This window comes from Cyrtonyx montezumae, unplaced genomic scaffold, assembly GCF_038088225.1.
Source record: "Cyrtonyx montezumae isolate F1298 unplaced genomic scaffold, pur_monq_1.0 scaffold_3, whole genome shotgun sequence".
Lineage (NCBI taxonomy): Eukaryota > Metazoa > Chordata > Aves > Galliformes > Odontophoridae > Cyrtonyx > Cyrtonyx montezumae.
The window spans coordinates 154,325,336-154,469,514 of NW_027072034.1; the positions used below are offsets into that span (position 1 = coordinate 154,325,336).

A 144,179-nucleotide genomic window follows, 5' to 3' on the forward strand; every position below is an offset into this window, starting at 1 on the left:
CTACCTATTCCTCTACCTCTTAACTCAAGACCATGCAATATATTGTACTGGGTTTACATTATGTTCACGTCTTAAATTTTTCAGCCTTGAGTGCCTATTTTGTACCAGGAAATACAGGGCTTGTAAAAGGCCGTTTAGGGCTGAAGAGCTAGAAGGAGTCACAATTTAAGGACTTTTAAGTTATCAGCACCTCTGTAAGAGAAATATAATCCTCATGGCTGAAGATAGGTGCTTATCAGCTCCTAAAGCCACTTATTTGGCCTTGGAGATTGGATACTGAGCTATGTGGACCTTAGGTTAGATCAGGTTCAGTGATTCTCATGTTCCTTTTTTTCCATTTGAATACTACAGACTCTGCAAGTAAACTTTTCCCAGTCAGTCAGGTTTGTACCCCCATTGGATCTGTCTCCACCTCTCTAGTCTTAAGATTTCAGTAACTCAACCAAGAGAGAGTGAAGTAGAACAGATGTGGTCTAAAGAGGATGTACAAAGCATGATGTATATAGCATTGGGTAAAATCACTGGAATGGATAAAAGGCACTGACATGGATATGGCACTGAGGATCATGGGTTAGTGGCCATGGTGGGGACGGGTTGATGGTTGGACTAGAGGATCTTAGTGGTCTTTTCCAATCTTTATAATTCCATGATCCTAAAGGAGATGGATTCCAGATCTGCTCCTACTGAGTGGGGTTTGTCCCTTGGTTCCACAGCTTTGCCACGTCTTTGTTCTGAACAAACTTCCAAAGGTGATGCTGCTGCCACCATGGCAAAGCCTCAACCCCATGGGAATTTAGGGTGCTACTTAAGTTGAAAGACAATGAAGAGCTGTTTGCAATGTCCAAAGATTTGGTAGCTGCTCTTGCCCAAGTCAGGAGAAAAGAAGGTCATGATCTTCCAAACAAATTATTGCTTTTCCAGTTTAGTGGCACTGTGTTTACTACTCAATGCTGGTGTTACTTGTGAAAGAGCATCTGCAAACAAAGCTCCATTCACTGCCTTCAGGAGGGAACAAGGCTGGGTTTCCTGCAGGGAGGGAATGGGACAGGTGGTGAAAACTTCAAGGAGAGACGAGCTGTTTTTTGCCAGCTGTGGTACAGTTGGGATACATCCCAAACACCCCACACCTACTGCACCTATTGCTTCTCATGCAGCGAGAATAAGACCCAGAGTCTCCATGGGTTTGTTCAGGGTGGAAAATGGCTTCTCGGTGCCAAAAAGATCAGTGGAGCATTTTCTGCACCCACCCTCCATAAAGTGTGGTGTCACAGAGTGGGAGCACTGCTCCTCCCAGGGCCAAGGGGAGATGGCAAAAATCCTGAGAGGTTACAGAGGGATCTGAGAGGACAGGAGCTCCGCATGCAGGTCTGCTGCCCTCACTGTTAGCACACTCAGCTTCAACAGCTCTGTCCAATTCAACCTTCTGTCCAATTTTAGTGAGGGGAGTAGGAGAGAGCAGTAGTGATGGTGAGGGGTGCCTGCATGTCAGCAAACAGCACTGCTGGAAGAGTAAGTAAACAAGTGGGTAAACTTTGGTGCTAAGGCAGTAAAAAATGGGGGTTTTTGTGTGTTTTTTCTTTTTCTTTTTTCTTTTTTTTTTCCATCTGTCTGATGGAGAGAGGACTCTCCCTGCTCATGCCTGGAACTGCATAAAGCCTGCCAGTCACAGGCCTGTCTGGAGTGGGGTAAATGATATGCTGGTGACACACTGGAACAGACTGCCCAGAGAGGTTGTGGATGCCCCATGTGGATACCCATGTCATCCTGGGTAGTGCTGGGGTGCCAAAGCTCAGGGCATAAATAAGAATAGAATCATAGAATAGAGTTGAAAGGGACCCCTGAAAGCCACCTAATCCATGTCCCTCCTGTACTGAGGACTCTACACCTGGATGCAGTGCTCCAGGTGAGGTCTCACCAATACAGAGTAGAGAGACAGAATCCCTTCCCTTGACCTGCTGGCCCTGCTTTTTTTTGACACAGCCCAGACCAGTACCCTCAACTCAGGTGCAAGACCTTGCATTGGATTTGTTAAACCTCACGAAGTTCACCTGGGCTCACTGCTCAAGTCTGTCTGTGTCCCTCTGAATGGCATCCTGTTCCTGTGGTGTATTGACTGCACCCCACAGCTTCGTGTCATCAGCAAACTTGCCAAGGGAGTACTCAACCCCACTGTCAATGTCATCAATAAAGATATTAACGAGCACTGCCCCCTGGGACACCACTCATCACTGATCTCCATCCAGACATTGAGCCATCTGGACTCGATCCTGCAGCCAGTTCTTTGTCCATTGAAAAGTCCACCCAACAAATCCCTACCTATCCAATTTGGAAAGAAGGATGTTGTGGGGTACTATGTCAAAGTCCAGATAGATGACATCAGTGGGTCTTCCCTTGTCCATTGATGCAGTTATATCATTGTAGAATGGCACTAGGTTGGTCAAGCAGAGTTTGCCTTTGGTGAAGACATGCTGGTTCTCCTGTATCACCTCCCTGTCTTCCACGTGCCTTAGAATAGCTTCCAGAAGGACCTGCTCCATGATCTTTTCCAGCACGGAGCTGAGACTGACAGATCAGAAGTTCCTGGAGTCATCTTTTTCACCTCTTATAAAAATGAGTGTGATTTGCCTTTTTTCCAGTCACCAGGGACTTCACCTGATTGCCACGACTTATCAGATATCACTGAGAATAATGCTCAGTGCTGCTGTGCTCCAGCACAGGAAACCAATCTTTGTGCCCTGAGCCTTAGGCTGAGGAGAGGCAAGTCATCTTCCCCATCAAACTCAGCATGGGGAGATGGGGGTTGGCCCAGCTGCCTGCAGGGAGAGCAGGAGCACGAAAACAGGACATTTTTTTCTGGTTCAAATGTGGGGTTGTCAAACACATTATGACTGCACGTTGATTTCTTTAGGAATACTCCTGCACATGGCAGTAATGTCCTAGGTCAGTGGAAGAGAAGGGTAGATGTGGCACCGAGGGACATGGTCTAGAGAACATGGTGGTGACAGTCTGATGGTTGATGTGATTATCAACCTTAATGATTCTATGATTCTGTAAGGGAAGAGCCGTGGTTGGTATAGCGTGGTCTGGGGATTACAAGAGCCTTGAGACCTGGGATCAGGGTTTGGTGTACTCTGGACTCCATATGAACCAAGTGAACCTGATGGGACCACATGAAAGGTTCCGTGCTTTTGTGTCCAAGAGATATCCAGGCTTGGTGTTTGCAAAGCAGTAGGACACATATAGAGAACAGATGGGTGGTGAAGTTCAGCCTGCCTGAACCTGAGCTCTGAGCAACCTGATCTAGCTGTGCATTTCCATGTTCATGCAGGGGAGTTTGACTACATGACCTTTAGACATCCCTTCCAACTCAGATGATATTATGATTCAAGGAAGCTGGAGGTGTACAATCAGTCAGGCCCAGTGATAATCTATCTGGTGCACTCTTGCATTTCCACTTGGCTTCCTCTCCCACAAAAACCAGCCCCCCACACTCACACTGAATCTGTCTGATCTCTCAGCTGTAATCCTCAGCCCATCCACATCCCTGCTGAATGCAGTCTAGACGCTCTAATTGTATGTAATCCCAGAGCTGTACTGAACACTCCACACTGAGCCCTGCAGTTCTGTGCACGCTGGGGATTCATTAACACTCATCTTTGCTGCACATTCAGAGCATGTTTTTCTAAGGATTAAAAGGTGAAGGTGAGGATAAATGTGAAAGCACACTACATCAGTGTTTGATAAGCAACACTGCCTTGCACTGGTTTTTACATAGAAAGTGTATGTTGAAGAGAGGCATGATGCTATCTAGAGTACATTGCTGTGCTTTTGTTGTGCTACAGCTCTTGAATTTGCAGACACAATGCAAAGACCTTAAAAGTCTCTCAGTATGTTCTGCTTGGCTCCTTTCTGGACACAACTCAATGTTCTCTATTTATTTGCTGCTATAGGAAGCAGAAGTCTTTTAAAATTACACATTCTTTCCTCTTTTGTTTCCTACTTCTTCCTGATGAGGGGAGCCAGCCTTCAGGAGGCCCTCATCTGTCTTGCTGGGACACCCAGCCTGAAGAGATGACCTCTGCAGTAATACCTCATCCTTCCCCAAATTAGGGTGGTGAGGCACTGTCAGATGGGGCCAGGGAAGCTGTGGATGCCCCATCCCTGGAGATGTTCAAGGCCAGGTTGGATGGGGCCCTGGGTGGCCTGGTCTGCTGGGGGTAACCAGCTCACGTCAGGAGGTTGGAGCTGGATGGACTTTATGGTCCCTTCCAACCCAAACCGTTCTGTGATTCTGTGATGAGTATTCTATTCAACAAGGCTCTACATGAGATCCTTGCATGGGGCAGGCTGTCACATTTGGGCCAGTGGAAAACTCACTGGTTGTTCTGCTCAACACAAGCTATTTTTAATTGGTCTCAAGAGCTCAGCAGCGTGCAAGTTTCAAGTTTTGGAAAGTGTGAAAACGAGCTGAAGGAAATCAGGCAGACAACTTATCTGGCTTTGGAATAAGAGACAGGGGCCAGATGGGCAGAGGTTACTGGGCAAAGAGGTTTTGAATGACAGGTGTTTATCCTTCATTGCTCATAAGCTTTCTTGGTGAGGAGGGAATGAGTGGGGAAGAGAAACATGTTTTTATATCCTTTGAAGCCTATGAAAGAGAGAAACATTCTTGTTTCAACAAATGAATGTGCAAGACTTGACAGCCACATGCAGTGAGGAAGCACTGTCAAAGAAGATGGATCAAAGGGGGAATATCTTGGCTGCTGTGACTGGAGAGAACCTCAGGGGATGACACTGCCTGGTAGCACTGGACGAGGTGGTTCTCCTAAGCAAGTGAAGGTTGACCAGGAACTTCTTGCAGCTCCATGGAGTAGAGGGGAGAGGGCTGGGAGAAGTCAGGGATGTGACAAAGAAGATGCTTCAGACATTCCACCCAGGTCAGTAGCAGGAATGACTCAAAACATCTCCTGCAGAGAGGACATCCTGGAGTAGATTCATGAAGCAAACAAAGGAATGCGATTAGGGAAATCTTCGTAGCAGTTGTCTGTATCAGAGCATGAAGGCACAGCCAGGGCATGCCCTGGGAGGAGCAGTCCTCATGCTGGCAGTTCGGTAATTGAAATTTTCCTGCTAAGCTCAAGTTTCATTATTTCCTTCCCTTCACTGACTGCTTTTTTTTTCCCTTTCTTCCCCCCTTTTTTTTCCCCTAACTATAACCAAAGCAAACCCCCTTCCCATTCAGGCTCCTGCCCTGACGCAGCACGTTGGGACGGTTCAATAGCAACCTGTGTTTTCAAAGTTCCAGGAGATGAAGTGTGAAGGACTTCCAGGCACGCTCTCAGGCTGGTTCCCCCAAGGGTGAGCAGCTGCTGCGTGGAGCAATGCTCTTCCTGCTCTACAGCCACAAGCACAGGAAACAGATGTGGAAATCCCCCAAACCCATTACTCAAAAGCAGCCAAAAGCAGGTTCAGGCTCGTTTTCGATGTGATGGCAACGACTGATTTGTTGTGAGAACGGAAAAGGGCTGCTGATCCTGATAGTGGTGTTATCACGCTGCCACGCAAGCAAGCAACAGAGGAGGAAAGCAGATTTTGTTTTGTTCTCTTTCTGTTTTTCTGGCTCGCCATCTGCCAGGTGAAAACTTCACAGGTCACCAAGGTGGGTCTGTGGGGTGCACGCAAGGGAAGCACTACTCTCCTGTGTCACAGGCAGCAGGAGCTGGATATGTTGGTGGAACTCAGCTCCTGGCACCTCAGAGGGACGGGCAGAAGGTTGTAGGTTGGGTTGGCTGGCTGAAGTGAGCTTTGCATTGTCCTCTTTCCCCAGCAGGGAAAAAAAACACTGTCCCTAAAGGCTGGGTGCATAAATCCTGAAATCACTGAGGTTTCCCTGATAGTGAAGTTTGACAAGCTTCTTCCAAACGTGTTTGTAAAGAAAGGGTTTCCTGATGCTCCGTGAAGAGTACTTCATGTTCTTACAACTGATGCACATGCTGTTATCTTCATCCTAACATATAACATCTAGCTGGGAAGAGTCATGATGGAAATTCCTGGAATTGTTATCTCTTCTATTTTGTCTTGGTTTGTGTTGGATCAGGAATAGAAGTCCAATAAGGGCTTGGGAGAGGGATTTAGATTCACCAAAATATTTTATAGAGCATAAAATCACGAGAGTATATACTGATAATTTATTTGACATATCAGAAGGAAGATGAAGATTACAGCTGCTCCCAAAGGGCGAGCCAGGATCTGAGCTCTGCTACAGAGAAACCAAGTGAGAGCCAAGCCTGAAGATCCCACTGTCTAGTAAAAGGAAGGAGCAACATCCGCACTCTCCCAGTGGTACGTTCAGTTAGAGATATCCATCAGGTGTAACATTCCTTCAAGCAATGCCCATGAGATATAAGAGCATTTCGTATCCAAGGGAGTGTCGAAGGGGCCAGGACCCAAACCCTGCTGCTCTGCACAACCAGAGCGATCCTTCTGATGTCACCAGGACCCATCCAGGCAATTGGAGGAAAGCTTTAACGTGCAGAAAAGCGTCGTGTGTCATTTGGTTAAACGTGTGTGTGATCCTGAAGCACCAGTGGAGCTCCTGCTCCTGGTGATTTCCCAAAGTGTTAGTTAGTGTAACAGTGCCCAAACACCTGCAGACTCAGAGTGCTCTCAGTGCTGCTGCCACTGCAGCCACCTTCTCTTTTGCATTCACCTTGGACAAAAGAACTTGTATAAACTGAAGGGTAGGCAGCAAAGCCAGCGGGGCTGTGAGTGCTGCCTGGCTCAGCCTATCAGTCCAATAAATAACTGCAAAACGAAGTGAGTTCTGCCTCAGCTATCAGAACTGCTGGCAATGTTATCTGCAGTGTCGCAGGAAGCTGGATGGGCCCCTTAATCTTCCTCACTCAGAGAGGAGTAGGGCTGGGGAAACGCAGCTTTCGTTAAGGAAGAAAAAATGATGTAGATAATATGTAGTATTTTTGTCAGCTCCTTAATTGTAGTTGCCAAGGAAATGTATCCTCCTGGGCCAGGGCAGTGTAATGACAAAATGCAAACAGCTTGATTCATGTTTATAGAGGGATGGAGCCAAATCTATCCGTGGTGCAGCTCGGCCAAAATGCAGAGCTGGACTTGGCTCGTTACCCAGCAAGCAGTGCTGTATTAGCATGTTCTCCGAGGCTGTTTTACAAACAACACCTCATTTATTAAAAGGTAAAGTTTAGGAAATGTAATTTCCATGATTTATTGCCACTTGCCCGCCAGTTGTTCGAACAAGGACTCCACCAGTCTGTTCTCATTTTTATATGCTGAAACAAACGCTCCAGCTTTGGGATTTAGAATCCACCTCATAAAGTTTTAAATCAATGGCACTAATCCTTTCCTCCTTTATTATCACTTATTTCTGCATATTTTTACGAGGCATTTCTAACGTAATCAACAAGTTATTAAGCTCCCATTTGCCGTATTGCGTTGTCTGTCTAAAGATAAGTAAATAACTCTACTACAAATTTGCAGTATAAATTATCACTGCAGAACACAGTTGTGTTTTTCAAGCAAGAGGCTGTAATTAAAATATTCATAAAGCTCTGCTGTGTATTAAGTGTTTGCTCAGTCCCTGCTCATTCACGCCCTCATCCTATAGAACAGGGATCAATGAGAGCTGTGCCATGCATGTAGGATCCCATGCACCCATCGTGAAATGAGGTCCAGGTCTCTGGGTCTGTGCAAGATCCTCTTTGTCCTCAGTACAGCCCCAAGCAATGGTTCAGCCCTTGCTTTGTAATTCCTGTCTGCACTCTGTTCCTCTTCTTTTCTTACACCATGTAGGGTAAAAATAGGAGCACCTGGCTTGCAGAGACGGAGAGTTTGGGGGTGTTCAGCTCTTTGGCTTTCACATGAAAGGTCTATGAACCTCTCCTTGTGTGCTGGGGATACATGCAGCCCTTTGTCCCATAGCAGAGCTTTTTCCATAGCTTCTTTTTCCAGCAAAGCAAAGCTTATGTCACTGTGCCCTGCTCTTCCAACAGAAAAAGCAGGCTTCTGCAAAACCAAAATGTGTGCCCTTCAAAAAAGGGCAATGAAGCTGTGAGGATTTGGGAGCACAGTTCTTATGGGGAGCGGCCGAGGGAACTGGGATTGTTCATCCAGAGAAGAGGAGGCTCAGAGGACACCTTATTGCTCTCTACAGCTGCCTGAAGGGAGGTTGTGGTGAGGTGGGGCTTGGCTCTGATTCTAGGTAATGGTAGGAGAGGGAATGGCCTTAAGTTGCACCAGAGGAGGTTCAGGTTGGATATTAGGAATATTTCTTCTCTGAAAGAGTGTTGATGCATTGGCACAGGCTGCACAGGGAGGGGGTGGAGTCACCATCCCTGGAGGTGTTCAAGAAGCCTGGAGATGTGGCACTGAGGGACGTGGTCAGTGAGTACGATGGAGCTGGGTTGATGGTCAGACTGATGACCTTAGCAATCTTTTCCAACCTTTATGATTCTTTGATGTAAATCTCACAAAAAGAAAAAAGAAAAAAAAAAAAGAAAATATTTCAAGGTTTGCAACACAAACTGAAAATGATCTGCTTGTCCAAGGAAATGTTTCGATTCTCCAGGTTTACAGCAAACCTCCAAAGACATCTGTAGAAGAATATTCGGTGGACACTGAACAGAGTGGATTCTTGCCCATCATACTGAGTATGGAAAGGAAACTGCCAGGGTAGGAAAATCTTTCCTTAAAATGCAAAAGATGTAGCAAGTTACTGGCCTGTCCTTCGTAGACATGTTTGGCAGCTTACTGCCCATGTAACTCTCAGTGTGTTTGTGTAAGCTGTTGTTCACTGTCATCCGCTACCCAAGAACACCAGAATTCCAAGCCCTGTGCAGTTTTAAATACTTTGGATGCTCTGGAGAGATCTTCCATCAGTGGATTTATTTTCAGTTTTAAGAAGCTGTTATTTGGTAGACACACAATCTCACATTCTTAAGGGAGAAAGAAAAAAAAGAAAGGAGATGAAATTAGACTGGCCACAGGCAAATTTAACAACGCTTTTCTATTTCCTGTCAGACACACAGACTGTTTGTGTAGGAATTTGTGCCTCTCAGTCCACATTTAATTCCATTAGCTGCCTGCTTTCTATTTATAATGTACAGAACAATACTATTTGCCAGTAATAGTTTAAACAATGCCAGCAATATACTGCAATGCGAGCAGTAAAGAAAGGGGAGGAGGCATTCCTAAATAAATTAGCCAACTCAATTTCTGTCTTGTTTGGATACTTGGGGAACCACAGGAATGAATCAGAAGTATTCGAGGTTGGCAGAGGAGCCTGTCAGCTCTGTGTTAACAAGGAGCTGGGGAATAAAAATTCAGTACATCATATGGCGGTGGGGGTGTCCCTCACTTTCTGGTGTCTCTGTGGTCTCTGACTTTTCTCAGTTCTTCCTATACACAAGAACCAAACTATTGCAAACTGGGCTCAAACCAATATAAACTCCGGAGCATTATTTCTTTCCTTCTCCCTCCATCTGCTGACACCTCCACCTATTACTGAACCTCTGTGCACGTGCACTCTCCGCATCTTTTCAGAGCCGCTCGTTTCTCCTCTCTGAGAGTTTTCTTCTCCTTTTGCAGTATGGCCCTTTAGCTTCTCACAGAGTCACAGAATTGCAGGGGTTGGAAGGGACCTCTGGGGATCATCAAGCCCAACCAACAAACTAAGCAGGTTCCTCTCATTGTTTGAGCATCCAAACCTTTGCTGAGTGTTTCAGTGCGTTACTCATAAAAGCAAAGTTCCTGTACATGGAGCTCACACCTGAATGTCTCGTGTTTTCAGCTGATCTCATCTCAAGCACATCCTTCAAGCACATTGATCCATTCCCCAACAAGAGTCCAGCTTCAGGTTTGATGATTGGCAGCCAGAGATAATAAAAAAACAAGACAGCTGAATCTCTGAGTCTGGTCTCAAGTTCTTCCAGGTAACAGTGAGAGGGAATGGCCTTAAGTTGCACCACAGGAGGTACAGGTGGATGTTAGGAAAAAATTTCTTCTCAGAAAGAGTGGTGAGGCATTGGCACAGGGAGGTGGTGGAGTCACTGTTCCTGGAGGCGCTCAAGAAGAGAGTCCATGTGGCACTGAGGGACGTGGTCAGTGGGCATGGTGGGGATGGGTGGATGGTTGGACTGGGTGATCTTAGTGGTCTATTCCAACCTTCATGATTCGATGATTCTATGCCGTTCTATCGATTCAGCTACACTGAAACCTACTCCCAGAAGAGGAGAACCACCTCGCCAGCATTCAGGGAGAATAGCAACTGGCAAACAGCATGTACAAAACAAATGAAACGAGGCTGTTCTTCACACTAAGTTCAGGTGAGCAGTGCGGCGTTGAGCTGCCAGCAGTTTACATGAGTTCACTGACACGTTCGTACAAATCACTGAAATCACTGTGATAAAACACAAGGACACCATCTGCAGCTCAGCAAGGGCCATAACTCTGAGGACTGGGGAAGCGTTGCAGGTTTGCCCTGCTCCTACATTCTTCTGCACACCTTCACTGTTGTCCCTTGCTGGAGACATGCACTATGAAATAACCAGAGTGGGACCAGTCTCATCTTTATTGACAGTCAAATGACAATTAAACATGAACTGCATTAAAGCATGCTCCGTAGCCTCAGAAATCTGAGGTGAAACCAGCAGCATCTCACACAAGACAGCCATCTGCCTTTGTTTTTGCCACTCCTTTATGTTTAATGCTCAGTAATGTTAATCTGGAGCAGAGACGCTCACAGGCCAAAGCAATTAGCTCTCAGTCAGGAAGTTCTCCCAATGTCAAGAGCATAATTCTCCCAGCCCACGCAGAGCTTTGCATTCCTGCAGCACATGGGGCCCATTAACACTCCCTGCAGCCCTTAGGAACGCAGTGCTGGAGCAGCTCTGCCCCAGTGCCTTTCAGCTGCTACTCCTGCCCTGCGTCCCTGCTCCCATCGGGGCTACATCTGACTCTGTTACTACACCAGGTGCTACTGTGATGGCAGGCTCCTTAGTAAAGCCCCGATGGGTGTTTTGTGCTGACCCTGAGCCAGTGCCACGTGCTGCAGGAGGGGCTGGCAGCTCTCCTGCTTCGCTGACTTTGAGGACGACCGCGGTGTAGAATTGCTGAGTGGCGCCAGCAAGCCCCACAATTTGGCCTCATTATGCTCTAATGAAGCAGGAGCTCCAATGTCTGTTCTTTTTCAGCAAAGCTGGAGGAGAAATGGTGTATTTCACTGAGAGATGAAACCTGGAGGATTCAGCAGTCTCTCGGTTTAGATTTGCTCTGATTAGATTAGTTCTCTAGATGAAAGCAGCTCTTAACATATCACCGGGTGGCTGAGGTCAGCAGGGACCTCTGGGCACATCTGGCCCAACCCCTGCTGAAGCAGGGACACACAGGGCAGGGTGCCCAAGGCCAGGCAGCTCTTGGAGGTCTCCAAGAAGACTCCATAACCTCCCTGGGTAATCTGTGCCGCGTTGTGAACTTTTCCATGAAAAAACTCAGCTCAGGTACATCGGTTTCATTATCTTTGTTTCCCAGCCAAATCCAATCTCACTGGAAAACTCCAAATCTTAAGTGTTATCCCTGTAATTTGCAGCCATGTACATGTAATTGCAGGTGTGTTTTGTCTCGTGGAACTGGGCACAAAAAAGAAGCAATGCCTGCAGTTTTGCTAAGCCCTCTGAGAGGTACAAATTACCCTCCTGTATAACTGATGACAGAAAATCACTCCCACAATCATTTGCAGGTGCCAAAAAGAAAAAAAAAAGGGGAAAAAAAGAAAGAAACAAAAATGTCAGTTTGTCAGTTTGAAACACCACTGAAATTCAGGATCTCAGTTGCTTGACAAAATGATTCATCTTTTTGCATCCAGTCCATTTTCCATGAGGTGTAAATGCACGTTTCGACTGGACACTTTGATGTGAGCTGTGGAACATTAGCTCCACTGGAAACGAAGCACATAGCAATCCTGCCCGGGCTCTTTGATAGCTTTTCCTGCAAGGCTAACACTTCTCTGAGCGCACCATGTCACTGCTGTGCAGCAGGGTCAGCCCCTACATGTCTGCCAGGTTCAAAGTGTGAAAGGGCATGGGGGAGTGAAAGGAGATGTGGATGGGGAAGAGGACCAGCGTCATTAGCACAGGGAGAATTTAAAGGCCTGACAGGAAAGCAAGAAAACAGGAAAGCAAGCTGAGAAGATAAAACACAATGTAAGGGCCACATGCTGATTAACGGGCTCCTTGGCCTTGGCATCTGCTACTGACCATAAGTGAGTCATGGGAATGTCCTATAGCTGAGCCTCTGTGCACACAGCTTTTAAATGTCTTGATGGGTTTCTTTCACTCTGCTAAAGTTCCCATCCCTTTTCATTTCTGACTGTGGGAAGCCATGTTCTAGTCCAAGGACGCAAACAAGGATGTGGAGTCTGATCTGAACTGTTCAGACCTAAATCAAGGTGTGTAAATTTATGATGGTGGCATTTACACATTACCCCACACTTGATCAATTTTATACAATTAGAACTCATTTCTGTTCTCAGGTTAGTTATCCCACATGAAGGGCGCCCCATGGATGTAAGAAACACTCAAATAGTCAGATTAAAGTTTCCCTCCACCACCTTCTCTTGTCCAAGACCACTGTTTCATTTGGGAGCCCAGTGCTGGAAGGGCCTTCCTGCCTTCCCTGGTGCTGCTGAACAGCCCTTGGCAGTCATGGATCATCAGCACTATGGGTGCCCCCATGAATGGGCATCACTGCGGGGCTATGCTAACTATGGCACTGTGGGATCATTGGATAACAGCCTTTGGACTTTACTTACTACCACTGGAAACTTGTAAATCTTGGCTGTATCCCTTCTCAGGTGCCTTTTCTCCGAAGTGAAGAGTCCCAGCCTTTCTCATCTCCTCCTGTAAGGCTGCAGATCCATCCATCTGTGCCACCTCAGCTCCTCTGGTCCTCTTCTGATTTTGATACATGAGCACTGTCACCCTGGAAATGGACTTGTGCTGCTCTTAGGTCCTGCAGAGTCATTCAACTCACAGGACAAAGTTACAGCGTGTGATACACAGCTGTGACACGGTCCTAGTTAATGCAATTTGGAGACAAAGAATTATCTCTAGTTCACAATGTAGGGTAAACCAATCATTCAAAAAATGAATGCACGTTTTCTTATTTGTCTATTTGTTTTAATTTTGCAATCTGTTTGCAAACAGTTTGTGAACTTAATTTGTACAAATCCACAGAACAAATCATATACTTGAAGTTATTTGCTCAGCTTTAAGTTGGCCGTGACTGCTCTGCTCTTGTTTTAGATAAGTTCTCATTTTAATTTCTCAAGTGTGTTTTGTTTCTAATTGCAACCTCATGAGAGTTCCCTGGACAGACCTTGCTTGCCTGTTCCTAGCAAACAGATCATCCTGCAGTTGGGTTTAAGGGGAGCTGATGAGAAAAGCATTTCATTGTTTCAGTCTCGCTACTGCCTTCTCTCTTTGCTGACTTCCACTGTGAGGTCTCTAGCTAGCAGATTACTTCCTGCATCAAAAGAGAGAACCTGTGAGGCTCCATGTCTGCCAGGAAAGCCATTTGCTGTTAGACCAGAAGCTTCCAGCTCCAGCCCTTTCCTCTGTCCCCCCTTGCCATCAGTTCAGCACATTGCCACGATCCCCGAACCCAAGAAATTTTTCCTGTATCCTCTAGAGCCATACAAGGGAATTTCTATATCCAACAACTTCTTTAGATGCTGGTTATTAAAGAGTTTTGGACTACTGCATCATATCTGAAACATACCCACCTCCCTACCCACGTGTGCAGTGCATTCATGATGGGTGAGATGGAAGAAACCGAAGTGACAGTACAGATATTCATGCTCTGGAGGTTTGAATGATCTGTGTGTCAGAAGCACTGAAATTTAGTCTGCCTCTGTAGATGTAATAGCTCAGGATTGTTTTAATTGGGTTATATATTTAGTTTAAATGAGCATGAGATGGCTCTAATAAGATTAACAAACGAGATAGGCTGAAACCAGAACCATTTATCTAACTCTTCCCAGTTAGGGAGTTTTGATTACATCCCAGTCATTCCCACTTTGGGTTTTACGAAACAAAACTCATCTGGCAGAGATTATCATATGCAAATGAGGCTCCTGACATGGTGCTAGGACTGGTAAAATCATGTTTATATGCAAGACATGGCAGGTCCTGGGAGAGCTGGTGACACACGGTAAGATTAAACTTGCTCTCTCTGAACCCATGATCTGAAATGTCTCTGAAATGGAATGTGCCATAAGCCAAACTTTTGCCATCATTTTTCCGTTCACTTTATTACTAAACAAATATGTATCTCTAATGTGGATACTGTGAAACCAGGACAATGAAATCAGGGGACAAAACCACGACTACACCCCTCTCCAAAACCCATCCTGCAACACACATACAAAGCCCCACTGATTTTCCATTCTTTCTCTTCGGGGAGGGGATGTATGGAAAATCCTGCTCATCACAGGAGATGAATGAAAGATCCCTCCACTGCCCATTACACCCAGGGAACAGACAATGGGGTGCATGCAGTGGGGCACTCGGTGTTAAAGGCAGGGATGTGCTATTTGTGTAGGGCTTAGGCTGGCACCATTAAGCTGCTCACAAGGAAGCACTGACAATTATCCACACGACTGGGTCTGTGGTTCCTAGGATCACGAGAAGTCTGACATCAGCTTTTGAAGAACTGGTATCTCTAAAAAGAATTTTTCTGTTGTTCTCCTTCCTCACTGAGAAGTTGATTTTTAGACTCATTGGACATATTTGTCAGAAATTTTAGGAAGGTGTGTATTTTTTGATTAATGCGTAAACTCAGTGTGTAAAATGCTTGATTTTAAACTGAAACAAGATGGTTGTCAAATATTCATTTAAGGATTTTGCAAGGAAGAACAAAACAGAAATTATGTCTGAACAGCTCCTTTCGTCAGAACAGGATCAGCTGGGTTAAAGACATACATTTCCAACTCAGTATAGCAGAGCACAAGGGTTTATACAAACTTCAGGCAAAAAACAGCCCGTAACTATGAGTAAAGATGGAAGACCAAGTGTTTTCTGAAGGGCTGTAATGAGGATCAAATACAGAGGGAAAACTACTTCTAAAGGCAACATGTTTACTGCTTCCCTTCTAGGACTGTATTTTTGTAGAGGTTCATTTCTGATGTTTTCTATCGCAGGACACCAAAGAAGTGAAACATTTCCCTTCTGCACTTCCAGGAAAAACTAGCAGGAAGCTTTTTGTTTCCTTTTTTTCCCCTTTTGTGCTGATGGGGATTTATTTAATGCAGCTGGGAGGCCGGGGCCTCCTGGGATCTACTTGTGTGTAACATCACTACTGCCTTGCATTACAAAAGAATGCAAATGAACACATACTGACTACATGGGTCACATCTATTTGGGGAAATATTTATATTATTTATAAACATGTAAATAACAGCCCTCTTTTCCGAAGCCTATTGTATGTACAGGGCACCTCAGCCTCAAGAGCAAAACAGAAAATAGCCAGTCAAAACCAGCATACAACAGTATAAACTTGAGGGAATTAAAGGAGATCAACTAGATTTAATCCTTTGATATAAAGGGCCACAATTTAGCGAGATGGGCACTATAGCCATGCAAATGAGAGCAGAGCTTTTCATCGAACTCTTTGTTTCCTTAATTGTTTGTAGCAGAGCAGCCCCACTCACCATTCATTACCAATCGTCCTTTCATCTTTCCTTAAGACTGTGGGTTTTTTGAAACAACGTCAACTCTTGGATGCATTGCACTATAAAGCAAGGGCAGCATTACAAAGCTGGAAAATACAAAACCAGTGCATCGATGGGCACTGGTTACTTAGGGCAAGTTTAACCTCACTTTGACTTAGATGCTATTTTGGAAGGCACTACAGGTATTTTGATTCTTTTTGTTCATTTATTTATTTACTTTGTCAGCTGGGAATTGTGGATCCAAATAAAATGACTCTCTCATTGATTTTGAAGGAGCTTGGGTTAGGCCCCTATCCCCACGTGTGCTCCTCTGTCTGTCATCTGACATCCCAAACAGCCTTACTCTCCTCAACACTAATTTGAGACCTAATGAATAGCACACATAGATGTTGTCAGTGATGAGACAGCATATTTGTTTCCCACCATATGCTGAAATTCACCCTGTATTTCGAGCTAGAATAATAAACTTTCCTTAGACAGAAATAAATGCTGTGCAACGAACATAACCTGGGTTTCTAATGCACATTTAGGATAATTTAATAATGTTACATGGGCCAAATTGCTGTATGACCTTGGTCAGGCTTCCCTATTTCCACTGATCTTGTTGCTTGATACAAATTTGCCCCCTGAATGAATGAAATTCTTCTGCTTCTTTCTGTTTATCCATATGAAAATACGAAGCTGTAATCAAAAATGACTCTACTAATGATGTAGTACACCTGTTAGATTTGTGTTAACACGCCATGCTACTTAACGCTGCCACCAGTGGAAGAGCGCTCACAGAATGAGGCTCAAGATGGGCTGGAGCTCAGGCAGGACCTGCAAAGCTGTCCATTCATGTTATTATGTGTGTGGATGGCCACAGACAGTGATGGCAGCTGTCTCAACAGCTGGAATTTGCAGCAGGTACTTGAGCGGCAAACAGAACAACTTGTCTCCATCAGCACTGAGGTGCTGGACTCATCCTCCAGTCCAAGACATAATTCATCTGCCTAGAACAGCAAGATAAGCTTCTTCCTTTTCCATTTACTATCTGACATTCATCGAGTTCAGAAATGAAATGCCATTCCTGTATCCTGGCACAGAGATAAAGCATCTCCCAAGGCTTTTCATGGCGGACTGGAGGCTCTAAAGCAAGTGGCTTATGTAACACATTTCCTATCACCTGAACTGTCACAAAGGTGGCTCTTGCAGACAGAAATACTTACAAATAGTTCTAATGACAAGTGTTTGGAGATCTGATTTTGAACTTAGTTTTCTGTGGTGAAATAACAGTCAACACTAACAGGAGTGGTAATACGTTACTCAGTTTGAAACCATATAGAAATCAGAAGAAGACTGGCCTGGAAATGCTTAGTTTCACTCTTAGGTATTCATGTTTACCCTGCTTAGGAATAACTTATCTCATTTCATGTTCACTGGGGAAGCCACTTCTTGAATTGAGCTCTTCAGTAATTGAAGAGACACGCAGGATTAGATCAGGTTTTATAATGAGGGGAGAACAGCCCTGAGGCAGATGCTCTCAAGCAGAGCTATAGTTAACTGGCAACCTTATCTAAGATGTAGTCAGTCAATAAGAAAGCCTCAGAGGACTTTAGGGTAGCCACAGCCTCAATCAACCTGCAGATTTCTTTATAAGGAATGCCAGCTGGTTGCTAAACCACAGGGGATGGGAAAAAAAATAAAAATGAAAAGTTAGGTGTGGAACAACGATTTATTTTAAGTGGGAAAGCAGAACAATGGTGACAACCTATCCCTGTTAATTGCTTATGTTCCTGTCATATATTTTTATTATTTGTATTAGGATTGGTGACTAGAGACTCAGCTGAGAACATAAGCTGATTAAGCTGAGCTGGATCTATTGTGTTCACACTGTCTTCACGATCCACTGTAGAAGGCTCTGATGCAATGTTTCCCATGGTTTCTTTCCTGATCACATACAACCCACTGCTGCTTGACTTTGAGGCCATGGGTAGCACTGCAGGTTATGGCCAAGGCTCTGTTTTCCCTTGGGATGCTAACACATTTACTCTGTCCTTCAGTTTCCTCCCACAGTTTTTCCCACATGTGTAGAAGAACGAGACAAGAATTCCCCTGATTAATGACTCACTGAGAAAGAATCAGAGAGAATTTGAATTCACCTTAGCACAGCTTCCCTTGGAAGAATGACCCCAGAATTAGAAGAATCACAGAGTCGTGGAATCATATATCAGCTTCCTTCCAACCAGCTTAAGTTGGAAGGGACCTTAAAGACCACTGAGCTCCAACCCCTGTGCCATGGGTAGGGTTGCTGACCACTAGATCAGTCTGCTCTGGCAGCACACAGTGCCAGAGATAATGCAGGCAGAACTTCAACAAGTGCCTAAGAGTTGCCCAAGCCAGACAGTTCTCATATGCAGGTCACAGATCTGAACCAGTTCTGTGATGGACATGGACTCCAGTTTGGACAGTGAGCAGCTGGAGCTCTCACTCTGTCATCCTGTGGCTTTTTTTCTATGACTTCATGGAATTGCAGTGGAGCTTCTGAGCTCTCACATTTAGGGTTTCTGGGTGCTTGGCAGCTCAGCTATGGTATGACAAGCAGAACTAATCTGTCTACGCAGGGAACTGCATGCACTCAGAACTCTCTGGACACCGGGTGAGCATACACTGACTTTGCAGAGTTTCCACACAAGCTCTGAGATGTTGAGCTTGCATGGGTCTTGCTGCTCTGCTCAGCACGACCCATGCTCATGGATTCCTGCCCAGGAAATCCCGCAGAAATAGTGGGAATTCGACACCTAGAAAGGAAACTTTGTGCTTTTAAATGTCAGATATCAGCAAAAAAAAAAAAAAAAAAAAAAAGGTTTTATTTCCTTTCTTCTTCCTGTTTTATTTTGAATTCAGATGTGGGGGATGCTGAGGTTTCAGTGAATTTCAAATACAGTTTCTCTGAAAACAAAAATCTTCTGTTCACTCATTTCTAAAACAGACATGGTTATATATTCTGAGTAAGCATGCTGGGAAAGACATGCTCATTGATTTCCAAGAGCTGTGAGGCTTAACCAGCACTTTCAGATCCTGTGATGGAAGATGCTGTAGAGTCTCAAGTGATGTGCAGGTTTCTCTAAGCACGTATGGGGTTCATGGAAAGTCAACCATTATTATGTAAAAGACAGAAAAAAGCTACTTACATGTACTTGATGGGTTGATGATTGGACTAGATGATCTTAGTGGACTCTTCCAACCTTACTGATTCTACGACTCTGTGTTTCTCTTTTATGGTTCTGAGGATGGAGGACATCTGTCTGTCTTTCCTATCATGGAGGAAAAAAGACAATTATTTGCTTTTGTGGGAAACGATACAAGAGTGTCTCTGTAAGGCCACCTGAGTACAGTCTGCTAGCAGCCTGCCAACTTCAGTAAATGAAACAGCTTGGAAAAAAATAAAAAGAAAAATGCAGCATGTGTATAAATCCAAATGTGTCATAGCTGGAGATAGGGACAGAGCTTCTCAGGGACTCTGTGTCATGTTTTCCTGTCTTTGCAGCTATTGCAGCTGTATTTTTATAGACCTTTTTGTTTTCATGGGAAGACAGCTGGGCACAACTTTGTAGGCCCCAAGCAGGCTGAATTCCTTGTGATCTCCATGGGAGCAGAAGCAGCTCCTAGGCCTTCATCAGACCTTGCTGCTTCGTCTCATCTAAGAGGATGGCAGAAATGAGGGCTCAGTCTGAACAGTGCAGTGTTAAAGCAATGGCTTTAATTTGGACAACAATTTCTGTGTTTTCTCTAGACAAGTCAAACAGAGAGGAATTCTGGTATTACTAACCACTGCACCTCGAGGCTTTAAGTCTAGAGCAGATGCCAGGGGCATGCTGTGAATCTGTTACACTTTCTACTTTACAGCTCTGAGCCCACCTATTACCACGTCTGAGGATCATATTTCCCCAGAAAAATGCTGTGAGTACTAAATACTGTATATTTGTAACATATGAGGTGAACATTATGTTCACAGAAGGACTGCATGCCTTCAGGATCAAACTGACACACAGGGACAGAGATCTAGATGCCTGTTTTGCTATGCCAGAGACAGTAATACAATTTATGGTATTAGAGTGATCAGAAATGACGACAAGGACATGAGAATGCAAACAGAATCAGTGGACACACGAGAATTGCAAGCTGAGGGGAGAAGGTGCCCAGGAAACCATGATCCACATTCAGCAATGATTTTCTGACCTAATCTAGTGACAGCTTCAGATGCTAAAGGTCAGTCTTCTATTTCATTTAGAGATGAAGCTTTTTAGGGTCTCCTATTTGCAGATTTCAAGCTGTGTCAGCAAATGAGTCAGTGATTTTTGTTGTTCTGCTAGATCATAACATGAGGCAAAATGACTTAGCACAGGCTGCCCAGCCAGCCAGGAGCAGAGGCTGTAGGAGAAGGTAGAAACCAAGAGTCCTAGCTCAGGAAGAGCAGAACGGATCTTCAGAGGCTGCTAATGCATAGGCAGGGAGCAATCAGACCCCAAAGGACTGATCAAATGAAATTCTGTAGTTGGAAGGTAAATAAATCCCCCATTTTTTTCCCCCTGCAGCCTGGGGAACGAGCATATTTTGGATCCGACTGCGCAACATTCATCACAATATGGAATATTTGAGCCAGAAGTCAGCTACAGGGGGCCAGCTCTTAACATATGGGATTTATCTGTCTCCTTCTTCCATAAAGATGCAGCATGCTGGAGAATTAAACTCCTGAGTGCCAGTGTGGAGAGCATTCTGCCATTTTCCACTGCTCCTTGCGATTTGATCCAGAATAATTTCCTTTCACTGTGTACTCAGAAAGGAGGAAGCAAAGGTGGCATCCTGATCTGCATTATTAATACACAGGAAAACTTGGAGGAAATCCCTTTTATGTAAAGAAAACTGCAAACCAAAAATCGTATTGTTGGGCTCCCATACGTATTTCTACATCTGTGTGCATAGCAGATCTTTCTTCAGATATTCTCCAAAATTATGGCATAGAAAAGTCCTTATAGCAGCTTGCATTCCCATAGATTTACTTTGATTAAATGAAAAGAAAATAATCTAGGAAGAAAAGAAACAACATTTTAAGCGAGTATGTTTCAACAAAGAACATCACTTTGTCATACAGTCAGTGCTTCTCCACGTTATTTGGTATACGAGCAGTGCTCATCTCATATTTATAAATGAACATAGGTAATGGGGAAGTGTGCCACTTTAGGGAAAGGAATTACACACAACTAAAGAATTTATGAGGAAGGCAACTAGCTGAAGCTTGTCAAGCTGCTGCCTTTTCTAAGTAGCAGAGGCACTTCCATAAGGCATTTATCCAGTTCTAGAATAGACACCTGAGGTAGGAGGCACAAATCTCTCTCTCCCATCTCTCACCTACCCTACATGACCTGCTTAGACCAGACGACTGTTTTCAGACAGCTAAAATTAAGCAAGGGGAATCCCACAGCAGATGGCTCTAATCCACTTTGCTTCTGCCATACACAAAAAAAGCTACTATTACTATTTCAGATTACATTACAGTAACACTCAGAGGCCAGGTATGGTGCAAACATGGAGGAAGATGCAATCCCTGCTCTACAAAGAGAAGAACTCCAGTAGTGAAAGGATGATTTTGCTTTTAATTCTAAAGGTTGGCTGAAAAGAAACATAAACAGTAACGGGCAATTAAAATACAAAATATAGGGATTTAATTCACAAGATACCAAAATGCCAAACTAGTTACATTCTTTGAAACTTATACAATAGAATGACTACATATTTTTTGGTATGATATTAATAAAAAAGGGATTTATCTTGCTGAGTGTTTCCAGAGCCTCGTTCTGTCTGAGAGTTGTTCTAAAGTGCAGCAAGTTTATTCATGGTTTGGATTCCAGCACAGCACTTTTCATTTAAAATAAAACAGTGATGCCTTAGTGCTTTTCATCTAGAGACCCCTGAGGTTTTCTCAGTCTTTTTCTGGAGTTTTAGTACAGTCAGTGCTGGTGGAAGAAGGCTTGTCATGAGTAAAATGCAGCTGTGGCCAAATTTCTTCATCATAGGGACCATGCACTGTGATTTTCTTGTGGTCGAGAGCCAGGAGGCACACACTGTGTGCCTTAAAGAAAGAAGGGGAACTCTAGGATCCCAAATGTCTTATGGCTGGGATACTAACTCCTCATGAGTCCCTCTTCCTCAATTATGGGCTGGAGCTGAGCTACAGTGACTCGCCTTCTCCAGACCCAGGCATACCAAGCAGCTATTCCACTAAAACCAGACAACCAGACAGCACAGACTTGCCCCTTAAATTACTTGTGAGATGTCTGACTCAAGGGTTATCATTTGACAGTCTCGTATAAGGCACTGAGTAAGACACTAAGATAACCTGTTGATCTCTGCCATAGCTGGTCCTCAGATGTGCTCTTGGTGAGTACTTTCAACTTACTGCCTCTCCCTCCCAATTTTTCCTCTCGTGTTCACACAGCAATGATTTTCAGCCTGGATATAACCATGGTAGCTGTGTGCCATCGCAATGACTGAATGGAGCACAAGCTGACAGTGTGTGTAACATAACCACACACTTCAAACTGAGTGTAACACTGGAACAAACTAGCTATCACCATGCAAAACTGCCCGTGCTCCTTTGACAAGCCATGGCAAGGTACCCAGAAATTGTTGATAGCTTCAGCAAAGTGTTATATTCTGTTTAAAGGTGTGGATATGCAGTATATGTTGGGGAAATTGTACATATTGTAGAAAAATAGCTGTCTGAGCTTAGAAAGGGCTGGGAAACATTGATGTAAAGTGCCAGATTTCAGAGCAGGGACAACTGACTGTGCAGTGTCTAAAGCCATGGAGATAAAACTTGATGAAGACTACAAAGTGTCCTTAGAATATGAATGGTTAATGCTTTGATACAGAAATGATATGGAAAGGTCAGTAAGGTCAAGAATGCAAAAGGGGAATTCAGCATTCCAGCTGCCTTTACTGTTCATTTTCTTTCTTCACTGTTTGCATGTCTCTGGTAACACACCTTCCCTGCATGTTTCAAACAGAAGGTTGCTCACACAGAACAGGGAACTCAGTGTTCTATACCAATACTCCCTCATTAGCCTAGGCACATCATTTTACTGCATTTAATTAAAAAAAAAACAAACAATTTTTATAAGGTTCTTCTCTCTATAGTAACCACGGGCTGTACATACAGGAGAAACATACCTCACACATATCTTCACTTCTGTGATGAAATGCATACCTGGGGTATGAGTAAGCTCACAATCAGGGCTGGTAACTATGAACACAGACAAGACAAATGGGTGTCCAGCTTGTGGTGCTGATATTGACTTTCTGGGGACTACACTGCATTTCATAACATTGCATTTGTCCCCAGCATAGATCTGATTGCATAAGTTGGCACTTGACAACAGACTTACATGGTGCCAGAACTGAGAGTGGCAACACATACACTCTGGCTTTCATTCATTTGCCAAGTTTCACACAGGTACTGTGTGGTTCCCTTTCTCCCCCAGTGATTGAACAGCTGCACACAAAGACCTGAGCAGCCCTTCAATACACGCCAGCACTCAGGATTTCATCCTTTCCCCATAGAAAACATATTTCTCCCTACCCACCGATTTCCCATGGACATGTGGGGGCATTGCATTATACAGGACATACTCAGTGGAAATAGCACCACCTGCTGAGTGCCCAGTATCCTTCTGACAGAGACTTCTTGGGACTGGGGTTTTTGGGGAGCCCATGACGTTGGATGCTTGGAATTACTCAGCTCCTCAAGCTGCGGTCTGACAGGCCCAGAAGCTTTCCATCCCTGGGATGATTCAAGATGCTTCTGTCACTGTGCCATGACATAAGTCATCTGCTCTGAAGAAACCCAAAATAATCCTGGTGATAAATATACAGAAGAAGCCAATTTAATCCAAGTATGTACAGCAATATATAAACATACGTTTCAACCCCAAAGGTCACTTTGTCGGTTCATACTCGAAACATCCACACACTACACTATGTTCCAGACTCCGTGCTGTCTCAATCATTTCTTTCTAGCTACAAAACAGACTCCGAGGCACAGATCACCACAGGGATGAACTGCAGAGCAACGCGAGCCTGCCTTCTGCACCTGGGCAGCGGGAATACCCCTAGGGGACAAAGCGGACTTTCAGACGATTTGAGCGAGCAGAAATACAGACGAGGGAGCTAAAAACACTCTGTGAGGAGGTCCCTCTTCCAACAGCAGGAGGGAGAGGAGTCACTCGCAGGTGAAAGAGCTCACTCGGCGGCCTACCGCCCTGAGCACGCGCTTGGGAACTCAGCCGCGATGAAACCACGAGCGCTGCCGCCCGTCCCGCTCCCCTCAGCGCGGATGGAGTCGGCCCAGCCTCGGGGCAGCACGTCCCCCTTTCCTTCGTCTCTCTTTTATCCTCTCTCTTTCCCCCTCACCGCTCTTTCCCCCCATCTGCCGACAACAAAGGCAGCGCGGGGCTCGGGCTCGGGGCCGCCCCGGCTGTGACTCAGCGGCGGACCCGCCCCCGCCCCGCCCCGCCGCTCCCCCAGGCGAGGCCGGGACAGAGCCGCGCGTGTGCCGGCGCTCCCCGGGTGCGTGTCTCCTTCGCTCCGTCCTCTCGTTTCGGGGTCTCCTCGTTCCCCGCGGTCCGGCGAGGTACGTTCGGCGTCTGTCGGCACACAAAGGCGCGCTGGGTGAGCTGGGGGAGGTGCTCCCGCGGAGCTCCGTCTGCCGCCCCTACGCGCGGGGCTGAGCGGCACTGAGGATGCCCGGCGCGCTTCGTCCGAGCAGACAGCGGAGCGTGGATGGTGTTTCTTGCCCGTAACGGGACGTGTCCGCCTGGTTTGGGGTCAATGGGTTTCCTCCGTGAAATAACTTTTCACCTCTGTTGTGATACCAGATGTTTGGGATCTTCCTACGCGTTGGGAGGGCTGTGAGGGTGAAGGGGACAGTCTCGATAGTGTGGTGGGCAAGTGGTTTCGTGCTGAAAGAGGAATGGGTTAGATTGGATGTAGGGAAAATGCTTTTTACAATGCGGCTCTGGAACAGGTTGCCCAGAGAGGCGGTTGATGTCCTGTCCCTGGAGATATCAGCAAGTTTGTTGATTGTACAAAGCTGGGAGGAATGACTGACACACCTGAAGGCTGTGCTGCCATTCAGCATCACCTGGACAGGCTGGAGAGTTGGACAGAGAGGAACCAGATGAGGTTTAACAAGAGCAAGTGGAGAGTCTTGCACCTAGGAAGGAATAACCACGTACACTGGTATAGGTTCAGGGATGGCCTGGTGATGGAGAGGGACCTGGTAGTCCTAGTGCACCGCAGGCTGACCGTGAGCCAGCAGTGTGCCCTGGTGGCCAAGAAGGACAATGGGATCCTGGGGTGCATTAAGAAGAGCGTGGCCAGCAGGTTGAGGGAGGTGATCCTCCCCCTCTACTCTGCCCTGGTGAGGTCTCACCTGCAGTACTGTGTCCAGTTCTGGGCTCCCCGGTACAAAACACACTGGGATCTCCTGGAGACTCCAGTGGGATCTCCAGATGATAACGGGCCTGGAGCACCTTTCTTATGAAGAAAGGCTGAGAGACTGTTGAGCCTTGAAAAAAGAAGACCCAAAGGGGATCTGATCCACGTCTATAAATATCTAAGGAGCGGGAGGCAAAGTTTCGAGGCCGGACTCTTCTCTGCAGTGTGTGCTGATAGGACGAGGGGAAATGGCCACAAACTGAAGCATAGGAAGTTCTGCACAAGTGTGCATGGGAGCTTCTTCACAGTGCAGTGACGGAGCACTGGCACAGGCTGCACAGAGAGGTGGTGGAGTCTCCTTTCCTGGAGACGTTCAGGACCTGCCTGGACTGCTACCTGTGCAACCTGGGCTAGGGAGCTGCTTTGGCAGGAGGGTTGGACTCCATGGTCCCTAGAGGTCCCTCCCAACCCCTGCAATTCTGTGATTCTGTGGTATTGAGTTCAGGCTGGATGGGGCTCTGAGCACCTGATCTAGCTGTAGGTGTACAGCTCCTCCCTCGTTGCAGGAGAGTTGGACTTGATGCCTTTTAAGGGTTCCTTCCAACTCAAACAATTCTATGATTCTGTAAGGAGAGAGGAAAGTGTGAATTTTTGCTTTTCATTGAGAATTTGCAGAGTCCAACAAAAATGCATCAAAATGAGGAAGAAATCATTTGAACGAGCACAGCGTGGTTGTTGTGTATAGTTTGTGGAGGGTGTGTTATTTGAATAACTCTGGCAGCAGTCTGTTCTGCGCTGTGGGACAGATATTTGTGTGCTAAATCCTGCAGCACTGATCGGGATGTTTAACTTTCTTTGACTTGGGAATGAGGTAGGAGCATGAAAGAACATTGTTAAAATGGAAATAACTTGTGGATCTTGTGGGCAACTGGAGAAGCAGATAGTCTTTCATCTCCTCCTGATACGAACTGACAGTCTCTTCCTTTATTGATGGCTGTTTTCACAGCAGTATATGAACAGACAGTGTATCCAATGAATGTGGTAGCTGCTTGCTTATTGTCAGTGATGTTTGCTCACTAACAATAAGCAATTGTTGGCTAGGCTTTATTAAGAGCAGCACAAATAACCTATATTTCCTAAAACAAAGCTTTCATTGTCTTAAAGCAACTGTGGTGCAATTTCGTGGTTAGTGAAGCTCCACTGATGTCACTGGTGTTTTGCCAGGGATGATTTTGGCAGGTGAAGTGTCACTTATATTTTTCAGGGTCCAAAACACCCATGAGTAATGTTGCTATTTTATCTCCAGCATTTAAGTATCATTAAGCATCAGTAATTACAGTGTTAGGCTGGTTCTCCCTCAAAGTTAGGGCTGAGGGTGCGGACCCTCTTATAATCAGATCTTCTCAATACTCTCCCACTTGCTTTCCCCTTTCTGCTACAGATCTTATATCCCTTGCTTTACAGTCTTCCTTCTTTTTCAGTCTTGGCACCTTTTGTCTCTCTTCAAAATTCAGACGTTTCTCTGAACTGTGAGCGCTGAAGGGTTTTGTAGCTGTACTGAGCTGTCCTACAGTGATGCTGCTCAGCTAGGTAAGTGATGAACTTCATGGCAGCTGCAGTTTGGACATCTTTCCTTATTCACACACGCACATGCCTCTTTACAAGTTGGTCTGTGTGGTAGTTAAGGTCAGTGCATTTGCTGAAGTGGCAGATTGTTTGACAGAGTCACATAGTGTGACAGCCAGGCTTGAGATAGACTGAGTGAGCGGATCAGAGCGTGTGGGGGAGAATTCACTGAATTCTTACATAGTGCTATGCATGTTACTCAAAAACAGTTCTCTTTCCGTACACCGCATCTAAACATCAGTAACATAATGTTAGTAAGGAAAGAAAAATAATCGAAAAATTCGAGCAGAAGAAAACTGGTACAGAGAGAAGCAAAGCTTCTTGTTTATTAGTTGTGGGACTGAATGGAACTGTTTAACAAATGATTGGCCTTGATGAACATTTGGGTCTGACAAAGCTTCGAAACGTGCTTTAATTGAACCGAGCTGTGTTATCTTTGTATGCATTTAACCACACTAAATACAGTTGTCTTACTCTGAGTTGTCTGGCATTGTGGTAGTTTTAAAGACAGCAAGCTTCAGTGCTCAGCTTTACAAAATCTTTGATTCATTTTTGTATCTGACAGTTTTGAATAGTACAACTTCGGTTCTGTCTGTTTTCAGTTCATAAGTACAAAAAAAGAGCATGTCAGACACAATTTTTAGCTGATACTATTCTGACATTTTTGGAAAAAAATAAGCATTAAAGAGCAAGTTTCACATACTGTCTAACTTCAGGGGGAAGCCCACGGCCTAGACAGGTATGTTCTTTGCTGGGTAAGGAACAGGCTGGAGGGCAGGGCTCAGGGAGTGGTGGTGGATGGAGTTAAATCCAGCTGGTGGCCTGTCATAAATGGTGTTCCCCAGGGGTTGGTGCTGGGGTCTGTCCTGGTTAGTGTCCTCATTGGTGACCTGGATGAGGGCATTGAGTGCACCCTCGGTAAGTTTGCAGATGACACCAAGGTGGGAGGAAGTGTTGATCTTCCTGGGGGTGGGAAGGCCCTACAGAGGGATCTGGGCAGGCTGGATTGCTGAGGTGAGGCCAGTGGGATGAAATTCAACAAGCCCAAGTGCTGGGTACTGAGTTTTGTCCACATAACCCATGCAGCACTACAGGCTTGGGGCAGAGGGGCTGGAATACTGCAAAGGAAAAGGATCTGGAGGTTGTGGTGAGGTGGGAGTCAGCCTCTGCTCCTGAGTAACTACATATAGGACTGGAGGGAGTGGCCTCAAGTTGTGCCAGGGGAGATTTGTGTTGGACATTAGGAAAAAATTCTTCTCCAGAAGTGTGATCTTCTACCACAAGGAGATGGTAGAGTCACCATCTCTGGAGGTGTTCAAGAAATGTTTAGATGTTGTACTGAGGGACATGGTTTAGTGGGAAATATTGGTGACAGGTGGACAGTTGGACTGGATGATCTTGGAGGTTTTTTCCAACCTTGGTGATTCTATGAAAAAAAAATCTGCTTAATATTTCTCCAGTTCACTGACTAGTGAGAAGTTTTTTCTGTTTTGACCATACCTGATGTGGTCTTGAGTATCAGTGCAAGTATGCTTTGAAGCTTAAGATGGTGTTGCAAGGCCTGAAGCTTTTTTTTTTTTTTTAATTAATGTACCTGCAAAGCATGAAAGTTGAGTCCTTAATGTTTATTTCTAACACAAGCCAGGAACGGATCATTATAATAACCTGAACAGAGTGGTGTGAGTTTGGTAAAAAACAGAAGGATAAATCATCTGGCTAGAACCACATTTCTCTGTGGTGTTTCCTCTTTCCATGTCTTGTCTTATCAGACTTATCCCTGTACCTTTGTCATATTAGCTCTTCTAAAACCATGCTGAAGCAGAAAGGAGCTCTGTCCTTCTGCTGCGAGGAGGACACCTTCCCTTTGCAGATGGGGAATAAAAGCACACAAAAAAGTAGATGGCTTTTCTGTGATTGCACAGGAAACACACAATGATGCAAGAACTCATACTTGTGTCTTTTGAACTGCTGTCTGGCACTGAAATGCAGGAGCTTCCTCCTGCTGCACAAAGCGAGTGGAGTGCAGAGAAGTGCAACACAAACTGAACATAGAGGTGTGAAAATCAAGTTGGTTTCCTGGCTGTGATGTAATTGGTTGAAGAAGCAGTTGACCACTACCAGCATACATACTGGTGGTTGTTAGATCATGGTGAACAGGAGTTTTTTGTACTGATGAATCTTTAAACAAAGTACATACAGGAGAGAGAAAACAGGAACATTTCTCCTTTCTACATCTTCTTTTAAATGGTGGGTGAGGTTTTCACAGACTTGCCTCTAGCTGGATTTCTGGGGTGCTCCTTCACCCCACTGCAGGTGAGCAAGAGCCAACAGAAGGAAGTGGAGGCTCTGCAGAGCCAGGAAGGCACTGGCAAGGCCATGATTGCCTCTCTTGAAAACCCTTTGACTGGGTTGGATGATGTGAGTGCAGATCTCACTGCGAGAGACCAGGCTCCAGACCCATCCCAAAGGTGCTTTCTAAAAGTCTTGCTGCTTCTCTGCTATGTGCACTCACGCATTTTGCTGGTCTTAGTGCCAAGGGTTGCACGCTGCACGTGGCATCAGGGAGCAGTTGGAGTGATTGTCTTGTGGCAGGTCTCATGGGGATTCTGCAAGCAGACAGCTCTAACATCTGTGAGGAAGGGATGTGGTCAAACAGGGCCATTTCCTTCTTTCCTCAGAACCTGAAAACGTTGCAGGGTACCTGCTGTTTTTCTGTTTCGTGGCACTGGGAATGCAGAAGTTTGAACTAAGGCTTTGTTGCTACACAGCTTTTGGTGGCTGCTAGAATTGCAATCTCTCATGGTCTTAAGTTTAGTTTCAGAACATGTTTTGAGCTTGCCGAATACTTTGTGCTTAGTTTATAATGTTTCGTGTGGTGAAGGGCAGGAAAATCACAGGTGAAAAATCAGTGTTACAGTACAGAGGAACATTTTAGCTTATTATTTACTCCTATTGTGTATTCTACAAGCAGAACTCCTGGATTTGCTTACATTTTAATAATTTCTTTGGCAACATGAAGCTAGAAGTTTGCCTTTTGTGCTCCTCAAAGAGAGGAGTAGTGCAGACTGCTGGGAACAGAACAAGTTCCTTTCAGATGAGATCTGTCCCTCTTTTTTACATTTACTCTGAAACTTCGGGCAGTGTATGTGCTTGCAGGATAAAATGTAAAACCTGTGTTGTGTCCTCTAGCAAATCTCAGCCTGTGACGTTTAGGACCTTGCCAGGAATTAGTCATCGATCCTGTAAGCAAGAAAGCTGCAACCCATAAATGCTTTTGGAGGACAAAATGGCCTTGTGTTTGGCATTGGTAGGAGTGGTCCCTCTGCTTTGCAACATAGTGTGTTTTAAGGAGGGAAACTGAGTCTTGAAACTGTTAGTGTGTAAAGCAAAACCCACATCAAGCTGCTTTTGTGTACTTGAATGTTGCGAATTCTCCTGCCTGTGTTAGAAAGACATTCTGTTCACCGTGCCTGTGCCAGCTGGTGCTAGCTAACTCTCAGGTCCAGTGGCATCTGCTCTGAATCAGAACCAAACACTGCCAGTCAGATGTATTTCTATAGCGATGGCCTTTTGTGGGTCTTCTTGTGGGTTGTCTAGAGGAGGAGGAAGGAGGATGGCAAATAATAGAATGATTCTTTCCATTTCATTCCTCGTATGTGCAGTGAATGGGCATTCAGAACACCTCATGTATATACACAGGCCATTGTTCTAGTGCTAATAATAAAATGGAGTTCACGGCTCTGAGTATTTGAGACAGTGTGACAAGAACTGGGTCAAGATCGTTCATGTGTGCATAACTGTGCTCCTAAACTAGGCCAGTGGCTGTGCTGGGTGCTTCCAAACAAGCTAAAAAGATTTCAGAGTGGCTGGAGTTTAGCTGCCAGATGCATGATGCTGAGTAGAGCACTTAAGGATCAGGATCCACATGCATGGTCTTGTCACTTTGCACATTAACATGAATAAAGGAGAAGCTTTGCTGTTGGGTACTCCTGGAGAGCAAGGGATTTAGTTTGAGCCAAAGGAAATTTCCTTCTTATTGGCAGGATGAGTTGCTTAAATATTGTTGTTTAAATACGTTCACTGCTTTGTTGTTTCAAATGAAGCACATCTCTGCTACCTCAGTTTCCTTGCAGGTATCACCAGGGAAAAGGATGATGTGCGGAGCGTCCTGCTGTGATGCTGTTGTGTCCTGTAGACTTGCTGCAGTAGCTGAGCTCCTTGCTGCCTGTCATGGAAGAGTGAAGGCTGCCTCTTCCTGGGCTCTTACTGAGATACAGTTTGGTGCTTGCCTCTTTGTAGAGAAAGAAAGCCCAATTTTCACCTGAATCCACTAGGATACTGGAGGTTTCTTTCTGGAGAGGTTATGAAGGAGTTTGATTGGGTTCTGATAGTCTTAGTGTTGTGATTTATTTTTCATCCAACTGTCCTAGGGCATTTGTTCTTGAAGCTTAGCTACTTCATATAATGCAAGCTGTAATATGTAAGTTCAACTTGCATAACACGTGGCACATTGCTACTCTTCCCTGAAAGTAGTCTGGCAAAAATTCATAGCCAGGATTTTGTTTTGTTTTTAAATAATGGAGAAAAGGGCAGGGGAAGAGTAGTGGCATGTTTGATTATGTTTTTTTTTTTTTAGGGGGGGAAGGGGGAAAAGGAGGGATATTTTGGGGAGTATTTTTAGAAGTAATCCATTTATATATATTTTGTTTTCTTCTTTCCAAGTCTCAGAAATACTTCTGTGTGATACAAAAAGGCAAATCAGAGCACTGTGCATTATAACTGACTTCCTGGTTGTAAGTGACTGGTAGGCAGCCTGGCTTGCACTGTGACTCTCCTGTGAGAACCCTTTCCAGGTACTTTTTGCTACACAAAGCTGCACAAGGACATGCTAACCTGAAATGCTCAGGCACAGGGAGTTGTGTGTGTTCTGGAGGCAAGCCCTGACTGTACACTTCTGTTACTCCAAAGACAGCCTAAGCATGTACATTGTTTTCTTCATTTACCCATGCCATCTTCAAGTACAAGAAGACTGAGCAAGTTTTGTAAAGTATGGGTGAATATGTTCATTCTTTTTCTGGAAAATAACTTCTAACTGTAAATCTAGCTGTAGTATGTAAAAAAATGTTACGTCTCTGAAGAGCAGAAAGCATCTATTTCTTAGGCTGATGCCCTGTTACACTGAAAAGGTGTACAAAAATGTTCTAAAGTTCCAGCAACTGGAAAGCTAGCCTTTCAATTTAATATGAAGATTGTAGTTGTGAATATCCATGCTACTCGTTTGGTTTAAAAGGCTGAAACACAGATGTCATTTCTCAAAACACCCTCTTTTTTGAGAAACATTGAGTCCAAGTTCTTGGGCCTGTCATGCTTTCTCTTTAGCTAGTGACTGATGAAATGGAATGAAAGGGGGGAGACGCTGCACATCAGCTGTCTGTATTATGAGCTACATTGCTAATTTTGCTAATTGATCAAAAGTGTCATATCTTCAAATTTTCCTTTAAAAATCCAAGAATTTACTGAATATTCAATAACTTTATTTCAGTGTAATAAGAAAAATAAAAGAAATCTCCTTGCTTGAGCATGAGGACAGATTACTACCTCTAACTGGAAAATAAATGTCAGCTCTTGTTTTGTTTCCCAGTAACACAAGGGCCCTGGCTGCTCAGCTCTATCCAGTCACGTCTAAAGAGACAGTCTCAGCACTGAGGAATTTACAGTTCAAACAGGGAGGAGAGTGAGGAAATGGTGATAGGAAATGCAAAAAGGTGAAGCATGTTACTTTTTGTGTCACTAATTCAGTGTTTTTGCAGAGTTTATGTATCTATATAACCTGCTTTATTGCATTGCAGGAATAACTTTCTACTCTGCAAGCCACCTTATAGAAATCCATGTACCTTCCAGCTAGTAAAGGTCTACTCTTCTCTGTTGAAGTATTAAAAAGTCATCTCCTTAACCTATTATCTGCTTCCAGGGAACTAACAGGATTGACAGATAAAAGAAAACATGTTTATGTAGTTAAATGTGATCTGTTTCCCAGTGTCTGCTGAAAGTAATAGCAGGGAGGAGAAACACTGGTAGATAAAGCAAGTCTCATTGGCTAGGAAAATAGGACTGAAAGAACGTAAAGCAAAACTTCTCTCTTGAAAATCTCTGCAACAGATGTTACGTCTGTTGTGAAATGTTGTGGTTGATTCCTCAAATAATAGACATCAGTTTAGGTGCAGTCAAAGACGGGTCTGGTCAGTGATGCTGGGGTAGCTTTTTAAAGGCAAAGAACTGTGAAAGAAAGGGAAGTATTTAGGCCTTGGTAGGCCTCTTGGATGCTATAGCAGTGGTCCATGTAGGTGGCTAAATTTTCTGCCTGAATTCCACTTCAAGTATATCTGATCTCTTCCTGATCCATTGCCATGGTGTCCTACAGCTAAGTCACTTTAGTTTGTTTCTTCAAAACTGCCATGGCGTTGCTGGCGTAGCATGACTGCAGATGGCATCAGCCACAAGGGTTCCTATTTCTACGACACTGAGGCTGTGGTGAGCTCTGTGGGGCACGTAGCTTTCCACCAGATACTATAATGCTATGCTATTAGTCTCTCAGTGTCTGCCTTGAAAGATTCTTAATTGTCCCAGTATCAGCTTTCAGTAAAACTTTTTCCTCCTTCAGAATTATGCAGCAAAAAAAGCCCTAGCTGATGAAGCACAATGCTGTCACTTGTTTTACTTGTCTGCATTTCACTGTATCTTTGGATGGCTTTGTTTTAATGCTTAATTCCTTTGATGGCTGTATCTGGTAGCATGCAGGAAGAGGGCTGCATTTGTAACGAACTGTTCTGTGCACTGGAAGGGCTTGGTAGTGAACTTTAAGATGAAGAAGCATATGCTTTCAGAGGGCTTATTCCTTCCATTACTGACTGGAATTAAATTAATGAAGTCCCATGTTTTAAGGGGTTTTTTTTCCTTCTTTTTTTTTTTTTTTTTTTACTTTAATGGGAAGAATATTAATTGACTGCTAGAAATGCCACAGATATTAATTTTCTATCTAAGTGCAAATGTTTAGAGTGCTTTGAAGTTGGGCAGACTAGATTCTGTCAACAAAACATTAAATAAGGAAGATAACTCATTATTCTAAAAGCAATGAAATAATGATCTCCACTCTCCTTCCTGCTGGATATTTTCCTCCAGAAAGAGGACTAGAAAAAACGCTGTATTCTCAAATACAACCGTTCAGATTCTTAAGTCTCAATAATCAGTGTATCATTCCTCTTTCAAAAACCTGACAGAGTTAAGAGCCTGTAGCATTGCTTGGGGGGACCCAGCACTTAGTCTTGTTGAACTTCATCCCATTGGCCTCAGCCCAGCAATCCAGCCTGTTCAGGTCGCTCAGTGGGGCCTCCCTACCCTCAGGCAGATTGACACTTCCAGCCAACTTGGTGTTATCTGCAACTTACTGATAGCGCACTCAATGCCCTCTACCAGATCATCACTAAAGATATTGAAGAGGATAGGCCCCAGTACTGACTCCTGGGGAACACGTGACTGATACAAGCAGGATTTAACTCCCTTCACTAACTCGCTCTGGGCCGGCCCTCCAGTCTGTTCCCAGTCTTGTTACCCAGCAAAGAGTGTATCTGTCCAAGGCACAGGCTCCCAGCTTCTGCAGGACAATACTGTGGGAGACAGTGTCAAAGGCTTTGCTATAACCTAGGTAGACTATGTTGATAGCCTTTCCCACATCCACCAGACTTGTAACCCTGTCATAAGAGGAGATGAAACTAGGTAATTTCTGCTTAGAATCTGTAGTCATTGTGTATTTGAAAACCAAACTGTCAGGGTAAACTAGTATGTATTTGAATAGATAAATATATATTGTTGTCCTTTTTTACTAATTGGGAAACAAAGGATGAAATGATTTGACTACAGCTATAACTAATTAGTGAAGGATAGAATTTTAACTCGGGACTTTGAACCAAGAGGAAAGCAGCCTAAGAAGCTGCTGTGTGATGAAAACAAGATCTGGTTAGACCATGGTCATTTCCTTACTTGACAGTTCTGTGCCTCTGATGTTACCTTTATTAAGTCTGTTGCTTCTCAGGAAATTCCTTAAGACAAATTGGAGTTTAAATTAAATTTCCAAATAATTGAAGTTCAAATAAGAAGCACCAGGCAAATTAGACTTCATCTTGAAAAGCTGTAACAGAATCCTGCTGGACATTTTCTGTACACATCTCCCAGGCTGTGTGTGTGAGTCACCTGAAGCAATTGCACTAAATGTGGAAGCGTAGCTGACTCAGAGACAAGTGGCTGCCATTCTTTGTGGATGGCATCAGTTACAGTTGAGTGAAATTGCAATTTTCCCCCTATCTTGGTTAAATGTTAAGTTTCATTAGCATTTGGACTGAGCCAAAGGATAAACATTTCTTGTTGCACCCTGTCAGTGTCTGTGTGTTGAGTGACAACCATGTGCTCCGGTAACAGCATTGGGAATTTTCTCCTTTTCTGAAGCATTTTAATTAAAGCATTTTATTCACTGCACCAATTTTTTTGGTCAAAATATTTACATCCTGGTGAAAATGAGGAGATGAGGATTTTTTTGGGGTATTTCTGTACACATTTAAGCAATTTGCACTTGCTTAACGATAATTTCTTGTTTCTAAACATGGTCAATTAAAAAAGGAAACCAAACTTTTATTCATTTTCTATGCTACTGTGGGTTTTCTCTCCTCGATGTTTGAATTGGATTCCTTTGCTTTAGCAATCTCGTGTTTGCTGTGGTGCTTGTGATTCATTTGAATGTAAAGTAGCCAGCACTCCACTGAGGGAAAACCTAAGGTAAATATGTGATAGTGCATGGTGGGGAACCTGAAGGTCCTACAGTGATATTAAAAACAGTTAAAAAAATTTCTGTAAACCAGTTGTTGAATGAAAAGTGGATGGATGCATAGAAGCTTAAAAGCTTGAATCGTTACAGTTTGGGACATTTAAAGCCTTAACTAGATTTAGTTGCTGTTACTTTGAAGCTTAGTAGAAGAGGAGTAAAACAGCATATCTGAAATGTCCTTTCTTTGCCTAGAGTTTATGACTGAAGCTAGGACTTGAAGTATTGGGATCACTTTGCTGTTGGCAAAGGAATGTCATGATACTGCTTGAGTGTAGCGTGGTCAGCTTCAATACCCTAACTTCAGAACTAAAGGCTGATTGAAAACCAGCTAAGGTGTACATGGTGTATGGTAAATATCAGCAAGGAAAAGATCTGCCTTGCAGCTGTTGCTGGTGGTGTCGCTGAGCTTCTCCTCCCAGCCCTCTGCTTGACTCCTCATTGCCTTTCTCAGGCATGGCTTTAGTGTGCAGAGCAGAGCTGTGTGCTTTGATACGGAGCTGTGTATGCCTTCCAGAACCAGATAATGATGTTGGACTGCAGCTGGGTCTCTGCCTGATTCTGTTCTAGGCGTTAACAAAAAAAACAAGAGATGTAAAAGCATATCAAGCATTACCCAGAGTAAAGACTATTAATGATATAACTTGTCCTTAGCTGAGTAAGCTAGGGGTCATTCTTATTGCAGGAGAGCTGAGCCTTTAGCATTACCTAGTATGTGACAATGTGCTAAAATCTAACTTTTGTTTTAAGTGAAACATGCTTTGGAATATAAATGCCAGTTACGTGGTAGAAAAATAACAAAGTCTGTAGAATGACCCAAAGTGCTTCTTGCAAGGATATGAATGGAAGTCACTGAGGCAACATGTAGTGAGAGCAGAGAGAGAGAGTTAGTAGATTTCAATCAGGTCCAACACGACGATGGTGTGTTCTTCTCTATAAGATTTTTTGTACTTAAGTCCGGAATAAATTGGGATTTGTTATTTTTTAAAATATGCCATGGAAGCCAGAGATACCAACCTCACAAGACATCTCCTTTCTGATGGGATGTGGCCATCTAGGCATGTCAGATTTGACCTTTTCTTTGTTGTTATTTGATAAGTTTAGACCCAATTTCTGTAAAAGGGAAAAAAGTGGATCAGGTTATGATACCAGTGGTTATAGTAGACTGGTAGGAAAAGGAAATTAGAGACTTTAAGAACAAAAAGTCTTTGACGTTTATCTGTTTGTAGTTGCACTCTGAGCTGGAGCTGTAAGCTTTCTAGCTGATCTGTGTGAGATAAGTTTGGTGAGCTTTTGCACTAGAATCACAAGCTTGGACTCTTCTGTGCTGCATAACAAAATCCCTGTTGCCATCCAGTTCCCATGCAGTCAGCGTGTGGATCCGCAGGTCTTGCCTTCTTAAACCCTGCTTTTCTTTTCCTGCTGCTTCATCTCTCTTATTAGAGCAGCATTCTAACTTCTTTCCACGTGTCTAAATGCTTTACAACATGGTTGCTACCTTTGTAAAAGCCTGTTGTGGAAGCAGACCGTGCTGATTTCCTTCAGCACAATTTGAACTGTCATTTTGTGGGTTGCTGCAATGGGGAGTGCTGGCTACACTTTCATTCTCACTAACTGTCAGGTCAGTGAACCATACAAAAACTCTGAGAAGCTGAAGATGGGAAAATAAAGCGTGTATTTCTGCCCTCTCATTCTGTTACCACGGTAAAAGTGTAATACTTACCACTTCTTTCTAGAAGCTGATTGTAACCAAATGAACAACTCCTGTAACTCCATGATGTTCACTGTGAAGTCTTGAAAAATTAGAGCAGGGAGTAACTTCATTATTTCAAATTGTTATGTATTTGTAAACTTATTTCAGGCCTCTGAGCTGAAACACATTGAGTTCAAGGTGCAGCAGGATTATGCTACAGAAAAACACAACTTGCTTTCACATGAAATGGAAACTTAAACAAGAAAGTATGAAACTCAGTGAGCCCACAGTGAGAATGCACTCTACAGTAAAGGACTGCGTGGTGAGGCAGTTTCTTGGGATCGTTGGCCTGTCACATCATGTAGGATCAATCTTTGCTTAAATAGGAAACAGTTGGAAGGGAAAGCTGCTTCGGACCTGCGTGTCTTCTGTGTTATCTCTGCTGGCCGCTAACCACATGTTTTATCTGGTATTCTTCCCAGTGCATGAGCACGCCTGTTTGAGTAATGCATGAAAAACAAACATAACGAGGCTTGATACGCTTGGCCAACTTGTGGAGTGTAAGGATCCTGTTGTTTTTTGTCCTATTTCCTGCCTTCGCTTTTTTGTTCCAAATTTTACCTATTTAATATAGCTTTTCCCTTGCTTATTTCTCCTGTATGTTGTTGTTATTATTTTTTTTCTTATGGGGGTGCTATGTTGAATGATGAATTTCATTTTTTGCTTTAGCAGTAGCTTTTTATTTGGATCTTGCAAGGAGCTGCATGGGTACATTTTCATAATTTTATTAAGGGAAGGGCCATATTCTAATGTGGAAAAATGAGGGATGTTAGAAATATACCACTTTCTACTTTCAGTAAAACTTTAATTGACTAAATGTTCTGTCTGGCCTCTTGCCCACGTAATAAATACAAACTAGAGAGACTCGCCTAGATCATTATTATCTGTTATCAAAAATACTTCAGTTTCCATTACCACCCCCCAGTGGAGCTGAGGAAAAACTGGCTAGCAAATATCCATATGCAAAGAAATCTTGGTTTCTCAGGTTACCTGGTTCCCTGCTTCTGTGTGTTTGCACTGCTGTCCTGAAGGGTCACCTTTATCAAGTCAATCCAGATTTAAAGTTGCCTTTGTATATACAACATATGAAACGTGGCAGGACTCCTGTTGACTTCGTCTCCCCAGAGTTTTGCTGAGTGGCTGCAATATATGGTTGCCCTCTGCAGAGTTCCTTGGAAAGGAAAAGTCTGTTCAAAACAACTTCTGTCTTGCAACAAGTTAGCCATGGCAGGCAAGGCCTCCTCAACCCAGTAAGTCGGGATTTAAGCTGTCTGAGCTAGTGTTGTGCAGGTGGGCTGCCCAGAGCAGACAGCAGCTTGTGTTCCAGGAGGAATGAATCTCCGTTTCCCACCTTGTGTAAGGTGTTTGTAGTTCTGACTTGCCTTTTTGGGGATTGATACCTGCCTGACCCACCCTCTGAAAGAGACCGAGTTGATTATAAATACTGTCAGGTGATTGTCCTTTGAGAGCAGTTTGCAATGAGGAATTAATGAGGAAGGAAATAAGAGCTCCTGTTGTCTTTGTTTACTTTTTGTTCTCGAATCTCCCATTTCTTATCTCTAATCTTCAGCTCCACCAAGTGAGGTTTAACTGCGGATCCTAATGCTGAGCTGATTAGGCAGAGATCTGCAGATGAAATGTTAAGCTGTCAAAAGGGAGACGTGCATTAGGTCCTGGCTGAGCTGCCTGTGATGAAAGGACACTTTGCTCCTCGTTAGAATGACCACGATACAGGAGCGGAGCTTTGGTTCCAGAGTGCTGCATCTCTCCGGAGCACTGTGTGCTGGAGCCAGGGCTGAGATGTCAGTGCATTTTGATGTCCACTTGCAATGTCAGTTGTGTCACCTTAATGGAGATCTCTGTACACAGCCCCACAGTGCACGAAGAAAGGATGCAGTGGCAGCATCCACACCCTATTTCAAGCCTCACTCCCAAACTGAGTGTGCACTGAGACCTTGGCTGATACAGTGGGTGCAGACTTGCTTTCAACTATGGGTTCAGCATGAGATGGCCCACACTGCTTCTTCCAGTTGCCCTTTTGCAGGGTGATGTCCTGTGGTTGTGGTGGCCTTTTCCAAGGATCATGCTCAGGTTGCCTTTCAGCATAGTGGATGCTGATGGCCACAGCTGAAGCAGGCTTGCCCACGCATTGCTGTGGCTGGCTGCAGCTAGTTGGGCATTTCCAGTAAACTGCAGATGCTGTCAGTTTCCTGGCTCCACTTTTTTGCTGGCATCGTTGCAGTAAAAAAGCATTTTAGGAGCACCTTTTCACCATTACTTTATTACTTTGCTATCTGAAAAGTGCAGATGAAGGATGACTCCTCCCTAAGCCAGGGTAACTCTTCCAGATTCTTAAAGCAGCTGAAGTCTGCTGCACATTAGTTGTCCTGAGCTGCCTTACAGCTCTCTCCAGGTCCCACTGGAACATTTATAGCAGTGGCTACCAGCCTCTGGTAATGGACAGCAAAGGGAGGGAAAGGAAACAGCATCTTGAAAGCCTACTCCCCACAGATAAAGTCCCAGTGACAGTTACATAGAATTCTCTGAGAGCAGGGACTTCCTGGGGCTGCTCCTGGGGTCACAGGAAAATCCATCATTTTTTCCAGTCCACTTTTTCATTTCCTGGCTCACCATTCAAGTTAAATTTCCTTGCAAGTGTTGTTTACATTTGCAGTTTTACAAATGGAAAATGCTGTCCCATGGCAGGCTGTAATGTGGTGCTGGTAATTATTTTAGGGATGGCCTCTGCTTTGCCTCTTGCCCTCTCATGTAGCTTCAACTCACTCCTCTGTTTTCCAAAGTTTTACTTTGCTGCTGGAGTCCGCTGCTGTCATGACCAGGCAAAAAGTGAGCTTGGGAGGAGCTCAAATTGCTGTTGAACCAGTTCATATCTCTTTAATGGAAGCCTTCCTTCTCTGAACCATTTTGCACTCATTTTACTTAAGCCATAAAACTTCTTGTGTTTGAACTTTATGAAAACAAACCCAAGCCCTCTTCTGTGCTAGTTATAGAACACTTGGGTTCTTTCCCCTGTTTTTGTTTCGGATTCATTGCTGCTGGAGTTGCTGCTTGGGGTAAAAAGACACTGCTTCTCAGCTAAGTGACTTTAAATCTTTTATAAAGGGAGATGTAAACCAAACTCTTTCTGAAATGAGTTAAACATCCATTCCAGCTCAAGCTTTAAATAGGAAGCGAGGATCATTTCAAAAGCCAGGGAAATTTGGACATGATAGAGTATGGAAGCGATAACAGTTTTCAGCAGCTGTGGAAATAAAGGAAAATATCTGACTGTTTCTGGAAAAAACTTGCATAAGTTTGTAACTTGGGGTGTATACATATGATCTCATGAGACAGTGAATCTTTGCAGCCATGTGGATCACTGAGAGGTATGTAAGCATCAACCTGTATTTATAAAATCCTCTGCTAAGTATCTTTTCAGGCTTTTTTTTTTTTTTAGTCCTGAGGCTGAGATGTGCCAGGATCAATTGTAAATCTTAAGTGGATTCTGTCTCTCCTTTTGCATTCCTTATTTGCTTTTTGGCTACTGGCTGATCTGTTAGTGATACTTCGGGTTAAAAAGATCTCAGCTGCATGGGCAGCGATGTGGAAAAAAAAACCTATATCTGCTTCCAAGCTTTTCTCTGCACTCCTTATGTTTCCTGCATTTTTGGAAGTGGTATGATGTTGTCCAAGTTACTTTGGCAGGTTGTGAAAAGCTTTTTAAAAGGGTCATTCTGGTGTTTTGGCAGACTTAAGTTTGATCTTCTGTCTCCGTGATTCCAGCAAACCACTGCAGTGTGTGGGTTCTCTCCAGTTGCTGTGCTTGATGATTTTAGTTTTTCAAGGTACTGCATGTGACTGCTTTTTTCTTTTTTTTTTCTATATTTGTTTGAAAAAGGATATTTCAGCCCTACAGACCCAGTGCTCTGTATGGGTGCAGTAAATGACTCTTGTTGAGATCAGTGGTTTCCTGTACTTTATTGGCACTCCAGTTTCAGCTGGTCCTGTAATCTCACATTACTTTTTATAACTATTTTATAAGGAAAGACCCAGTTAAAGCAGTTCAGGTTTCTCTGTTACAGTGCTGTTATCCTGTCCCTCATCATAACAAACCTGCCTTGGCTCTGTGCTGTGCTTTGCAGGCCTCTGACACGTTCCCCCTGCGCTCCTATGTTTGCACTGGGAGTTTCTGCAACCATTTATGCAGCGATATCTTTTTGACCATCTCTGCCTCCTTTTATCCTGACGTGTACACATCAGCATGTAATGTGATGTTTGGTCTGTCCTTTCAGCAAAGAGGCCTAGATAATTAGGTGGCTCCACATCTGTATGCCAGACTGTTCCGGACACTGAACATTCCCAAACCTGACAGTGTGCTGCCCTCACATCCCCTGTGTGATTGCTGAGCCTTTGGCTTCTGGGTAATGTGGCAACATCTTGTGCCAGCCCTGAGAGTTGTGAGGTATGAAAAGAGAGGGGTAGCTGCTGCAAGGATGTTAGGACAGCTTCTGCTATCTGATCTAGAAAGCCAGGTGGTTTCTGCCCTTGCCAGTGAGAGGAGAAGTTGGGCAGGAAAGGGTCCAGCCTGTACCTGTAGCAGCAGTCATTGAGATGTAGGTTGCAGAGCTGTGGCAAGAAGGGAGCAGTTTGCGCACTGAGCAACATGCGTTTTGAAGAGTCCTTCTCCACGTCACCAAGGAAGAAGTAATGCAGGTAACTGGAACCTGGAGAGACTTAATACTGAGCATTGAAGTTTTTAAAAAGACATTTTGGAGGTGATGGCTCCAGCAGCAAACTCTGCATGCATCTCGTTGTGGTGTGGGTGCTCAGCACATGGTCATTCATTGCTGCTGTGGTCGCCCCTGCTTTGCTCTTTAACTGGGAACCAAATGGAGTATGGAAGCAGCTGTTCTTTGTGCCATAGTGTTGCTGTGCAGGCAGACCAAGCAGAATCTGCAACCACGCAGAATTTGACTTTAGTCTCTCTGTCAGATTCAAACATAATGTTGTCCTGATTTTCATTTCACGACTTAGGTTACTAGTCCTTTCAATTCAGTACATAGTTATTTATAAACTCACCATCTCCTCAGCTTATAAAGTCAGGAATGTGATGAAGATAAAGAAGGTTAAGTATACTAGTTTTAAAACTGGGACAGTGACAAAAAATAATCAAATTGTTGACTTGTGATGATACTTAAAAAAAAAAAAAGTAATCTGTAATCAACATGCATCCAGCCTGCTTCAAGTGATTTTAGTGAAGTAATTAAAATCAGTTTGGCAGTAGTGTTTTTGCAAGCTTGCTGTGTCTTCACTTGTTTTAGTGCAACTTTGATATGAATAACTACTGAGAATGTATTTGATTTGAACACTGGAACTGAATCATTTTCAATGCTGCAATAAAGAGTTTGAATAAGTATCGTATCCAACAAATTAGTGCATCTTACCTGCCTGTTAAGCAAATAAGATGCTCATATTACAACAGCCCTTCTGCAAAGTGCAGCTGGAATCATAGAGAAAGCTACAAATACTTCATAGTTAAGATGTCTGCTAAAATCATTTTGATTTCAGCATCTGTTCAGTTCTAGAATACAAATCAACACATATTTTTTCCCTGATGTCATCTTGAATCCTTTTTAGCTGAAGTGAAAATGGAAGCATGGGTTTATTTTGGGCCTGTCCCCTGCTCTGTTGTAAAACACTGAACCCACAGACTGCAAGTTTAGTGCAGCAGTGCAAGAATATATTTCAGCGTGCAGGTTGCAAAGGGCCTTTGTAGCCTTTCAAGGTAAGACTACCTTGGGCAAAAGCAAGTTTGGAAATTGAAGCTTGTTATGACTTAGATGTAACAGATTCCAGGATAAAGGGAATTAGTCATAAGAAGGAAGTCTTAAAGCTGGTTTGAATTAGATTTCAAAGGTGATGGTTATGTCATTGATATACAACCTCAGGTTTCTCTTCACCACCACCATCGATAAGTGGTAATCTAACATGAGTTTCTGCACATCTGGTCTGTTAAAGGCTGTATCCGTGTGGAAACAGATGTAGCTTGGGATGAGCTGAAGTGTATTTTGCAGATTTCCACTGTGTCTGGTGATGGAGTGATAGAAGAGATGGTGTGTGTTCCTCAGCACAGGATTGTTGTAGGTTTGGTTGACATGGACCCATCATTAATGCAGGTTTTGGCTCATACCTCTGGGCTGAGGTGGAGGATGTCCATCAGCTGCCCCAGTAAGGCTCTGGTTTCTGAATTGTGATGTCTGATTGTGTCCCATTGTCTCTCTCCAGTCTCTGCTTTCCTGTGTCATTGCCAGTTGGTGTTCTGTGCACAAGTCAAGCAGGAAGGCAATAACTTTGCAGTCTCTTCCTTCAGTTCCCATGTCCCTCTCACGTACTTTTTTTAGCTCTCTGGAGGACAGCATGTGCTTCTTTGCATGTTTGCTCAGTAAATAAAGGAAATATGTATCAAGTATGTTACCTCCTTCAAGCTCTGTAGCTCTTTTTTGAAATCCTTACTATTTGTCTGAGTATTTGCTATCAACAAAATCACAGTATATTAAAAAGCACATTCAGTTCCATCTGGGTATGATTGCTGCAATTGCTGCCTGGCAGTATTTAAATTCATTTTTGTCTAAGTACAAAACCTAACCAATGGCAGAGGGGGAGAGTCTGCTAATAAGACTGTGGTGAGAAATATCAACAAATGAATGGGAAAGGAGGAGAGGAATTAATGCAAAATGAATGAAAAGAGGCCTTGGATACCGAAGATACCGAACTGTCACAACTGCTATTTTACATTGATAAAGGCTAATGAAAGTCAGTGAGAACTTGTGTTCTTAATGTCAGATGTAACCCAGATAGCTTGTGGAGTGGCCTTTCTGTTTTTGGTGTTTTTGATTAGTTCCAAATATATTACCCTCCTTTCCTCTGTTGTATGCTTAAGGAAGAAGGGAAAAGGATTTGGGAGTTGCACAACTGTCAGATATCTATAAGATGTGCTTTGTTTTCTTTTTTCCCCCTAACAGAACAGCAGCATACTATTTTTCTGTGTGTGGTTAAGGTTATAATCTTACTTCCCATGCCTTATGTATGGAAAAATGGCATTGTAATGCAAACATAAGTCTGATTAAGATGTGGAAAGTCTCTCATCAAAATACGATGTATAGTTAATACAGTTGATTAAAAGGGGTAAAGCTGAAATCTAAATATAAAATGAAGGCTTTCAAAGCACTGCATCTTTGGGTAAGTGCAGCGTAACTGTGGTTTGTCTGGCATGGTGAGTGATTAAATAAACAGAGATGTGCGTATGTCATTAAAGCTAAATTGAAAATAAAACTATGTCAGAAAACTTGAATTAAAATAAAAACATAACCCAGAATTTAAGATTTGGGAGCAGAGGACTTATTGTGGAGTTGAATTTTGAGGATGCAGAGCAGTGCTATCAGATGGCAGTGTGGGTCAGTTGGCCGTGCTGCTGTTGGAGGTTGTAGTCCTTCTATCAACTACAGTGGCTGAATGAAGCAGGGGGGAGAGGAAAGCAATACATGTTTAGGCAAAAAAAAAAAGTATCTTTGAACTGTTAAAGTTTTAATGCTTTAGTATCATGTCACTTCAGTGCTGTAAGAGCTGGATTCTTTCTTTTAGAGTTTGTAGAGACTTGTCTTCATCCCATCTAGCATTACAACCGAAGTGTCTCTTACCTTCCTTTCAGCAAAAAAAAAATAAAAATAAAAATGCTCGTAGAAGGTGACTGGGGAAAAGCTGAGCCAGAGCTTCATCTCTGGAGCATGACAACTCTGTTGGCTGTAGTGAAACTGGTGACCAGACTCCCTGGCACGTAGGTGCTTGACCAGTTGGGGAGAACTCATGGAAACACCATCTGTTCTTTAAGGCAGTTCCTAGAACAGCTTTGGATAAAGGTCTCCATTGCCCTTTGAGGACACGTAATGCACTTTTTAAAAATTATCATTATTTATTTATTTAGAAGCCCTTTGAAGGGTACTTAATAATAAATATGCCTTCTTTTAGAAGTCAAGGATCACCAGTAGACAAATTAGCCAGGCTTACCAAATGAAAACATATTAATTAATTCAGTGTTTGTAGCACCCACCTCCTATTGAATTGTTTCAGTATCAAAGGTCTTTCACTGGGGATAAGGTTTCTTTTTGTTTTATATGACCTGTGTGTTGCTTTGTCTCTTTAAATCTGCATATACCTCTCTCCCATGATGACCTTTTTTGAAAAGGGCTTGTGCCTATTCCTGCTCCTTCTCCTCTATGTCCTTTGATACGTGCTTCTGTTGGGAGAGAGTAGCCATTTATGACTTGGAACAGGTATTTTCTTCCTATACTTAAGAATAAATGGGTCATTATTTTAGAAAATATTTGGAGACTGATGGAACCTGTTAGGCATAAAAAGCCTAGAAATCCTTAGAAAGAAACCCCTCAGCTACTTAAATCAATATTCTTTCTTTCCATTCTCTGCCTGCTCAGTCTTGCCTGTTGCTTTTGTTTTATTCACTATATGAGCTTTTCATGATGGTATTTTCCTTTCAGAAGAGGCCACGTTACTCTCCCTTGCTTTCATCTGTAGTGCACATAGTAATGCAGTAGGGAATTTGGGAGTTAACTGCATGTGCTGTTCTGAAATTATTTATTTAAAGATAATTTTCTTTTTCTTGCTTTTTTTGGGGGGAGGGGTGGGGGCTGTTGTGAATGGGAGGGAAGGGTTTCTTATTTCTGCCATATCGACTTCTTCATATCATCTCTTTCATTATGTTGTTCTGTGGTATGTTGTATATGCTCTGTGAGCACGGTATAAATGGCCAGCTCCTGATTCAGGCTATTGTGTTGTATTTGTGATTAGCTGAGGTTTTGCAGCCCTTGCTCATATAAATCTTAAATAATTAGCCATACATATAGTTTTAATAATAAGATTTCTCCATGTGTTTCTGGAGGTCTTCTTAAAAGCACTCCTTGTCAGGGCTATTGGGGCCATGAGCTTTCAGATGTTCACTGGGACCAACTTTTGTTCAATTTTCTTCAGTGTTCTGCTGATTCGGTAAAATAGGGCAGTATCTTTGCCACATCTGGATTTAGCTCTTGCATGTTGACAGTAGAGGTGATTTACTGTCTTAACCTGAAATTTAATGTGCATTGGCTGGGGCTCACTGAATCCAATACTCCTTCCACAGTGGAGGGTTAGTTTGATAATGACGAAGAAATGAGGATGGTGATGTGATTAACTGATTTGGAGAAGTGGGTAGACGTTATATGTTTAGCTCATCTGTGCCTAACATTGAAGGACTGGTAGTGTGAGTAACCTTCCTGCACTCCCTTTTATTCATACTGACTTTGTTGCCTATTCTTTTTGCAGTCACACAGCTAGATTCTAACTTAGTGCAGATCTTTATCATCCTCTCCCACTCCCTTGTCAGCGTGGAGATGGACACAGCTCTGATATTAATGAACCCACAGACTGTTCTAAGGCAGGTGAGGCTGCAGTCCATTGTGATGTGCTGAGCTGCACTTAATTAAGATGTTTTTGATGGTATGCAGAAGCAGTGTGTGCATTTTCTGATTATGACAGAGCCTGATAGGTCTAAACACATTTTCTTTCCAGCAGCATGACGGTGCTTTCCTGCAGCATGGTGCTGGGCTCAAGGTTACAACATTTTATCTTGCTTTTTAAATATTATTATTATTCTATTCCCTATTAAAAAAATTGAAATAATCCTTTCCTTGATCTGTGAAACTGCAGTTAAACTGCAGTTTGAAGTGGTGCATGAGCCTTGCTCATACAGTCAGCTCAAGACGCATGACAGTTGGAAGCAGTTGGTGTTCAGTTAGTGGAAAAGGAAGCCTTGTTTTAATTGACTCTGTTGTAATTAATAAATAAAAACGTATTAGTTATATCAGCAGACTTCTATTGCTGGCCACATGGACTGTTGTAGCAATTCAGCAGCATGCAGCAATGTTTGTTTTATAACTGAAAGTCTTATGAAAAAGTAGTGCTGTCTTTATATGATTTCTAAGCTGTCCGTGTTAATTTCTCATTTCCTGTTTTTAATACAAAGTGAACAAATACTTGATTCAGAGCTAATGAAGCAAATGATATGTCACATTTTAGAGTGCAGGGGGATCTTCTGGCATTAATACTAAACAGGCTTAAGTCTTACTCATTCTGCAACTTTAGTCTGCCAATGACTTCAGGTTTTTTATATATTTTGTTAATGGTTTGCACGTTCGGGGAATGGCTTTACATAAGGCTTACTGTAAAAAAATAATAAATACAGGTTATTTATTAAAAACTGTTTCAATTAATGAGAAAGGATATGTGTGTGTTTGTGTATTTTAGAACTGAAGACTTCAGTCATGTGGCTTTAACCACATGCAGAATGCAAACACATTGCTTTTCTCTTGGCCACAAATGTACTGGACTTAAAAGAAGTGTAAATAGATGCAGGCAAGAGGGACGCTTGGGATTGTCTAATCCTCCCTGCCAGAGTTTGGGTCATCTTTTTCCAGTAAGGGAAAATTCAGCAGTCTTCAGTGAGTGCTTAACTAGGCTGAACTTGAAGTTACTGCACATTTAGAAGTGGGGTAGATGATCAAATGCAGGAAAGTTATCCTTATGGTTCTCAGCTGGGACTCACAGGATCTGCCTTAAGTTTCCTAAGTTCTTATGAAGCTTTGTACAGATAGCTTGATTTCTTTTTTACAGTCCTCGTCTTACTGGTGCTCCACAGAATGCCATGAAGACAAACTGGGAAATGTGCAGTGGATGAATGCAGGCTTCTACTCCTACTAATAGCCCTGGTCTAGTTGTGAAGGCAGTCCTGTAGGGAGAAACATCTCAAGAAGGTAGCTTTGCGTTTCAGACCATAAATGAGTACACAAATGTGAGTTTCCCAGGAGCTGTTGCATGTTCTGCCTTTCTTTTATGACGTACAGGCTTTTCTCTACCATAGGTGCCCAGCTGCATGTGGAAGTACCACGATTGCCTCTGAGTGTTTTGTCAGGGATGTCCATCCCGTGCTCCAAAGTGCAGAATCACATTGTTCAAAAAAGCTCTTAAAACAATAGGGGAGTGGACAATGATGATGCTGGTGTCTAATGATGAGTCTCGTGGTAATTTAAACTTACTTTAAATTTACTTTGAATTTATTCAAATAACTGAAATAACAAGCACTACCAGAGCCACATTTCTCAAGACCTGATGGCTTTTAAGTCTTGAAAAACTCCTCGTGTGCATGCTCATCTACATCTCTAAACATCTTTCAGTTAAATCTAGATTAATGAAGTGTCTTGAGAGTGCTTGCCTATACATGCACTTAACCTAAGTGGGTGATTATTATGAGGACAGGCTGAGAGAGCTGGGGCTCCTCAGCATGGAGAAGAGAAGGCTGCGAGGTGACCTGAGAGTGGCCTTTCAGTTTCTGAAGGGGAACTACAGGAAAGAAGGGGTGATAGAACAAGGGGAAATGGTTACAGGCGCCAAGAGAATAGATTTAGGTTGGATATAAGGAAAGTTTACAGCGAGGGTGGTGAGGCACTGGAACGGGTTACTAATGGTGTGTTTGATGTCCCATCCCTGGAGACTTCCAAGGGCCCTGGGCCACCTGATCTGGAGGAGGTTTCCCTTTTCACTGCAGGGAAGTTGGAGTAGATGGCCTTCAGTAGTCCCTTCTAACCCTAAGGATTCTATGGTTCTATGATCTGAATATCTGAATACTTCCTTACAAAGAGTGTGAAGTTTTTAATTTAAATAAAGGAGGCTGGGACTAACTTTTATATGTGACCAAATTGTGCTCGCGTGTCTTCTTGTGAGGAGTCTGTCACGCATTTACAGTCTGATCTCATTCTTCTCCAGTGGGAGCAGATGGGGATTTTTGAACTCAGATCAAATTCCTAGAAAGACACTGCACTGACATTTCAGGAAGGTGTGAGAGGAAGTGGGAATTTGGATGGCAGAGAGTGCAACAGCAGGCAATGCTAAAAGGAAGAAGCAGCAATGCTTTCCTTCACTTTATTCAACACTGTGGTTATGACTGTGAATATAAAATATTACACTGTAATAGAATAAACACTTTTTTCCCTCGCTGTCTAGGTTCAGTGTGAAAAGGATCCTCTGCTTGATTTCTTGTGCCCTTTTGTAATTAGCTCAAAATTATAACTCTCAGTGACGCTTGCAGGTGTGAATGTGTGAGTCTTCCTCCCTCCAGTCTACTTGCAGATATTTTGACAAGGCCTGTGAAGAAGATGGGTGTGGGAAGGTATTTCCTCTACCTTCCTCTGCCCTTGCTGGCCCCATTCCCTGGCTGTAGCACTGCTCCATCTCACCATGTGAGTGCCATCACTTTGGACCTGAGGTGTAAAACGTTTGAGGAAGAAGTGACTTCGTTGTCTTTTGTTATCTAACGGAACACACAGAGATGTATGTTGTAAAAAAAAAAAAGGTTGTAGGGGCAAAACAAAACAAAAAAAGGTCACCACCATGGTGCTATATTTTAGCCATAGTAACTTTTCCATGTGGTGATGTGATTCTTCCCTTTTTGACAGGCTCTCCTCACTAGTATGTCAGAGTGGTAATCTCGTATGACCACAGCTTTTGTGATTGAGTTCCTCTGGCTTTGCTGGAGATCTTGTGAGCAAGCTTACAAGTTGGTTAACCCTAATTTAAAACATGCAGTATTTAGGAGAACAGCATGTGCTTCTGATGGAACAGCTTCTCCACACCAAATTCACTCACTTCTCTCCCAGCATTAAATATTCACATCAGAGAAGGTCTGGTGGCTCTCCTTTAAAATGTGTGGCTTGAGCCACAGTGCCAACAAGATTTTATGTCTGATTGAAACTGACGTACTGAATCAGACTAGAACTGCCTCTTATTGGTATTTATGAGATACCTACTCGCGTGGAGAGCTTTTCAGAGTGCATCTGAACACCTCGTTTGTTCTCGGTAGATGTGCAAAAACTCTGTGTGTGTGAATGTGTGACATTGCACTGAAATGAGTCACAGCTTTGGAAATGGTTTGTGGTTGGTGAACTTCAATTTTACGGTCTCTTTTTAAAGTTTCAGTTTATCAGTTGTTTTTTGTTCCAATAAAAAGCAAAAATATCCAACTTGTGTTTTTTAAGTCTTTTGGTACTGATGAAACCATGTAAGGACTAAGAATGGGAACTGTTGCTGGTGGGTGACTAGATGTATGCAAGAAAACTGGCAGACAAGTAGGCTGCAAATATGCTTGTACAGTGTGAGCTGCTTGAATTTTTATTCGCAGTACACAACTCTGACTGGCAGGGGCTGAGCTTGTGTGCATATCTACAGCACACAAGTCATTTGCTGCTCTCCCAAGTACGCGAGGTATTCATGCCTTAACTACTGGTTTCCTCTTAGGTGCTCCCTTATGACAAAGGTGTGGGAATAGACAAGACAATCCCATTGCATTGCTAATTTTAACCACCCTTGGAAATGTCTCAAGGACTCACTCTGCTGTGAGTATACAGAGCTGTATCCTCACGTGCACAGCAGCTTCCATATGCTTCTGGCATCAGTATAGTCTCTGCTTCAGAGTGATATAAAGCATTTGTTCTTCTTACCAACACTAATTCAGCCCAAAGGGGTTCTGGTCCTATAAGGAATGTTTTTGCCACCTGGCACTGTCAGGTCAGCAAAGCAGTTTTGCTACATGATGCTCCAAAGAAAGGAACAGCCTAAATGTTGAAGCAGCTGCTTTGGGGCAGCAAGAGGGCTGCTTGCTCTAACATTTGTTCACTGTGCACACTAGATAATACTATCCCTTGCCAGTGGATCTCTTCCTTGTGATGGCATGAGCTGGGGCAGGATACCTCCTGCTTTACTGCTGGGACAACTGTCCTTGCTGTATCTCAGAACAAACGTGTTGGAGCAGACCTCACTGGAAATTTCTTACATTTTTTACTGTCTCCTTTCAGGCCTGCACGTGTTTGGAGTATGATTTTCTTTTAAACAATATGATACAGTTTCTCTTCTGAGCCTCTTGTCCAACAAAGGTCCTCTTGTCTTTTACACGTGAATCATGTGCTGGCATCCACTCCATTCTTTTGATCAGATATTTGGCAGCATAATTATGTATGTCAAGTTGTTCAGGCTGCACTGACTTGTACCTGCTGAAAGATTTGCCCCATGGTTTATGTCTCTCTGCGGGTTTTGATTTAGTCAGCAGTTGGAAGATGCACATAAATATTTGTGGGCAAGTTATGTAACCATCAGGGTTCAGAATCTGCACTTGATTCTTTATTTCACTTAAAGCCATCGGGGTTATATTTAGTCTGCCTAGTAGCAAACATTTCATTTCATGTGTGAAATGAAACTTTGGAAATCATAAGGTTTTGGCCCTGGAGAGGTCAATGGTTCATGAGTGAAAGCTTTGTAATTGCTTTCAGTTTTGAAGGAACTGGGCCTCAGGGGAGAACCACTCAAGGAGAGCCCTTGGATTCTGTCTGTCTTCTTACTACTGTCACTGGCAAGTCAAGACCTAATAAGGGATTACCTGGTATCATTTAAGGGATGGTCTGGTAGTATTTTAGTGTCCTGTTTAACATGGGCTTTGCTAATAGCTGGTGATCTGTTAGGCTTCCAGAATCTTCCCTGGAAATCCCCTGGATGGTGTTTTGTCCAAGATTCAGCATGCAATTATTACATCCCCGTTTCTGCATATTCCACATGGTATTCAGCCTATGTGGGTTTGTATGCACTTGTTCTGGATCCCTCCTTTTGTCGCTTGCTTTCTGCAAGATGATTTTGCAATAGGCATTCCTATATATCCATCTTGCTACCTTGTGAAGAAAAATAATGAATGCTGTCTTTCACCATGCACATGCCCTGACAGTTTATCTGACCTATTCTCAGGCTGTCTGAGCTTTGCACATCTGCAAGAGTAGTTGGACTCGATCCTTATGGATCCCTTTCATCTCTGGCTACTCTGTGAGTCTAAGGCCTTGTTTTTTTACTTGCCCCTGTTAGCACATATGCAGAACGTGCAGATGTTGTTATGAAGATGTTACAACTGAGCAGATGGTAGAGAGATGAGTCTGAATTACTGGGTGCTTGGTTCTCCTCTGTCATCTTTGCTTTAGATGTAGTCTGTATTTCAGTGTTAGTGTAGCTCTGGGACTTGAAAGGGAGCTGTCCTGTGTTGGTAAAGCTGCCCATTCTGGATGTGGTAGAGCCACTTTTAGTGCTGTATACAGGAGCTGTAGCTAGAGAAGGGCTCAGAGGGGACTCCAGCTTCTCGGTCTTTGTTTTTGTTTTTCCTGTTTGCCACTTGCTCCTTAAAAAACTAAAGCACACCAACTGAGTGAACCTGATACACAAGGAATGAGCTCTCTGAAGTGACATGAAAGACAAGGCTTCTTGTAAGCTACGTGAAGAAATGTCCCTGCTTCTCACTTTGCATCAGCTGGGGGAGATGTGGCTGCAGCAGCAACTGGCCATTCCTTGTGGGAGAGGAGCAGTTGCTTCCCCTGCAGCTGCCAACATTTGAGGGTTGGACCTTTGCAGTGGCATGAGCCAGGGCAAGACTCCTCCTGCATTACCAGGACAACTGTCCTTGCTGCATCTCAGAGAGCAGAACAGATGTGTTGGAGCAGAGCAGGCAAGTCCCATGAGTAGGCAGCTGGTGGAATTTGCTTGTCAAGAATTCGAGTCCCGTGCTGGAGTGCTGCTAGCACAGCTCCCGCACCGCACCCACAAAGACCACCACATCCCTCTCAGGGTCACCAGGAGGCTCCTGCATGGGTCACTGCAGGTACGCCACCTGCCAGCTGTGCAGAAGGATCCAAACCACCAGAAATACTCCTCATTTAGTACTTTTCTTGGTAATTATGTGGCTTGCAGAGGATTTTTAATCCAGAGAACCGAGTTGCTCCAATTTAGTTTTGATTTTTATTGCATCTAAGAAAATGCTTTGCCAGGCTCCATCTCATTAGTGCCTCTATTCAGAGTGATCATCCAAGCAGGGGAACTAATAATAGTGTTTAACACTGTTGCTTTTGATTTGAGAACTGCATAAGGAGTGATACAGAATTAAAGCACGTAGTGTTTTGTGCTGCTCTTTGTAGTTTGAACTCTTTGTGACAAGCGGCATTAATTTCCATGCAGTTCTGGAAGAATGATATCGGATAGCTATTTCTAATTGTGAGCAGTTAGGAATACGATGTGTGTGTATTGTAGGAGAGATTGATGAGGCTCATTATGACATGAAATGAAACTGTCAGATTGCAAAAACAAGCCGTAGAGTTTTTGCACCGGTGAGTGCTAGTTTGCAGAATGGCACACTGTGTAGGTAATGGCTTTCCGTGTCAGCCTCCCCTTTCCTCCCCACAGAAGCTTTATTCTGGTGCCTCGGGAGGATTTGGAGGTAGGAAGCAGGGAGGCCAGGAGCTGTTTGCTCCGTGGGACAGTTGTGAGCTTGTGTCTTCCTGGTGGGAAGGTAGACAGTGAGTGAGCGCTGCCTGAAGTATGTGCTCATTGCAGGAGGCTTTTAAAAGCTGGGGGATGGAAGACAGGGCTGATGGGGGCAGTGCTGGAGAGAAGAGTGCTTTGGGAACAGGGTGGCAGAGGGTGGCCTCGTGGGAACACTGCAGGCTTTCTCATGTCCTCCGTGCTATTCTCCAGATGAGCTAAAGACAGCTTCTGAGATGAAAATCTCTTAAACAGACTTATTATGATTTTATTTCTGGTATGTTTGACTCTTTTGCTCTAAAAAAGAGTTAGTTCTCCCTGTTTATATCTTCCTCTGTCCCCAAGTTAGCAAAGAGCCAGCTCTGTATTCAGTGCTGCCAGCCAGCCAGCTTGATGTTCTGTACACGCGTCAGCACTAAAAATCAAGCACCTGGAGCTTAAAACAAGCTGAATAACCGGGTTTAAGTCAGATCTTGTTTTGGACTGCGATCAAGAATGAAGCGTTCTGGCTCAGGAACGTCAGAGGATGGAGACATCAGGAATGTTGAGGAGCTGCAGCAGCTTGCTGTGAGGCAGGGATGGGGAGAGCGGCCTCTTGAAGTTCCTTCCAGCCCCATTTTTCTGTGATTCTGCAAAAAACCGATTACAGGGTTGTTAGTTGTGCAAATTGCTGTAGATAAATTGCTTTCAGCAACTTGTGTGTGCTTGGTGCCTGTTCACATCGCTTTGGTTGATGCACTTTTGAGGGAGAAGCGTTACGGGTGCATTCCTGCAGGTCTCCAGCACTGGGCTGCCACACATGAAGGTGAACCGAGGCCGCACTTCTGCATATGTCAGTCTGTGGAGAGCTGTAATAATCAACAGTTGTTTGAATTCCTGAGCGAGTCAGATAAGCTAAGGAAGATTAATTGATCTTAATAGGCTACCTCCAGCTCGTTCCAGCCCAGGGTACAACCTTATGTTATTTATAGTAGTTCTTAATCTGATTGTGGAATCTCAATGCAAAAACGTGAAATTTCTTGAGTGTATGGGTCTCATCCTCCAGGCAGACCTGTGATTTCTGAACTCCTCTATTCTCAGTGCCCAAGCTGAGCTGCACATAAAGAGGCTTTTATTTAAGGGTACAGATGCTTAGACATTTTAAAACAAAAACCAGCCCTGCCCAAAGACAACAAAAAAACCCTCCCCAATAAAACACGTGTCCAGACTTTAAGAATATTAAGTTGATTCCCTGGAAACAGAGCAGCGTAAAACACCACCTTCAAATTTTCCGCCTGTTTAATGCTGGGAAATATCTGTTCCAATATGTTTTTAAAGAAGTGGTCTGGGAATGTCAATGAAAATGTTTCAAATGTTTCCACGCTGCCCTATTTCAGGAGGATTTATTCTGAAATTCATGTTTCTTAACAAACATCTCTGAGCTTGATTTATCCCTGGGGTAATTTTCCGTGATTTTAATAGCATTGCAGGAATGGTGATTTCAGTTTGTACTTTCATTTATAAAATGGGAAATATGTATAACTGCAACCCATCTTTACTCAGGGTATATTTCACAGGGGAAAAACATGCATGATTCTATCATTACTTCGCTAATTTAATTATAACAGCAGATGTGGCATTTAATCTATTTGACTTTTGTTATTGAGTTACTAAATCCTGCTCAAAAGGTGTTTTGATTTTCCCTTGCTACAGCGCAATAAGCCTCACAGCTTCTTGAAATGTTGAGCAGCTTTGCAACTTCCTTTCTCCCTCTGCATCAATAATCTAATCTTTTTGCTGCTAGCACTCTGTTTTGAAACCAGATGTAAATCTGCCTTCCTTGCTGCTCGTACCAACACCTATTTCCTCCTGTGTTCACAGAAAGACAAACTGTGTTTTTGGGTTGTTTTTTTTTTCCTACTTTTAAGTTAGCAAATGCTCAAAGCTAATTTAAAAACACAGCTCTCTCAGACACAGCTTAGGCACGTTTGCGTTCAGTGGCATTTGGTATGTATTTAAGAAAGCACTTCTATTCAAGACGTTTCTCATACTGGAAACCAGAATAGTAAACTAGTAAATGCTACTTGTGTTTGGTGGCCTGGAAATAACAGAAATATTTCCACTGGTATTTCCAGTACTGTGATTTATACTGCCTTGAAACAGAAATTCGTGCCTTCTGCTTAATCAGGGTGCACAGAAACGAGATGTTTCCAGCTGTGTGGGGGTGGCTGCCCATGGGTTTTGTTAGGGGAGCAGAAGTTCTGCCCAAGGGCTTCCTGTGGCTGCTGCAGGGGCTGGCAGAGCTGTGGGGCTCCATGGTCCAGCAGGGTTTTGTTGTCTTGGCTGTGCTATTTCATCACTGGGCTGACTTTTGCAAATCAGTACAAGCACTCTCTGAATGAAGTTTTCACCCAATCCTAAGAAATGGAGTCGATCACTTCCTGGATGTACAATTCTTCCTCTCTCTCTCTTTCTCTCTTCCCCCCTCCCCCCTACAGATAAAGCCTTAGATAGGCATAGACCAGTTCAAAGCTGCAACTTAGAGATGTTGCATCTCTAAGTTAAGATAAGGATCACACTCAGTGGCTTTTGGTTTGTTCTTTTTCCCCTTCCTCCATGCCATGCTTCCACTCTACCTCCTCTCTACGAGCTGAGTGTTTCATAGACTATTCTCAGTTGGAAGGAAGCCACAAACATGGTTGAGTCCGACCCCTGGATCCACACAGGAATACCCAAAACCTAAACCTTATGTCAGAGAGCACTGTTCAAGCACTTGGGCAGCTTGGAGCCATGACCCCTAACCTTGGGAGCCTCTTCCAAGCCCAGTTGTCCTCTGGTCAAGAACCTTTTCCTAATATCCAACTTGGACCTGCTCTGATGCAGTTTCTGGCCAGGTTTGAGTGCTTGGGAACAAGAAGAGGGAACATCCTGTTACTGATGGTACTGAGGATCCACTGGGGTCAGCAGTGATTTGAAACACTGATGGTACTGCACTACTCTTTGGAATTTTATGTGAAGGACTGAAACGTTATTTATACTATACAGCATTTAGGACAATCTTATGTAGTGGTTGATGAGATTTTCTGACTCCTCGTTAGATTTCAAGTGAAGAAAAGTTAGATGTGTCCTGTCCTCCTGCTCTTTGGAACAGTTTGACTTCCAAATACAAAAGCCCTTTCATCTTTTCTCTTTTCCCAATCACTGGGACTTTCCATAGTTTCATAATGGTTTGATTACTTACTTGCACAGGGAGGAAGGGGGTTTTGTTGCCTGTGAGGAGCAGGTAGGATGGGTTCTTCCTCATTCAGCTTTCTTCCTAATGCAGCAGTTTGCATAAGCACATGGCTTTAGATGACTGCTTCAGACTGACAACGTGCTTGCCCCTTGCAGTCATTTTCTTATCTAGATAATTAATCCACAAGGTATTGCAGACAATGTGGTGAATAATACAGGAAATGATTAAACTGCTTACTTTCCATGCTTTTATGATATAGAGCATGTGAAGCCTGAAATATCTGGCACGCAGAAGATACGACAGAAAGCAGTGACAGGTTGATGTGTACAGTGTTATAGTAGTTTATGAAAGTTGGGGTTGGAATTTCTCACTATTTGGACTTTTTTCTTGAAGATGCCTTTCTCAGTGCTGCCAAAAAGAAGGCTGGGGAGCCCAGCCCCACTGGGCTTCATGTAATACCAGCAGAGGAAGTTGAATGTCTCTAGAAACTGACTGAGAGCAATGATAACTGACATTAGTGCTCAGGGTAGCTGCTCTCATTTGCCCCCTGGATCACCATGTTAATGCTATAAAATGCTATAAGGAGCTTGCTTGCCTATTTTAGCTACAGCAGAAGGCCTAAAGGTAGGTGACATGAATGCTTCTATAAATATGTATAGTTTTAATCAAGTCTTAGTTTATATTTAGATAATAATGATATAAACAGAGTGGGATATATAAAAGATATTGAAGAAGACTATGACAAGTGGTTGTCATCTTCAGTTTTTAACTGAGGTCTTGAGTAAGGTTAATAGAAGACATCTACAGCTCAACTGCAGTGAATTGTCGGAAGCGTTTATTTCCTTGATGTAAAGAAGGGAAGAATGGGATGTGAGAATTGAGATGAAGTTATCCTTGGTCTTTGGTGTATCTGCTTTATTCATGTAGCATACCATCTCCTGCTGCCTCTCAAACCATTTGTTGACATAATGCAGCCGTTCTGTGGGATTTTTGGGGGTAGGGATTTTTTTCTGTCAAATGGATGTCACCACTCACTAGCAATGGAAATAACCTGAGCTTAAAGAACTGTGACATTTTGCATAAATCTCCCTGAAAAATGCCTCTACAAACTTCTCGTTTCGAGCTGTGCTGGAGACAGCAGGCAGATGTGCTGATCTCCCTCCCCAGCAGTGAAACCAGCACTTCTGCTGCTGGACAGACAAATTTGCCGGCGTGCACTCTAGTAAACCCCTGGCTGCTGACTCTCAAAGTTCATCTGTTTACTTCCAATTTTTAACATTCATATTGTCTTTTTTTGTCACTGTCTGCATGCGACTGTAAGCACTGCTTTCCTGGAGGTACTGTTTTTTTCAAGGTAGTAAATGTTTATGTTGAATAGAAGCCATAGGCAAACACAGAGCACAGTAGGATGTGAATCAAAATTAATTTGCAGACATACGCTTCCTGTCTCAAAAGGTGGACTGCTGTAGAGCCACAGAGATTTATTGTTTTTTCACCAGGTCCTAAGGTGTGTGTTTAATTGGGTGGGTTTGTTTGAAGGAAATGACTCTTGAAAGAGGGTATTGAGCTTGAAATGGTGCAGTTGTGGCCTGAGCTGCATACAAAACAGTGCCATTATAGTGTGCTGCCAAGGAGGTGACAGTTCTGCTGCTCAAGGACACATAAGATACCATCTTGCACTGCCTGGCTTTGTAGCACCAGCCTTGTAGAGCTGGCAAGGTGTGCTTTGATGGCGAAGGTGCCATTTCTTTTTTTTTCCCTGAAAATTTTCAACTAAACCATTAATGGAAACACAAGTGTGATATTAGCTTGGTGTGAGAGATGTTTGTCCAAGGGCCATATTTCTTTGGAGGAATGCAAGCTGGAAAGGACTGAAGGCAGTTGAAGGTAAAACTTCAAAAAGTTCTCCAGTTCTACAGACTCAAAGTCCATTGACTTTCTGGAAGGTTTGGGATATAAGCTGGGGAAAATGCTGAAGCTCTTTTGATAGGCAATTAGTGACTTTGTCAGCTGTGTTTGTGAACAGTGAAGTTGTTTTCACTTTGTGAAGTACATTTATAACATGAGCCCTAAAGAAACTCAAATAATAATGACTGAAACATTGTCATTTCATTCAACCTTCTGCAACCCCTTCCTCATCACCTGAGTACATCATGAACTATGAAGGAGCTGGGATTTTTTTTCCTGATTGTTATTAAATAGGGAGATTGTATTTTTCCACCAATGCCTTCTGGTCTGATGTTAGCTGTTACTGAAATTCCAACCTTTTCCTACAGATTGCATTGCTTTGGATGCAATATAGCCAATAGCCATACACAATACCCTAGAGTAACTGACGGCGTTTATGTGGCACATCTGTTTCTGATCTGGGAATAACTTTGCTTGATACCTACACAAATAGATGCATCTTCTGATTTTTGTTAGCATATTGCATTGGAAAAAGTTGCAGAATCCCAGCTGACAGAGCCTTTTTGTTCCAGGGATCTTGCTTCCTTGCAGGTCCTGTTTGAACATGTGAGTACATCATGAGCCAAGCACTGCAATAGGGTGCCTGAGGATCTGGGACTGGCTGGAGTGAGCTGTCATCTGCTGATGAAGGACTTTTAGACAAATCTCGTTGAGTTTTGCGCTGGTCAGACCGTATCCACCATGCTCAGATATTTACTAGTTGTAGTTTGTTCCCATCTGTGCCTGTGCTGTTGTCCTTGGCGGCCCTGGAAACGTGCAGGTGGGACAAGAAGAATTCAAAGCACAACACTCAGGTTGGATATTAGGAAGAGTTTCTTCTCTGAAAGGGTGGTGAAGTATTGGAACAGGCTGCCCAGTGAAGTGGCAGAGTCCCTGTCTCTAGAGGTGTTCAGGAAAAGGGTAGATGTGCCACTGAAGGACATGGGTTAGTGGGCATGGGGGGATGGGTCAGCGATTGGACTAAATGATCTTCGTGGTCATTTCCAACCTTTATGATACTTTGATTCTTCTGTGCAGAGGAAGGCTGCTGGGTGAGTTTTGATGGCCTGTTTCTTTCATAGCCGAATGCACTGAGAAACTGTTAATGGATCCTCTGCTGTCTGGCAGTGAAAATCCTGCTTTTGTTGTGTTTCTGTACAGCTTTTGGGATTATTTTATCTTTTAATCTACAGAAAGCAAGTGGGACAACATTCTCTGTGCAAACAGGATGCTGGGTTGAGCAGAGTTGGGAGGAATTCTGTGGTTCTAATATTGTATATGTAGAAGATACAGAATATATGTATTATATATTGTTGAGAAGATACAGAAATAAGGCTGGCTTTTTTTAACATTTTTGCTGAAGGATGACTGTTAACATCATTGTGATGAAGTAAGTCTTAACTGCCACAAACGATTACTGTAATTTAGATGATAATGTAGATGTTAAACTTGCATTGATGTAGTGTCTGAAGATGCAGAATTTGCTCCCTGCTGAGCACTGAGATTGTTGAGGAGTACATGCTGCTTTAAAGAGGACAGATTTTGATAAATGAGTCTCCATCTTATTACTGACACGCTTGAGAAGAAGGCACTGTGTTCACCAGCGGGTAGGAAAGCCCTCAGGCTCCCAGCTCTTATTTTGGCCCTTCATCCTGGAGATGCTTCAGAGGACATATTTCCCAGTGCAGATTATAAAAACATGCATTTTATGTGTCTGGGTTTGCTATTCAAATGAGAAATCAATAGACGAATAACAACACCCCCCAAAAATCTTGTGGCTGCTAATAACTTGGGAAGGATTCATAAAAAATAAACAGAATGAAAATGGCAGCATTGGTGCTTAAGGCATAAGAATTAAAAATCCCATGCACTTCTTTTGTAATGCCAAGAGAAAATTCCCAGCTGGTGTGTTATTAATTTTAATCTCTTTCTAAGCTTTCTTCTGTGTACATGCTAACCCATAACTTATCAGCTTATTTTAAACATCATCAGTTTCATTTTCTAAGCTTCAGTCAGCCAGTTACCTATTTGAATTATGCCTTTTGACTCTAAAACAAGTATTTTTTTCCATCATAAAAGACTGCTTAACATGAAACGTCTCCAATTTTTTCACAAAATGCTGCCTATAATAGAACAAAGCATAGCCTTGTCATAATTTATGATGCCTCTTACTGATCTGCTCGCCCCAAAAAAGCATGTTTTGTGCTCTCTGCATTTGGTATCCAACATATTGTCTTGTGCTGACAACCACAGCCTGTTTGGGATTAATTTAGGCCCAAGTGTCCTGCTCAGCATCACAAATGCAGTTTTTGGTGGGGCTGAGAATTGAGTCTCTCTCTTCTGTCATAACTCAGTTCCTCACTGTAATTACAGGGCAGCTCTCTTTCTGAATGAACAAGCTTCTACCATGACCAAGCCCGTTATAATAACAGGTCCCACTTTATTTTTTGATGAATTCCCCCTTTCTCAGTGATTCTTTTGCAGTTTTGAAACATACTTCCTCAGTGAAACATAGTGGGGGAAAAAAAAAAGGAAATGTTAAATTTCTTCTTTAGCAATATTTGTTAAGCAAGGAGGTTGAGGAAATGATTATGTTGCAAGAGAACAGACAAGCTCTATACAATGTAGAAGCTTCACTTAAAATGTCTGGGGGGCAAGTACAGGTCAAGGATTTACAGTGAAGGGACTTCACCTCCCTATATTTTTAGAAATAATGGTATATTTGGAAGCCACCACTCTTGCAGGTGAAGCACAACTCTAGAAATCAAGAATGCATGAGAAGCCTTCCCAAACACCAATTCCCCTTGCACCCTTGATCACAAAGTTGTTTTTTTTTCCTTCCTTCTAACAAGGCATTATGTATTTGGAGGTTGCACAGCCATGGTGAAGACCAGTAGTGCACACTGAGCTCACTGAATTGCTCTCAGTATTCACCAGTGACCATTTGTTTGGTCTCTCATGATTCCAAAACAGAGGCATGTGTTTAAAAACCATGATCATGTATACATACTTGTTGGAATTTTAATTGCAGTTTTTCTGTGGGTTTTTGTTTGTTTGTTTTTTGTTTTTTGTTTTTGAATAGCCCATTTAGCTTTTCAAGGAGAGCAGGAAGAGGACCACAGAAAAACTTCTTGACATTTCTTCCTTCATTCTGCAAATATCTCAGACAGTAAGATGATATCTTGCTTGGGTGACGTCTTAAGGATTCCTGGCATGGTTTATTGCAAATGAAGCTTGCTGGCCTGCAAGTTTCCCTCTTTGGTCGTGATCCCAGTGTGTGGTGAGAGCCCACGTCGTCTGTTCAGCAGAGGAACAGAACCAGGGCTGCCTTCAGGTACCTAGAGGTACAGCTGACTACTGGCAGTGAGGAGAGATTATCAATAGATATTCACCGCTGTCTGATTGTCTGTGAGTGACAAATGGCATTTTGTTCTCTAGAAGCTCTGTGTACTGCTTCCTTGGACCTTGACCAGCAAGAGCCAAGTTGTGACCTAACACTGGTATTGTTCCCCAGCCACAGTATATTTAGGCAGCAGGCATCTATGCCAGAGACTCTCAGTCCATTCCTGGCTCTGTTTGTCTTGTGCAGCCCTTTCTTTTTCGGCTTCTTTTTCTTTGAGGTTTATTTTCTTCTGTGAAAACAAAGAGACTGGGTGGCTCTGAGTATGTGACTGTAGCATGTGACTTTGGGATTTGGATAGTTTGTTTTAGTAGTTTGCTGGAGATCCCTGCAGTACCTCATAGGACTGCTGACTTTTTTTTGTTTGCATTTTTGCAAGCTGAGCTGGCAAACTTTGAGCTCTCCCAGTTTACGTTTAAGTCCAGGTCCATTTCTTCTGCAGCATATAGAGCAAGTGATCCATCCTGCTGAAACCCCAAAGGAAGGAAGCACGGGGCAGAGCTGAGGGGCTCTTAGTGATGCTGATGGCATGGCTGACCCCCTTCATCAGTGCTGATAAAGGAGGACAAGCTGGGACTTCCCTCCAGGTGGTCTGTCAAGCAGAAAGGTAACAATTGTAGGAAATTCCTTTCCTGTTCCCAACTCAAGCTCAACAAACAATCCCTTTGTGAAGAGGCTGGGGTCATCCCTCTGGTTTCTTATTTTTCCTGAGAATTTGTTGAGCAGTTTCTTTATGGATTATGGAGTGGTGGTTTGTTCCTCCCTCCCTGAATTTCATCATGACTTTTGAAGAAAACTGAAGAAGGTGATGTTCTAGACAACTTCCTAGAAGCAGCCCAGTGTCACCACACTACGTAATTTGTTCTGCCAGAGTGTAAGTGAAAATCTCACCTACATGTTGCTAAGCTGGTGTGACTGCTTTTGGTTTAGATATTGACATTGTAGGTTCTTCATTCAAGCAAGGCTGTAAAACCACAGCAGCTCAGCTGTGTGAGGAGCACATCAACGTGCTGTTTGGATGGAGACTTGTCTCTTCAGAAAACAACGCCTTTCCTCTGCCAGCAAGGCAGGCTGCACTGTCCTTCCACTTGCTGCATACCAACTGATATGCAGTCCTGCCCTGGTTTCGAAGCTTCCTGATTTGTGGGGTTGTATTAAAAGCTGCTGACCATAGCTGCTTATAAAGAGCATGTAAAAGTCAACAGCTTTGACAGATGTGTTCCAGTGTCAGTAGTTTCTTCAGTTTTTGTTTTCTACGAATTCTTGTTTTTGGGGACTCTCACTCCTTCCATTAAACAGTGAAGAGGTGATGTTTCTGTATGTTATACATTTTCCAAAGCTTGTTCTGACTGACATACATTCTTACGCCCATGGTTTCCTTGTAAATCCATTAGAGAATTATGGTACCTTTGGTTAAGGTCACGAGGTGGATGTGGAACAGTCTAATCTTTAATTTCCTGCTCCTCCTCCCTTTTGGATGATCAAGTCACACATTTTATTCTGGCCTTTTCTTTCTGGTCTTTATTCCTTGCCTTTGTAGTGGTGCCCTTTTGGACTGAGTTGTAGTGAGGAGCCACATACCTAAAATACATCTCAGAGTGCTGAGAGCAGATAAAACAGGTCTGGGCAAGGAGGGGTGTCTCTTTGTGGACACAGTGCAGACTGGAATGTGGATGTAGCTGCCAGAGCCAAAACCAATGTGCAGAGGTGAAAGCTTTATTTCTTTCCTGTGAGTAAGCTGGGAATGTATTAGCTCAGAGTAGTGATGTGTGTATGAAAACTACTCCGTTTTGTTTCCTTTTCTCTGTTTCTAAGATATTCTTTGTGTTAAGAAATTGAAATGTAAGCTGGATACCTCTTTGGAGCTCCTTGCCAGCAAAGAGAGAACTTGGAAAAATTGTTTTACCAGTGCAGAATTTTATTTTTTCCAAGCTAGGAAAGGATTTTCTTCCTGGAAAAATGACGAGAACTTGAGAGATTGAGTTGGCAGGTTATCAATTCATATCTGCCTGGTCTGAGGAAGTATTTAGTTTTTATGTAACTACCTATGAATACACTTAGGAAATGGGCAAGTTGCAGTTGCACTCAGAAACACTGTCTGTTTTTCATTATGCCAGTGTTTTTAAATTTGTTGAAAATACGAATCTTTTATGTAGGGTTTCTTTTAAGTCGTCATTCAGAAACGATGTACACCCATTATTAATGAGGGGAAGCATGACAGCTCAGCAGATCGTGCTGTGCCATAACTCCAAACAGTGCTAGCGTGTCCCAGAGATCAGTATGAGGCATGAAGCAAGATCTGGAGGTTCACCAAACCCTTATGCTTCAAAAGGCAAGAGTTGAGGATTTACAGCACTGGTGTAACTTAACGCAGCATGAAAACCACTCAGCTCACTTGGTCTCATTTTTGCTGCTGTTCCTACTTAATGTAAATCTGATTAATGCGAAGATTCTAATTTTCAGATTTCATTTCAAATGCTTATTAATTGCATTCGTAGACTTATAAATTTGTAAAATTAGAAGGAATAATTATCCTGTAATTTGATCTCTCCATGTGATTGAACTGCCTTTGACTTCATGCCATAAGTCTTTCAGTAATTTTACTATTGTATTTTCCTCACTATAAAAGTGTGTGCCTTATTTTAGGAATGTGTTGTCTACTCCCTGTCTACAGCCATCTTCAGGCTTGCAGATGCTAGGATAAACAAGCTGGTCTTAAACTTCACATTTTTTAAACCAAGTGGACTGAGCTCTTTTGAACACGGCAACATACAGTGCATTCTCTAGTTCTAAATGTTGTTGCTTTTGCATTTCATAGAATTATTTGAGTTGGAAGGGACCTCTGAAGGCCATCTCTTCCAACTCCCCTGCAGTGAACAGGGCCACCAACACTAGATCAGGTTGCCCAGGGCCTGATCCAGCCTTGCCTTGAAAGTCTCCAGGAATGAAGCATCCACCACAACACTAGGCAGCCTGTACCTCACCAACCTCACTGTAAAAGATTTTTTTCCTTGTATCTAACCTAACCTCACTGAGCTTGAAGCCATTTCCCCTTGTTCTGTCACCACAGACCCTGCTAAGGACTCTGTCCCCTTCTTCCCTGTAGCTCCCCTTTAGAAAATGAAAGGCCGCTTTCAGGTCACCTCAGCCTTCTCTTCTCCAGGTTGAAGAGCCCCAGCTCTCTGTCTGTCCTCGTAGGAGAGGTGTTCCATTCTGTGGACCATTTTTGTGGCCCTCCACTGGACACACTCCAACAGGTCCATGTCTGTCCTATACTGAGGACTCCCCATCTGGGTGCAGTACTCCAGGTGAGGCCTCAGCAGAGTAGAGCAGAGGGGCAGCATCCCCTCCCTTGACCTGCTTCCTTTGATGCAGCCTGGGATCTAGTTGGCTTTCTCGGCTGTGAGGGTACACTGCTGGCTCACATCCAACTTCCCATCCACCTGTACCACCAGGTCTTTTTTGTCAGGGTTGCTCTCAATCCTTTATCCTTGAGTTTGTATTGGTAGTAGGGGTTGCCACGACTCAGGTGCAAGACCTTGCAATTGGATTTGTTGAACTTCATGAGGTTCACCAGGGCCCAGTGCTCAAGCCTGTCTAGGTCCCTCTGAATGGCATCCTGTCCCTCTGGTGTATTGGCTGCACCCCACAGCTTTGTGTCATCAGCAAACTTGCTGATTTCCTTTGTAATGGTGTATTTGTTATAGACAGAAAAGCTGTGCTTCCTGTGCCAGTCGTATTTGTAGGAGTGACAAGTAACCTAACTCCTCTCCAAAATTTTGTTACATATACTTCTCAAAGGTCAGTTTACCTTTTTTGTCTTTTAATTGGCATAGACTACTGCTCAAGTGAATCATGTGCTCAGGTCTCTTGGTCATCATCACTGCCATTGTTGTTGTAGCATCCAGACAAGGGTTTCCATTTAGAAAACATGATTTAATTTAGAATCATAGAATCGAGTTGTTTGAGATGGAAGAGACCTTTAAAAGTCATCTAGTTGAACTCACATGCAGTTAACAGGGACACCCACAGCTAGATCAGATGCTCAGAGCCTTGTCCAGCCTCACCTTGAATACCTCCAGGGATGGTACAGCCACCACCTCTCTGGACAGTTGGTTCCAGTGCTTCACTTCTTGTGTTCCTGGACTTTGCATGAAGACAAGTGTTTGTCTCTCACCTCTCTCATCAGATCTTAGTGAACAAAACACACAAAAAAATACAGAAACAACCACCATCACATGTTCTTCTCTTGCGTGGAAGAATCTTGCTGAAGCGTGTGAACTAGATTTTGAGAGCATTCACGACTCAGCAGTCTCTTTTTGGCAGCTGATGTCAGATGTTTGAAATGTTTCCACTCTCCATATTAATAAGATGCTGCTGGCTGCTCGGGATGTTTTTCCCCCAGCAGAAATCCCCTTCTTTCATGTTAAACCTTCCTGTGTCTGAGGAATGACTGACCTGCAATGCTGACAGCTTCACAGACAGACAGTCTTAAAAGTAGGACCTTCTGCTAAAAGGCCGTGGGATTTTTTTTGTTTGTTTACTTCCCAAGTTCAGCAGTTTTGTACAAAAACACTGATTTTGGTCAGCCTTTTCCCTTCCCTTGTTTTTACTGCTCTCTGTGCCAAAAGCCTCTGTTCCTGTCTGTAGGAAGTCCTTTACCACTGGGTGACACTGTTTGATAGTTCTTAACATTTGCAACAGTCCTGAAGAAGCTGTCCTCTGAATCTCAGAACTTCTGGTTTTGAATTAACACTCCATTTCCGAATGAAGTCTACAACGATCTACTTCTCCTGAATGCCGTGTTCACTGTAGTGTGTAATAATTACAGGTGTAGCACAGAAGTGAAAGCCACATACACATTTTCAGTTGCACGCCTTTACTAGTTGTGATTTATTTCTGCCAAATGAATGACGTTAGATTAGATGGAAGGGAGGAGGTGTGTGTGGCATACCAGCGTTGTGTAGGAAGAAAGCCATACATCAAGGACGTTTGGGTGCGAGGTGTATGAAATACAGGGATACCAAAATAACTTTCCACATCTCCATTGTATCTAGGGATTTCAGCGATCACTGGGACCATGAGAAACATGAGTATGTGCAGGACTTTTTGGGAACAGAAATGAGGTGCACAGCATGCTTTATTTTCTGTGGATCTCGGATTGGAAGCATGGTGTGCCAGGGGGTTGGACAGAGACTAATATTTAGGGAAGATGCGTGCCACTCACAGTCTGCTAGTCTTTGTCCTCTGTCTATCTGTCCCTCCTCTGCTCTAATAAAACACAGATGCCAAATAGTTTTATAGGGGAAATCTATACCTGAGTTTTGCCTGCCAGGCAAAAAGAGGACCTGTTCTCCATCTGCAGTGGTGAACAAAAGTCTTTGTTTCCTTCTTCCTTCCCTGTGCTCTTACAGTCACTTGTGAGTGCAGATTTTCAAGAGGCACTTTCTCTCTTTTTCTACCTTTAATTACATGGCTTCATTGGTGCCATTTCAGCATTTTAACCAAGCAAAAGAAGGAATTTAACTATGTAGGGCTGCTGGTGCATCCACCTGGTTTTGAATATGCTGACAGAAGTTGCAGCTGTAAGAAAAATTATTTTGGATTACAATTAATTCACGTTCATTGATTCTCATGATTTCAACGTGACGTGAAAATACTCTTCAAGACTCCTGTCTTTCTTTTTTCCAGATAGACTGGAAACTAAGAGGGACCAGTCATTGTGGCCTTATCAGCATCAGCTCATAGCCATTAGCCTCACTGGGGTTGCAGGCTCTTCGGCACCCACTCTTAGCTTGGCTGAACTTCAAGGCACAGAAGCAGAGATTGCCTGGTAGTGTTTAAATTGTATGAGAGCCATAAGCAATGTTTTGCATTTGAGAGAACTGTAGCAACATGGAGCACTGCCCCATCTTGCGTTGTCTTCCCCTTTAGGTGTCAGTGCCAATGCAAACATTTTTAAAATGACCTTTTTTCTCCTGGTTTCTCATCTTGTGGATGTTTTATCTGTGCTGTGTTGACATTACATTCTCAGCAGTACTTAAGGGAAGAAAATGAATGTTAACTGGATATCCTTGAGGTTTGGAGTGCTTTAGTTCATTTTAATATGACAACAGGAGTAGTTTCAGTAGCAGGTGAGTTTGCCCTGCCTTTCTCCAGACTCCATTGCTGAAATTGCTTTGGGCTGCTCTGGTCAAGTGAGCAGGAGCAGCACCATAGGTACTGTGAGAAGTCTCCATGGTCTTTCAGTCTTTTGGTAGCCATGTGACTAATGAAGCCTTCAGCTGCTGACACCATTACCTTGCTCCCTAGATTTGAGGCTGGAGACCGATGGACCCTGTTGTTCCAATCAGGAAAGTGTTCTGAGTTAATGTGATTGTGTTTACGTGGGCCTAATTGCAATGTCATCTATCAGGCTTGTACATTTTTTAAGAATGTCGCTATAAGATGTGCCATCAGACTGTGATGAATTAAAGGAGGAGGGTTAAAAATACTTTTAACAAATCAACCATTTCTATTTGCATTTAATAGTAGTTTAGGAGGTCTCTCTTACTGGTGTATTCCAGTGAAGTAATCCCAACATTATTGCAAAGGAGAAAGGTTACATACCTTCAGAGAGTTTATAAAGTCTGCCTGTAAGGAAGGTGCAGTTAGTTAAACTGTTCTGGCACTGTACTGACAGCAAAATTTCAGGCTTGCTACTTCATTTAGTCTACTATGATCCAAACCTCACCATCCCTCTGAGCTGCAGAAGCCTGCATGGATAAAAGCCAAACTGCTTGGACACGGGCTGGCTTTCACATCCTGCCTGGGAAGAGTATTTTGCATTCTATTTTCAGCGACTCTAACTTTGAATGATAGCTTTAACTGTGGGAAGTTATTAATGATATCTGTAATCATGCACTAATCAAGTATATCTTTCCAGTCAAGTGCCTCTTGCTGCACTGAGTGAATTTAGATGAAAATGATAGCAGCGAGGGGTTTTAATGTACAGTGTTGAGAAGGTGAATGGAAAGTTTGGTGTGTGTAGAAGTAGCTCTTCAGCTTTCCATCCAAGCTGGTCTGTGCAACGCAGCACTGGCTGTTTGAGCTGGCACGGTGAAGATTTCTTACTCTGATTCTTCTCAGAATGGGAAGGAGAGTAAAACCATATTTCTTCTCAAAGAATGCCTTTGGGTTACTTGTAGCAGACCACGAGTCTGTGAAGCTGTATAAAGATCTAAAAATGTAAGTCTTAAAAACCAGTGTTTGATGATTCGCAGTACAGCTCAGAACAGATGTTCAGGCTTTTTCAAGAATAAAATCAGACTTCAGGAGGTATCCAGTGTTTGGGCTAATGCTTCAGTGGAAGATATTAAGTCAATAATTTATTAAGACAAAGAGAAAATGATATGAATTTAGCTTTATTGTATTTTTGGGATCCTAGACTACTCTTATTTTTCTGTTCATCTGTATTCTAAGGCATTTATTTGCTTTATTATCTGCTTTTTAAGGGGCCTCAGGTTTACTTCTGCTTCCACAGCTGCAAATAATTGTGAGAACCGTTTGAAGGGTGAAAATGCCTTATATATGTACAATCATACAAATATATGGTGTCTCATAGGAATTTTTATGTTCAGATTCCATGTGTGATATCTGGTATGAAGAATACCAGAGAGAAAATAAATGCAATTTCCCGAATGCCATATAAACATGAGCTTTTTTTTTGGTGCCAGATTCCTTCTCTGAAGCCTTATAAGCTCTGTTGCAGCAAATGCTCTGGCATCTGGAGCATCCTTCACCCACTGTTTTAAGATCTAAATTGAATCTGCTAACAAAATGCCAGTGGCTGGCTGAAGCACTCTCAGCACATGTCTTGCAGGAAGTTTCGCTGGACAAAACTACAGGCAGAATAAAACAACGAGGAACACCAGAAACAGACATGTCTGCTGGAGGTGTTCCTCCTGAATGTTAATTGCATTCCTCTAGCATGCAATTCTGAGAACAGGCTCAGGTAGAACATCCCAAATGTGGATCCAAATCTCTTTATCTCAGTTTTGGGGTAAGGTAACTGAAATGCAGAAAGGGATTGTCATTGCTCTGTGGATGTGTGGATGACTGAAGGGAGCCTCTCCAGTGTGATTAAGGCAGCATATTCCTGCCAAGTGATTCTTTGGATTAAGGCTTGGAAGGGTGTAAAATACTTCATGTAGATTCACAAGACAGAATTGTGTATTCCAGTAGTGCTAGGAGCCTTATTAATAACATGTAATAATAATGTGCTTCATGTTTTACAATTTGAGAGTGGCTGTACGTGTTGTGGCTTTTGCAGTGATGAATAGCAGGGACTCACTGAATAAATTATTATTATTTTAATTGTCATTGTATTAAACTTTGGTTTTGAAGTTAAGGAATTGTTATCGAGCTTGGCTGGTGTACCAACATGTCTGGATATCAGAATGAAACGCAGTGGTTACCCTTCCAGCACAGTTCCTGTCTATTGTGTGCTGAACTCTTGGTGCCTCAGTCTCCTTCATTTGTGAAAACTACTTCTGTTTTCATAAATGTTTGCTTTGAAAGGGTGTGGGTAGAAATCACACTGTGTTAATTGTGTTGGCTGTGTATTCTGGGACTGGGATGGTGGCCTCCAGCCAGGCCAGCCCACATTGCAAAGGGTGGAAGGGGGTTCAGTAAATGGGAGTTGGGTGTCCTGTGAATCTATGAATCTATGAATCTACTCTGCTAGCTCCATTTTGAAATCTGAAATCACTTGCAGCTTTGTTACACGTGGAAAGCATCTTTATTTCCCAAGGGAATTTCTTCATTCATTCATGCTTGCTTCTGGTAGAGTTAATGTTACATTAGGGAACCACTACTTCTGACCTTGGAGCTGAATGCATGTTTTTAAAAATAGAGATGGGACAGAAGAAAGAAGAATAGACTCAACTGAGTTTTTGCCAAAAGCCAATGCACAGGTTGCAAAATATTGCATCAAACTTTCTGAGAAACGATTGAATCCAATTGTTTTTCAGGGGCTCATGTTGGAAAACCAATATGTTGTTCATGACAAACAGTTGTCGGTGATTCTGCATTTTTCATCTTTGCCTAAGCAGATGGAAAACTTGTCTTAAAGAAGCAGCAGGTCATTTTCTGGCTGATTACACTGTTATACTGTATATAGAAAACTATACTTTTATGATTATATGGTACTTTTATGGAGAGGTGTGGATGATAAATGCTTTCCAAGGGACTGACAGCTCTACCAGAGCAACAGAGCTCAGAGAGGAGTATAGAACACAAATTTATATCCATCCTCTGACCAAAAGAAGCCGGTAGATACCAGAGTTGGTTTGGTTCTGATAGGCCTGATGTGAACACCAAGGAAGAATGAATTATTGAATTAGAATAAATAAAAAGGGGAAAAAGCCTGGTTTATTCAGTCACTGATAAAGAAGGCAAACTTCCACACTTCTAAGTGATGTGCATTGAGAAATAGGCTTTGTTTGGGGTAGTTTTGGACCTTTTTATAGGGCATATAATTACATAGCACCATGGTCTTCCCAGCAGTAGTGGTTTCATGCCACCTGCAGCAGTATGCTTGTGTTGTTTTGAACCATTGGCACTGCTGACAGCTACTTTTTCTTCACGAGTTTCAGAGTTCCCAGTGAGAACTAACACTCTGTGACAGAGTTCAGAAATGCTATAGATGTCCTCACCATGAAAAACTAATGCCAGGGCCACCCTGAGAGCAGCTCACTGTGGTAAGCTGCTTCTTGTGGGATTTGCTCCGTAGAAACTAGATGTGTGAGATGCAGGACCAATAACAACACACAACCCCCATTGTGCTTTCAAGTGAAGACACTGAAAGGGCTTGACGTGATACGTTAGACACATTCAAATCCAGCATGACTTCCCTGCATCTGGTGACAAAACTAGTGCTGTGGTTTCCCTTCTTCATCTGTCAGCCCACTTGCAGCCCTGCTGTGTGCTGGTGATGCTCTGTATGAAGGTATCCACATCTTACAGTGGAAACCTTTTCACTGTGCCAAGAGGTAGGCACTGGTAACAGTGGGATCTGAATTTAAACACAGATTCAACTTTTAATGGAAGATATGTGGCAAACCCCAGTGATCTCTGACTCATCTCAGAGCTCCATACTCTAAAGCATGCAGCATTCAGCTTTCCTGTCAGTCAGGCTGATGGAGGTCTGTCTTTTTCTTTCCTGTCCCATTGATTCATCTCTGTAAAACCCACATGCTGTGAGGCTTTTTTTTGTCCAAGGGGCAATTTGTTTCACCAAACTGCAGCGTGTTGGATTCTGTGCGCTGGTTTTTGTGACAGCAAGAGGAGACAGAACTGCTCTCAGTGTGTTTTGTTTCAGATCACAGAATTGTAGGGGTTGGAAGGGACCTATATAGATCATCTAGTCCAACCCCCCTCCCAAAGCAGCTCCCTAGACCAGGTTGCACAGGTTGTCACTGAACTTGCTGAGGCTTTTAGTGGAAGGAGAGAGATGGATGGTTGTGTATAAATTATTTGAAAACTAATTTACGTGTCAGTGCTGATTGAAAGTACTGTGACTTGGAGTATAGATACATTTTCTACAGTGGGATAGGAAAGTGACAGGTCTTGAGGTTATATAAATCATCAGGATCTTACTGGCTTTGGATTGCTGGAGTTCTGTGGACTTTATCTGGGTGAAATATGGCCTTTAAGAAACATCCACACCCAACATTTCTCCTGAATTTCCAGTCAAATAAGTACTGTACAGCCCAGAGCTTACCCACATCAGCCATTTTCTCATAGCTGGTGTGAAACTGATGTCAGAAAACAAGAATCATTAAGGTTTCGATACTCACTTCTAATATTTAACATTTGGATCTTGGTACTGTTAACCTAAAAAATGCTTCAACTGAACGGACTTTCTCTTGGGTGACTAGTGGCAGGACAAGAGATTGTGACAATGGAGATTCAAGTTGGATTTCTGGAAAGGTTTCTTCTCAGGAAGAGTGGTGAAGTGTTGGCACAGGCTGCACAGGGAGGTGGTGGAGTCACTATCCCTGGAGGTGTTCAAGAAAAGGTATATGGACGTGGTTATTGGGCATGGCAGGGATTGGTCAACGGTTGGACTGTGTGCTCCTCATAGTCTGTAGACTCTTCATAGAATCCCAGTCAAGGGATGAAGAGTTTTGAAATAGCCATCTATAAAAAAAAAACAAACATGCTGATGATGTTTGCTCTGAGCACCTTTATTTACTAAGACAGAATCTATCCAGAAGAACTTAAATGTTATTAATGTGGTAATGTGTGCCTCCATGTGTTTTAATACATCTTTAAAAGGCCTTTCAGTGTTGATTTACCAGAATTTCCCCCCACCCCCTCCTTGTTTTCCAGACACTGTGAGTAAGGACATCGAACCCAAAGATCCATTTCCCATTCCAAGAAAGATTATGGCTGAACCGGACTACATAGACGATGACAATCCTGAGTTAATTAGACCTCAGAAATTAATTAATCCTGTGAAGTCATCCCGGAATCATCAAGATCTCCATAGAGAGCTGCTTATGAATCAGAAAAGGTAAAAGTCTAAAAATCGTGTGTGCCACTCCCTGACCCCAAACACACAGCTTGACTTAGTTTCATCAAAGTTATGTTTCACCCCAAACCCAGTGGACGCAGTTTGTAGATGAAAAGACTGCAGTTCTTAACCATGGCGTTTATTTGTATGAATTGGAGTTAAATTGGTCTAATTCTTCTTCCTGTGAGAATTTTATCTTTTCTAAATTTAAATGTTAACTTTATTTTCAAACAGCCTTGCTACCCATTTTAACTTTGGATCATTATTTTCATTACAAAAGCTTTGCTGACGTTGCCTGCTGTTTTTGTGTTGTGTGATCAGTGGTGCTACCTCCACCAGCTGCAGGTGGGATACTTAAAAAAATACATATGATCAACAGAATCTAAAATTTGCTGACTTAATAGTTGTGAAAGAAAGCTATAGGCTTTTCCAGTTTCATCTGAGTCTTAATCTAACTGAAGGTTTTCCATGTCTGCTTCAGTGCTAGTCAAAAACTACACTGAGGATGTCAAACACGAGATCAGTTGTTGATCTTTCAGTGAAACTCTGTAAGAGCTTATGTAAATCAGACTTGCCACTTTGTGTTTGTGAATACTCACTAAGAGTTGTTTTCTTGAGGAAGTGGTTCATTTCTCCCATGTCACATTTCATATTCGTTACTTCAACACTGTATTTTGTCTTCAGCCCTCAACTTAAATGGATTTTGTCAGATATGTGATAGTCACCAACAATATCGATCTGTGAATTTTCACCATTCCCAGCACTTCTAAGTTAAAGAAATTGTATATTTTATTTCCAAACTTGTTCTGTGGTTACTTGATCTCTCTTATGGTGCAGTGATAGCCTGAAGCCTGCTCTGCTGCTGCATAAGTGTTTCTTTGTATACTTTGCAAATTCTGCGTCCTTCTATCTGGGATGGGATTGCACAGCTGTTGCTTTAGATATTGCTTTTGAAGATGTAAAGAACTGGAACTTGATTTCATCAACTGCTGAGACCCAGGGGCTCGGCCCAGAGGTAGATGAAGGTCTGTTGTTAAATCTCTTCAACAACAAAGGACTCCTTTGGGGGAAAAAGACCCACAACAATAAATAAAAAATTAAAACATAGCTACCTAACTTCACAGACAAGAAAAAGCCTCCAAGCTTGTGGGACCCGCCATTTAAACAAGTGGAAACTAGCATCTATATCAATTCATGATTTGATGAAGATCATTGGTGTCAAGAGCATAATCCTGCATGGCTGTTCTATCAGGAGTAAGTGAAGGCGTGTTGTCTTCCTACCTCCTCACAGATTCATTAGAACTTGTAATTCAGGAATCTTATTTATATGTCTTATTAATGGATTAGTAATTTTAGTCCTAATACAGGCCTTGAAACTTGTAAGTTCCTTGGCCAGTTGCAGATGGTGTGAGAATAGATCCTTTACTCATCATTTTCACATCTCTTCCGACAACTTGAATGCTACAAGGGATTGCAGCTTGGATGCCACTATATCAGGAAGTGATTTGGACTTCATTTGCTCCTTTGTCTTTTGCCCTCATTTATCTATGTCAGCTGCCTGCGCAGTTTCTAACTTAGCACTGCAGTAACAGATGTACTCTGAGTACATCTGAGTACACACAGACTGTCTACAAAACAAAGAACCACTCAGAAGGGATATTATATAGACAAGGGTGTGGGGATCCCCAAAGCAGAAATGAAAGAACTATTTCAGAGTGTATTTGAAAATAAAAATCGCCGTTAACACCCATTCAGGCTTTTTGAGACCTAAGACCTTAACAAAGTAGAGGAAGAACTACTTCAGTTCAGTTGGATTTGTGTATTTGGCAGAAGAGTTGCATTCTGAAAGTTTCTCTTTTTTCCTTTCTGGCAGGGTAGTATTTGGAGGGGAGAAAAGGGCCTTTTCTATGTGTAACAGCAAGATCCTCACAAATGCTAGGCTTAGATACTTAATTATAAGTGAACTGCTTACACAATACAGCATTTCTTCAGTGATGAAGTAGTAGAAATGTTTTAGAGAATGCCAACTGAATTGGAAGAAAGTGGCCTAAATAGGTGTTTGTCCTATTTTTTTTTTTTTTGTGTTAATGGGATTAAACATCAAAGTCAGTTCCTAGCACCACAAAGTTTAAAGGCATTGAAAGAAAAGATAGTTTCTCAACTTATGGTTTTATTGTAAAGGATGTGGAGACTGCACTGAATTAAGTCTATTTTTTTCCCTTTTAAAGTTTATGAAAGCATAAAGCACTTGAAACCAGTATGAAGTTCTTTTCTTCATGAGGAATATCCTATTACACAAAACAGTTGTGCTGCCCTCAATACCCCTTCTTCTCTTATTGTGATTTTGATTAGTTGCAGCTGTTAATTTTAGAGCCTTATTTATTGGTGCAGAAATGAAATACTTTGGGGGGCTCAGCGGCAGAAAATCTCTTCTGAAAAGATGTTTAGGTCTCTGTGCTTTATTCTGTGGTACTACCTCTGATACGAGGCTTTTCCTCAATGCAGGAATTAGGTTTGTGTTATGCTTTGTTACTGCAAATTGCCATGCATGTGGAGGAATTTTAGTGCTGTGACAGAAGTGGTTAAGCACAGTTTGCTTGCTCTACGCTGAAATTTTTATGATTTTTATTTAACCAGAAAAATCATGAAGAGGTGCCACAAGCCACCTACTTAACCCAATAACAGCCTGTCTGTTGCTTTCCCTCTCTAAATGCAGGAGTGAGAATAGGATTGACATTACAGGTGTTATTTCACAGCCTGACTGCTGATCCCCTTCGACTAGATGGATGGCCTTCTGCAGGTGTTAGTTGTCCCATTTATCCTAACTACAGCACATCTAAATCAGGAATGTGTAATGCTGTTTAGTAGCTTCCATCTGATTCATGGCTATCTTCATTGCTCATCATCAGTATAGAAGCTCCCATCGATTATTCAGCTCTCACCGACCCAAATGCAGTAGAAGTCATTAATGGTAGTAGCAATAGTCATTATAATAAAATATTTCTTCAACTTTTCTCTGCCCAACTTAATTTTTAACTGCTGAAATGTAATTAAAATAGCACGAAACTATTAAAATATTAATATAGTCTTGTAGCTTGTTGCATTCAGGCCATGAGATATATTATGAGAAATATGAAGCAGCATGTGGTGTTGCTAAATATTTGATTTTGCTGCCAGGGTATGTACACTGATAGAGTGTTGCATAATATATGGAGTCGCTCACAGATGCCACTATAAAATGGCTTTTTAATATATTTGTGGATGTGCTGTCAGATACACATGGAAGAATTAGGCAACCCCAGATAACACTGAGAAATGGCAAAACTGTGCTTTTTTGAAAGCTTCTTCAGATTACTGAATTTCCTGAAGTTAAAAATGGCTGATGTTAAACTTGATGCCGGATGTGCTCACGCAGTAGTCTTCCCAGTGAAAAATCCAGTAACAAAGGCATAGTTTGGATCTTTCTGCTCCAGCTAATAACAGAATAATGAGGCTATTCCAAGACAGAATCCTAGATTATCTCAAATTGGAAGGGACGCATAAGGATCACTGAGTCCAACTACAAACAGTAAGCTTTTTCATTTTAGAGTAGTTGGCTTGGAAAATATTTTGTACTGAACAGACTTGAAACGTTCAGTCACTGTACTGGCTAAAATCTATTGGAGAGAGCATCTTTCACCCTTTGTCTGATCTCCAAGGTGACTGCAAGCTTTTTCCATTTGGGTTTTTTGTTGTTTTAGCCCCTTCCTGTGTGATTTTCAGCATAGCCTGGGAACTCTCCCTGTTCTCAATGGAAACAGCACAGCAGCCAGGCATGGCTAAAGCTGTCGTATTGTCAAGGAAGGACTGAATTAATGATTTCCAGGAGCAATGTGACTAAGTGAAGAGGGATGATGCGTTTTTGTTTCGTCCATAGAGACATCTCTGGACATGGTACCCAGTGCAGGACTATGTGGATGCAGTCTCTCTGAATTATCAGTCAAGAGAAGTGAGGTTTTGTCTGTCTGTCTGTTTTCCAGAATGAGTTTTCAGCTCTGATTTGCAGTGTTTTTAAAATTGCTTCTTCTGGAATGGAGGAAAAAGAGGGAAGGCTGAAGATGAAAGCCATAACAATGAATTATTCAGGAGAAACACTATCATGAACTTTAAAGGGAAATATTCTCAGTAATAATATGGCTTCAATTCCAACTTATTGTTAGAAACCAATATATCTTTTGCCTATTTTTTCCTTTTAGTTCATTATTTGTATTTCAGAGTACCTAAATAGGCTGCCAATTGACTTGGGAAAACCTGCCTACAGTTCACTGTGAATGTCAGCTTATTAAAAAATGCTCTTTCCTCCTTGTTTCCTTCTCCCCTCTACTCCCATTTAATTTGAAGGGGTCTTGCACCTCAGAACAAACCGGAGTTACAAAAGGTGATGGAGAAAAGAAAACGAGATCAAGTTATTAAACAGCAAAAAGAGGAGGAGGCACAGAAGAAGAAGTCAGACCTGGAAATAGAGCTACTGAAACGGCAGCAGAAACTAGAGCAGGTAAGATGGGAGATAACACTGACTTTACACATCTATCTCTCAGCTAGTCACCCTGTCCCCCCTTTGTAAGAAAGAAGCAACAGATGGGTTTTGGCACAGTTCCTCTGACAAAATGCAAATACATGTTTTACAATGAGTCAGTTCATGCTCTACTATTTCCTCTTTGTTTTCACTTATTATATAGGAAATCCGTATAGGTGGCAGCTTTTTGTCGTATGAATCTTGTTTCAACAACAGCAAAGTGTGTGGAGCACTGACCATATCCTACCATTGAAACTGTGGTGAATTAGTCAACTTTTGTGGCATCTGTGTTAAGAGATGGTCCATTAAGAATAGATGTTAGACTGTATTAAAACTAGATACTTGGTGAATAAAGGCATCGACTGTTTCTTTCTTCCAGGCATAGAAATGTTTTTGCAGGAAGAAAACCACTGTAATTTTAAGTATATCATCCTGTCACTTTTCCCTTATGCCCTCAGAGACATAAGGTCAGCTTCAATTGGCTTAGTCTGTGGGAAGTTGCCTGATTTGGAATTTAGCCACCCAAGGACACATGTAGAATAGAAAATTCTCTAATAAGTGGAGGAGCCTGCCCACTGAAAGTAATCTTGTGACTTCATAGCATCATAGAAATGTCATTAATTGACAGTATGACACATGGAGGAATGTTGTCATGATTTACTGTAACAGGGCATGTTCCTCATCAGGAACCAGAGACAAAGGCAACACTATTGAGGTGAGCTGATAAGACCCAACAACGTGGTCCCCATTAATCAGAGAGACCATGGTGTGTTCTAAGATAAAGATCCTTTCAGGAGCTTTTGTTAGCTTTCTGAAGGGTTGTTTTTTTCTTTTGGGTGACATGACCTGTCTGCCTTCACTGTGGACTGCTGAGCAGTCTATATGTAAGTAAAGTTAAGTGTGTAAGTAAGGTTCTGCACTAGCACTGTACAGCTTTGCCCCATAGAGTGGAGTGTCCAAGTTCATGGGCACAATCCCCCAGCGGGGTCAAAATTAAGCAGCTAAGGTCCAAGGAGTATTCTTCTTTTTTTTTTTTCTTTTTTAATTGATCTTTGCAGTAGGCAAAGCAGTTATTCCAAAAGATGCTCAAGTTAGATACAGAAATCCATATCTACGTGCAGAAATGAATCCTGCAAGCGTGTTCACTAGTAGCTGCCACACGTGTTCTCCCACCAGACGTATTTGGTTTTGTCCCAAGTGGGATTACTGTTGTTTCTTCAATGAAGATTTCAAAACATTTCTTCAGAACTGCTTTATGTGATGCTCTAACTGGACTAGGAGAGGTTTTCTCCATCTGGAAAGGCTTTTGCAGCCTGCTGGAATGAGGTGGAGCCAAAGGTTTGCATAAGGCTGGTAGTTTGTGAGAACAGACAGCCCCAAAGAAATTCAACTTCATCTTTTCTATGAGAGAAAGGAAGAAAGCAGTTTAAATTGTTTTGCATGGCCAGTTACTGAAACTGATAGTTTTTGGGTTTTTTTTTAATCTCTCTTATATACTTTTTTATTAACACATGAATCCCTTTTAAGCTGGAACTGGAGCAACAGAAGATACAAGAGGAGCAGGAAAATGCGCCTGAATTTGTCAAAGTCAAGGGTAACTTGAGGAGGACGGTCCAGGAAGCTACAGAAGCACCAGACTCCTAGAGGCAGCACCCACTAAGACTTCCAGCTTTCCTGCTCTGGCTGCAGAGAGGCTTTTGCAAGTTGTCTCAGATTTACCCATCAAGAAGGAAAAGAACAGCATCCACCTGACACTTACTGAAGATGAGATTTTGGATTCTTAGGACGTGTGGATTATAAAGACTGTAACAGATCGACTTGCCAAATGCAGTTCTGGGATTGATGCATGGGATCAGGTGTCTGTCAGTTCAGTGTCATGGACCACTCTGAAGTGCTCATGTAGAGATTTTTTAACCAGGGATACTAGGGAAGCTTCTTCATTGTTGCACTGCTTTCTCTCTTGTGATTCTAGTTTAGCAGGGGTACACAGATGATATTTTACTTTAAATCAAAACAAACTCCTCTTGTGATATCTTATGAAACTTTACTGTGCAGATAGATTTTCTCTGTCTAGACCTAAAGCCTGTGTATATCTCACAATAATTTGTGTTCAGTTGGAATTTTTATCATATCTGTGATGATAGGAGGTGTGTTGATCATTGATACCTATCCCCACTGGGATAGGCACTTACAGGCAGAATGGGAATGCTTAAAACTCACCAGCAGCGAACAGTTGAGCAGCCTTAAAGCCCAGTTCTCCCTGTTAAGCATGTAGAATCTGGGCTATGAAAGAGAAGAAATCTGGTGATCTTCTCACCAAATCATCTTCTCAAGAAGCTGATTTATCTCTGTCTTTAAACATCTCCCTTAAAATGTTATGTGAAGGTCTGTAAAGTGCTACCTGTGTATTTACCTCTCTTACCTCTCAATGCAAAATGACCTGTCTTCTAATCTTTGTATTTGGAAATCCTACCTACTTTTACTGCTGTGGCCTTTCTCCTCCGAGAACATGCTGGTCTGAACGCAGTGTTAGCACATTACTCATTTGCTGGAACTGAAATCAGGCGTCTTTTCTACCATCAGTTCCTGCTCAGCTGTTGCAGGAATTTGCTGTAGCTCCTGCAACAGAGTGGTATTTAAACCAGACCAAACTGATGGCTGGAATCTACCAAAATGGAAAATTTTTCCCTGAAGTGAGGCATAAAAGGACATTCATTTTATCTCGTCCTTCCTCTAGCCTCAACAGAGGAGAAATGTGTTACTGCTGAGTCTTCAGGTCCAATTCTGACACCTTCTGCCTTTCTGCAAGTTATTCTGTGACTTGGCATTAAACAAAATACTGTTCAGTTTTATAGGGATGGCAGAATCTGATCCTTCATGCTTATGACTACTAGTTACCCAGGAAACCCTGGGATGAGGAGGGGGGAACAGATTACTCATGTAGGATTATATAATTGGATTCTTACCTGGTGTGAGTAGGTGCAGATATTGTGTCTTCAGAAAGTGGGGAAAAATCCTCATCTTCCTTGCTTAGCATATTCCTAGCTCTCACTAAGACTGTGCTTATCCATATCAGCTGAGGAACTAATCATAGTCCTTGCCTTAGAATGCTAAATGAAATTATTTTGACTCTGTAATTATAAAGGGCATAACTGTTTAAGAATGCTTTTTACTAATATCAACAGTGGCGTGTTTGTATTGTTGGGGAGGGTTTGTTGGTTTGGGTTTTTAGTTCCTTTTGCCTTTCCTGTAATGTTTTAAACACGATTTCAGCATAGCACTTGGGACAGAATGCTCACAATTAGCAATGTTTCCTAGATACAGGCTTCAATTTCTCAAGATCCAGGCATTTATGATGAGGACGTAATCATATCAAGAGTAAATTGAATTGTGATAAGTGTATTGCCATTGATTTTGATTTGCAGTGTGACTCATATGTAGATGATTAAATGTGAAGATGGTCTGCCAGACCGTTCTGATTACAGAGTTACAATGGACAAAGGCCAAATATAATTGTATGTATTTTCTCCGAAGAGGAACACTCAGAGTGCTGCATTCTTTTTCACTCTTCCTTCCTCTGTAAGGAGAGGACCTTCAGTTCTGGCACTTGCACTGTTCAGATTTGTTCCATATTGTTGACTGTTGGGACAGTGTTACGTAGTAGAGTTCCATGCCACGCTCATGTTTTACCTTAACCATTCCCAGCCTACCAAACTTTGTTGGATTCCATGCTACAATTAACCTTCTGTTCAGTATGAAAATGTCTGGGAATTGGTGTGGAAACCCTCCCCTGGCTCCAGCAGGCTATTTCTTTGCAGCCATTTGTCTTCAGTGAATGTGGCAATCCTACTGTGCAGGCGCAGCAAAATGAATGGAGTTGGGTGCAATCCAAATGTCACCGGAGGCAGCAGGGACAACAATTTCTCCTTGACTTCTGCAAGCGTTGGATTGTGCCCTCCAAAAAAGCAGAAAGTGTGTTGCTTCCTTTCCATATCAGCTTGTGATTCAGGGTCGTTTCTTGTTATGAAACACAGGTGGCCAGAAAAACCCCTTGTATATACAGTGTGAAGTAGATTTTTTGTTTTCACTTGGAGTTCCTTCTGCGTACGAGCAGAATATCAGCGTGTTCATTAGAGCATCTTTGAATCCTGCTGACCTTTTAGTCTATTAATCCAACTCCCTCTCATATTGATTTGACAAGCAAAAGCCTGTCTTTAATGTCAGGATTGGGCTGGGATGGGTAGCTCTTATGTGGGTAGTCAGCTATTAGACCATGAGTGTCCTGGGTGGCTACCTGAGTAAGACACTGCTTGCCCATGGAGGTAACCTGTTCCTCATCTGTCCTTCAGCTACAGGGGATCTGAAGCAATCCTGCAAATACTTCAGTGATTTGAAAAAGGCTTTCTTCAACCACTTCTGCCTCTGAAAAGGCAGTACTTTTAAAAAATTCTTGCTTTTGATAGTATAGCAGTAAATTTTGTAGAATTCTTGTGGCTTTAACTTTCTGTTAATATCTGCACTTGTTTGAGTGTACATATATAAATATATATAAATATAAAAAGGGAGCCTTAAAGGATTTGTTTTCATAATTTAATATTTTTTGTATTTGCTCTTGTATAATTGTTTTTAACTAAAGGTATTACGGAAATGAGGAATACTTAGAACCAAAGTTATGCTTAATAAAATCTTCTACATGCTTGGAGTATGCAGTGGTGTCCATCACGCCCTCTTGGAGTCAAAACCATGGGGTCTGCACTGAAATATCCAGGTGATATAAAGTGATGAAGTGTGGGAGGAGCTATCAATATTGGGGTAACTTCTGGGTCCTTAAAACTGCATCTGTGTTTGTATATGTATATGGGAACTGTTGAATCACAGCCTGAACCACTGAAGCCTGAATAATCACCTGAGGTGAGCACTGAGTCAGCTGTGGGGTCACAGGTGAAGGCAATTCACCTGTGTGACCAGAAGGGGTGGAGTCTGGCTCCACCTCTCCCAGACCCCATTTAAGGACTGACCATGACTGGGGAAGGATCTCCTTCTGGAGATTGCTTCTCTGGAGCTTCTTATTATGAGCTTAAGACATGGGTGAGTGGGTTTTTTTCCCCTTTATTTGAGTTGTCTCTTCCATCACAATAACTTGTCTACCTATGCCATAGTACCATTTGGTATTATTCATTCTGTTAACCATACAATATACAAAATTCTTGACAGAGTGATTTGCGGGAGAAAGGTAAGTTGTGTCTCTTGGTCCTATTATCTTTCAAATATTTTTGTTGCAGATAAATTTAGTTAGGAGTTTTTAGTTAGTGCAAAGTGAGGCAGTGAAGGAAAACTAATGGCAACCAAACGCTTTGGACAGTTGTTCCCTTTCTGCTATGATTATCAAATTGCACTTCAGGAAATCACAAGTACTACCACTGCTCCATTGAAACAGGCTGTGAGGAAGCAGTAACGAGTCTGCTCCTGGGTTCAGTCCTGCAAAGATGCTTTCAATTTAGCTACTGCTCCTCCGTGTGTTTGTAGGAGGAGAAAGTTGGACAGGTGAAAGAAACCGCATGCATGAATGATTTGCTGGTTTAGGGTCAGATTGTTCTGTGCAAAATCCTATGTTAACAGCAGGAGAAAAAATTAGGGGAGTGGAAGCATGGTTGGAACAGGTGTGAGTGATCAGTTCGCCCCAGAGAAGCTCTTTCTGGAGAGCCCCAACTAGCCAGGGACAGGTGCTGGTGGATGGGGAGATGGAGAGCAGAGTGCACTGAAATCAAGTGAGGGAGGAGGACCAGAGTGGTGAATTCAGAACAGATGTCAGGAAATGCTTTTTCCTTCAGAAACTGCTCAGCATGTGGAATGGGTCCTGGCAGTAGTGCTGATGCAATGGTTCTGGGCCTGCTCCAGGAGCTGTCAAATGTGGGGGAGGTCAGAAAGAATAGAGTTAATACAGAATAGGTTCCTATGGTCTGTTGGAGATACTGCCTCATGCTCTCCTATCTCAAGCATATCCAAATGTGTTTTGAATTATCCTTTGATATTTCACTGCAGCTCCAGAATGAAAACAAAGTGGAAGATGTTTGATATTTCTTTTGCTGCAAGCCCAGCAGAGATGATCTTCCTGTTGCATGCCTTTTTGGATCACACTGAGCTAATATGTTCTGTCGTGTGGCTTTGCAAGCATAGGTCTGCTCTCTGGGGGTCTTCACAGCGTGGGCTCTGCTCATGCTCCTGTGGCCATGTGCACCTTGGCTGTGCCATAGCTATATGTCGTCCTGTATTATCACAACTAATGTTATCACAACTAATAGCTTCAGGGTTATGAAGGGGAAGGTGAGTTGCATTCTCAACAGTAAGCAATGGGAAGAGTCCAAGCAGTTAATGAGATCTGAAGGAGTGGAAACACTAGATATTTTTTCACCCCCCACACTGCTTTAAACTGTTTGTGTTATGCTTTGATTGGACAGAATGAAATCTGCTGTGCCCTCTCAGACACTAATGATGATTCTCTGTGGTAGAAGCCCTGGTAAAAGAGCACTGATATCCATGGTCCGTCCTCTGGCATTGCTTTAGATATAAAGGTTGCATTCAGGCCATCATACCATCCCTTGCTGCCTACATTGCCTTTCTGAGGCAAGACAGGGAGTTCTGTTCCATTGATGGTTACCCAGGGGCTCCATGTTGCTGATCTTCAGGTGGGTATGTTTGAGCTAATCGCCTGGATTTCACTTGTATCAATGCACAGAAACCAGCCCATCTTTTTCTCTTTGACTCTGAAGGTGCCTGCAATACCTGACCTGGAGGGAACATCATCTGCGCTGCAGGGACTCTGAAGCCAAATTTGAATGCTACCTCCAAACATCCATTCATTCTCTGGGAACTTTGTTCCCTGGTAAAAATTAGGCACTGTGGCCTCTGAAAAGGGCTGGGGACAAGCAATGTGCCCCAGTCCAAGTAGTGAGGGGAGGTAGCATCTCCACAGTTGTGGCAAGGGAGGTGGATCACCTGAAAGGGGATCCGGGAACCACAATCCCCCTTTACAGCTGTAGCACTCAATTAGCCAAGTAATCATTTTTGGAATTAACTTCTATTATGTGCCCAAGCCTGATCTCTCTGGCGGATGGCATGAGCAATTTAACACAGATTGAGGTTGGCACCGGGAAACTTCCGTCTGATTAGATGGGAAGAAGAAATGTACTTCTTTCCCCCTCTTCAGCTGTTCTGAAAGCAATCTTTTGTAATGCAATTGAAATGCCAAGCCTACTTCATTGCGCTTGAAAATTAAAAAGCAGCCAGCAAGCTTCAGCCCCTTACAAGGGTTCACTGGGTTCATGTACTGCTCAGGATGGAGGGGCAGAGGGCACTGCCTGTAGGGCTGTCCCCACGCACTGGTGGGACTCTGCCTGCTCTGGACTCGGAGCCCAGAAGCACCTGTGCTTCAAGACTGATGGTTAATTAGAGAAATTAATTTCTATGAGGGGTTAACTCATTACATGCCAAAGAAGAAATTCTCTTCGAAGTACAGATTTTTTTTGCTTGTTTTTTTGTTCTAAGAGAGTTCCTTTTGAGTTGCACCATAAGCGCTCAACAATAATCAGGAAATAATGGAGTCATTAAGGCTGGAAAAGTCTGCTAAGTTCATCCAGTCCAGCCGTCAACCCATGCACACTGACCACGTCCGTCAGTGCCACATCTGCCCTTTCCTTGAACACCTCCAGGGATGGTGACTCCACCACCTCCCTGTGCAGCCTGTGCCAATGCGTCACCGCTGCTCCAGAGAAGAAATTCTTCCTACTCTCCAACCTGACCCTCCTTTTGTGCAACTTGAGGCCATTCCCTCTCATCCTATATCACTGTTACGTGGGAGCAGAGGCCGATCCCGCCTCACCACAGCCTCCTTTCAGACAGTTGTTGAGATCGATAAGGTCTCCCCTGAGCCTCCTCTTCTGCAGATGAGCAGCCCCATCTCCCTCAGCCGCTGTTTGCTCTACACCCGGGCTGTGTGCGGCCCAGGGCCCCGAGCAGCACCCGCTGCTGCCATCTCCTGGGCGCGAACAGCGGAACGGTGTTGGCCCGTCCTGAGGGGCTTCCCTTCTTCCTCGATGGCTTTCCCTCTAAAACGCAGTCCTGCTGAGCTCTAGGGGCTCGTTGTATCAAAACGCGGTGCTTGCTTGAGGAAACGCAGGATTGCTTAGCGATTTTGCGATGCAGTCCCACTGTGCTGAGATGTGGCGCAAAAAAGCCTTGAACATGTTTGGAGGGTTTCAGTGAGATGCATTTACAAATGCTTTGTGGGGTTGCAGTCATCACGGACGTGCTCACTGTGGGCACATCCCCCAGTTTTGCCAAAGGCATGAGGGTGTCTCCAAACCGTTGTTGCAGTGGTGGATCCCCACAGAGACCCAAGGGATGAATCCCCCAGGTGTGCTGGGGCTGGGACACATCTCCAGGGCTCGTCCTCACCCCTGGTCCTAATATCAGCTTGTGAGACACCTCCTGCCATCAGCAGTGGTGTTGGTCCTGCTGGAGAGCATTGCTATGTCCTTCATGGCCTGGCAGCTCTTTCCTCTTGAGCTGGGCAGGGTATGGGCCCTAGAACATTGAAAACATTTGGAGTCAGGCTGGACAGGGCTCTGAGCACCCCAATCTATCTGTAAGTGTCCCTGTTCATTGCAGGGGAGTTGGTCTACGTGACCTTTTTGAGGGTCCCTTCCAACTCAATTCTATGATTGCCCTCACCCACAAAACGGGCTCAGTGGGACACCATTAAGATCCCAGGCTCCTGCTCATCCCTCTTCAGTTTCCATCTTGGTCTACAAACCTTCTGCTTCTCCCTCTTTCCCCCCTTCTGAATCTTCCTGAAGTTTTCCCCTTCCCCATCCTCATGCTCCATCCTCTCACTGCCAGCAGCATCCTCCTGTTGCCATAACAACGAGCAGCAGCCCGGCCAAATCAGCCAGACCCTGCCATGCTTCCCTGCCTGCATCAAACCACCTCCCAATGTGTGAACATGCTCACTTCCTCCTCCAGCCTTCACCATCTGTCTATGGGAGGGGGGGGAATGCTCCGTTTGGGGGCTGCTTGCCCTCTGCACAGCCGTGTGCCCCTTCCCCCTCCTACACAGTCATGCATGTGCCACTCACAGGCATTTGTAAGTGCATCACATAGGGCACGGCCAGCCGCTATCCAGTGCTGGGGTTAAGACCTGCAGGTGACATTTGGAGTCTGCCCGTGCAGGGAACAGATCTGCTGATGCTCGAGGGAAGCCTGTGAAATCCAAAATTATATGATGAATACCTGAAAATGGGAGTATTACTTAAAATACGGTAACATATGTGTGTCCTGAGCTGTATCCTGATCTACCTGAAGCTGGCATTCAATGAGGTCATGTCTAGCACAGAAGTCTAGAAGAACAAACAAAAAAACCCCAAACAACCTCTAAAGCAAAGGCAGGGTTCAGGAAACCCAAGAGTTGCACGTAACCAACCCTATAACACACACTTCACTCTGAGGCTGCAGAGCCCCGGGGTGCAGCTCTCCCTGTGTGAGTGTTGCACCAGGAGCAACATGCTGAACCTTCATTCCCCAAAGCAGCTTCTGGAGCATTCTGAAGCTCATAGAGTCATACAATCATTTGGGTTGGAAGGGGCCTGCAGAGATCATTTGGTCCAACCCCTCTGCAATGAACAGGGACACCTACAGCTACATCAGGTGCTCAGAGCCTCATCCAATCTGAGGTGTCTCCAAGTTCTGCAGCCCCTCAATGTTTGTGTCTCATACTCACTGAAATCACTTCAAAACCAGAAAATTAATAAGCAAGCTTGAAAGCATAGGATAATGTATGTAGCTTGTAACACAGTTTTTGCAGCCTTGCTTGCAGCTGGAACTGAATATCAGCGACTGATATTTTTGGTGCTTTTGTGGTGTTGACCTCAGTATAACTTCGCTTCTTTATATATGTAGCTTTGGATTTGAAAACACGCTTCTTTCAGTTCAGCTCAGATTGCAGCATTGGGGAGCAACCTTATTCCAAAGCTACTGAGCTTATTTATTTTTTTTTCTAAAACAGCTTTTAGGTATAAAATGCTTTTGGCAGAGCACACAGATGGGCTTTTCACACAGTCTGGTTCTGATAATTGGGAAAAGGCTCGAGACAGATTTGAGATGCTGCGGCCCCTCCAACATTGTGGGGAAGCATATGTTCTTCATGGGATCACAGGGGTTGATGCCCCTTTGTGTGGTGCTTCCATCCCACAAGGAGGAAGAGAGGATGTGTTTAATGATACTGGCACGTGCTGTGGGTTCTCTTGCCAGATGGAGATTGGCTCCTTTAAGTATGGTTTGGGTGGGAACGGACTTTAAAGAGCAACCAGTTCCAATCCAGGCATGGTTGCCACCTACTAGATCTGGTTGCCACCCACCTGGACAAGCGGACCAATGGCAGCACCCCTGTACTTAGATCAATTTAAAACTGACAATATTTGGGATGTCTAAGCTTCCAAATAAGAGGAAAGCATCTAAGAAAAGGCCTGCCTAGTTAAGTGATGCTGTTCACTGAAAACATTTTGAATAACAACTCCTCCGCAGCAGCTGTTGTCATGAAGGCAAGGATTGAGCCAAGGAAGCTTCAGAAATCACTTGCTGTCATGTAAATGTCATGGTTATCCCAAGTACAGCAAGAACAAGGCGAGAAGACATGATTCCTCTTCCAGCCATGACTTCCAGTCATTGTGTTCCATCTCCTGTGAGGTGATGGCTAGGTCATGGGAAGATCACTGCGTCAGGTCACAGACATCCCTGTTCAGGGCAGGCAGAGCAAACATCAGTGCTGGGAGCAGGGCTGGAGATGTTCGTGGCTGCGCTCTGAGCGCACACAGCTCTGGCACTCTCTGTAGTGTTTAGATGTGGTTTGAGTCCATTGCAGAACAAACACGGCATGGGCAGGGCAGGGTTTGGTGTGTTTGCCAGGGGACAGCTGTCCTCAGACAACTCATTCAGAAAAACAAAGAGGAGAGTGGTGTTTGAATCTTCTTATAGCAGTAGTTCTTTTTCCTTTGCATTAACAAATGCTGCGATGGGTGACTTGTATCTCTAATGGCCACTTTAACTTATGTCAAAAATTCAGGGCTTCTTTTCAAGTGTTAAAATAAATCTCATTTGGAAGGAGTGTTCAGGAGTGTGGAAGAAGCATGGCCATAAGCCTCGTACAAAGTTATTTGTGTTCCTGCAAATCCCACAAATGCCACATGCCCTGAAGTCTGCAGTTTTGTTCAGATATTGATGTACAATATCTGCAGCATCACTTTGCTCTGAATGCTAAGAAGCACGGACCGTCTCCAAGCAATGCACAGCTTGTTGGAAACGGCCTTCTACTATTGGCTCCTGCTTTTTCTTTCTCTTCTTACACAAAATGAATGGAGAGGGGGAGCCTGATGCTGAGGTCTGAATGGGGAACAAGGAGCCAAAAAGCTGCTGGGCTGTATTCTTGGAGCTCTGTCCAGCTCACTGTGTGGTCTTGGCCTCCTCCTTCCTGCTCCAACCCAACCATGGCAGCTCCTCACTCCTCTGTAGACTCTCAACAGCCCACTGGGTTTCAGCACTGCACCCCATGTCTGGAAATGTCTGTATTTGGATCTTTATCTGGGGCTGTTGCATGGGGTGCAGTGAGGATGGGTGACATCTGGACAGTGCTCTCAGAAATGTGGTTTGAATTTTGGGTGGTCCTGTCTGGAGCCAGGAGTTGGACTCACTGATCCTTGTGGATCCCTTCCAATTGGGATATTCTATAATTCTATGATTCTATGATGACAAAAACAAGCTGGCACACCAGAAGAGGAGGATATGGGACATAACTCCCAGCCACTCCTGGGATCTTCTCTAGACATGTTCCATGAAATAGTTTCTTAAGCAAGAGAGCTTCAGGCTTGTTCCTACACCCACGGCTATTTCCTGTGCCTCGTGTTTTGCCTGGACAGAAAATTGAGCTGCCTTCAGGTCATTACTTAACATTGGTCATGGTGATTTAGGGACAGAAATTCCAGTAATTTTTAGCATGAATTGTCTGCCTTTAAGTGCCACTTTGAAGATGTATCCTCTTGTGATTAAAATTGATTAGGAAGTCTAGAAGAGGAAAAGTGGTATTTGATAGGCTCTTCTTTCTGATTTTTGGAAGGTTGCCTGGAAATATTTCTAAATTTCAGTATTTTTTTCTGAGAAAAAAAAAGTTAAATTGGAAAGCAAGAGAAGAGTTCAAGTGACATGAATTATTTTTATGCCTAGCTCAAAAAGATCAAACTAATACATTTGTTCTTAAGCTGTGGTTCCTCTCTGGAAGGCCAAACCATAACATGACACATGCAGTATCATTCCCTCCCCACATTTTGGTATGTCCAGAGCAACATATGAGCAAGAAGTCAATAACCCCTGTGCCCTGTCCCATGATCCTTTCTGTAGGCTTCTCAACTCATCTCCACTGTGGTACCACAGATAATAGAAACTAGTTCCTTTTGCCTGCTCAGCTTCTCTCTTGGCTGTGTCTGCATTTTTGTTGCTGTTCACAGCTCCTTGTTCCTGATCACCCCACTCTGCCCTTTCTTTTTTCTTTTCCTACTTGGCAAGGTGGACCCTGTGGCTTTCTGATTGTCTGCTCAGGCACTGATCATGGTTCTGTGCAATAAATGAGGTTGGAAGGAACCTTTGGGTGTCTCAGATCCAACTCTTGCTTAGAGCAGGGCCAACTTTCAGTCACTGGCATGCGTTGATGGTTGGACTAGATGATCTTAGTTATCTTTCCACCCTTAATGATGCTATGATTCTATAAGCTTAAAAGAGGTTACTCGTGGCCTCAGCCATCTGAATTTGAGTATCTCCAAGGTTCTGGGAATGGTTTTGGACAGGGAAAGCAGGTGAAGGAATGAAGCCCGGGGCATGGCCAGAAGAGCAACAACAGGAGGAAACAGTACAGTCTGCAAAGGAGAAAGTAGCCCAAAAGTGTCTGCAGCTGTTGGGTGCTGATGACATCACACAGGTGCTCAAGACATGCAACAGGAGAGTATGGACACAAGGTGGAGTCAAAGTGATATCGGATCTTCTGTGCCTGCAGCCAGGTCAAAACATCTGTGGCCTTGCAGCTTCCATGCTCAGCAAGAATCAAACACCCTTCCACACATGATGAGCTGCACTACAGTGGCCATGTGCATAGCACTGAGCTTGGGTCCAGTCCCTGGGAGATGGTGAGGAGCTCACAGAGCAGCTTGTATGGCATTAAGAAGGTGCTGCCAGGCCATCGTGCTACTAATCAGCAGAGATGCAATTGTGGTGTTACAGTGATACTGTCAGTTTAACCAGCTGAAGATCTGATTCATCCTGTCAAATTCCTGGAGCTACGGTCTGAGCAGGACATGGCAGTTGAAATCTCTTTGCAAAGTGTTCTAAAGGTGTAATATATGCTATCAGTAAAAACTTCTTACGTCAGTAACATAGAAATATGTCTCTATTAAATGTTTAATGATGAAACTACAACTTGACCAAGGGTTTATCCTCTGATGGACAACACCTTCAACTGTAGGGAGGGCTGAGAGTATGGAGCATGATAAATAGTCAAATGAGATGCAAGGTCCCATTGCAGTCAGGCAACACAAATGTAAGCACTTTATTCTCTCCTGAAATCAACCTGCAGTGATTATATACAAATGTGATATAGGTACATACTCCACCCAAAAAGGAGGGATTGCCTATGCTAAGATCTCTCTGCACAGAGCCTCTTCTTCTGCTAGAGGCGAATTGCAGCAGATACAAACATTAGCATTTTCTACTTCATAAGGTAACTGCTGGACAGGGAATTTTTCACCCAATAGCATGCAAATAAAGATTCTTGACAGAGAATGGTGTGTATCGATAATCAAAGGCACCAGCCTTCATCTGGTCCTTATGAAGGGCTGTAGCACACTGAAGTTTTTCTAAACATCCTCCTTTAAGCTTGAATTCATAAGCTTCCAGATTTTCTCAAGGCCCAGAGGCACTAAGGAAAAAAAGATGTAAAGACAGAATTTTAGATAAAGCACTCTCCAGAGGGGAAACTGAAAAAGAATAAGAGTTTGCTCCTTTGAGGGAGGAAAAGAGCTGAGCACACAAGTCCTTAGTTGTGTTAGACCCCTGAGCTTACCTACAAGATACTGCCACTTCCAGAGGCCGTGGCTCACAATGGCTAACACCAGGAAAAACAACGCCCAATTTGTCACTCAGTTTTAGTTTGAAGGGGTTTTCCAGAAACTAGAAATCCTTCCTGAACTGTAACAGTTTTATTTTTGTTAAGGAACAAGAAGTTTGTTGGAAGGACTCCCTGTGGTGTTAGTCAATGGAGCAGCTCGTTCCCTGCCTGTGCGCTGGCACTGGATGGGGAACCCAACACAAAGAGTAGACGTGTTGCTTGCATTCAGACACAATTAAACATTTGAAATGTGTTGTTTGTATAGACACCAATGCTCTTTCCTAGTTATGTAAATCTCTTGTGTGCAGTTCATTTGTGACCTAGGGCTAGGCCTTTAGTTCCTACTGAAATCACTGAAACATGAGTATGTATTTAACTTCACCATCCATCAGTACACCTAACCGTGGGGAGAATATTATGGGTGCCTTTGTCTTCAGAGGGATCTAATCAAGTAAAGACCCTCAGTTGGGCTTTCCCTTTGGAAGTCTTCAAAAACACCTTTCTCTTTCCACTGTTTATAAAAGGAATCTGGATATTTTAAAGGGATTTTCATGTGCAGTGTCCAGTCTCAGTTGCTTGGCACCTGCTCACCATTGCTGGACGGAGAATTTAAAAACATGATTATGGTTAAGGAACTTCAATAGAAACATAGCAGACATCTCAAAAAAATCTCCACTGCAGAGTCTGGGTGGGATGGAGCTTACTGTGGAGGCTACAGGGAGAAGTTTGAGGAGTCTACAAAGGAAGAACTTGTCCTCGAGAATTTACAGTCAGTCATCTGATTACTAGATGATCACTAGAGGATCTTTGAGGTCTTTTCCAATCATAATGATTCTCTGACTATATGATTCTATGGTTCTATTATTCTGTGGTTCTAGTCCAATGATCAACCCATCCCCACCATGTCCTAACCACGTCCCTCAGTGCCACATCTCCATGTTTCTTGAACACCTCTAGGAACAGTGACTTCACCCCCTCCCTGGGCAGCCTGTGCCGATACTCACCACGCTTTCTGAGAAGAAATGTTCCTAATATCCAACCTGAACTTCTCCTGGTGCAACTCAAGGCCATTACCTCTCATCCCCTCACCGTTACCTGGGGCAGAGGTCAACCCCCACCTCACCACGACCTTCCTTCAGGCAGTTATAGTGAACAATAATGTCTCCCCTGAGCCTTCTCCTCTCTGGACTGAACAGCCCCAGTTTCCTCAATCTCTCCATGTAAGTCCTGTGTTCCAAAACCTTCACCAGCAAAAAAAGCTGCTGCCATCTCAAAGCACTGTAGTTTTAAATAGTTCCTTATCCGCCTTCATAAAAGCATTTTGATCCTTGACAAATAAAAGAGCACGTACCCTTGGGAAAAAATGTGTGGAATTATTTTCCAGGCAAAGTCTGTTGAGGATGATTTGCGTGCTAGAGGGAGGAAGTAATCTGTGCTGTGCAATTCCTTTGGTATTTCAAAAATGACTCAGGATGTACTTGTGCTCAAATAACTCCCAGGATTATAAAGCAGATTGAAAGGAATAAGGTATGAACCAAAGAATATTCCTCTGGGACAGTCACTGTGTTGAGATAAGCAAGACACCCTTAACTGCAGCAAATGCCTTCTACAGGCCGTGGCTGTGAGAAACATTCTCTATGCAGGCAGGGCTGTTAACGAATATGCCATTTTTCCCCCCCCAAATAGTGTATTTTCCTCTGATTTACCTAGTCTTACATTTTGTAGTTTGGTCAATGAAAAACAGAGTGAAGCAACTCTGGAGAGCCCTTTCCCGCAGTGCTCCTGGTATCTCATTCTTTTCTGCTTCACCATGGTAGTATCTGAACAACCCCTCACCAAGCCTCAAGCACATGAGTAATATCTGTCAGAATTGATTACAGCTTTATTGCTGATAAGATGCTGTAGCATCAATTCTTTTTACATTCACCTTCTCAATAGCTCCACTCTGAATTCAGATGTTTGATGTAATTTAATAAAATACTCTAACAAATATATTTGTGTCAAACAGAAGTGTCCTCAGCGGTAAGTAATAAAACACTTAATCCAGCTGCAGACGCATGGAGCTCAATATTTTCTGCGATTGTTTCCTTCTCTGTATAGCACGATGACCTTAAAATCTTACAGAACACATCAAGCTCCAGCACTGCAACAGCTGTGATTTACCCTTCATCACTTAATGGGGATTTTTTCTTTGCTGGTCTCTAGGCTGAAAAGAGAAAATATGAAAGAATAAGAACTGTGTGTGTTGAAGCATTGAATTACCTCAGCTTGCCTTCAGTTAATTTAACACCTTTTTTTCCTTTTTTTTTTTAATGACAAAAATTATGGAAAAAACAATTTAAAACAATTCTCTCACTTGAAGAAAATATATTTTCCTCTGAATTTTAGTTGTATCATTTCGGAAATAAATGCAATCTGAACAAGGCAAGAATCTCTTTCCTCCTACTGCTTTTTTTTCCTGCTTCTTTTTCTTCTTTCCCAAATAATTGTGGAATATCTGTCAGTTGTGAGAAGTCCAGATGCTGGGGAATGTGTAGGAAGATCTCTTTGTGTTTTACCCTACAGCTAGTTAGAAAGTGTTTGGGATGACTTCCCTGAACTTCGGACCACGTGCAAGTTGGAGAGCTTTCCTTTTGTGAAGTTCCCTACCTGTTTCCTTTGAACCCAAGGAAGATTTCAGTTTAGATCTGTAGGATAAAGCTGAGTGCACCACAGAGAAGTGTGACCAGCAAAACAGTGCTGCTCATTTATCATTATTATTAATGACTGCTACTGAGAGAAGAGTCCATTCAACCTAATATTAAGGCTTTTATTTGTTTCTTTATTTTTTTTATAAAATAAAAAACTGACTATAAGAGAATAAAAGAGGGATGCACTGACCAGCTACACTTCAAAGTCATTCCTTCCCTGCTGCATCCTTTGTCTGTGCTTTTCTCAGTTATGAAATGCCAACATCTCATTTAACTCACTGCACAGCACAGCCTTCACATGGTTATCCTGGATAGAAACAAGAAGCTGCATTTCAAGGGCGTGAAACAGGAACCCTCATGTTTGGCTCTTCTACCACCAAAGTGACCCATCCAAAAAACAGCAGTGACCTGGGAGATTTATGCTGAGTGAAAGCACTTGCAATGGGGAGGATAATCATTTCCCAGTGGGCCCGTTCTCTTATCACCAAGGTGTTGGAATTGACAAAATCACAAAGTGGCAGAGGTGGGAAGTGACCTCTTGTCCAACTGGTCCAACCAGAGCAGGTGTCAAGACAGTGAAGACGATCACAGGATTTGGGGCAAGATGGAAAGAAGATTTTAAAAAAAGAAAGAATTATGGGAAATCAACATCTACAATAGCTATTGAGCACTGAATCTTACTCAGCAAGTGTTGGTTAAGGGTAAAGGAGATGGCAAAGTACATAATTTCTATGAAGGTTTCATGATCTGTGTGTTTGACACATCCCTTGTCTTGCTGAGGTTATCTTCTACAGGACAGTATTTGGTTAGGGGAAGCACTCAGGTGAATGAAATCAAGGGAGATGGCAAGAAATGAAAGTTTGTAATGGGTGTCTGGGAGTGCTCTTGGAAAGACATCGTAAAATCATTTGAGTTGGAAGGACCTTTAAAAGTCATCTAATCCATCTTCTTTGCAATGAACAGGGACATCTACAGTTAGGTCAGGTTGCTCAGAGCCTGGAAAACACAGTAATTGAGCTTGGGTGCAAACATTTGCAGTCTCAAGAGGAGCACGACCACTTCTAGTGGATGGTGGATCTACTTCCCAAAACAAAGCTCAGTGCACTTCTACACTCAGACAGAAAATCCTGAAACTTTGTGTCCAGATACATAACTGGTGTTTCTTATTCCAGGCACGTAACTGAAGTACAGGATAAATACATCTCTTTCCCTGGCTTATTGCTTATAGCCAGGGACACCCATAGCCACCCCGTGTGCCCTTCTGGGAACAACCAGGCAGAAAAAAAGCCTTGCTGAAAGTTTTGTACAATATGAAAAGCTGTTTCTTAAGCCTGGTTTCTGAATCCATTGTTTTTGATGAAGGGAGGAAAGTTCTTGCTGCAATATCTATAGCACAACCCAGTTCTCTGGAAAATCACTGTCCTTTCCTTTGGACTGTTGCACAGAGTTTAGACCCAGAAGTGCTGATTCTCCAGTTGTGAACACACAGGTATTAGGTGTGTAGTTCAGAAGAGCAGCCATTCATCCACTCCAAGTCACAGAATATTGGATGCTTCCAGCAGACTTCTAAGCATCAGACCAAAATGCACAAAAAGCGCAGTGGTCAAGAAAAATGGTAAATAAGCCAAAACGTTTTCTTTTACATTATCAATCAATCAATCCATAAAATAAAATAAAAAATCCACAAAAAACCCGTTGTGTTAAGCAGTGTGAAATTGGAAGGATTTTTCAAAGTTACAAGATTTGTCTCTTCTTCTTGCTCAGAAAAATATATCTTTGAATCCACTCCATGAATAATTCTCCATGATTTCCAGTTGTGACAGTGCATGCAGATCGAAAACTGAGCTGATGGCCACAGCTGTGACTGCAGCCAACAGTTTCAGCCTTCAGTTTGGGAGCTCTGATCCCAATTCCAAATTCCTCACAGAAACAAGATGATGTTTGCAATGGGAGATAGAAGCAATGGACTACGTCCTGCTCCAAGAAGAGGATGGGTATTTAAATTATTTGGCAGAATTTAACACAAGTCTTCACCTTTTCCACACACTTTAAAGATGTTCAGTTGGACATTTTCTTGCACTTAGAGAGTGATTTTTAAAAGACTTGAGAAATATGAATAATATCAATAAATATGGTTTCTACGTGGCTTGTTTTCGTGGGTTTCAAACTAAAAGTGGGGAGAGAGAGACTGGATATAAGGAAGAAGTATTTTACTGTAAGAGTGGTGACGTACTGGAGCAAGTTACCCAGAGAGGTGGTGGATGTCCCATCCCTGGAAGACACTCAAGGTCAGAATAGATGGGGATCTGAGCACCTGATTTAGGTGTAGGTGTCCCTGTTCGTTGCAGAGGGTTGGACTAGGTGATCATCAATGGCCTCTTCTAAGTCAAAGGATTCTATGACTCTGTAAACGAACGGGATTATGAATTTCTTTTGGTGCAATTACTGACAAAGAAAGACAGAGGAGCTGCATATTATGTATGGGGTAGCCCATGGCTGGAAGTGGAATTAAGAATAAGCCACGCATGGGATTAGTAACTTAACTTATTATACCAGCAAGTAGCATCCCAGCTGTTCTGAAGACAGGAAAATAAAATAAAGCCCAGGGATGTCATCTACCTCTGGCAAACACCGTACTCCCTCTCCTATCAAAGTAATTGCAGGGTTTTATGGAGAGGTCCCATGATCCTGTACAAGCCTCCTTCTGCACACTTCTGCCCCACTTCTGCTCCCCTAGGACTGCCCTTGTGATCAGCCATTCAGACACGCATGCGTTGCTCTGCCAAAGGAGAAATGCTGGGGCAGAAGGAAGAGAAAAAAGCCCTAATTGACAGGAGTGGGAAAACCCAATTACAGAGATGAAAGAGGCAGGCCAGGCATATGTTTCTCGGCTTTGGATCATCAGAGCTGCCAGTTCTCATTATTTTCAAGCAAGCCTCACTCTCTCCCAAGAAGGGGCTCTGGCAGTGTATGGCCTTGTGGAGAAACGTTGTTCCTGCCTGGCTCACCTGAACTGGGGTCAGCAGAGTGCCAGGTGGTGGGAGCACAACAAAGATTCAGTGGTGCTACGAGGGGAAAAATGGATTAATGCTTGTCTAGAGAAAGGAGGAGGAAAGAAGAGGGTGAGGGGAAAAAAGCATGCCCCAGGAGAATAAACTAATCAAAATTGTGGCATTAAACAAAACAAAGCATCGCCCATTAATAATTGAGGAAGCACGCCGACACACTGTGTGCACCGTGGGTATCTCATTTGTCTGAAGAATGGAAGGAGTAAAAGGGAGCAGAGCAGGTATGAAAGGCATCACTTCCCTGTGCCTCTAATGAGCAGTGCTGCTTTCTTTATTCCCTCCAACACCTCCTCCCCCATTATGCTCCCTTTTTCCTTCTCCTATTTGTTATCTACAAACATCTTACTCTAAAGAGGACACACGCATCACATTGGGTCTGAAGGAGGCAGCCCCTTCTGCTTCATCCTTGGGAGCTATTCAGAGCTCCTTTGATGGGGGGATTGCTCTGACAGGAGAGGAGGGCTCATTTTGAGAGGGTTAGACAGGACCCATGTTGTTCACCAAATATTTCTTCTCAGCACCATGCTTATCTTTTAGCCACATACTGGTGCATCTTTACAAAAACATCCATTTCATTCCTATGAATAAGTGCCACACAGTGGAATACATTTGACCAAAGCAAGTTACTTCTAAGAGACATGGCCAAAGCTGTTCAACAGTATAGTGATGAATGGCCTGTGCTTCTGAGCTGAGCCTGACTATGAAGGACCTGGTAGTCTCTCATTGTTTTCTGAGGGTCTCTAAGATTCTGTGTGATCACAGTGATAACCTCTTGACCCTGCTGTGCAAATCTGTCAAGTTTGGTGGCAACACTTACACACATATATTGCTGTCTGCCAGCCATGTGGCTATGCCATTCCAAGATGGTTAAGCCGTGAAGAGATCACTAATTACATGCAATGTATGCAGTGGTGTCACCTTGTCTCTCTGGTAACCAGTAATAGAACCTAATGGAATGGCACTGTATGGGAACTGCTGAGTCACAGCCTGAACCACTGAATGAGCACCTGAAGGAAAGATCTGGTCAGCCCTGGGAGCACAGGTGAAGGTGATCCACCTGTATGATCTTTGGGTTGCTCTTAGATCTCGTTTAAGGGCTGACTGCTCCTGAGGAAGGATCTCATGTTGGAGATCTCTCCTTTGTGGAGCTCTTTCCCTGTGAGCCTAGATGTTTGTAGATAGGTAAGCACTCATTTTCCTTCTTTTGTGATATCTCCTTGTTTGTGCTGCTCTCATTGCTTTTGCAACCTTTACAGGCATGAAGGGAGGTTTGGGTTGCCTTATCAAGAAAAGGTTCTGTGCCAGAGGGTGATGAGCATGGAGCAGGCTCTCCAGGGCAGTGGGCACAGCATCAGACTGCTGGAGCTCAACAAGTACCTGAATATTCCTCTTGGATGTAGGGTTTCAATTTTGGATGGTGCTGTGTGGAGCTGGGAGTTGGACTCAATAAACCTTATTGGTCCCTTCTGACTTGTGTTATTCTATGATGCTATCACCCTAACTGAGCAAATCCCTAAGATGCAAACTAATGAAAGATGGGAGAGGGTCAGGAAGTATCTCTGGGAATCATCCTTATACTTAAACCTACATTTAACGAGAAAGATGAGGAAGATTTTTTGTTCTGCTGGATAACTTTTCCTGACAAACACTTTGTGGAGGATAATAGGCTGTGAATCAAAGTGGCATCTCTCAATACACTAACAAGGAATAAGCTGTAAATGTGTTTTGAGCAAGCTTAGCGTGTTTTAGAGATTGTTGCAGTAGGCTTAACCATATACGTATCAAAGTCAATGTGAAGATTTCTCCCTGTCTGAGGAGCTTTGTGCTGGACTCAGTATTCCCAGATGACCCTTCCCTTGGTGCAGGTCGGGAGTACCTTAAGGGAAATGACTGTACCATACCGATTTGAGATTCAGTAGGAGAATGAGAATCATTTGCTAGCTCAGTTATTCAGATGCACTGCCATGGTACAGTGCTCTGGAGGAGTTTATCCCTGCATTACCACGTATCCTCTCTGCTCCGATGGTTCTAGAGTTCCTAACCAAGATGGTCCAGGCTAAGCTTAGTGATGTTTATAGACAACCCCATCTGAAGGGATAGAAGAGATTCGAATACTCCCATCTATGTTCGGGTTCCTATTTTCCAGAGTCTGAAAACTGATCATTCACTGACTTTTCAGTGGAGAAAAACAGAAACCTCCTGACAGCTCCCATGCAGGGGACCCAGTCTTCCCCATTTGTCAGCCTACCTTCAGTGCTGGACGTCCAGGGCCACTCAGATGTATGCAGCAGCTTGCAGGAACTCAAATGCTGGTGAAGAACAAAGCTGAACTATAGTTTCTGACCCCTCTGAGGGCTCTCTACTGGGCTGTGGCTCTCAGGAAAGACTGTATAGTTTTTTCTCTCTAACTTCCTTGCTAAAGCCATTTAGGAAGGCAGCAACCATTGGATCAGTGACCTTTGCTCAAAGCAGAAATTGCCTTCTGGTCTTCCTCACAGTTGTCTGCTTATTCCCATATGGGATGATAGAAGTAAGTCTCATTGTAATGGAGTGTAAATGTGAAATAAGAAGCTCTGAAAAGTATCACAACTGTCAGTAAAATTGTTCTATTCTTCTCTGTGAACACTGGAACAGCTTGTAAAGATAGTGTCTATCTTGGTGAGAACAGGCTGTTTTTTCAGCCTATGTAAAGTATCTGCACTAGCTAAGGGAGATGTTATGCCACCAATTCCTTCTCCTCTTGGTAGTGCAACCTTTGGGTTGCAAAATCTTCACATTTGTTTTCTTGAGGATGCCTTTAAAAATTCAATTTAAAGCTGAAACACACCTCTCCCAGCCAACATGCCAAGGGGTCTCACTGCAAGACCAGTTTTCAAATAGGCAGGACATGGGCACATGTAGGAACCCAGGTGACCAATGCTTCTCCGTGCAAGGTAAAGATACTCTTGTGAAATAGTGTGGTAGAATAAGGACAGGAGCTTGAGGAACACACATAATGAGCTGTACTGAAATCCCCTACACTTCCAGCTACATAAATGGAGATTTGATTCCAGAGCCTTTCTGGCTCTGGAAATTGAGCTCTTACTATTTCAGTTTACATAAATAGAAGTAAAGCTAGGTCTATGCTTTGCTACTGAAGGGTAGCTTGGCATTTCAAAACCCTTGTAGTCTAAAGCTTCATCCACAACAGCCAATTGGTTCAGCACCTTGGTGAGATTTTGAAACAAATCCCCCAGCAGTGTTCATGCAGGGTTTAGTCTGGTTTTCAGGATGGTTTGGTGTGTATGGATTAAATTCCTTTTGAAACACAAGCAACCTCTACTAATTCTCTGCATCTCCTCAAAGGGTCATATAGCTCCTAAAAGACAAATGAATGCCCTTTGTGTAAGGCAACAAATTAAACCAAACTCCTCTGAAATGCCTGCAGAGAAGCTGGAGGGATTTTTTGTCATCAATGACTTAGATCTCCTCATCCGTATCTACTGTGCTGAATTCATTGCCAGAGAAAATGAAGCCTTAAGTAGAAAAGGGGCTGTAATTATTGGGTCCTAATTACCTGCACTGTTTTTGTAAATAAACATGGGTGTTTCCTTACTACTCTCCTCTATGCTAATCAGCATCTGCTTAGATCCAAGGAGGCCCACTCTGAGCTTAGCATGAGGAAGAAAACCCCATGTTCTTCAGTAGGGCTCAAGTTCTTGATTTACAGTCCTTCTGAATGTTATTTGGATGGGTGTGAACCAAACGAGGATTTCAATTGAAATGAACACATGTAGGAATTTGCTGAACTACCTGCACTGGTGTATAAACTGTCACTGGAATCAATTATACTCGTAGAGAAATTCTGTTAAAAATCAGTCCTGCATTAAAAAGGACTCTGGGGGGTCCACAGAAATATTACTCGGGCTGAAGCAATTATTTACTATGCCCTCACAAATATTTTTGTTTGCTAGTGCATCTGAGTACACTTGACTTCCAGGAAAATCTTCTGTAACTGCAATATAAAACAATCAGCGGATACGTGAATGAATACGTGAATGGGGAAAATGGGCATGGCTCTTGTAAAGAGAAACCATGAATCACAAGTATGATTGCGTTCAAGTGGATCAGAGTGCATAGAAGAACTGAACAGTCTTCCTCTAAAAAGAGGTGCCTAAGGAACCAGGGCTAGAGCAAGTTAGTAGCAGAGTCATAGAACCATTTGAGTTGGAAGGGGTCTTTAAATGTCATGTAGTCCAGCTTCCCTGCAATGAACAGGGACACTTTCTCTTAGAAAACCATTGGCATTTCTACAGGCTACGCAAAAATTTGCAATCATTAGATGAGAAGATTAAAATCAGATGTTACAAAGAAATACTGTTTTGAAGATGCCTTGGTAATATGAAGGTACTACTGTGTTACAGATTTGTATAGGTTTGTAATGTCTCTGAAGAGAAAAGTTACTGTGTGGGGGAGGAAATGAAAAGGGCTTGGCCTATAGGTGAGCTTTCTAGAAAGCAGTGGAATGGAAATGGAAGCAGAAGGTTTTATTTTCCCTTCTCTAACACTGCGAACTTCATTCCTATAGCAAAATAACTTATTTAAAATGGGCATTATATGAGCTACTTGAATTGAGAAAAAATTAAATGTTTAACTGTTGGTTTTAATAATTAATATTTCTCTCAAGGAAATTTAGGGTGTTCACTTACAACTGACATTTCTAAAAAGAATGCCAGGATTCCCATGGGAGCAGGATACCTTTAGTCTACATAGCAAGTGTCAAAAGTGTGTCTCAGTCCTGATGTATTTTTGATTCCAGAACCATATATTCATAGTATGTCAGACATGCTAAAAGTCGCTGACAAACGTGTTGACAGAAGAAATATGAGTTGAACTCCTGTAGATCCCCTTCAGAATACCAATGAGTAGACTGATCCATCAGAAATATCCAGGAAGATTTGATTTGTGGAAAAAAGCCCTGTTGCTGAAAGTTGTCTGATAAGAATCAGGTATGTTCATCTTTATTTACTAAAATATAGTTTAAAACAAAGATTTCTTGCAGTCACCTCCCTCCAAAAGTCAATTTATGTAATAGTATGTTCTCCAGAAGTAGTTCCAGTTGGAGAAACTCAAAGTACATTACAAACAATCCCCAAGGCATTAGATGAAATCAGTAGACCTACTTTGAGGTGGATGAGAATGACTTAGGATTGAAGCCCAAAGACACTTGCCAACTGCACAATGAATCTGCTGACTTCCAGCTTCTTGTCTCCTGCTTTTCTGCATAACAGGTGAGCAATAGGAAAACAAGGAACTGTAAGGAAATGTTAACATCAGCAAAGCACAGAAGATATGATGCAATCATTCATGCCTCAGTTGTGACATTCTGCAATAATTAAATGTAATTCATGAAGAAAGAAAATAACATTTTCCCATCTTTTCTTCCCACCACACATAAAAAACAGTTCTGGAAGTTCTTCTGTCTCACTTCACTTTGAGGGGACTTTTTTTTTTTTTCCAATTTAATTTGTTAAGCCAGGATTTATATTCTCTTATCTTGGAGAGAGATTCAGTGATCTCTGATGTATATTGCAAACTTCTTCCAACCTTTGTTAAAAAGGTAGGGACATAATGGCATTCTAACAAAAACCTTTTCTGAGCAATATCTCCCCAGACATGAATGGCAATTAAGTGAATCAAATGGAGAAAAAAAATGCAGAACTTCTGAGCCTTGTGGCAATATTTGTCTTCAGCATACTGAATTTCAGTAGCATTTTAAGAAGTGAAAAATCTTCTCTTTCAGACATCTCATTTGCTTGTTGTCTTTGATGTCAATTTTCCAGACTTTGAAAGATTTTCAAATGAAATGCAGCTTATAAGAGTCTTTAATTTCTAGCTAAAAAGACAAGACTTTGTTCCAAACTCTTCAGCTGTGGTTGGAAAGAGCTCTTTGTCCATTTTGTAAATAATTCTCCTGGGAATGTCTATGCCCATCCCTTGTTTCAGTGCTGATCTGCAACATCCTATGCATCATTGTTTCTATGCAGTCTCCAGCTCAACCTGACTCATGACAAATCCCATCCAAGCTCCCAGACCAAGAGGCTGAACTTCCATGCTGTCAGGTTTATGTCTTATGAGAACATTAAAGAAACTCAAGAACCAGGAAGATTTTAAAACTCAAATAATAAGAATGCAAGACGGTTTTACTGTATCTCTTGGAATTTTACGTCTGTGTATTCTTAGCTTGCATCTCTAAGCATTACTCTTTAATGAGAATGATGGAAACTCTCCATTCTTTAAATTTTCTCAAATAAGCAGGGCTAACTGTCTCAACCCTCTCCGGCAAAATAATACAAATTCAGAAAGCTTCAGCTTATTCACACAATACAGTCAGTTGAAACAAAAAGTAATGTTTCTTCTACTCTGGATCAAAAGTCTTAGGAAGAGCAGTGGAGGGAACTGAGATCACTTAATCTGGAGAAGAGGAGGCTCAGGGCAGATGTTATTGCTCTCTTCAACTGCCTGAAAGGAGGTTGTAGTGGGGTGGATGTTGGCCTCTTCTCCTGGGTAAAAACAGGACAAGAGGTAATGGCTTTAAGCTGCATGCAGGAGGGTTCAGGTTGGTTGTGAGTACTGTTCTTTTCCAGTCTGTGTGATTTTGTAGTTCTGTCGTTCTTACCAGCACTCCTGATCAATATTATCTGACGTTATTTGTGGAGAAAACAAGTTCTTGTGCATAATGCTAAGACAGGTACCAACCATCATGAGCCATCCTGTTTAGTGTTTCTCCAAATGTAATATCCTAGCAGAGATATTTCTTTCTTGTTTGGAGGAAAAAAGAGCTTCACAGGGAACAGAGCTTTAAGTGAAGCTCTGAATTCAGCCAACATAAATCACGGACACCAACAATGGGAAGACATTCCATACAACTTCTGACAAGGTGAACGTAAGGGAGAATTGAGGAATTAAGATGATCTCATACTTTATATGTTTGATTGTTTTTGTCTTACCTGTGATAATATCTTGAACCCTTCAGCATAGACATACTATATATTGGCAACAGAAAAATTAGGTCCTGTTTTTTGCAATGAAGTTTAAAACTGATGCAGCCTCTGGAGAAGCTGCATTATAGCTAACAGTTTTTAAAAGTAAGATTAACTTGAGGGAATTTGAACAGTCTTGGAAATAAGACAAAACTGTAGAATTTCAAAGGTGAGGTCTGAAAGTTCACAGAGAAATTAATCACTACTCCTTCTGTTATTATTTGATTATATTGGGCCATAAGTGCATGTGTCAAATCTGTAAGATGGAAGTCAGAAGAATCAATATTTTCATATTGCATTTATGTATTTTTGTCGGAGTTTCATAAATTGCTGCCATTTTTGAAATCAGATTTTGAACTTCATGCCAAATCCAGCTGTTGTGTATTGCTAATAGAAAGCATCACTGCCATTTATTGCTAGGCATAAAATTGAGAAACTAACCATAAAAGGATGCTCAGCACTGTAACTCTGACAAATCCATCGCAATGAAGGCTGTTATCTAGGGATATATAAATATTGAATGGGAGATGCTTGTTTCCTTTCAGCACATTCTTCTGGGTAATCCATTTGGTATCACAGTATCAAAAGCTTTATTTTATGTATTAGATTCATTTTTTGGTCTCTGCTCACTCTGCCTGTGGTTTGCCTTCTCATCAAGCTAGCTGTGTTTCAATTGTAGGCATTGTGGGTAGGAGAGACAGTTATTAAAATACACCACATCCTTAGCAGGTCTTTCCCAGCCTGCCACCTTTTAAGATAGCTTTTCTAATTACTGCTGGGCTCCATGCGTGAGAGAATAGGGCAGTTCACCTCTAGGGAACTCAATGGGAGCCCAGTGATTGAAAGAGTGGGGACCCATGCAATGGGAATGAACGTCAGGAGATCTAGGGAAATCAGTAACTCACATGCTGAAACTGCTGAAACACCAGCAGATGATGCCTGTTTGAGCAGCCATCTGTGTATGAAGTTCTCCTCTGCAAGGGGAAGTTGTATTTAGATTAAATATGTCAGACTTTCTCAGGGAATGTAGGGATTACGTGAAGCTGGGATGGAGGGACTGCTGTGCTACAAATAGACTCCTTGAATATGTCAAGAGAGAGCTAACTGATTTGTTGTGTAGATAGGCACTTGAGAAAGCCACACAACCAGTCCTATTGTTCATACCTAGTGATCCCATTTTAAGTTTCTGGCTTACAAGGGCTTCTTTCCACCACCCAATAATAATACTTTCCTGCTGAATTATCAAATACACTTTGGCCTCACAGTGTGCTTTGTTGAGAGCTCTATTTTGAAGATATTGCCTTTATTTATGCATATAAAAATCAATCAGTGTGGTTTTCTTATCTGCTCCAAAATATGGGAAGTTAGGATGCTATCAGGGTGTACAGTAACAGCTCTGGCACAAACAGAAACAGGCAGGAGTACACAACAGAAACATATGCAGTGGCAAGATGAGAAACAAAGGTTTCCCTGGCTTAAGCCTGAAATGGACACTTCATATTTTGTAACTCTCCAAAATCTGAGGCCTTCTAAAAACTTCTACAAGTGTCATTTGGCAGATAGCCTAACAGAACTCAAAGGTGGCAAACAAGAAAAGATGTAGAACTGTCTGCCATCTGAAGACTTGATTTATTTCTGGTTCTTCTAGTGGTGATTTCTGAAAACAGTGCATGCCATTTCCCTTTTCTTGTGTCCTGTAATTTGTAGAGCATTGATTAAAAATTACTTGGTCTGAGCTCTATAAGAGTACTTTGTTTCTTCCCACAGGGAAGTGCTGCACCATAAAGCTTCACCGCTGCATGTGTGGTGGCATTGAATGCTGTATAAATTAGGAATATTAGTAACAGGCTGCGTATGTTGAAAGTTTTAAGATGCTATTTTGTAAATGTTTAAACAGATGTACCAGGAATATATTAATATTTTTATTGTCTGACCAGCTGCAAAGCCAGGTGTGTGAATTACATGACTTAAGACTGAAACAAATGTATAGAGCTAAAACATTTTGAAGCTGATAAACTCACTTATAAATGATGTAGAGCTAATTTATAGACATATATAACATAACAGTATGGCAGATCTGAAGTCCAGTGTGTTGGAGGCATCTAGAAACCTTGCATTTCTATACTAGGATAATGATTTATTGGTAAACTGGAGGGAGTCAAGGCTATGAAGCTATTTCACAGAATCACAGAATTGTAGAGGTTGAAAGGGACCTCTAGAGATCATATAGTCCACCCCCCACACACCAAAGCAGGCTCCCTAGATCAGGCCTGATTGAATTGCAGTTTCACTAACGACCCCAGAGTAAATCTTCTCTGCACAAAATCATCTCCTTATCCAGGACTGACCATGTAAGATCTCCTAGAGCTGGAAGAGTGTCAAAGTTACCTTTGCATCCCTTCAATGCTAAATAAAAATAATAGACATATTCATGGACTTGTCTCATTAATCACTACTAACTTCCAGAAGATGTTTGGGGTTTCTGCTTCTTTCTGTGACTTCGAGTGCATTCTTCCTTGTATCCTTTATGTATTATGAAAGTACCTTCCAAGTTCATACCAACTTTTCCCAGTTCTTGAACTATTAAAACTGTAGAGTTGGTACTTGCTAGTGGGACCTTATCCAGCCTTACAGTTCCTATGTGCTGCTTTAAGTGGGGCTACTGTTGCTGTTACAAAAGCCTGGCAGAAGCATTAAAAGACATGTACTTCCAAGAACATCGTTTGAGAATTGGCTATTCAAATTTGGCAGCCTTTAATTGTTTCTGCCCTAGATGTACTGCAGTATAATAGCTGTATCTTCACTGCATCTGTCCCTCTTCATTCCAGGAACCAGCTGTTTCCTCTGTCCTACACTGTGTCCTCACACAATGAGAAAATGGCTAGATGCTTTACTTGTATGTGCAGATAAAGCATTTTAGGAAATAGGAGGGGAATCCACAAATATTTTCATGGTTTCACATGTTTGTATGTTCTTCTGGGGGGGACAGAGAGGATGACATAAAATGCCCTGGGAAGCTCTTGCTTACAATAGTGTAGGGAAGATACTGATGTCAGAAAGCCCTTATATGTGTCTGTAAGTCCACAGAGATGACTTTCAAGGGCATTTTACGTAGATTTTTATTAATTAGACCATTCTTAGGAAGTTCTGAGATGAAGAGGAGTTTAGTAAAGAGCAGCAAAAGACAGTAACTCAGACAAGTGGAAAATTAAGGTAGGTATCCACGTGAGTCTTGAACGTCTTCAGGGAAGGAGACTCCACCACCTCTCTGTGCAGCTGTGCCAGTGCTCCGTCACTGCACTGTGAAGAAGTTCCCACACACATTTGTGCAGAATTTCCTATGCTTCAGTTTGTGGCCATTTCCCCTCATCTTAATCACACTGAGAAGAGTCCAGCCTTATCCCTTTGCCTCTTGCTCCTTAGATATTTATAGACATGAATCACATCCCCTTTGAGTCTTTTTTTCTCAAGGCTGAACAGACCCAGGTCTCTCAGCCTTTCTTCATAAGAGAGGTGCTCCAGTCCCTTTAGCATCTTTGTAGCTCTCTGCTGGACTCTTTTGAGGGACTCTTTTGAGGAGATCTGTCTTTTTTGTAACCTGGAGCCCAGAACTGGACACAGTACTTCAGTCTGAATCATTAGTGAGTCACTATAGACCTGCCAGGGGCTGAGATGCTGCTTGGTGGCCTCATGTGAAAGCTCACTTCAGCCTCATGCAGTCATGTGGATTTCTGCTGTTCTTTCATTCTTTCATCCTGCTCTTGCTAATAGTAATGAGAATAATAATTTCAATGTAGAAATAAATTTACTAAGCTGGAAAAAGTACAACTTGATTAAAAAAGGAATTTTATTAGAGATCTATTAGAAAAAATATTGTAGGAAGAAAAGGACTGATGGCAAATTAATTTTTTAATCTATGCTAAAGCCATTAGAATCTCAGAAAGCCTAATTTCTGTTTCTCTTTGCATGACCCCAGTATGCCAGTAAGTGTATTTCTTTGATAATTATTTCTGGGGGCTGACACAAAGATCATAGAGTCAAGTCCCTTTGGAGCAAGACAGCTGAGCTCTCTGAACCTGCATGAAGATTTCACAATGTGCAAGCTATCCATTTGGCCACAATACGAAGCTGCCATGTGCAGCGCTGCATGGAGGAAGATAGTTCATGTGACTGGAGCACAGGACTTATGAGGAGTGCTGGAGGAAACTTGGATTGTTCAGTCTGGAGAAGAGGAGGCTCAGGAGTGACCTTATCACTCTCTAACTGCATGAAAGGATGTTGCTGTTAGGTGAGAGTCGGCCTCTTCTCCTGTGTCTGAGGGTCAGTCAGAGATAGGATGAGAGGGAATGGCCTCAAGATGCACCAGGGGAGGCTCAGGATGGGTATAAGAAAAAAGTCCACAGAAAGAGTGGTGAGGCATTGGCACAGGCTGCCCAGGGATGTGGTAGAGTCACCGTCCCTGGTGAAGTTCAAGAAATGTGTAGATGTGGTGCTGAAGGAATGTGGTTTAGTGGGCAATGTTGGTGGTAGGTGGATGTTTGGACTAGATGATCTTACAGGTTTTTTCCAACCTTAATGATTCTATGATTTTATGATTGTGTTTTCTCTCAGAGCTGAAGTGTTGTGGGAATGGCTGACAGCAAAACTCGTATACTGATCTGTGTGATGGTGTTTATACCCAGGTGGTGTTACTCTGAATAGCTGTACTTCTCTTGTACAAATTTGGACAGTTTAACTTCTGTTGTCCAGCAAATCAGATCAGAGTATATCTGTCATCTGGGGCTATTTTCTCTTTCTGTTTTGCCCTTGCCACTCTCCTACAATCCATGTGGCAGGCACAGAGAGGGATACTGCCAGGCACAAAGAAAGGACAGCCAGCTGGTCAGAAATATCACCATCCTTTTGATCAGGTGGCAGGTGAATCCCATCTGGAAGGGTTTGGTAGGGAAAGTAGTTTGACTTTCACAGGAATAACTTAATGGGCATTTAAGCAGTCCCTCAAAGTATGGGAAAAGGGTCACTTTGGTGATTGTGAGCCTTTGAGAATTACAAGTTTCCTGGTGGTTCAGAGGGCTTGGTGGGGGGATGAGATTTGCATTACTCTTAGGCAAAATCCAGCTTTCAATTAACAGCTGTGTTACAGAATTGGACAAGACATACAGGATAAAGGCCTGGGGTAGGAATTTGGCCAAGTGACTTAATGACCTCATTTAAACTAGCACATTCTTTTTCCTGAACAGCAGAAGTGCTTGGCAGCAAGTCATTTCAGTCACAGAGCAAGCTTTGCTGTCAGCAGAGAGCCCTTTAGCTGAGCAGCAATTTGTACATCACAACTAATTGTGTATACCATGTGGTGATGTCCTGACAATAGCCGTGGAAACAGCCTCCCTGCATCCACTTCCATCTGAAGGACACTGTACTGTCACATATGGAAACAAAAATGCAATCAGAGTTAGTCAGTCTGATGTGAAGCTCATCCAAGCCTCCCAAGCATAACCAAGAGAGAAAATAAAATAAACCCCCTAGACACTTTCTGAAAGAGCCAGCTCCCAAAACTTAGTTCCCAGTCTTCTGATCCTTTCAAAACTGTGGTAAGCAGAGCAATCTGAATTGATGTCTACACACCTATCTATCAGTGCTCTTCGAACTTAGGCAGTGCAGTTCTGCTCTGCAGATATAGGGCATGACTTATTTGCTAATTAGAAAGGACACTGAGAGTGTGTGAAATTTTATTGCTCTGAGTACTTCCATTTGTGGGTCAGGCATGATCAGCAGACCATGAGACTTAACAGCTTGGGAATATGTAACAATTAATAATGAAATACAGCTGCATTCATTTGTAATTTGTAATGTGTTATTATCTAGTAGAAGCAGCAGTTTTGTAAATACATGACAGGAATTTCATACAAAAGGCATTTTCAAGACTATGAACTGCTTGCAGTATTTTATTTATGAATGTTTTCTAGGGCTGAAGTCTTCATGGGTATAATTATTAACCCAGAGATGTGAATTCTGACCTTAATCCTAGAAGACGTGCTCTGTTTTCCTGTGTTCTCTAGTAGATGCCTTCCATGAAACCAGTGTAAAGCAAGTTACAAGAATGGCAGTATTTCTATGATTGTAGAGTGAATGCAGAAGTTGAAAAACAAGGGGAAATCAAGTTCCATTTGCATGAAAGGCAGTGTTAATTTACAGCCCAGTGTCTAAGGCCTATGCTTGAATGGTGTTATCTGAATACTAACATTTCTATTCCTTCTTGCTCTAGCTTCCCTTCCTGCATTTGTGTATCTGAATCCCATTAATATTGATAGAAGTTGCACCTGAACAAAGGGAAAGTAAATTGTACTTATTATATTCCTGGCAAAACTCTTCCCTTACCAGGACAGACAGCTTCGCATTGAGCTCATGAGTTAATAAATGACAAAATATGTATAGCTATGGTGTTAAATGCTCCTTTTCACATGTGCCTTTTCACTGTCTTCTCAAAAATGCACTTCCAGTGTGCTGTGCTGCAGTGTTCTGCATTTCTTCAGATCTTTTCTATATGAAAAGCAGTGAATTTCTGCCTCAGATGGCCATTTTAGGGCCAGTTCTCTTCTCTTGATACAGGACCGGTGTGCATACTAAGTATATTTGCAGGTGATCCTAAATTAGGAGGAACAGATGACTCCCTTAAGGGTAGAGAGGTCTTGCAGAGAGATTCTGGCAGATTAGGTTATTGGCCATTCACCAACTGAGTGAAGTTTAACAAGAGCACCTGCCAGATTTTGTGTGTGTGATGGGGTATTCCTGGTTATATGTACAGGTTGGGAGATGAGATGCTGGAGACCAGCCCCTCAAAAATAGATATCTGGTTGATGGCAAGTTGAATCTGAGTCAGTAGTGCACCCTGGCAGAAATAAGGGCCAACCATACCCTGGGGTGTCACCGGGTGAGGGGAGGGACTGTGCTCTGTGCTGTGCAGCCTCACCTTCAGCACTGGGTGCAGTTTTAAACACCACAATATAAAAGATACATGAAACTATTAGAGAGCATCCAAACACCTCTATCATTCTGAAACAATACTTTGATATCATTTCCACTCTACTAGTGGAAGCACAGAATAAATAAAAATACATGCTAGAAGTCATACAACAGGAATGTGGAACAGAGAGAAATTAAACATCATACTCATCCTTTCCCTTCCTATGAGTTCAGAATTAGGACCACTCATCACACAGCTTGATTATTTTTGCCTAAGACTGTACCTGGGCTGGGAATGCTAATAAAAAGAGAGGGAATAGAGACAAGAGGGATTTTTTCTTCAATGAATGTCTGTAGAGGTCTTGGTTTTCCTTCATCAGCCCTACAGAGATGCTTATGTTAGCAGAACAGCTTTGCCGCCATCTAAAATCCAGGCCCAAATTGGGCACCTACCATTGATAACACACGACTTCCACCCTTTACTGTCAATACACATTTTGAAAACTCCTTTTTTTGAGTCATGATTTCTGCCCCACACACCATATTTGTCTTTGAGGAAGGTGGCCCATAATCATCCTGTTAGATTAATGGCATTTACTTAGATTTCTTGAGGTTTCTGTGTCTCTTGACATGTTTCCAGAAGAAAATTAACCTTCCCTGAGATTTATATCACCTAGTGGATGTACTTTTTTTCTCCAGTGATCAAAAAGTGAGCAAGCTGCTGATCTGGGGATACAGTAGGGCCATCATCTCAGCTGAGAAGAGAAGCTCTTAGAACTACCAGGACAGAAATAACATACTGAATGGCTATGGATGAACATGGATTCAGTTTACCATCTTCCTGCGTTGGACTTTCACTCTGAACAGAATTATTTTGCTTCATAAAATCGTATGTCAGACAGACAGGTCAATTATAAGCTCCTTGTGGCAGGATCTGTTCACTATCACACACATCATGCATCCCAGGCATCCCAGTTACTTCTTGTTACCCAATGCAATATGCTATTCAGTGCACAAAGCAACCTGCCACAGATTTCAAGTTTGATCATACTTTTCTTCCATGCCAAGAAAATTACATCTCATCTCAAACATCACTGGACTTTGTGACAGCAGCTCATTGCTTCATTGCTCCTGTTTTAGCTGGTGTGACTTTTGTGGTGGTGTAACCCTGCAAAAGTGGGACAAGGTGATGGGTAACATAGGGCTGTGACTTCAAAATGTGTCCACAAGCCAATTAATTAGTCTTCTTAGAAAAGCTGTTCTAAGAAAATAGGTCAGCTGCCTCTCTCATTTATACCCTGTTGTCTTTTGACTCCAATGGATCAGAATTGATTTTTTGACAGTAGTTTCAGGACTGCTGTCTGTATAAGCTGTTGCTCTCACCATCATTGCAAAGCCTGTGTTTGCAATGCTTTACATCCCTTGGACTGATATTAAAAAGTCTGTGTGAAGTCAATAAAGAATAAACTTCTTTTTTCTCTATTTCCTGTTTTAGTACCAAAAGAAAAAAAATTACCGTGCAGACAATAGGAACATACATGGCCATTGAAAAGATGAAGCCTTGCCTTAAAGCAGGTATTATTGCTTCTTTCAGAGTAATGAGACCTCTCTGTGAGCACTAATAAAAGCTGCAATATGTGAACCTAACTCCTTTTGTACCTGTAACAAAAAACCATGTATGTCTTAAAAGGTTATGTGGGTATAAAAAAATTCGGCGTAACAGCCTCATGAAAGTCAAGGTAACCTCATGAGGACCTTAACATAAAGTAGCAAAGAGAGGGCAACGTTTCACAACAGAATGTGTACATCATATGGAGCATATAATGAAACACATAGATTTTACAGTGAAATTGCTTACTTTACTGATACATGTGTTATGTGGTGTATGGCACCTTAAAGAAAATTGATGTGCTTTCCCAGCAATTGTGCACAACACTCCATAACATGTACAGCTGAAAAACACGATATCTGAGTAAAATAAAAGAATAGGATCCTGGAACTGGGAGAAAAAATAATCTTGGCTCATATGGTAACTACAACTTCCCCTGCTTGTTCCACAGGGTAGAAATCTCTCATGTTTCTGCTAAAATAAAAAAAATGAAGCTAGGAAACCTGAGATAAAATTACAGGTGGAAGCCTAGGGAGTGATTTGACCTGGGATAATCAGAGGCATAGGCAGGACTTGGCAATTATGCCTCACGTTCTGGATTCACATTTCAACACCTGATCCCCACTGTTGAGTTAACATATGTGCATTAGCGTTGTTTAATGTTAATATGTTTTGCACTCCACTAAGAGCCCCTGGTGGTTTCAGGGCAGGATGTGGGTTTGATGTAGGACTTCTCTTCCAGCAGAAGGTGTGAGGTCAGGGCACTCTTTCTGCAGTAATGTAGTCATGTGATAGTGGAAAACTAGGTCAATTAGTCTGCGCTGAGCAGTGTGCCGCCATCTCAGTCACTAACACCCTCGGCCTCTTCATTTATAGATGTTTGTATAAACCTCACCTTCCCTCTCTCCCTCCCTCTCTCTCTTTCTCTCTTTTTTTCATTAGAAATGCAGGGTTTGGAGCTCGATGATCTTACAACCAAAGCCATTCTTACTGTTCTACGTATCTATGGTGGGCACACGTTTTGCCTGAGGGATATTTCACATCACCCAAATTAAGAATTTAATCAAAACATTCTTCAAAAATAGGTTTGGAGACTACACTGGGTTTAGTTATGCCTAATCCAGTAAGGCCTCCAACATTTTTTTTTAATTGTGATTTGCTTTAGACGAGAGTCAACAATGAGGTGCATTATGTAATTCCTTTTTTAAGTGCAGTTGTTTTGTACTTTGGTGTAAATTATCATGCATAGAAAGGGTTTGCCCTGAGATATTTACATGATTTCCCAAGCAAAGGGGTGTGAATCCTCATTAGGACCATATGAAGTTTGTAAGATCTAAGCTGCCCAAAGCAGCAGAGGTGTTCCCAGAGTGAAGACTACTACACGTCTGGAGTGGGACATGCTGAATTTGCCTCCTGAAGAGGTTTGGGACTATTGTGGAAAGAAGAGTGTGAAAACATAGGAGACTTCAGGAAAATGACTCAATATAAAGATTTTCTGCCAAAAATGATTTTTCACCTATCATTACACCCTGAAGATGCACTATATGCATGGAAACTGGGGTACCTCGCTATCTGAGTTACATCTTCATCTTCCCAAATGGACACAGAAAATAAATGAATGAGTTTACTCTTTGAGTAAGTAGTTGTTTGGGTTTCTTTATTTATTTTGAATTTAAGATCTGTAATTAAGCTTCACCTATCTTAAGTTTAGGGTGGGTTTAAGAGAGCAGGCTAACATCTGGATGTTCTGTAATTCTCAACATTTTAATGTTGGCAGTCCAATTTCTGAACTACCTATGGAGTCACAGGCTCACTGAATAATACAGGTTGAAGCAAGCCCAGGGGGGTCTATATTCCAACCTCCTGTTCACAACAGATCTAACTTGCAAACCAAGACAGGCTACTTGGGGCTTTTTATGCAACTGAGTTCTGAAAATTTCCAGTGATGGAGATTACACAGATTGCCCTGGCATTCTGCTCCAGTGGTTAACCATAAATGTATATATTTAATAACCAAATGGACTTTTTTGTGTTACTCCTTTTGCTCAGTACATTTTGTCCAGCTTTTACTGTGTGCTGCTGAGAACGGTCTGTCTCTGTCCATTCATATCCTCACCATTAGAAAGAAGAAAAGCAAGACCAAGCATCCTAATGCCTTTCAGAAGTGAACAATAAAAGTACTGCATGGATCAATCCGTGGCAATATTTCAAGTCTCACCCATCTCTACTCACTGCTGCGATGGCTGAAGACTTCAGTTTAATTAAAGTCGGGATTTGGGTTGATCCTTCTGCACTTCTGATTTTCATATCATACCTGTCTTGCAGAGGGACCCTGGCATGGGGAAGTGAAGCAGGACCACACTTTCTGCAGGGCAGCAGTAAGAAGTGGAATTAGGTCTCCATTAGTCAAACGCTAAACACCCATTAGTGAAATGATGACAACCTATCAGGGCTATTCAGATGTGTCCCTTTGGAGCCATAGAAAGCTGTTTAGAAAAGATTAAAGCTTGCTATAAGGGCTGTAAATGAGAATTATCTGCACATGATGATTCCACGCTCACTCCCCTGTCTGTTGCATTTCATGAAGCCACAGGCTCTGCTGTCAAGCAGGTTCCTGCTCAAAAAAAAAAAAAAATAGACCGAGGACTATGGTTTCTAACCCCTGGCAAGTGTGTGATCACCCTAGGGCAGGACTGGTGATGGAAAAAGAGCACATCCAACACAGATTGGATATTAGGAAAAAATTATTATCCGAAAGAGTGGTGAAGCTCTGGACCCACCTGCCCAGGGAGATGGTGCTGTCTCTGGGGGTGTTCAAAAAAAGGTCAGATTTTGGCACTGAAGGACACGGTTAGTGGGCATGGCAGGGATGGGTTATGGTTGGATTAAATGATCTTGGTGGTCCTGTGCAACCTTAATGACTCTGTGATTCTATGAGGTCCTGAAACTTGTCAGGGCTGAAAAGTCAGATAAAAGGGTGCAGGGATCCTGCTTTTGGGCAGCAGAGAGACTGCAGGGAGCAGTGACAGAGTCTTTTATTACTGCTGGCTTTGCTAATGCCATTTCCACAGCTGTAAACATAGGCGAGCAAAACTCCAGGCAAACAGCTAGCACTGATGGAAGAACTTGTTTGTGCCAGTTTGTATGCTGGCTCTCTGCAGGTTGTTTGATACGAGTCAGAAACTGCAAGCTAGTAGACTGAAAAGTTGAAAGAAAGGTTTTCTGTTTGTTTATTAGTTTTGTATCTAAATTACCTGCAAAAGAAGTTCAAACTCCTATGTAGGGTTAGTATCTTCCTGTGAGGTGATTTTCCAAAGCGTCTTTCCTCATTTGATGCAGTAAAATTGATAGTAACTCATGAAGAGATGGAGCAGAGCAGAGTAGCAACACTGTATGCTCAACAAGGCACTTGATTATTTTTACTGCTTTCATCCAACCATGCAGCTCCATTTCTCACTGTGACTCAAATATCATTTGGTCGATCTACTAGGGATGGAAAATTCATAATGCACTGTGGTTCAGGGGAAATTTCTTCCTTCAAAAAACAAACCACTTCCACCTGATTAAGTTCTGTGGGTTTTTCTCTGACATAGCCCATGATGGATTAATGGAGAAATGGACAAAAGTGTAAAAAAAGCAAGGAACTTTGTAGTAATAACCATAACTTTTTTTTTTAAATAGCAGCCAGCAGAGTAAGGATTATGACCTGCAAAATCCTTACATCTCCAGTTTAATTTGATATCTATAGATGTGCTTATGAGTAAAAATAGATACCTGTATGAGACTTGGTAGAAGTGTGCTTATTCTAACACTGATTAATATGCCATGTTTATTAAAAAAAAAAAGATCCTCTAAGTCACTTTCTAGCTACTACCCTTTGTTCATGATTACAACTGCTTAAGTTTTGCAAAGGTCCCCAGTGATTTTTATTATTTATCCAGATTTGGGGTAGATAGGTCCCATCGAAATCAAGCAAGCACAATAGCTCAGGGCTGTCAGGTGTTGATGTGCAGACATACCTATCATATTGCAAAAACAAGCCATGTCTAAATTAATTTCCTTTTCCAGCGTGATCGATAGCTGTGAGGTTTATTGACTTTATACGACAATAAAGCATATAACTGTACGGACCAGTCACCGCGTCTGTCCTTATCTTTGTAGCCAGACAGCCCCTGTCTGAGTCACTCTAGCAACAGGGCTAGAAATGAAAGGACAGGGTTTTAAGGTAAGAAACAATAACTTTCCCCCTCCCCTCCCAATTTCAGTTGCAAACAAGTTTTTATTTAACTCTTATCTCAGTACAGAGTTTGGTGTATGGGACTCATTTCCTTTCATCTGCACCTGAATACCTGAAATTTTGTCTTTAGACTGGATACAGGATTTCAGATACAGCTTCATCATTGCTGAATTCCATCATCTATGATATGAACAAAAGTAATACAGTGTCAGGATCTGGAAAAGCAAAGTATCAAAGTGTGTTCACAAGAGTTAAGCCTGGCAAATCATCAAGTCCAACCATTGACCCATCCCCATTAAACTGACTGTACATACATAGACTGTGAGTCTCCTATGGTCCAGTTTAGCCAGAGGGTAAAGTCAAAAGGATGCACTGTATCAGGATCTGAGTCTCAAAAAGCAAAGATTGAAATGTGCTTGGTCCTTTTAACAAATGGAAGCCTCTTAGGTTTGAGAAGCAGTGCTGAGCTAGATCCAGCTGCTGTTTGCAGGGCCTGGAAACACCCCCATGCTCACTGTTTTCATTGTCTACAAGTAAGGAGCTTTCTGCTCCAAATGCCATATCCTTCTAGCATAGGTCTTCTGATTAACACGACCCACCTGATCCACTGCAGAGGGAACTGCAGTGCTAACATTTCTTCAGCTCAATTTCTGTAGAGTCTAACTCTACAGTCATAACAGCCCAAATTTAAGTTTATCTTAACAAATGCATTCATTGCATTTATTTCTTTTAAGAATTTCTAGAGAATCCATTATCACAACAGCAAAGATAGTGGGTCGTGTCTGAACTGATATAAATAACTGAGAAATAAGCCTGCCTTGTGTGCCTAGAGAGACATGGTGAGACCAAGGAGGGCCACGCTGAAGGACAGGCAGACCTCAGGAAGCTTCACTTAGAGCTCTCTTTTGCCAAGTGTTGAGCTATCTGGCCTCTGTCCAGCAAAGCACTTTAGCACATGTTTAATACTAAGTGTGCAAGTAATGCTATTGACTGCAGAGGGCTTTCGGTAAAAATAGCCTTCTCTGATAGAGATCTCTTTATTAACTCCCTTCAGGTGTTTCCTGACCATTCTTCCCATAACGTGAAAAATGCTGAGCAGTCTTTGTGATGGACACAGACTACGGTGACCACTGAATACGCCTTCTAAAATGCAGCCAATATCTTCAACAAATAGAATGGGATAGGTTTCTCCTACATGAGATTGTGCTCCTTCCTTATCTCACAGCTGTAGTAATGTGCTTGTTTTCCTACTTCTGAATCTGAAGCATGAATTGACTGAAAGTTAATATAACAGTCTGAAACTCACATCCTAATTCCTTTTCCACAAGATTTTCCCTTCCATCCCATAAAACACCTTCTCACTATACAGGGGAAACTAAACCAGGAAACTTATTAGCAAAACCTGAGTGGGAGATGCATCTTTTAGTGCAGAATACGGTGGAGTTTCATTGGCTTCAGCTGCACTACATCAATGTATATCACAGCAAAGAAGCTCCAGCCTTCATTTAGCAGCTGTATATGTTGCTGGCATTAGTGATGGGTAATGACCTTAAGTTGCACCAGACAGAGGTTCAGGTTGGCTGTTAGGAAAAAACAGCTTCTCAAAAAGAATGGTGATGGATTGGAACAGGCTGCCCAAGGAGTTGGTGGAGTCACCATCCCTATGGCACTGAGGGACATGGATGGTAGGTATGATGGGGATGGGTTGATAATCTTAGTGATCTTTTCCAACCATAATGATTCTTTGATTCTATGTAAGCGCATGCTTATAGAGCTGATGTATCTTGAGATGCTCCTGTGTCCACTTTACAGAATCACAGAATCATAAGGGTTGGAAGGGACCTCTAGAGATCACTGAATCCAACCCCCCTGCCAAAGCAGCTCCCTACACCAGGTTGCACAGGTAGATGTCCAGCACTTATTCAATTCTTTTTCACTGTAAGAAAGGAGAGGTGCAATCATAGTTGTACTGATATAAGAACAGTTAAAATTACCACTGACTTATAAATGTTTTATTGATGTTAATTTGGTAGGTGGGCATTTTTTCTTGTGATTTTTCATAGGTCCTACTCATTCAAACATTTCTTCCAGTACTGATAAGAAAATTTAGGAATTTATTTCAGGTATTTCTATCTGAAGGTTAAATTTGACAGTGTGGCTAAGCAATCACACTCCATTGCTATGTGTTATCTTATCTGGATAAGATTGCCCTCCCTTGTTAAATTCCAGAGATTCACAACACAGTGTTAAAATGTAAATCATTATGCAGAAATCTGTATTCTCCAAAGGTGTATTTCCATGTGTGTGTACACACTTTGAACGAGATACCTCACGCCTGAGTTTCTGGGATGCACAGATCAAAACTCGATATCTTATTTTGGTTGATTTAGGAAAAGCAACAAAGCAGAAGGGCTGTGAACAGGTGAACATTCCTCCCATGGATCTCTGTAAATAATTACTGATTCAAATTACAACAGAGAAGTGTAGTTTCAATTCCTCATCCCCTGCTTAGAAAAAAAGAAAGCTAATTGTGTTCAATTATTGCACAGTGTTGCTACATGTTTCAAAGATTTGACTCTGTTTTAGAGGCATGAATAATTACATTATCAATATTGTTACCATGGTGTCACCACTGCTTTGAAAATTTATTATGTTGTAGTAAATATAATTTAGGCTCTACAATAGCTTCTACAGGCAAGTTTAATATAAATTTCACCTCATTATGAATGTATGTATAAAACATCTGCTACTCTTCTGGCTTAGGCAAAAGTGTCATGTGCTGTTAGTATAGCAGCAGCAGAAATAGAATCATAGACTCATTAAGATTGGAAAAGACTTCTACAATCATTTAGTCCAAACACCATCCATTTAGTCCACCTACCATTGATACTGACTACTAAGCTGTGTCCCTGAGTAACACATCCATCCTTTTCTTGAACAGCTCCTTGGTTTCTTTCTACTGGAATGACTTCTAAGGTGTTTTATTTGCGATTCAACTTTGTACAGCTGATTATTTTTTATTATTACTATTCTTTGAAGTTTATTCCCCTTTGGAGCAGTTGTTCCATATCAGTAAAATAACACCTGTTATAAATTACCTCATGCTTTTGAAGTAGTTTAGATGTTTTTATTTTTTCCCATCCTTCACTTAACAAGGAAAGTAGTACAATAGGAAGGTTTTCTGTCAGATAAAAATGAAGGAATAAATCAATGCTCAGATGGAGTCACTGCAGGATTGGTGCTGAAATGTGACCCTGCAGGCCATCCTGGTAATGATATTGAGTTAGCAAAAGCAAAGAGTGATGCTATCAAAAATAATAATAATAATAATATCAGGCAATGAACCTTGTGAACGTGGTGGTTTTGAATGAAGGTATCTGCCTATTACAATGAGTCTGTCAGCAGATTCACATGCCTGACCACGGCGTTTTTAACTGCCTTGTGTTAATGCTGTGAATCGATTTTTGAAGACCTGGAAATAACTACACATGTATACATCGTTTTGGTAATGGAAGCAATTCATTTAGATTCAAGTTTAGAGGTAATTAACATTCTTGGTAGAATGATTTCTTGAGAAAGAGCCAAGGAAGGAAGAACTTGTCCCATGTTTTTCTCATCTGGTGCCTTAAAATGTACTTCATAAAATGGAGGTTGTACTGTAGGGTTCCAACATGCCTGCTATGCTCTCTCCATCTTTGTGAATGCATTTTCCAATACCTTGTTTATAATCATGTCTGCCTGCAGGTGGAAAAGATGTCAGAGAAAGTTAGGTCAGAGTAAGTTAATGCTCCTAATAAATAAGCAAACTTAAATAAAACAGGAACAAACTCTGCAATTCCTGAATGCCAAAGATATTTAATTAATGTGGGCCTTGCTCGCGTGCTGATAACCACTAATGAATATGAATGACTCTGAGCAATCCAGGAAAGGATTTCTGAGAATTTTGTTTGCTCCTCAGGCATTGTTCAAGGCAGCAAGTCAGCTGAGCTATGACACACAGGACTGCTGAGAAAAGATTGATTTTGATTCCTCCCTTTTGGTCACATAAGGTGATTCTCCCTCATGGGGAGATCTTCCTACCCCAGCAACCCCCCCAGATCCCAGCTATCCATCCCTCCAGCTCTGACACAGCTCATCACTGCAGAGGAAGCTGGTACCAGTGATGCTCTGCTGGAGTGAGCACAAGCCAACTTAGCGAATGTTGCTGGGAAGGGGGGGACTGGCTTTCCCCCAGGTTTCCAGAGGGAGAGAACTTAGTTTTCAGTGTGATTTGGGAAAATTAATGGGGCCACTTACTTCTTTCTCCTAAACAAACATTCTCCTGGTGGAAGGATTTGGGAAGTGAGAGCCTCAGAACAAACCTCAGGTGTGGCTTTCTCTGACATTTGCACATGGATGAGTGTTTTGTTTCATTGAATCTCCTCTTTCCCGTGTTCTTCCACTTCTTCTTTTTTACAATCTCAGTAAAGAGACTACCAAACACAGATGATAAAACCTCCAAATGTTTTGAATTTCATTCTTCAGTAGCTGCTAGGACATATGTCTTCATCTCTTCTCTAGATGGATATCTTCACACATCTGGTGTAACTGTTGGCATGTAGGGCTTGTCACCACAACACTCTTGTATGTCTCCCCTATTTGAAGTGGCTTTTTGATAAAAATAAATGTCCTGATGTCTCCTTGTAACCTCAGAGTAATGGATGCTTTAATTAGGATTTCTTTTACTAGGATAATTTCTTTTATACATAGGTTGCTCTGAAAGTAAAGCCCCCTATTTTTCCATGGAAACTACAACAGATGCAAAGGGAACAATAGCACTATTTGATAGAGCAAATTCTCAGCTACAACACGCTCATTTTCACAAGTCACCTTTATTAGCTATGCATTTTTGCCAGTGATGAACAAGGGCCTGCATGCTGTGCTCATAAAATTCTGCACCAGTGGAGGTGACTTGCTGTTGCCACCAGTGAAACATACCACCCACTGCCTCAGTGTGCTCCCATTCACTGTCTGGCCTCCATAAATTTTCATCAAGTGTCCATGAACGTCAGTGGGTATAATCTTTTCTGCATGGAGGAATTCAATGGCACGCTTCTGCTGTCATTGCACTGCTGTGTGAGGCATCATTATGTCAGACTGTCCCTCTGCTGCCATCTGTCGCAGGGCACCAAAATGTAGTGGAATATTGCTGGGAAGGCTCAACCTCTACTGCCATATCAGCAGCATCCACCTTTGATGTCATGGGCCAACACAATAAAATAGGAGGAATTACTTTCGAATCAGCCCTCGTATTTCTCATAGAATTGAAAAGGTGTCCAGCTAGTAAGAACTTTTCTGTTCAAATCACCACTAGATAACAGATTTTTGATGGAAAAATTTTCCATATCCATACCCCAGAGGATATAGTTTTGAAATAACTGAAATAATGTGTTTAGTAAATTGACAGCCCGTAAATTTGCTGAAAATATATTGACTCTTTTTAAGAGCACTTTCTATATTATGGGAGGACATACAGAATACAATGCTGGCAGCAATTATAAAGATTACTTGTTGACATTTTTGTCGTCCTCCTGGGACAGATGGGCACAGTGTGGGTCCTACATCCAACTTGGGCTGTTCTCTGGCACAGACACACTCTCATAGCTTCCTACAGTGTCTGAGTACATCTATATCCTCCCTTGGCAGGTATATAAACACCTGCGTCAGCTGTCACAGCTGCCAGCCTGGCTATGGAAACTGGCCTTTTCATGCTCACAGCTTCAGCCAGTGGATCTCAGTTTTGGAGAACTTCAACCTTCGTTACATCTCCTTTTACTTATTCCTTTTCAACTCTTATTAATGGCTCTGAGTTTTACACGTTTTCTTCATTCAAAGTTTCCTTATTGAGGTGTCATCTCATTTAAAAAGCATAAACTTACATGGGGAGATTCTGTTTCTTAGCTTCAGGTGTCTGCAGACTAAACCTAAGCCAGCCAACTGGGCTGCCAGTAGTTTTTTTCTATTGCAGTCCTCCCTTCCCAATCTTATTTGACACCCAGGAAAAATGTGGAGTGACTCAGTTTATATGACATACCTACAGGGCACATAATGCACTTCATTCAAAGAACCATTAGCTGTCCCTTATAAATTCCAGTTATTATCCATTAACTACAAAGGAGATCAACTCACATAGCTGGCTGTAGTTTTGGATAAAGGGCCACAAAAACCACCTTGAGTTCAAAAAACATTTGGGCAACACTCTCAAACATGGCTTAATTTTTAGGTAGTCTTGTGTGGAGCCAGGAGCAGGACCTGATATCCTTGTGGTGTTCAAGGCCAGGTTGGATGGGGCTCTGGGCAGCCTGATCTGGTGGGTGGCACCCAGCTCACAGCAAGGGTTGGGACCAGATGAATTTTAAGGTCCCTTCTAACTGAAGCCATTCTATGATTCCTTGTGGTTTCCTTCCAACTCAGGACATCCTGTGTGACTCTATTCTGTGATTCTGTCTATCAGTGGACTGGAAATGTGCTTCATCACTAGGACCAAATGGAGCTATGTGTCTGTGTATGAAATTGTAGACACTGCTACAAAAACAGACGGCTGCGTGTCCACAGTTGTTAGAGATCTCATAGAGGGCTACCGTTGGTGGTGGCCAAGGGAGGCAGAAGAACAGAGCTTTTAGAGAAATTTCACTCCCTCTGGAAGAAATATGCTCCACTTAGAGGTAGAATCTATCTTTATTAATATTATTACTGCCATCAACTTAAGTAAGTGTGCCTTATCATCTCAGACACCCAATATTTCTCTTTGGTTGTCAGATAGTAGCAGAATGGGAGTTTTGCAAACAGGCCATGAAGCACAACCCAAACACTGCAAGGAATGAAGAGGAGTACAGATTGGCATGCCCAGAGTTTGCCCAGCCTAAGGATGGCAGTGAGTTTTTTCACTCGAGCACTGTAGCCATGCTTGTCTATGCTGATAGCAGGCATTGCCCACAGCAATGCGTGAAAGGCTCTGCAGTGGATGCGTTCAGTGCAAGCCTGGATAATGGCATGCACGTTGCTTCATTGGCAATTCTCCACCAGGCAGCAGTTTAAATCTTTGCCCCCTATTTGTGCGCTGTGTTTGGTCCATAATGTACTTATTTTCAAGTGTCATTTTTAATTTAATGCATGAGAGAGCTCATTACCCCTGGCAGAGCTAAATAGTTAAACCAGGATCTGTCAGTTCCTCCCGAACTGTTGACAAGTGGAATAATATTGCACAGTGATTAGTTTATATGGAGAGTTATGGGCTGGTGGAAGGCCTAGAAATCATGGAGTACTTTCTGCTCTGCACGCATCAGACAAACCTGTAGCCTTCTACAGCTAAAAGAGATAACATAGGCTCAGAGACAGGTTCAGACCCCTGACTATCCCAGTGGTTGAGGCTATATAATTATCTAGCTTTGCAATGTTTTGTAGATAGTCCCCCATGCAAAACTCAACACCAATCTTAAAGTGTTGGCAACAGGTTTGGATTGAGGTATGAGCTGCAGATAATGCTATTGAAAGGTGCTTCCAAGGAGACTGTTACAGCTTCAAAGACTGTTTTGTTTGCATCTTTCATGATCCGAATGAGACTCTGTGGCGTCAATAGATGTTATCATCAGATCAGTACAACTGGTCCCATTTCTCAGGAGGAGAAATAGCAGCACAGAGCAAGCAAACAACGCAGTCTGGGCCACTCAGCAACCAATGACTCTCAGAATCTGAGCCCAGGCCTTCTGATGCCTAATTCAGCTCAACCTAGCAGCTGAGGCTTTGGATCTCTGTATATATTCTTAGTTTTTTCATTGATTTCTTTTTGTTTGACGTGAGCAAATATTTATTTTTCAAGAGTGAAGCTTTATTGCTTCCCACATAGGAATTGCGGTGACAGAAAATCTTAATATGCTGCTGTCTACAAGCACAGTATCCTCTCAGGGCTTGACACATCTTCTGGCCTTGCAGTCATGGTTAACTGCAGTGGTTTTTCCCTGGATGGAGATATGGGGAAGTAGAGAATTGCAAAGCCCTCCAGTTATATCCTGGGAGAATATAGTTCTTCATCCATCCTCCACTTCAGTGCAGTGCTCATGGCAAAGGTCTCATTCTCCTGCCTGGGAAAGAGGGCTTGTTCTGTGTGGTGGGTATCTACATGGTGAGGAGCTGAGATGCTGCAGTTCCAGCCAGTCCCTCCTTCCTCTCCATAGACAAGTAGGATGGAGACATAGCACTCATCAGTATTGTGCCTGGCAGGCAGCTGGTGCTCAGTCATCTCACAAAGCCCATCTGCTCTTATGATGAGCAGCATCAGAGCCTGCAGGGAAAAACCCAAGGAGCTGGGGAGCAATGATTCACCATGAGCACCAGCTGATCTGGGTATTTCTGCAGACAAGGACGTTGCTTTAGTGACTTCACTCTGGTCTGCTGTGAACCCAAATCTATAAAGGACAAAAGTGCACAGGTTTTATCATTGCATTTATGAGAACAAATTTCGAACAGGCAGCCTGACAACTTTGAGAGGAAGAAATCCCACATCAGGTGTGTCTCTTGCTAGGTTCCTATTATTGAGGTGCAATATTTTTAGAAGATTGATTTGAAAAGAGGAATTACTGCATTTTTCTGGTTTAGTTCTACCCATTTTGAATGAAGCAGATTTCAGTGGTGTCTGTAATAGAAAGTGTGACACAGAGTCACTGCATAGTGAAAGTAGTAATTGATGGTGGTTGAAGCTGTCAGATATGCTAGGAGCACTGATCATCTCGCCAAGGGAAGCAAAATAAAGTTCATTGAGACCGTCATGTCTCATTGGATGTGATTGGTGTTTGCAGCTCTGCAGCCACCATGGCAGGGTGCAGGAGGCCTCAGTCTGCATTACAGTAGGTACAGCAATGGATGGATATTTGTGCATCCACACCTATAAATCACAGAATCATTAAGTTTGTAAAAGACCGCTAAGATCATCTAGTCCATCAACCCACCCCATCATACACACTAACCAAGTTCCTCAATGCCACATCTGCCTTTTTCTTGAGCACCTCCAGGGATGGTGACTCCACCACTCCCTGGGCAGCCTGTTCCAATACCTCACTATTCTTTCTGAGAAGAAATTTTTCCTAATATCCAACCTGAAATCCCAGGCTGTGAGGCTTCAGATGCATGGAGCAGTATCTCAGCCTCACTCCACAGACAGGTTCCCTGCCTGCTGTTAATGCTCTGCTTGTAATCTCAAATGACAACCTTTCTCCAGGGATAGGATTATAGTCTGGGTCCTTCTGGAGTGGTACCTGACCTTGGGAACACAGCATCTGTCAAACCCCATGGCACCCAGCTGCCTTTTCAGCTAGAGTCAAAAACCCCTCCTCATTTCCCCTTCCTGGTTTTTAATGCAGGGATTGTTGACTGCTCGCAGTCCTGGAGGGATGTATACAGTCGGTCACCGTTGTCACCACATTTAAATGTTGATACTGTGTTTACTGTTGTGCACATGAATATCAAACATAAGGATCAGACTGTGGATAGACTTCATATTGAGAGGGGGGAGGGGAAATTTTCCCCCTGAGTGAGTTGAGGGCTGTTAAGGATGTGACATCTGCACTAACAACACTGTACTTGCATTTCCAAGGAAGTGGAACAACGCTTGTTATTAAAGTCACATCAAGCTTTTCTTCTGAAGAGGTAAGAAAGAAGCATTTTTCAAAAGGATAAAATCTGGCCAGACACTTCTGAGTGCTTCAAAAAGGAAATTACCTATAAAATCTAGTGCCATCTACCATGAGGATGTGCTCTGAAGATCACAGCCCAGACTGAGCAGCTGACACAGGGTGCACCAGGATGCTGTGTGCAGCTGTCACTGGGATGCAGCAGGAGAAAGAGACGCCAGGCAGAACTAACCTCCCAACATCCAAACAGTCCAGTATTGTTCTCTCATGGCTAGAAGTTCATTGCTTCCTGGAGAACAGGCTGCCCAGGGCAGGGATCACAGTCCCAAGCTGACAGAGCTCAAGGAGAGTTTGGGCAATATTCTCAGACATAGGGTTTGGGTTTTGGGTGGTCCTGTGTGTAGCTGGCAGTTGGACTCTATGATCCTTATGGACCCGTTCCAATTTGAGATAGTCTATGATTCTATGGTTCTATGATCCATGGGAGTACCTTAAGCTCAGGATGGGATAAAGGATGTGCATTTATGCCCTCTGCAAGAATTACTTTTTTCTCTTTTATACCTCACTGCACTCACAACCGGCGCTGCTAAATGTTCCTGTGGAGCAAATAAGAGATTCAGTCCATAGATACTACATATTTGATGTACAAGATTGATTTATAGGATCAGAAGTTAATTAGATTGCAGTGATAAGACTATAAGTGCTGTGTCACTCTTAATAATTGGGTGATTAATGTCTGTTAAGAATAAAGCTACCATGGTAAAAATGCAGCACAGATGAAGAGAGTCACTTATCATTAGCTCTCCAGGATAGAGAAGCTGATTTTGCAGAAGAGGATATTTTTTTATATAGGAGAAAATTGTGGAGATGATCGAGAGGAGAAGCTGACATATGCCAGTCCCAGCTGAACACGCAGTTCTTTGTCCAGAGTGCAAGAGAATCAAAAGCTGTGCTCATTATCATCTCCTGTACAGGGGTTGGCAGTAGAAATATTTTCCCCCAGAGGTCATTGCATTGGCCTGAACATTTCTCATGATTAAGGAGCTACCTTATGTATACAACCACATGTTCATTAGCAGACTGTGGAGCATTGCTGAACACCCAGACTGGCTGTATCTATCTGCTTTTCATCCTTTATCCACACCAAGCTATTGATGGAATGTGGCTTGTTTCAGTTCATTGGATGCGGCCACTCATCATTTCATAGGATCATATGACCGTTTGAGTTGGAAGGGACACTTAAAGGCCAACCAGCCCAACTGCAATGAACAGGGGCACCTACAGCTAGATCAGGCTGCTCAGAACTGATCTTGGATGTCAAGGATGGGGCATCCACCACCTCTCTGGGGAAGCTGTTTCAGTACTTCACTAGCCCTATTGTAAAAACCTTTTTCCATATATATTGTTTCTGTCCCTTCTCTATACCACATCCATAAGAATATACAGTGTATACATAACCCCCGCTCTATACTTCAGGCATTTCTATTTCTGTCTGCTGATAAGGAGCTCTGCTCCAAAAGTAAAGGCATATTTGGCCCTATGTTGTTGTGTAAAATGTCAGACTGCTCAAAAGGAGCCAGGACAGCATCAGGGACATGTAAAAGCAAGGGAAACTAGAGAAATGCAAACTTGTTTTCAGAGCCTGGTGAGTAGGAGTCTGCTCCTCTGACTCTGTTATTGGTTAATGGAATTTGAATGCTTGACTCCTACACACAGCTTTGAAAATTTACTCCATCTGCTCTATTTCTTATTATCTTGCCTTTTTTTTTTTCCTGTTCCTAGCAGAGAAGAAGGTGCCCTCTCTGTTCCTGAGATAAGCTTTGAGAACAGAAACAGTTTGAGTACAAAAGTTAATTATATCAAAGCCACTTTTAATACCAATCAGGAGCTTAGTTTCATCTTCAGGGGCATGTATCTACATCCCAAAATAAATTGCCATGTCCAATGAATGCTCAAGTTCACAGACAGATAGCAGTAATGGGAAGATTAAAGCTCTATCCTGTACTGATTTTATCACCTAAATCTGACAAATGGACAAGGATCACCCGCAAGGTCAGAAGGCCACATTTTATTGATCTCTTAGAGTTCATTTTATTTTTTCCTCACATCCCTCTTATTACATCTCTGTCACACAAAAACACCTAAGTTGCCATAAGACCTTCAGAACACCCTGACCACCATCAGCAGAGACCAGGTGACTTAGTGGTGCTGATTTTAAATGAAGCTTGCAAATGAAGCAACAGCCAAAGTCTGGGAGTTCTCTTGGTGGTGGCTTTGGGTGATATACACGCATACACACACACATGCACGCACACACATACATACATACATATATATATATATATTTCTTTTCAGTCTTTGTTCTTTCAATATCTTCTTTTACTTTCTCTAAAAAGTGTTCTCAGACTTCATTTGTCTTTAACTTTTTGCTTCAGCTTTCTTCCTTGGTATTTTTATTGTTGTCGTTTGATTTCTTTTTAGATGTCTCTATGGTCAAGACTGGGAACCTCGTAGTATACCACAGAAATGCCGTAGCAACAGCATGAATTCCCAATTCACTTTTAGCATTTCACAACCCCTAGTAGAAAATTTTAGCCAAGTGGTTGATGCCCATCGAGTACCCTACAAATGCTGCAGAAATGACTTTCCTCTATTTACAACACAATAAGGGAAACTCAGACACTCTTGTGCTAAGGACATACGTGACATCTCATGTTAATTTAGAGCCCTGAACTAAACTTTGTATTAATTAGCAAAGCAATAAAGACATTCTGGCTCATTATTTTTTAAAAGGCACATGGCACTTATACTTGCACAGCAATCATTCAGCCATTGGTAATAACAAGGCTACAAATTACTTTGTAGACGTATTCCCAGAACATAAAACAAATACATCACATTTTTTTTAACAAACATCACTACTAATAGGAGCTACACAGGCTTCTATTTGTGCCATTAGTAAACATAGCATTAAATGCATTGTCTGCATAAGAACTTGCCTAAGAATACTTGACTTAGAATTCAGGCAAAGAGTAATAAATGGATTTAAGTTAATCTGACATTTTAAAGGAAATTATCATTATCTAATTCAAAAAACACTGTTTGGATCGACTGCAAACAAAATTGTTTTCGCTTTGCTTAGATCTGGCACTGTAAAAGGTCACATGCTGCAAAGACCTCCTCAAATTACAAAATATACTTGAAAAATTTGCAGAAGTAGAATTATTTAACCGTATTTTAATGAAAATGGAGTTCTTTGTCTCTGAAGAAAGCATGGATGGAAAGAAAAATCTGAGAGGCTGAAGTCCAATTAGCTGTTTCAGTGTGTGCGTCACAAGGTGAGCACATCATTGTCTTCTTTGATTTCTCTTATTTGCTTGATTGCATAAAGTAGAAGGGATCTAAAACAGAAAAAAAATCGTTAGATGTGAAAAAATGAATCACTTTCAAAACAAATAAACCGTTTATTTTTCACCCCAAAACCACAAATAGCTTTATAATTAGCTATAACTCTAAATATAATCTCATACATAGCTGGTTTCAATTTTATTTCCTTTCCATTAATTTTCTCCCGGGGACTGCATGCCAGATGTGACCATGACTTATGATTGTCTTCAGTCGTTCTGATCTGTGGGTTTTTGGTGTCTCAGTGTTGGGGATGCTCTTACAATGGGAGGAAGGAGACACTCGCCTCCCCCGCAAACTTGTTGCTGTCCTTACTCAGATCTTCGATGTGGCTTTGCAGGGCACTGATTTCAGCCTCCACAAGTGAACATCCAGATGGTATACAGCCAGAGTTCACCAGCTCTTAACTTGAAAACTCATCCCTTTCTGGTACTGTTTGTTTGCTGATGCAAAGCAGAGAAATTCCTTATTTTCCTCAATGACTTTACTGGCCTGTTAGGGGAATGAAAGCTGCCAAGTTGTGACAATTTGTGGTGAGAATATTGAATATTAGTCTGGCCTTTGAATATGTGAGCATGTAGATAGGGCAGCACTGGGGCTGTGTAATACTGGGGATATAACACAGTGCTCAGCTCAATCATGAATTTTCCTAAGTGAAAACATCTTTCAGAAATTAACAGGCATTTGCGTGTTCAACGGGAGTCACGCCAAGCAAAATGCATCTCTCAAGCTTCCACCTGTTTGTGTGTATTAGAAGAGATGAAATATAGTGGCACAGGTTTTCCAGGGAGGTTGTGGAGGTATTCAAGGCCAGGCTGGATGGGCCTTTGGACAACCTGCCTATAGCAGGCGGTTGAAACTAGATGATCGTGAAGATCTCTTCCAACCCAAACCATCCTATGGCTCTATATTTTCTCAGTGAGCAGTTGATGTAAATCCTCCTTAATTTCAATAGGAGAATGTATATAGAAGGGGTGATCAGTCTATGGCCCAATTTGTTAATTGTTGTGGTGTAAAAAGACATTTAAAACTTTTTGTTTCCTCCAAATTCAAAAGCTGCTGTATGTGCCCTACAGTCAGCTTTAATTTATAGGTGAATTATAGAATCATTAATGCTGGAAACGACCACTAAGATCATTTAGTCCCACCATCAACACATCCCCACCCTGCCCACTATACCATGTCTCTCAGTGCTACATTTCTTGAGCACCTCCAGAGACAGTGAAAACCATCCCCATCATTTACCTCACATGTCAGAGACACCAGATGTGTAGAAATCCTAGGTTATCAAGGTAGCTTCTCAATATCCCACTAGATGGTATTCCCAGGAAAGAATAAAAGGACACATCTAGAGGAAAACTGAACACATAATATCCTATATGGGCCTAAAGGTGTAGCTCCTGCTTACCCAGGTCTGATTAGATTGAACGAATACCAGAAGTATCTTAAAAGAAAAACAACAACAAAAAGTTATATGAGAAACCATAAATATTTAATGACTGGACTTAGGATTCATAAAAACAATATTCATTAAGAAGCTGCTTTACTGTGAAATCACCATTGACTCTCTAATGCAGTTAAACATAAAATACAGTAACTGTTTTGCAAACTAATTGCCAAGAAGGCAGAGGCAGTCTATCTTGGCATTTGTTTATAAGCAATGAGGTTTTATAATCTAATTTGCAGATTACCAGCCATGATATTTAGGGCAATTAATGGACTGAACTGAATTGTTCACTGCCTTATGTGAGGTTTCCATGGAATATATTTCTAGGCTGAAGAAAGGTACTTAAAATTCTGCACTTGCTCCTATTTATAATGGTCATACGCTTCCATAATTGTAGTTGTTACCTAGTGAACACAGTCACACTTTTATTGCTAGTTTTATAAATTTGTTACATGTAGCAGTAATTCGTAAGTGAATAAAACTAATTTTCCTTTTTATTTTAAAGCTGTCTTCTGTTAAATATGACACTGTCACTCTGTTTAATTTATGAAGTAGCAACTGAATGCTAAAATCTTAATGCTTTGAATAACTTGCTCTGGCAATCACCAATATGCAGATTGCTGTAAATATCTTGAATGAATAAGTTTTTTGCAATTTTCTCTACCTCTTGTTCCCTCCATCTCACTGTGGATTTCCAACTCTTTAGGGTGAGAAATGCATCTTACATACATCATGATACAGTAATCACTGCTGGAATGGCCGCAGTGTTTTAAGAGGTTATAGGATATTGCTGGATGTCAGGTGAACATGTTGTCCAAGTACTCATAGAATCATAGAATCACCAAGGTTGGAAAAGACCTACAGGATCATACAGTCCAACCATCCACCTATCATCAGTCGTTCTCATTAAATCATGTTCCTCAACACAGTGTCTAAATTTTCCTTGAATACTTCCAGGGTCAGTGACTCTACCACTTCCTGGGGCAGCCCATTCCAGTGCCTCATCACTCTTTCAGAGAAATATTTTCTAACATCCAGTCACTGTTTCCCCTGTCACAACTTGAAGCCATTCCCTGTCATCACTAGTTACACGGGAGGAGAGGCCAACCCCCAGCTTAGTACAACCTCCCTTCAGGCAGTTATAGAGAGCAATGAGGTCTTCCCTGGGCCTCCTCTTCTCCAGACTGAACAATCCCACTTCCTTCAGCTGTTCCTGTGCTCCAGCCCCCTCACCAGCTTCATTGTTCTTCTCTGAACACACTCCAGGATGTTGATGTCTTTCTTGCAGTGAGAGGCCCAGAACTGAACACAGTACTCGAGGTGCAGCCTCCCCAGTGCTGAGTACAGGGGGACAATTCCCTTCTGCTGGCAAGACTATTTCTGATACAAGCCAGGATGCCATTGGCCTTTTTGGCCACCTGGGCACACTGCTGGCTCATGCTCAGGTGAGCATCAACCAGTATCCCCCAGGTCCATTTCTTCGACACAGTCCTCCAGCCACTCTGCCCCAAGCCTGTAGCATTGCCTGGGGTTGTTGTGGCCAAAGTGCAGGACCTGGCACTTGGTCTTGTTGAGGGCCAGAGCTCTGGAGCTGGAGAAGAGAAGGCTCTGGGAAGATCTTATAGTGGCCTTCCAGTACTTGGAAGGGGCCTACAGGAAAGCTGGGGAGGGACTTTTTATAAGGGTATGTAGTGACAGGACAAGGAAGATGGTTTTAAAATGGAAGAGGCAAGATATTTAAAAGGACTGAGGCAAGATATTAGGAAGAAATTATTTTCCATGATGGTGGTGAGACATTGCAACAGGTTGCCCAGAGAGGTTGTGTATGCCCTCTCCCTGGAAGCATCCAAGGCCAGGCTGGATGAGGCTTCAAGCAACCTGGTCTTGTGGGAGATGTTCCTGCCCATGGCTGGGGGGTTGGAACTAGATGATCTTAAAAGTCCCTTCCAACCCAAACTATTCTATGATTCTATGCATAGCCCTACGGATCCTGTGGCAGCACAGGGGAATGAATTCTGGGAAAATAAATTTAACTGCAATGGTGTTATGGTTTTGTGATTTTTGTTGTATTGTTGATATTCCACATCATAACATCATGTGGAGTATTGGGAGTTTTTTTGGCACCCAACGTGGGGCTGGTGATGCACACTTGCAGGCTCCCACAGCCTGTATTGGTCTCTAAGTTTAACAGCTTGTAATATCCCAGTCTGCTGAGGTCATCATCTTATAAATGTCAAATTAATATTAAACAATCGTAATATGAAACCCAGAGTTTTTAAATTGAGTTAGATGGTTATTGAATGTCAATTACTATGCCATTATTAAGTCATACTTTAAGCTATGGCATGTTTATTTTCTAGTTATTAACTTTCAGGTGTTTTAATTTAAGGTTGCCCCAATGCACCATTAATGTTAAGTTCTTGCATGCTGAATTAAATAAAATATAGGCTGGAAGAACTTTAGAGGTAAAGTTTTGAAATACATTTTTATGTTAAGTTTTTCTTTTAGTCTATCCACTACCCTACTCCAGAAAAGAATAGAGTAGCATAGCATAGCGTAGCGTAGCGTAGCATAGAATAGAACAACAGAAAACAGGTTCAAATGCTACAGGCTCTTTCATCAAGTAGAGTTAATTCAGTTACACTTGGGTCTGACTAAAGGAGTTGCCGCATCCACCCCACTCAGAACAATAATTTATTGTCCTTCAGGGATGAGTTATGAGTGGAAAGGTAGCACTGACTGTTCGGAGATGAAGGATAGGTTGTTTGATATCAGCTCCCAGTGACCAGAGCTCCACTTTGCCTTCCAAATATCAGGTGCAGACAATTAGGATCCCTGAAGTCTTGCACTGCAGAGATATTTCTTATATAAAGAGGCAGAAACAAATAAGACAATCCTCATCTTGAAACTGAAAGAGTCAGTAACAGCTGATGCAACTGACTATGTGCTAAAGCATTCAGTAGGTCTCATACATCAGTGTCCATTCACCTCTCCTAATGGGAAGCTGCTTGACTTCCAAAAAAATGTATCTTTATGTGTCTACAGTGTGTTTCTGCAGGCAAAGATCATTTAAAGCCATTTGACTGAAACAGCTCTCAGGATGCTCCAGTTCTTATATTCACATACACTAGACTCTTCTGGTTTGCTTAAATCTCTTGTAAGTTGTTCAAATCTAAGCTTTGCCTTGTGGCTTGCACAGAGGCCACAGGAAGCCTCCAGGCAGTGAAAATGCTGGACAGGTCATCTTGCTTTGTTGGATCTCATCCTTGCAACTGTGGAAGAGGTGTGCAGTTATCTTTTATTGTGAGTCTTCTGTTCTCCACTGATACTGTCATCAGAAATTGTTTTCACAGGCTCCAAGCAGCATCTTCACCTAAAGCTACGGTGGTCTATCAGGCTGTTACATCAGTTTTTCCCATCTAGTGCTTGTCCTTACAATAGTATTCTTACAATGATAAAGTCTAAGACTTTTATTCCAAAGCAGTGTCTATCACAACTAATTATTGCTCAGATCTAAGTCATCCTGGAAGTGGGACTGCTTAGCAACGAGCAGCCTGTGGATTGCTTGCTCAGCTGTAAGGACAATTGATTCAGAAAGGTTCAGTCAGAGAGGCACTCAGCTGGAGACAGAGCCTCTGGTTTATACCAGACATGGGAGCACAATATTCTTCATGAAGAATTGCCAAAAATGGTAAGACAAAGGAAATGTACCAATCAACAGGCAAAATGGAATTTAGAGGTGAGCTTCCAATCAAGTCTTCTTTTAGCCTGTGTCTTAAGGAGGCTGACATTAAGGCATGCATGTCCAACCACAGCCCATGGGTGGCATGCAGCTCAGCCTTAGCTGTCCTATGGCTGCCCCCTGCCCTGAGCTATAAGGATGGCATCTCTTCCTGGCACACTCTCATTGCCCATCAACAACCAAACAGCTGGTGCTATTGATGCTTTCTGGGCTGAAAAAAGCACTGCAGTGCTAACTCTAGTGGTGGCAAATAATTGTACGCATTTTGATGTATTGGCTAAGAACAATCTTATAAACAGTAAGAAAATATGCTGCCTTGCTTTCTGTTTTAATAAAGAAATTTGAGAATAGGTTTCAAGGTTGCTGAAAAAAATATCAGTTTTTTGGTGTATTTGTGATTCTATTTTCAACTGACATAAATAAATCACCTGAACATTTTCAAATTGAATGTACTGAGTTGCAACCTGATATTCAACTCAAAGAAAAGATTGATGATGTCTCTTTACCAGTGTTGAGGTTTAACACAGAAGATGGCTCAGCACCAAACTGTTGTTCATTCACTCCCCCTCTTCCCTGTGGAATTAGAGAGAGAATGAAAAAAAGTGAAATAGAACTCATGGGTTGAGATAAAATTAAGACAGATGAAAGCAAAAGGAAAATGGTAATATATATATATATGTATACATGTATATAACGAGATGAATAAGGAATTGCTCACCAATCCTTGACCATTGCCCAGCTGGCACCCTGAGCAGCAAAAGAAAGAGAGATGAACTCCCACCCTCTTTAAAACTCCCATATGATACCACATGGTATGGAATTTCCCTTTGGCCAGTTTAAGTCAGCTGTTTTAATTCTGTTCCCTCCCTGCTCCTTGGACCCTTTGCTATAAATGACCTTGGCTTAGCAGGCAACTGTAAACATCAATGTGTTATTAACATTGTTTTTTCTCCTGAAAACAAAACATTGCCTCATACCAGATACTTTGAAAAAAAAATCTATCCAAGCTGAAATTAAGACAACCAGATTTTTATAACAACAGAGAAAAACAGCCCTCGCTTCACAATCACACCTTATTCATGTCTTTGCTTTTTGTCAGTAAGAGCATTTATGAACAGCTGTTTTCAAGGATGAAGCACAGAAAGAGTAAAATTTCATCAAAACTCTGTGATGGCACCTTAAGTCTTCACTAAGAATGTCAGTTGCTTCCATTGAAGCAGACTGAATCACTAGCTTCACAAAAACAAGATCAAATGTCCCACTAGTTTTATGTGTTTGTTGCTCTCTTTTTTCTTTTTGTTGTTCGAAGAAAAAATATTAAAGATTGCAATGAGTTTTGTTATTCATGAACTAAACTATGTTTTTTATTAGATCTGCTCCAAATTTAATGTCTGCTATTTCATTATGTTGTTCCACAACATCAGAGAAGGATGTTGGTGGTATGACAGTAAAGGCTCTTCCCATTATTATGACAGTAATGACTCTTCCCATTATTATTCTGTCACATATTGTTGCCATGTGACAATCTGACAAAATGATATCTGCCATGGCACTGTGTATGAAGCAAAGTTGTGTCATTGAATTCAAGCATAAAAAAATGGCACCCGTTGACATCCATTGACTCTTGCTGAATGTGTATAGCGATCAGACAGTGGATGTAAGCACAGTGAGGCAGTGAGTGGTGTGTTTCAGCAGGGGCAATGGCAAGAGTGGGTTACCTCCACTGGTGCAGGTTTTGACACACACCATGTAGACTTGTTCATTGCTGGTGAAAATGTGTAGCTAATGGTGGTGACCATGACAAAAAAATAGTGTTTTGTAGCTGAGAATGTGCTCTGTTAAACAATGTTATTGTCCTCTTTGTATCTGTTGTTGTTGTTTTCAAGGAAATATACAGGAGGGGTTACTTTTGGAGCAATCTATGTATACACAAGACAGTTCCACTCAGTGCAGCCCAGACAAACCAAAGTGTTGAACATCAATGCACTAAGGAACATGTTTTAGTGATGGGACTCTGTAGGTCAAAGTGACAGTTGGACTTGATGATGTTGAAAGTCTTTTCCATTGTAAATGTCCATATGATTCTGTAATCCAGTTGTCCAACTAACCTGGTTAGATTTCTTGCAGTATTTGCTGTAATATTTAATGTGAGAAGGCAAAGAAATATTTTCCCAAGCACTTGGTCAGCGACCCTTCATAAACTTCTCTCTCCAGTATAGGAGGAAATAGCTAACCACAGACACTTCCCCTCAGATATCCACATCTGGTGGCTTTTTTAACTGTCTGCTGGTGGCAGAAATGACAGTCCTCTCCCTGTATAGTACTCTTACATAGCACTGCTTTAGCAATACTGCAATTGTAAAAATCATAAGCTTTCAAGAGAGTTCTCAAAAGGAACAGCCCCTGACCTGCTGAGATCTATTTGTAGAGCATGACAAGGGTTTTTTAGAGCAACTGGATGGATGGAAGGGAGCACAGGAAGGTAAGGAGAAGAGTTAATGCACTAAACTCCAGATTCTTATTAAAGCCAAGTGAATAATTCACGATGAATCATTTACTTGTTGGCATCAGCCTTTTATCCTCTTTGGGGATATGCTACAAGCAAAATGTAGGTCCACAGATTTGTCTGTTTGAATTATGTGAACATTTCTTTTAGTGCAATCCTCGATAGTTTGGTTAGGCATCTTAGACATCCCAGCTGTGTTGCTTTGCTGTGGTTTGTTGTATGAAGTGGTTCCTCCTTTGTGGATTAAAGCAGGAGCACAGCCATGGTCACTCACAATGCAAATTTAGTTCCTGAAACTAACTCGGAACTAATGACTTAAATTTCAGCAAGCAAGGAACATGTGAATGGACAAAGGAAATTCAATAAACTATGACAGCTCTTCATGCTTTTGTAGCACCTAATGTTTTCACACCACTGAAAGATGATTATCTTTTAAATTTAAAATTAAAAACTTAAAAAAATGCAGCATAAATTGTGATATGTGTTAATTTCCAGAAATGCTTCATAGATTCTCCACTGCTCGCTTGAGTGTGGAAGGTTGTGATTGTGCTCTTGGGTGAAATTCTGGTCACATTGATATGGTAGTACCATCAAACTTAACTCCCTATTCTCCTGCCAAAACAACAATATAGTTTGTTTTATAAAGTTTTTTTGTTTTTTTTTTGTTTGTTTTTACATTGAGTTAAGGAAGGGAAGACCTCGTAACTCTCTGCACCTCTCCAGCCAGGTAACTGATAAAACAAGAGGTAGTGGCCTTAAATTGCACCAGAGAGGATCAGATTTCTTCTCAGAAACAGTGTGAAGCATTGACATAGGCTGCCCAGGGAGGGGGTGAAGTGTTCCTGGAGGTGTTCAAGGAAAGGGAAGATGAAGCACTGAGGGGCATGGTTAGCTGGCACAGTGAGGATGGGTTGATGACTGAACTAGATGATCATCGTGGTCTTTTCCAGCATTAATGATTCTATGATTCTACAATTGTTTGTTAACACTTCTTAATTAAACATTATTCCTTGTACATGCTTATCCTTATCTAAGCAGCCTCCTAGCAGCTGTCATCTCACCAGGCATTTCACTTGCATCTGTGACGCAAGAAAGCAAGTCAAAATTCCAATCTGAATTTTGATTTCAAAAAAAAAAAATCACAGGTGAATGGAGAAAGAACTCTGATTTCAGTGATTAAAATATACCTGGTAGCAATGTATGGCAGATTTACATTGACTCCAGTGAAAACAAGAGCTTTTGCTTACTCACTGAAGAAAAACACCCAAAATAAATTTAATAACAAATACAAGTTCTTACCAGCTGAAATAGTCTTGCAATTAACGCTGAGCTCTGTATTGCCTGTTATGATGCCTCCAAAGCAATCGTAGAATCATAGAATCATTAAGGTTGGAAAAGACCACCAGGATCATCTAGCCCAGCCATCAACCCCTCCCCATCATGCCCACTAACCACGTCCCTCAGTGCCACATCTCCACATTTCTTGAACACCTCCAGGAACGGCGACTTCACCACCTCCCTGGGCAGCCTGTGTCAATGCATCACTTTTTCTGAGAAGAAACTCCTCCTAACACCAAACCTCAACCTTCCTTGGTACAAACCATGCCCAGTGTCTCCTACTGAGAATGGTGGGCGTCAGGCTCTGTATGTCTGTGAGAGGTCACTATAATGTAAGCTTAGCAGAGCACTTTCTTGCTGCACTGCAGTACCAGATCCTCAAACCCTAACCCAAGCAACCCCCAGCTCTAATGATGGTGACCTGCCCCAGCATGGCATGGCAAGGCTTGTAGTGTTCTTGTCGAAGGAATGCTTGAGATAACAGGATTCCTCCCCGTACACTAGTCTGCAAGTGCTTTATGTCTGCTTACAGATATGAATTATTCTGTTAATCCACTGTTTGCCATAACAGCTTTTCTTTGAGGAATTGTAAGCAATTCTTTTTTTTTTTTTTTAATACCATAGTTTTAAGCTCTGAAACAAATTCACAGGGCTGTAGCTCTCACCATCTACCCATTCAGTCCAATTTTAAGATTTTTTCTTATCTCTGCACAACTTGAAGTGAATAATGACCTAATTTTTTTTTTCTTCTTGTACTATGAAGTTTATTGAAGCAGCAAACCTGTAAGGAAGTTTGCAAATGTACCTTGAAGTCATAGATCATATACTTGTGCACAGATGGTTCCCTACACATGATCATTATCCTGAGAGCTGCAGAGCTCAGGACAAACCTTCACTTTTTCAAGGACACCACAAATCATGACTAGATCCTAGTCTTTGACATGGATTTCTGCCTGAACGGTGGCATAATGAACTCAGGAGCTACAGATGGAAAAGTCATCTAGTTTTAGCTGAGACCAAAAACATAGGGATATACTGAGCCCTTAAAATCACTTGGAAAGAAGAAGCTTTGTCATCAGACTTACGAGTTAATGAATGCCTCTTTTCTGCAGCCACCTCCTCACAGTACTTCTTGGGTTAGTGCAGAGAAAACTTATTAGCCTGAGGATATTTGTCACGGTACTGTGGAAAAAGGTTTAGTTACATGTTTTTTTAATTTGATGCCTTGAGATGTTTTTTAAAACCTGCCTTCATCTTTTATTATGTCTATTTTCCCCTTTCAAGAGACATTTAAGTAGCTACTTATCTACTCGTCTATATTAGTCAGCAACCTGCTTATCTTCAGAAGGGAGATGAATCTCTTTGGAGGGAAAGGAGTGGATTGTATGATCTCTGGTAGAGCCAAATGAGTGTGAGGTGAAGAATAACTCAATGCAGGCAGTCAAGATGGGCTCTGTGGGTAGAAAGCACTGGGAAACTCTGTTTCAGCTCTCTGTTTAATTGAAGCAAATGACTGAACTCAGAGCTCTTTGCTGCTCAAATACATTGATGCATTTGAGAAGTGGGGACTCCATCCTCCTAGGTGTGAAACTAAGAATTTTCTTTGGAAGCTGATATCTAACCCAAAACCAAGAAGACTCCAAACTCACCTTCCTGTGTGTCACCTCCCTTCCCTCTCCTGGCTCACAGAACAGTGTGCTGGGTGTATAGGTCTGCAGCAGATGTACTGAGTAGCCTTCCTAGAGCAGTATCCATCTCCCTGTGTCACAGGATCATGGAATCATTTGAGTTGGAAGGGACCCTTAAAGGACAACTAGCCCAACTGTCCTGCAATAAACAGGGACACCTACAGCTAGATCAGGTTGCTCAGAGCCTAGTCCAGCCTGGCTTTGAATGTTTTCAGCAATGGGGCATCCACTACATCTCTGGTCACTAGTGCCAGTGCCACATCACCCTTACTGTAAAATTACTGTCCTGCTCAGTGAAAGATGGTGATCAGTGCGCACTGGGAGGCTTGGGCAATTGAGTATTCCAGTATGCTACTCACCCCAACTGATCTGCTATATGTGGTTTTCAGAACACAAGGTTGCTGCTACCTGCCTTTATGATGACAGTAATTTGATTTTCTTTTCTAGGGGGTGTCAATTTCTATGGAACTTGCAGGAATGACATGTGTCAGAGACTGCTTATCTCTGGTTGAATTTGCCTGGAAGTTCTGAGTTCCAAAATGATGGCAAGGTTGGGGAGGAGTGTGCAGGTGGAAGATGGAAACTGAACAAACACTGATGTTGGGTGAAACCTAGTATTTTAAGAAATAAAATCAAAATTGTTCTCTTTCAGAAGGAAAATGCAAGAGCTGTTGCAATGAAGCATAGGATGCTTTTGAGCTCTGTAAAAATAAAGGTCCCATGGATCTGGCAGGTGTTGCAGATGCTTTAGCTTTTCAGAATCCCCAGGTGCTTTGCCATGTCTATGAGGCAGTGCTGCCTTCATACCAGAGTGCTGCTTATTTTTCATAAAAGCTTTAAAAAGACAAATTACATTTACAACTATTCCATCAGAGTCTTAGTTTCAGGACTAACCAGTCTTAACCAGCTACATTTCCACAATTATTCATCCCTGGTATCCTGAGTGAGGGAAGAAGGGAAAGGAAGGGAAGGGAAGGGATAAGGGAAAGGATAAGGGAAAGGATAAGGGAAGGGAAGGGATAAGGGAAAGGATAAGGGAAAGGATAAGGGAAGGGATAAGGGAAGGGATAAGGGAAGGGATAAGGGAAGGGAAGGGGAGGGAAGGCAAGGGAAGGGAAGGGAAGGGGAGGGGAGGGGAGGGGAGGGGAGGGGAGGGGAGGGGAGGGGAGGGGAGGGGAGGGAAGGGAAGGGAAGGGAAGGGAAGGGAAGGGAAGGGAAGGGAAGGGAAGGGAAGGGAAGGGAAGGGAAGGGAAGGGAAGGGAAGGGAAGGGAAGGGAAGGGAAGGGAAGGGAAGGGAAGGGAAGGGAAGGGAAGGGAAGGGAAGGGAAGGGAAGGGAAGGGAAGGGAAGGGAAGGGAAGGGAAGGGAAGGGAAGGGAAGGGAAGGGAAGGGAAGGGAAGGGAAGGGAAGGGAAGGGAAGGGAAGGGAAGGGAAGGGAAGGGAAGGGAAGGGAAGGGAAGGGAAGGGAAGGGAAGGGAAGGGAAGGGAAGGGAAGGGAAGGGAAGGGAAGGGAAGGGAAGGGAAGGGAAGGGAAGGGAAGGGAAGGGAAGGGAAGGGAGCTGTTGTTTCCAGGCTGCTGTTTACATGCAGTGCAGGCAGCACAATCAGAGTGCTGGCAGAATGGGCTGTGTAATTACACGTTTCTAGAAGTGTGCTAGCTCCATGGGGAGCTGAGTCCATTTGGAAAGGAGGAGGAGGAAGAGAGAGGTTTTTTTCAGGTGAGGTGAAAAGGGTCAGTGCGTAATCCAGCTCCTGCTGCAATATGCTGATGGTAATCATTGATGTCAAGTAAGTGCTGCTGCTCCCAGGTTCGGGCTCCTCTTGCTCCTGTCTGTATTATGCAGGCGTCTGCTTTCACAAACGAGCAAAGCAGGGCTATGCAAGAAGAGAGAAGCGGTTTGCCCGTGTGGGAAGTGGTATGTTGAGATGTTTGACGTTGTTTCTGCGCTAGCATTGCCAGGGCAGAGAGGAAGATAACAAGGGCACGGCATTTATATCC

The 144,179-nt window shown here is 42.5% G+C and overlaps 1 protein-coding gene across 2 annotated transcripts; it reads left to right on the plus strand.

The window, feature by feature from the left end:
• Positions 1-24,333: 24,333 nt before the first annotated feature.
• Positions 24,334-80,816, plus strand: FAM107B (family with sequence similarity 107 member B). 2 transcript variants are annotated; one of them, XM_065743767.1, is made up of 4 exons: positions 24,334-24,428; positions 73,863-74,046; positions 78,427-78,580; positions 80,129-80,816. In XM_065743767.1, exons 2-4 carry the CDS (start codon positions 73,919-73,921, stop codon positions 80,243-80,245), a joined length of 399 nt encoding a protein of 132 aa, XP_065599839.1. In that variant the 5' UTR covers positions 24,334-24,428; positions 73,863-73,918; the 3' UTR covers positions 80,246-80,816. The 2 variants fall into 2 exon arrangements, with proteins under 2 accessions (XP_065599839.1, XP_065599838.1); XM_065743766.1 differs by lacking the exon at positions 24,334-24,428 and adding an exon at positions 57,657-57,766.
• Positions 80,817-144,179: the final 63,363 nt, after the last annotated feature.

Coding starts and splice junctions, on each gene's coding strand:
- FAM107B (XM_065743767.1), top strand. CDS start 73,919: ATGGCTGAACCGGACTACATAGACGATGACAATCCTGAGTTAATTAGA. Junction 74,047..78,426: donor CTGCTTATGAATCAGAAAAG/GTAAAAGTCTAA, acceptor TTTAATTTGAAG/GGGTCTTGCACCTCAGAACA. Junction 78,581..80,128: donor GGCAGCAGAAACTAGAGCAG/GTAAGATGGGAG, acceptor ATCCCTTTTAAG/CTGGAACTGGAGCAACAGAA.